Below are 144,179 nucleotides of genomic sequence, written 5' to 3'. Positions count from 1 at the left end.
CCCTCCAGAGGCCCATCCTGCCTCACATGAAGATGTTGCAGCAACACAGGCGATGTTCCTCTATTCCAGCCAGCTCTTTCACATAATATTATGACCTTTTGTGAGCCTGTTAAAATCTTTCAGAAGAACAGTTTGTTAGATCTGCTACAACAACAACAAAGTCCCATCCTCTGATGCCCCTGCAGAAGGAAGCTTCAATAGGGGAGGACATAGGAGCCAGAATACTTCTAAGTGACTGCAAGATTTGAATTTTGTTTTTCTCTAGTAGAAAATGAGGATGCATCACTTACACACACAAACAGAAATGTGGATAGTTTCCTGTAAACTTTTTTCAGGAGGCAAACCATGCTGGTTTTTAACACTGTACTTGAAAATTTTCTGTGATTAATGTGACTTCCAGTTATTATTTATGCTATATTTTATGCTGCATGCTCGCTTGTGCTGAGTATATTCCTCTTTACATCCTTAGGATTGCTCAGCAGACATAGATCTGAACTGCAAAATTGTGTTGCTCTGTTTTGTTACTGGGTAACAGTTAACACATGTGCTCTGAGGATGTAGTGACATCAGGGTACTAATGTTGATTACATACCACCTCAAAGCCAATTGGAGTACTTGAAGCTGATGTAGTCACTGGATAGAATGAGCAAATACCTCCTTTCTATGTTTTGGTGCAATACATCATGGGACACTCAGTGTATTGTCAATACTGAAATTTAGCATGAAAAAATTATGAAGACCAAGTATGTAAACATATAAAGGCATGTTTTGCCTTTTCTACTCAGTGTTTTTTGCAGCCCAAAATTATAATAATACCTGGTGGTTCTGGGTATATCTAATCCTATGTAATGTCATGTTTGTGAAATGAAAATAATAAAAAAAAAAATCACAAATTAGGGACAATTGCAATTTTTAAATAAGAAGAGGCATGAAAGTGAATAGAAATTAGCATCTCCAAAATCAGTCTTCTCCTTGACCGCTCCTTGTGACTTGCGTGGTTGCAGTCCTGTTGTTTCTAGGAGATCTGGCTGTTCTCAGGTGGGTTGACATCATCCTTGGCATCTCATCCTCTCCCTTGCTGTGTACTTGAAAGTGCATGTTGTCCAGTTCACATGAGGTATTAATGGTATGGAGCAGTGTGTGAGGTTTCCCTTCCCCTCCCCCTTACCCCTCAATATAAAAAGGAAAATAGCTGGTCTGGCTCCTAATGTTTTGTTGTGCGACCTTCTCTTGTGGTAATCTAGGTTCAGAGACCTCTGCTTGGAACCCCCTGATTGTCCCTTTCAAAGTCCATGGCCCACAGCCCTCTCTGAGATACCTTCAGAAGTGTTCCCATCCCTTTCCTCCCTGCAGCTGGACTTGAGCTGTCTTTGCCTGCCTCTAATCCCCTTCCCATGCTGAGACCCTCTTGGATTTCTTTCCTTTCTCTTCTCCAGGACAAAACATAGGAGGTATTTTTATTTTGAATGGAGCATTGGTGTACTTGGCAGTGTTAGCTTTACAGCTGGACTCGATCTCAAGGGCCTTTTCTAACCTGAATGATTCTATGATACTATTACCTATTTGGTTTAAAATCACCCTGAGGGTTTGATGCTGTGCAGGAGCTGCAGAGCTGACAGGCAGGGCAGCAGCACAAGGCTGCCGGTCATGCTGACCTATTGCAGTGATCCTCACCAGGGGACCATTGTATGTCCAGGAGCTGGTGACCCACATAATAGCTACGCTTGGTAGGCACAAGCCTGTTCTGTGCTGTTAGACTGTTTGCCCAGCCTGGCCTTCAAGCTGTGCAATGCTGCACAGACCCATTGGAAGCAGGATTACCTCAGTCTGCTCACGGCAGTGAAGAAGCCTGTGAGCACCTTCCAGTCAGAACCACCTGCCTGGCTTGGCCTTGCCTTTAACTATACAACGAGTTCTCAAGCTAACATCCTTCCTGTTTGACACCAGAAATTATGAAGAGGGTTATTTTCTTGTAAAGAAATTATATAATGTCTTAAATAACCAGAAAGGAAGAACCTCTCTCCACGGATGGCATCTGTGCCATGGGAAAATCCACCCAGGATCTGTCTGATGCTGCACGAATGTGGGGTTCTCAGAGTCTTGTCGCAAGATATACTTGCTATCTATATCTGTGTCTTTCGCTCAATCTTATTAAATCAGTTATTTTATTAAGCCATTTGTTGCTGGGCTTTCTTGCTATGATCCAGAAGGGGCCCTGCGCCTCACCCCCATCACTGAAGACCTAGGCAGCAGAGTTTGAAGTCATGACACTGTGAAAGTGTGGGTGTTGTGGGATTAAACCTGGAGACAGCTGGCTTTTGGCACAAAAAAAAAAGAGCCTATAGCTGAAATGTGAGGCCAGGGTGCTGTTTCCAAACACCTGCACCTGAGGTATGCCTTGATTGGGTCCCTCTCCCTGTGCTGTGGTTTCCTTGGGAATGAAATGTGGGTTAGTTGACAGGCAAGGAGTCATGGCACACTCCAATCATATCCAGTAACTCCAGTTGTTCCCATGACAGGCAAAGCAGGACTACAGAGCCTGCTGCAGATTGCATCTGCTTCTCAGTACAAGTAGTTGTGACTGCAGTGGGGTTTTGATGATAGTTACCTGTTAGCTGAGGGCTGCTGGCTTTTAGGGAGATGATGTTGCTGATTTAAAAAACATAAAATGTAGGTTTGCTGGCTTGATCTGAATGTGTGACTGTCCACACATAAATCTCTGATAAAACCTCTGTTAGTCTGCGAAGCTTTGTTGCCATAAGCGAGAGCTGAAATGTTTGAAATGAGCATGCTGTGACCTTTATCAGTCATAACAATGACTCATTTTTTAAATATCATCAAGGAAGGGCTGAGCTTAGGTGCCTGGTATGCTTTTCTGTACATGTTCATGAAGTGCATGCAGCAATTCTTGTGCTGTTTCCAGCTATCAACATGATAAAAAAATTGTCTAAACCCACTTATTCTCATGTGCTCTTTTTCATCTTCACTCACAGCCGGTACTTCACGTAAATATTCCTTGGTTAGTAAAACATGTGAAAGCATTAGTTACTTTTAGATCTCTACTTGCAACAAGATGCAAGGTAATGTTTATAATGTTCCACAAATTCGTGCGATGTTACAAACAGAAATGTGTGGTGTTTTTTTCCCTCTCTGTGTTAATGCTTTTCATTCAAACTTTACAACAACCACAAAATCTCAAGCTAGCAGGAAGAATATCTTTTAAAGCTATGTCGTCTCATCTGGGTAGGAATTTCTGACTGAAATAATTATCCACTTAATGAGATTTTAGAGCAAATGCCACTATAATGGGCCAGTAACCACTTTCTGGCATCAGATTATGGTGCCTAGCCACTTAGGCACTTTTGTGACTGTATAAAATTTTACTCTGAGGAATATTGCTAACCATTAAGATTCCAAATTTAGAACTTTGTTTTAAATGTTTAGAACTTGATGAGAATTGTGCTAAATATTTGCTTAGATTTCACTGAGATTGTCTCAGATTGGATGAGATCAGAGTTGTGCTGAAAAGCCAGTATGTAATGCTTAGCTTCTTGAAAGGGAGGTAACTATGGCAGGTATTTATATACGTTTTTCTCGGCTGCATCTCTTACTTCTCTTAGTTTTCCTGTCTAGGATCTCTCACCAGTTATGTGCAAATGCAATAGTTTGTGAGGCTACCTGTAGGAGATACCGACCAGAAAACTGTCCAAAACCCAAGGCAATGATACCCAAAAGGCTGAGACTAGGGATTCAGGTTACTGCATGATCCACCAAAGAGTATAAGGGGTGGCATGACTGAGGGGAGGGCCTCTGCATGGGTTGAACAGCAGGAATGACAGCGGGGGGTCAGGACTTCTTCATAGCCTACATTGCCAACATGGAAGGCAAACTGTGTCCTGACAGTTCAGTGGATGCTGTTGTGCATTTTTATGGGGTTGAATATTGTCCTCGTAATTCTTGGGGTAAGCTACTGTGGAAATTCTTCTTCTTGATTTACATAGAGGAAAGAAGACCATGTCAGTTTTTGTCATCAAGAGTATTTTGGGATTTTATACGCTGCAAACTGCTGGCTTATGTAAGGAAGATTTCATACCCCAGCCTCACACTGCAGCTGATCAGAGCAATTTTGGAGTTATGAGAGAAAATTTAGTATCTGCATATAATTTTGGATCTGTGATAGTTTAGGTTGGCTCACATGTTGAACTTGAGAAAATGAGATGGGCTTTTCTAGGACTCTGGGTGTGCTTTTGCATGATACTGATACAGAGAGCAGGTTATGGTGCTAGCAAGTACCACAATGAGACTATACATGCTTTACCAATAATATCCAGTCTGTTGTTTTGGGTGGGTTCTGGGAATTTCTCTGGGCTCTGCTTTACCTCTTACTCCCCAAGTAACCCAATCTCACAAGTAGGGGCTGAGAATGAAACTCAAAGATTTAATTCTTTGTTGGAAGCTGGATCATATTGTGACACTGGACCACTACCCTTTTTTTGGCTTTCATAGGAGACTACTCAAATCCCTCCTCTCAGGACACACAAAATTTATGCATATCACACAGCTTCGGATACTGAGACAAGACTGCTGAGGTGGTGGTACCAACAGTGTTATTAATTTGTGCATAATTTTGTATTTCATACATTGAGAAATTCAGTGCCACCAGACTGACAGATAAATATCTAGAAGTAGTAAAGAAATTACATCATGTATGTATGGGAAGCATGCATGTCCTTCTTACAAAAGGAAAACCTCAGAAAGACAGTATGGGAACAAAGATCAGATGACTTTATCTTAAAGGAGATTTGCCTTTTCTCTCTGTTCCAATTAAAACCTTGTTGTTGTGACCCTGCTGTAAGTTGTGTCAGGATATGTTGCATTGTATTTAGAAGGCAAAGTTGAGGAATGTAGCCATAACCTCAAGCACTGATTCTGCAGTTTTGCTCAGACCCAGTTAAATAAGGTGCTTCTAGGGATGCAGAAAAACTGGTGTCTCCTGAGTGGTCCAATTTCTACTGGGAGAAAGGTCAAGAAAGCCTTGAAATGTGGTGATTTTTATTATTTCCTGTAATTTACACATTTCCTGTATCAAGGTATGTTTTGCCATCTGTTTCCAAGGTTCTTGACTGAAACAACTTGTTCACCTGCTACCATTTTAACATGAGCTGAGGGGTAATTGGTTGTTTTTACTTAGCAAGTTTAACTTTTTTTGAGTCTAAGAATTACAACAATAATATCACTGCCCATTTATTTTATGATAGAATAATTGAATGTTCAGTGGCTGAGTTATGAGGCTGGAGAACAAGTAGTATATCACAAGTGAATTGGACTACTGTTTTGCAGAACACAGGGGCAATGATGTTATCGCTTAATTATGCACATCTAAGACAATCTTCTCAGCCTTTCTTGGGTAGCTTCCTGAGGCAGAGGGCCAAATGTGACCTTGAGATCCATTGCTTGAGAGCACCACAGACTCCTGTAATGCGTTTCCAGCTCTGTGCTTTGTGTCGTTTTCAAGAGATGCAGCTTGGCCATAGCAAATGACAGTCACTTATTTTCATAATTTTATTGCTGGGAACAAATGAGAAAGTGTTTTATGCTCACAAAACTGTTATTAAACAGGGGATAAGTAAAAGCTGAGATGGGCTTGAATTATCCACTTGCCTTAAAAATTCAGAAACATTTGAGATCTGCTGTAATTATGATATTTTGAAGGGGAAAAATATTGAAAACTTGCCCCACTGACATTCAGACTTAATGATTGAAAATAACATGTCCTTAAAAGAGAACGTAAAGTTTTTCCAGGTTATTAGTACTGTCACTTTTTATGAAGAATTATGGATTCACAGACGTCCACCCACGTAAATCAGTAGGCAAATGGTTATTAATGCTAACAGCCATAGTTAGTGGTATGCAGTCGCTTTCATTTTAAGTGTCTTCCCTTAAAGTTTATCTACCTTTTTCTAATTTTGCTCACCTGCAAATATCTGAAATATTTGTGCCATCTTAAAGACAATGGTTGTTTATTCCAGAATAAATGTATATTAAAGAATGTAATAGAGAAACTTCTATTTTCAGACCAGATATAGTAGAATAATAAGGCAAAATCAGTTTAGAAGATGTCATATTTTCATATACATCACAAGGACAGATGCAGTCATAATATGCAATGGAGGGTGGTGGAATGAAATGTTCACTACCCTCCCTCTTCTGCCTCCTGCCAAACTGTTTCTGCTTTACCAGTCAAGGTTCTCTTTAGTTTGATGTAATAACTTAGAGTTCTGTCTGAAATATGTACAAGCATGCTTGGCAGCTCACATCGTTGTACAGTAACAGTGTGGAATCATGAGTGCATGGTGGTTCATAGTCATGGGTATGCTTTAGAAAGAGAAGGAAAACTGAAAAAGGATCTTGCCATAAACATATCCCACTGTTCCTGTGTAAGAGTAAATCTTCAAAGTGTAGCTTACCTGTTTTGATGTCAGAAGTATTTGAAAACTCCTATTTCATCTTTGGGTGCATTTTTGGAGCTGTACATCTGCTGCAGCTGCCCCCTAAAAATGAAGGATGCTAAGAACAGGGATGTTGTGAAGCGAACCGATCCTGGTTTTTGAGGTTTATGCTACTCCTGCATAGCCTGACAAGAGCCCCTTCTGATCAGCTTGTCAGCAGCCCCTGAAACAGCTGTTTGATGGCATTTGACACTGTGTCAGACTTGTACAAGTAGCATTTTTGCAGCACACAATTTAGGGACTTCTGCATTCCAGAGATGCATTTGGGTGTCTTCATTAGTATTTTGTGTGCAATGTTACGTGATATGACTCCTCTCTGTAGGTGGGGAGCAGTGTAAGCCCCACAAGCTTTACAAAGGAAAGGCTAAACACTCATCATGCAGGATCTGCCTTGCAGGTATATGTTGGTGGTGACCTGGGGGAGCAGAATATTGATTATTACAGATTCCACTGAAAGAAGCCAAACTGGCCAGTCCAAAATTTTTCCATATGTGTCATCTGATGATATTCTTATCTTTTAGTGGAAGGATCAGGGAACACTGATTTCTATGTAGAGGCTGAAACATAGGAGAAGCGAACAGATTTAGTAGCTATTGTACAGTAACTGTTGCTTAGAAAAATTATAATGTTACACTAGGCAAACCAGATCGGATTGTACTTGTGTGTACAAACCCTAGTTAAATCTTCTTTTAAGCAGTCTGAATCTGGGCATAATTTATTGGGGTTTTGTTTGTTTGTTTTCCCCAAGTGTTATGGATTGCCTGGTTAATAGTACCTGGAACTCTGCCAGCTTCAAATATAAACTGCACATTCCTTTTAACTGGCAAATTTGTAAAGATTTACAGACTTGTTTGATGCCAGCTAGCAGAATTTTCAACAAATACATTCTATTTTAAATTCTTTCTGCTGCATGTTATTAACTTGAAAGGAATCCACAAAAAAAAAAAAAAAACCATTTTCATCTTATTTAATTCCTGGAATACTTTAGCTGGCAGTTACTCTATTCAGCTTATTCCTTACTTTATATTCTAATAGGCTATATGGTCGTTCTGACTTTAAAGAACAACTTCAAGGGGGAAAGTTGCTTAAAAAGGTATGCTTGTAGAGATGCTCAAAATTATGAGCTTGCTGGAAGCTTCTTTATCCATCTCAAAATAAATGAAATAGAATGCAGAAAAGCATTAATGAGTGTTTAAGTGGAGTACTGAATTGAAGGATATAAGTGATGCAATGTGGAACTTAAAAAAGTTAATTTAAGGGATTGTCACTGCAAGCACCTCTAACATGTTCCTTTTCTTATGAAGTTTTTTCATGCTTAAACCAAAAATAAGCCACAAAGCAGTCTGTCAGCAATGACTGTGTGCTGAATAAAATGTCTGAGGAGAGAAATGTTTAGAAACTCATTAATGTAGTAAATTCCTTCACATGTTAAAGCGTTAAATGCTCGTGCATATGCAGCATCACACAAAGTCAGTGGCCTGGGAAGGGCTGAAGTTAAGTCTTTTGGTGTGGGTCCTTTCACCCACTCTGTTTCCTGCTTGGTACTGCTTTCCTGTTCAAACGGACCCTGTACCGATGCAGCATGATAGAAAATACAGTGGAATGATAATGGGTACCAAAACTGGGACTTACTGTATTTTTTATTTTTTTTTTATTTTTTACAGTTTCAATGTCACTGTTAAAGGTTTGAACAAAACCGGGTTGTTTTCTATTTTATAAATCAGGTGGTTGTTCAAGACTGTCACTTCACTCTTGAAGTAACAAAGATAAGATAATGTGCAGTGGTAAAATCTGAAACTTTTAATACTGATATAGAAAGGAAGTGCAGGTTTGCTTTTATTGCGAGATGATAAAATTATTTTCTTTAGACTGTAAACAGCAGATTGGTGTTACCAACATGCATACCAACTCAGTAGCAATTGCTCCAGCTCCTAATGCAAATATGACATCATTCCTCAGTAACTTTAGTGTTCCCAAATTCATACGCTTGAGATTATACTGACCACTCTGGCACATTGGCACCCCTGCTTGTGCCTGGCTGACTGTTTCCCGTTACCCCAAAGTCATGTAGGTCCTAGCCTAGAATCCAACCCAGAGTGGTTCAGGGATGTGGCTATCGTGTTGGAGAAAGGCAGGGCCCAGAGGACAGTGCTGGCTGCTGAGGGACACAGCCCAACCTTTCCCTGAGGAAATTTCCATTTTGGCATTGAATGTGCTTGGAGACTGGAGCTTGGTCAGTGTCAAGCTGTGAAAATTAGGCTGGCGAAAGATCATATAAATAAATGTTTTCTGCTGCTATCAAAGTTTTAATGAAGAAGCTTCAGTGTCTTCCAGTTTCTCTCTCTTATGCTCCTTGTAGTAATTATCAAGTTTTCTAATTTCTGCGAACAAGTATGTTTGTTTTGTCATACCTATCAAGATGCTAACGTTCCCTTACAAGAACCTCTCTTTTTCTTGTTGTTAATTAGGAAAAAACAATTCCATTGACTCTGGTTTTTATGTTACCCAGCAATTAAGCAACAAAATATTTTTCTTTCTAGTGCTTGTTCTTAGAAGCTGGAGAGCTTCGAAAGCTGAAGATGGCTATTAATGTTTTCTGTTATTTGTGAAAGTTACTGTATCTGTCCTTCTCCCCTCACCCTCTACCATCACACTCCCCCCTCCCCAGTTTGATCTTTTTCTGTAGAACTGGACAATGGCGTTTTCATTTTACTTTTCTGGGCTGGAATGCTGATGCTGTTCTTTGAGACTTTGCAAATAGACAGATGTGTTATGCTGATAGCAGCATTTCTTTTCAGATCACATCCTTTCATTTATATGGAAAAATGTGTTCTCTATGGAAAGATATTTGTTTAATACTTCCAAGGCCTCTGTCCATTTGCTGTACTTTTTAGCTACTGCTTGGTTTTTATTGTACGTTTTGGGTCACTGATCAAAAGAATCATTGCCAGCACTAACTCAGCACCTGAAAGAAGGTAAAGTGGTTGATTTTGGGTTGCTTTTCTTTTTTGTTGTTGTTTTCTTTTAACTAGTATTCTAATTGGCAAAACTCCAGTTCCAGAGCCTATACTCCTCTCCGGCATCCGGTCCACAAAAGTGTCCTTGAATAGGCTGATGTGACTTATCTAGTATAAACTATACTCGTCAGCTTTCTCAAAGTGAAACAAAATGTTTATGGCAGCCTGCTGAGAGGACACTTTCAAATGCTGTTAAGATCTTGTAGCGTAGTACTGCTGGCTGCCTAAATAAAAGCTTGACAGGATGGCTCAGTTTATTGTTTTCTGGGGATTAGTATTGTATCCCATGTCATTTAACATAAGTGATAAATGCACTCAGAAAACCTGTGGTATTTTGCAAGTGGTTGAGCTCAATCTTTGCAAGGCTAGAATGATGCTGATGAGACAGCTGAAGATGTTCTGGTCGTCAGCTGGAATGAGGGAATATTTCAGAGTGGTAATTCACATTGCCTTGGGTTCCCCAGCTAATCCTGTACATGTCTGCTTTTGAATTTTCCTCTGCATTACTTTTCTTCTGGTTTAGACAAGCTGTTAAGTCAGGAATCAGAAATGGTATGAAAAATACGTATGAACACTTTTACTATCATGGGTAGTTATTTATGGGGGATGGAGAGGAGGTTGGTTAAGGAGGTCTTAGCTACAGGTCAGTCACATCCAGATGTGTGAGCTTGAAAAACCTGTGTGCAGCTCCAGTCTATGCCTGTCTGGGGTAGACCCCTGCAGCCCACATGGTTTATGACTGAACTAGGATTTCCCATCTGGCTAGAGTCTGTTTGTACATATACCTAAAAGCACTTTATTCCTATTGCTTTTTGGCAGCTTGTGTCTAAGACCTGTCTCCTTGAAAATATTTGATCTGTTCAGTTTGATCTGTTAGGCCGATCAAACACATCAATGCCTATCCAAACATGATAGCCTTGGCTATTTTAGTACACAGACAAGGGAGCAGTGGGAATATGCCTCACCTTAACAGTGGGGGATAACAGTTGAAGTAATTACTAAAGATGTGGGAGATCTGCTGTGCTGGGGAAGGCTAAAACTTACTCTTGGCACAAAATCTTTCTGTGATAAGGTTAGGAAATTAGAAGAAGTCTTCTGAGTATTTGACTTGAGGAAACTGTTCCAGCCATAATTTCAAGAGTGATAAGAGAAAGGAAGGGTGGGGAAAAAAAAAGCCCCCACCCCTGTCATACTGACTGGCACAACCTCCTGAGAGTCACTGGATACCCTTAGTACCAGGTTGTGCCTGTGATAAAAGTCTTAGCTGTAGAGCTAATATTTTTCCTTGCCTGCTGAGCTGCTTTGGGATTTTGTTCTTGCTCACAGAGTTAGGACAGGGACCTTTATCATACACATTTTCTGGAAATGATCATTCACCTGAATGTATGCAGGATGAGCTATCTTCACCATTCTTCCATTTGGGAGCATCCTGAATCTTTTGTATTCAAAACCTCATTTTGTATGGAGCCAAACCTACTTATTACAAAAACTTGGATGCTGATATAGGTGGTAACATCAACTCATGATGATGGAGCTGGCATTTAGTTTGGGTCACTGCATTAGCTGATCATGCCTTTTCAAGTGCGTTGTAAGAAAACCCTCCATTATTAAAGCTAACCCTGCTGTGGCAAAAAAAAAAAAAAAAAAAAAAAAGAAAAATTATTCAGAGGTGAAAGAAGGACTTGTTCTTCCTTGGACAGTACTGTGTACGATCTCCCAGATGGATGAGGTATGCTGTGGTTGGTTGTATGAGGCTGTTTTGCACTGCTAGTGCCTTTGCATTCTCACATTTCAACTGTGCACAGAGTGAGTCCAACATATTTGACATATTTGCTGTTGTCAGTTCAAAACTGACTAGCATTTAGGTTTCTTGTTTATGAAAGGCATTATAAAAGCCAGATTGCTACTATTAATAACAGATGTGATCTACCTTTGGCACATTTCAGAGATTCGGTTCACTAATCTATCACATTACACTCTCTTATGCGGCATTATTATGCAAGTGGAAGGATGAAGCACAAGATGCACTTTATATTATGTTTACTTAAATACGGGGAGCTTAACTTGAATTAATTTTATGTATATAAAAGCATACAGTGGGAGATATATATAAGGATATATAGAAAAATATAGTGGGATATATATCTATATCTATCTTGAGCTACTTGGCCTGATAGAAGGTGTCACTGTCCATGGCAGGGGAGTTTGGAACCAGGTGACTTTTAAGGTCCCTTACAACCCAAACCATTCTGTGATTCTGTATCATCACTTTTATTTGCACAGCAGTCTCTCTAATAAGTATTAAGAAGACATTCTTCTAGGTGTTGTATAAATGCAGTGTGCTATTCCCCTACTCTACGGCGCTTCAGCATTGATAGAAGTATGCTGAGATGGGGACATCAGGTAAATGTGCAGAGAAGATGAATTTTGTGTGTTCCATTTCTTAAGTCCCATTTTGGGTTCCTTTGCTGTATTTGCTCTTTACAAGGGCTAAGGCTCTGGAAGCGAAAGAAATTATTTTGGCAAAATGGAGAACTTGTGAGGACAAACTTGTGCTGTAAGGTGCCCTCCTAGATTTCTTCTTGTTTTTCTTGTGAAGGTTTCAAGAACGTATGTAGATGGAAGAGACTATTTTTGCTTTTCAGGTGTAATTCTTAAGCAGACTTATGCTAACGTTAAAATGCTGTCCTTACAAAATATAATCAAAGATAGGAATGTTTTATTCATAGTTGGGATAAAATTTAGGACCAAAAGGGACCGTTCTGATCATCTTAACTAACCTCCTTAATTATTATTTGCTCTTGTGGAAAGAAAAAAAAAAAAGGGCAAAAAAAGAAAGAAAAAAAAAGAAGAAAAACAAACTGTATTTTTTTGGAAAAGTCAGTATAAGCTAAGCACAAGTTAAACTAATTTTAGTGCCTTACCCTATAATTACTGATTTATGCACCATCTATTACAATGAAATTTGGATTCCATGATAACACAGGAAGTGTCTGGAGATGATTTACAAGAGTATCATGTACACATAGTGTAAAGTAGCATAGATTAAGTTTACATGCATGCGGTGAAATGCATGAAGTAATGCAGTGTCACTATATAAAATTAGTGTAAAGATTTATTCTAGGCTACCATCTTCTCTTATGATGTTTTCAGTGAGCTGATTTTCATTAAGGTAAGATTTTTGGCTAGGTCCTTTGAATTTGAGGAATACGGTGACTTATTTCTTGCTATCCATATAAACCACTTAGCTTTTAGCGCAGCTTTAAATGACTGTTTTCTGACAAATGCAATAAAGGTGCATTTGTTCACTTCCCACAAGATCTATAAATATGAGTTGGATTCGTGGGCAGAAAATTTCAAGTAGAAATATAACAAGAAAATATGATATTTTGGTGGTTATCTGAAGATGCAGTGTCAAAGAAATATTTCTCTGTGAATTTAACACCCAGGTGAAAGGTTGGTGGTGTCTGCACTAGGGACTGTGTTTTTATGGAAATTAGTTGAACAGTTCCTTTTCAGATGCAAATCTTCATACAGCAACATCACCCATGGTAGGAAGCTATATATGGTTAGGGTTGCTATGAGTTCTTTTTCTTTTTCTTTTTTTTTTCTGGCCATGCCCACTTTTTCTGGAGCTCTGTTCAGGCAGATTTATGGGAGATTTGGTGCTTCACAAATGGGTATTTCACAGTTCTTGCCAAAGGAAGGAGCCAAACTAGAGCTTCTGCAGAGGTAGCCAGAAAGCTCTCAGGCTTGTTAGGCTGTGGTGCCCAACATGAGGATGAGAGTGTCAGCAGAAAGCTGCTGTTGTGTCTGTGGAATATACTGAGCAGAAAGTACCTTTGGGAGGTCTCATTTGAGAGCTACGGTGGGGAACAAGGAGAGGAGTAAGAGAGCTCTGTGCTGAATAAACTGCGCATTATAACCTGATTGACGGGGAAATCTCAATTTTCCAACCTTTTCTTTTTGCCTTTGTGAAGTCCAGTCCTCATGTGTTGTTCCTGCAGTTCTTTAAGCTCCCTGTCTCAAGTGAACCAATGCTGGGTTTCATACACCCTTTCTTGGAAATGGCAATTCTGACCAGTGTTCCCAGGCTATGTCACGTACCAGGCCACTCATCACTCTCCATCTCCCAAAGCTCACTATGGACCTGGTGCGAGGGCAAAGATGGAGGTAGGAGGTAGTCAGTCGTGGAAATTGTCACAGATGGCAATGTGACAGTAGGGGACAAAGGAGCTGTTTCCACCAAATTTCTGAAAACCTGCTGCTCACAGGAGGGGAAGAAAAACTGATAACCATGTGATCAAGGGAATAAAATCACAGATAACGTGATCACAGAGGGTAAAAATGCAGAAGGTTAGGAGCTACCACTGTGCTCAGAAGAGCAGAAGTTGAGGAACACCAGGAGATACTCCAGGAAGGGCTGATTCATCTGGATCCCATTTAAGGGGTGATTTGTCTTGGCAGTCTAAGAATTAGTTGTATTAGATCTAGTTGACATAGAGCCATATTTTCAGATCCAAGCAAGAAGTTGTTCATCCTAGTTCCATTCAGTTTGTTGTAAGGATGTCTTTTGAAAGGTAGCTTAAAAAGTGAGTAATTTTTTTCCTGCTGATGGTTTCCACCTCTTATATAAAGGCCCACCTGATCAATAGCTGGCTTGCATTTGTGTATGCAATTACCTCAGCCAAAGACAGATCCCTGGCAGCCTTCAAATCCTGCCTTTCCTGAGCTGTCTCTGGTGAAATTGTAGAAATCTTGACAACTGTAAGCCTGACTCAAAGCCTCTTGCAAAGGGTGTGAGTCAATAGCCTTAAAATCAGTATCCTAGAAATATCACTTCAGAAACTCTTAGGTTGGCTTATCTCCTAACTGACTCTACAATTTAAAAGAGAATTGTATGTCTAGGTGTAATTATTCCAAATGCAATCCATTATAAATCATACAGATAGAAGCTTAAATGATATAACTCAAATTAAATACAAGGTCGAAATGCACTGTGAATGGATCCACACAACCTTAATTCTGCTCCTTGGTGGCAACAGAAATAGCCACAATGTGCTTGTCATACAGCAAGCGCTGTGATTCTTTAAAGAACTTGCAAGCAAAGGTGCAAAATCAATCATCCTGTAACCCCTGTGCATGGTTCTCTGTGGAAAGGGAAGCTTCTGGGATCATTTCACTCACCCAAAGAGCATAATCTACCAGCATAAAGACAATAAGCGTGAACTGGTATATGCATCACTTAACATGTTTTTAAAAAGCCGTACATTAAATAGCAAGTAGTTGTGTATATCATGTTATCATGTCTATCTCTTCATCTGTTCTGCAGCCTGAAATTAATTTTCCTTTCAATGTCATCACAAGATTTATTTTGCGGGTATATATTTGTGTATGTGGGCACGCAGTTTAAGAAAATATTTTCCCCCTGGAAATTGAACTATTGAATGCTTTCAAAATGTATAGTCAAGTATCTGAAAAGCAGTGATATTTTTGACTTATTTATTAGAGAAATTGAGTGATAGCAAAGCATTTCAGCTGAAGCAATTTCTTTATTACTGAAATGTGAACAAAGTACTACTCATCGCACTTGAATTCTGCTTCTAGGTGTTAACTAGAATTGGAATTAGCCTCTGTTGTGTTTTTTTGATATCACTGGAGAGCAAAGGGAATGGATTTTATTTAAAAAATAAGAGAAAAAAAAACCAACCCCAAAACCAACCCAACAAAAAACAAACCCACAGACAAAAGCCTCCCTTTCCTGAGGAGATCTGCACATGGGTTTTCTGACAAGCTTTGCTACCGCAGTAATATTCTGAGGCACTGCCATAGTGTCTGAAAATATGTCTTGCTCTAGGAAACAAGCCAGGAACTAATTTACAAGATCCATGAGAAATTTAGCATCTTTGGTATTTGTGTTTCTAATGGCTGAAAAGACACAGAGGAGGGAGCAGAGCAGGAAAAAGAAGAGGAAGAAATGGAGTGGAGAGCATAGTACACTGTTTGTACTTTCTCTGAAAAATTGTTTACATCAACTGTAAATTAGTTTGGTTGGATGAGAAACTAAAGAGACTGCTGAGAGATCTGTGCAGCAGTGAAATTTGCTTGAATCTTTCCTGGAAATTTGGAAATGCAGGACAAAAGGGATCTCAAGAGCTATTGAGTAAAATTTCCTGTCATCACCAGCTCTGTCACTTAATCCTTCCTAATCTCATAATTAGTGTTCTTTTCTATTTAGAGGTTTCATTTTTCCACTAACTTGCTTAATTCATTGTTTGTCTCCCTGTCCCTAACTTTAATTTAACCTGTCCCTACTTTCAGTTTCATAGACACAGTTGTAATGGGCAGTAGGCTGCTAGGGTTTATCCTTGAAGACCTACAGTTGATTTTCAATCAGTATTTTTATTTCTGCAGCATGGCAGTCATTCCTAGGAAATATATAGAATTCTGGTGTCAAATGGAAAACCTGATTCAAATAGGAGTTCTTTGTGCTCTAGAAGTTCTATATATTAGGAAGCAATTTTATTTATGATTTGCTGAATTGCTTTAGCGAAAATTAAAATGTATAACATTTGCTCTTGATACTTAGAGCTTCCATATTATGTTTACCAGTGACTAATTCATGATTCTCACAAAGTTGAGTGTACTTTCCAAGCTCTTTTATTCTGTTGGTTGTCAGTTTGTCACTTTAGAGGCACTTAGCCACAAAGCTATAACATGTAAGACAGTATCTAGAAACTCTTCTTTCTCTTTTCTTTGATTTTTACTTAGCAGAAATAATTGGCCTTTGATAACAAGGGCTGTAGTCACACAGCAGCGCAGGAAGGAAAGCTGCCTGCAGCAGCAGATGAAGCAAAGGAATCGGTAACTACAGTTTGTCCTTTTGTGATGGGTCAAGGATGCTGTCAAGACTTGGAACCACAGATACTGTTTCCCTTGCAGTAACCTCTCTGTTCTACCAGGGAGCTGCTGTTGAGCAACATTTGTGACACTATTTTGACTTGCATAATTACAATTTAACAGGAAAAGATTATTTCAGTTTTTTGCTACTTGAAACTTAAAACTGCTTTCTGGCTGCTTTTCTACTTAGCCTGCACTGATTTTAATACTGTAATGAGTTCAGAGTATGAGCAGAAAAATATCCCTCTTGAAAGCTCTGTTATTTTTTTTGTGTTTTTTTGTTCTTCAGTCAGTGAGCAGGGAGGCACTAATTATTTGGTGATGGTTGATGACTGGTAGGACAACTTTCAAAAGGAACAGAATATCACAGGAAATTGTCCACCAATAAAGAAAAGGAGGAAAGAAGCAAGCAGTGAGGCTGATGCAGGCTTCAGAAGGGTAAACCATAATCTGAACTGGCTGAGGCAAGGTCAGACGTCTCTGCTTAGCAATGTCCTAATTAGTGAAGCTGCTGATGAACGATGAGAGCAATACTGCCTGTCTAATGTTAATCACATGAACCTAACTCACTTAATTGGATTGTGTTTTGCCACTTTGCAAATCCTAATTATACAAAGAGGCTATTTAGCAGCAAGCACGCTTTAACTCTACAAAAGATTCTTGTTTTTTTTTTTTTTTTTCTTTTCTTGTCATACTGTTCTTCATTAAAATAACTCTCTTTCAAGAGGTATGCTTATGCTCAAGCTAGACAGCTTAAATGCTGATGGCTATTGGGACTTTATTTTTTCATCTTAAGTAAATATTTACTGGTAAATTCTGGCCAATTGAGTGTTTCTACAGTTTCTAAAGAGTTGAGGTATGAATGGAAGAATGCTGTCACTAGGCAATGATCTCCTGCCAGTTTAGAGAAACCAAGGCAAAGCAAAGTTATTGATTGCAAAGCAGGTGGAAATTGATTGTATGACAGTGTTTTCTTACAACGAGATTGTAAGATACTCTTTATTTCTGTTAGTTCAAATGAATAATATAGATTTACCCATATAGTTATGGGGGTGTTTGTGCAGAAGTGATTACTGCACTATTACTATTTGTATTCTCTTTGGGCTATAAAATTGATTGATTTGGGTTTGTAAATGTAGAGGACCTAAGACTCTTCATTTCCATTGTGTCATTCAGCAAATCAGGCTACCTCCTCCATAAGGTTGTGTTAAGAAAAAGACTACCATCTTATCTGTTTAGGTGGTATGTTTTTTGTGATATTCAAGGATCAGAGGAAGTTTAGTGGTCTTCATTTCTTCTGGATTCCTAAGCTGGCTTTCTCTCTTGTTTTTGCTTTCTTATCCATGTGTGTATCTTGACTTATAGTTTCCGGTCATCTTGCCCAGCACCTCTTACATGCGACCAGCCCAGAGACAGGGTATGAACTTCCTCTTCTTGATGGTGAATAAAACAATCTGGAGAGTGCCTGCTGTATAGATGAGATCACCTTCCTGACAGCCAACATGAAATCTTATATTTTACATTACTGCATACTGTGTTCAGCCCTAAATGTTTATGTTTGTATGGCGGACTGATTAAAAGCTGCAAGTATTGGCATAAACTGGCTCCTACAAGACGGTTGCTCAAAGCCTTGTTGAGCCTCACCTTTGAATGCTGCCAGGGATGGGCGTTCACAGCTTCCTTGGGCAGCATGTTCCAGTGTCTCTCCACCCTCACAGTGAAGAATTTCTTCCTTATATCTGACCTAAATTTCTTCTGTTTAAGTTTAAACCCCTTGTCCTATCCCTACAGTCCGTGATGAAGTGTCCCGCTCCAGCATCCTCGCAGGCCCCCTTCAGGTACTGGAAGGCTGCTATGAGGTCTCCACGCAGCCTTCTCTTCTCCAGGCTGAACAGCCCCAACTTCCTCAGCCTGTCTTCATACGGGAGGTGCTCCAGTCCCCTGATCATCCTCGTGGCCCTCCTCTGGACTTGTTCAAACAGTTCCGTGTCCTTTTTACCTTGAGGACACTAGAACTGCACACAGTACTCCAAGTGGGGTCCCACAAGTATGAAATTCAATGTGGTGTGAATTTGTCCCAGAAAGCTAAGTTTCATCACTTTGATAACTGTTGTTTCTAGATGCAACTGTATGTTTATTTCTGCAAAAGGTAAAAGTAGTTTTTTTTTTTTTATTTTCCAGGAACAAAAACGAAGATGACAGCTGCCATAGACAGTACTTCTGATAGGCTTCTTATGTTCTCAGGAGTATCCAAATCTGTTTTTTTCACACACAAACCCCAGAATTTCTCTCTTAGATCTACAAAGAAGACTTTAAAGGATTGTGCATATTTATGAAAGAAAACCAGCCACAGTCAGCCGGTCAAGAACCACAAAAAGACTTCTGTGGGGGTTTTTTGGTTGGTCTTTTTTTTGTTTTTCTTTTTGGTCAACACACTTTTTCTTTTCTTTTCTTTTCTTTTCTTTTCTTTTCTTTTCTTTTCTTTTCTTTTCTTTTCTTTTCTTTTCTTTTCTTTTCTTTTCTTTTCTTTTCTTTTCTTTTCTTTTCTTTTCTTTTCTTTTCTTTTCTTTTCTTTTCTTTTCTTTTCTTTTTTTCTTTTCTTTTCTTTTCTTTTCTTTTCTTTTCTTTTGTTTTCTTTTCTTTTCTTTTCTTTTCTTTTCTTTTCTTTTCTTTTCTTTTCTTTTCTTTTCTTTTCTTTTCTTTTTTTCTTTTCTTTTCTTTTCTTTTCTTTTCTTTTCTTTTCTTTTCTTTTCTTTTCTTTTCTTTTCTTTTCTTTTCTTTTCTTTTCTTTTCTTTTCTTTTCTTTTCTTTTCTTTTCTTTTCTTTCTTTTCTTTTCTTTTTTTTCACAGAAGAAAAAGGGTTCTATGAGTTCAAAAACTTTTTCTTGTGTTTCAAAACAAAAATGATAAATAATCTGAGGATTTTTCCAGAACAGATATTGGAAAAGTTCTGCATAAAAGCAATACCAGTTAATTAAACAAACAAACAAAAAATGAAGAATTCTACCATTTCCTTTTTTAATGGTTTAGCTTCACTCTTTCTTTTGGATTTTTGAAAAAAGCCAGAAATTCTGCTTTTCAGTGTGGTTCTTTTTCTGTAAAGAATGTAGCCCTAAATATACCTGCCTGCTGTTTCTTAGGTTCCTCTTTATCCTGGTCGTTGCTCACTGGGCTGCTTCTAATGGGATTGTTCATCTTTTACTGTTGGAGATTTATAGTCTCTGAGGCATACCTAACTGTACCCTCCAAGTACCTTAGGCTAAAACAAAATTGTAACTAATCTAAGGGAGGAGGGTGAAAATCCATAAATGGTGGATTTCCAGTGCACTCTGAAATCCCTTTCTCTTCCTTGACCATGTGCATTGCCAGTCTAGCCAGGGAGTGCTGCTGCTCATTCCTAATCCAAGTACCTTGGTTTCCTGTCCCTGAAACCTGAGCAAAGTGAGGGTGTATGAGAGTAGAAAAGTGTCTTTTTGGTACAGTAAGCTAACCACATCTTATCCTGGTGGAGGGGTTTAGATGTTCTCTTCCTGTCTACTGTCCCAATTATAAATGCCCTCAGGCAGCTGCCAGGCACCTGTGTCTAGTTGCATTTTCTTCTCTTTTGGTATCTACCCTTCATTTTTCATCACATACTACCAATCTAATCCAGCCTATTATATTTCAGAAGGATTTCTCACTGAAACATTTAAAATGCCTTACAAAACTAGATGTGAAGAGGGGCCATGAGAGGTAATAATGAATGAGGTCAATTACTTTGTCCTTCCTTTTCTCTTTTTTTTTCTTGTTATATTCAGCTTGTTATTTCTATGGAAGGTTTCCTCAAAAATAATATATGGATTTTGGTCTCTGAGAATTAAGTACAACAGAGCTAAGTGTGATCTCCCTTGGCAGATTGCTCCATATTTAATTTCCTGGTTTTTGCAAATGAAGTTATCAGATTATGAACAAATGAACGTCTCCAGCTGTGGGATGTCCAAGATGTATGATGGTGTGTCTGCAAGGCAGTGGATTAGCCGCTTTTGTGTTATTGATGATCAATAATACCAGAGTAACCCCCGCCCCTATCAGATCCCCCAGATCCCCTCCTAAAGAGAGGAATTAAAAAGAAAAGAAAAAAGAAATTAAAATTGTAGGGTACATGCTCGTATGTTACAGTTCTATTATAATATTGCTTAGGAAATCTTCTGGCATTTTGAGAACTGGCCAGTGTCAAGGAATTTCAAGTCCACATGCACCAGAAAAGACCAGCCATGAATCCACTGGGCAGGCTGGGGAGCAGCTGCTACTGCTGACACCATTTCCATCCTCAAGTTTAGCACTGGGCTCTCTGCTAGAGGTCAATATGAGATAGGCCTTACTGACCCTTTATTCTGTGTCTGAAACTGGAGGCTTAAGGGCAGTGGTGGTTTAAGGGCTGAATGTGAATAGGATTATCATAACATGTTTAGCAGAGGGCAGCAGAGGAGTTAAACATAGCATACTATATGTATTTCTGCATTTATCTACTCATGCTGTGGGAAGTGAGATATGGATCAAACAAAAAATTCAAGCACCTTGAGAAAACAGTGTCTTAACCTAAAAATAATCACTCCTAAATAAAACTGTAAATACTTCTACATTTTTCAATACTGTTAGAGTATTGGATTTCGTTTTTTTTGTATAAATCCTGTGTTGAAAACAACCGATGGAATTATAGGCTACTTCCTCATTAGGTAAACAACCCTTTCTCCCTACCCCCAAAGCAAACAGGCTTTTGAGAGCAATAAATAATTTATGGCAAAGAAGCTGTAATCGTAGGTAACATTTTTGCCTTGTTAGTGTAAAAAAAGGTAACTTCTGTGTTAAGAGAAATGGGTACCCACATGACAGAAATAGCCAGTACCTTAGGAAGTGATGCAAATAGGTCTGATGCTAAACACTGAGCATAGGAACAGGTAGTTCAAAATTGTGGAATAGAAATAATTACTACTCTCAGGCTTCTGGATACTTGTTTAAATTAATTCTTGTGAACATGTATGTGTAGAAGCACTTACTTAGGCAGTGTCTGGGTTTCCAGTGCCTCTAGGGTGAAGTTTTTGACAGTATTTGTATGGTGATGCATAAGGACCACAGCCAGAGCCATGGGCACTCTGTAGGTGAGAAAACATGAGCTGGAGAAAACATGAGCTGGAGAAAACAGCCCAGGCTGGAGTGTTTTGTTGTTAAATTTTCATCTCTCAATTGAATTCACTAAAATACATTGGCTTTTGGAAGTATGACACAGGGTTATGAGGCACCTTGGGTCAGTTCAGTAGGGGTGGACAAGTTTTGCAGTAGCAATCAGAGCAAGCGAAGTAGTGGGGTATATCAGCCAATAACACAAAATAACACAGGAAATATTTAATTTGTATTATCTAAACAGAAACATATCTTTCTCCTAACGAATTAGTTGCATTTACAGCAGAGGAATATGGCAGAAATAGAAGTGATTCAGAAGGCAATGGGAATTATCAGAAGCAGAGGGGCTACTAAGCAAAGAGGTATTTTATAAGGCTTGCCTGACCTAGTTAAGGAAGGAGGACGCAGTAAAACATGTTAGGAGTGTATGAAATATGAACTGGTATGGAGAAGCTAAATCAAATGCTTAGCTTTTTCACATAACAAAAGTACAAAGGGATATTGAAATTAAAAGGCAACAAATTTAAAACAGATAAAAAAACACATTCTCATGCAACATTTATTTAATCCATAGAAATTGCTGAGGCAGGATGATGCTGTTGCCAATAGCTTATTTGGGTAATAAAAAATGACGAGACACACAAGAAAAGGAGTTCAGTTACACAAGCCAGGAAAGAAGTTACATTATATGAGCAATTAATCAGACTTCAAGGGAAAACTAATGATCAGCTGCTGGGTGCAGGAAGAAATATCTGAGCCTTGAGTTCTTAAAAAGGAAGAAATTCTCTTAAATTCAGTAGAATTTGGACTAATTAAGGCCTATGTGATTGGCTTCATCATTCTGCCCTCTCCATGTGATTGTATAATTAGGGAAAATGTATATTTAAATAAATACCACTTGGTGCCTAAACACAGGATTTAATGCTAACATCTGTCTGTTTAGCTTCCATTGTTTGGGAAAATGTTATTGTGAGAAAGTCAGCTAATGATTAACATACCATAGTTATCCTGCCCTGTGATGTTAAAGCCAGCTTGCACTAAGAGCTTCGATTGGGCCATACTTTTACAGAACAGTTTTAGGCAAGTATCTGGGCATAAAGTCCTGTGTGGAGTCATGCTAATAGTTGAGGCTTCCTGCAAGAATGCAAAGCCACAGGGGTTGTAAGGTAGGAGAAGAATATTTATTAGCATATTTTTGCTCCTGGGCTACACAAGCTCTGTCATGTTGATATGATACCAACATTTTAATTAGAAAATTCCAGAATGAAGGCTTTTAGCAGGTATATGCTGTAGTATTATCCTTTTATTCATATAAAAGCCCCCTACCTTTACCTACCTATGATGAAAAATCCAGTGAAATTACACTGAAGGAATATAGATCTACCTGCAATGTGTTAGTAATAGCTGGTGTTAAAAACTATTTGAAATATTTAAATAATTTTGAAAAGAAATCCACAATATTCCAGTTTTTCACAATATTCTTGGAATAAACCATTAAATAAAAGAGATTCTGTCCCTTATTGTCTCAGGTTTCCTTTATATTACCCTGCCTAAAATTTTTTAAACATAGTTGGTTTATATGGGAAGTATTTTTGAAGCTGATCTTTCATCTTTAAATCCTCTTTAAGGTTTTCAAAACATTTTTCTCATGAGGATGTCATGCTGGCCGTTTTGTATCCCATGATGGCCAGTAGCAATTTAGCTTTCTACCTCCAAAAAGACTTTTTGGGACCTCATTTTGTATAGACTTGTGAAATGAATGGGTGTGAAAATTGATGTGATTGCATGTATTAGAGTATGTATCAAAGATAAAATAGTCATCACTGGATTTCCTCTGTCTGTAAAACAAGAAGGTCTCACATTTGACAGGCTGCTCACTTATATCTGATAACTGATGATTTCTTCTCCCTGTTCGGTTATACCATGAAGCCTTTATTATCCTGCTATTGTCTTGCAGGTCAGAGGCTGCAGAACAAATTATTGTGATAAATGTCAATAGTTAATTTAACTCCCATTAAAATTTTCTGTGTCGTAAACCTTAAATTAAAGACTAATGGCATCTCTTTTATTATTCTCCATGGCAGTAAAAACAGTGTTACATCTGGCTTTGGCTTGCAGGGAAAAGATGAGGTGACTTGAAAAACTGTTGCAAAAAATATAGGGGCAGAGAGTGATGGCCTACCGCTTTTTATGATTACCTGACTCTCTGCCCAGCGCTTTTGATAAGAAGGTGGCTGATCTGCTCAGCCAGATCTTGACCCTGCCCAGTGGCCATTGGCATCGCAGCACAGCTTGTCTCCTTTGGCACAGGAAGTTGGGCAAGTACTCAGTCCTCTCAGAGCTGCTTGAAATTCCTGAAGGTGTTGCTATTAATTACAGTCAGCCGTAATGAACCATGCAGAAAGTTTTCTCCCTTGTTCCCACAATGAGATGGAAAAGAGAACTTATTTTTGCTTGGATTTTTGTTTATAACTTGGCCAAGCACAATGGGCATCTCATTTTACAACTAACACAAAACCTCGAATTCGTACGGGAGCCACTTCAATTCTTATTGAAATTCTAACTCCATTTCTAACTCATTCTAACTCAGTCCAACTGAGGCTGGACTGGAACCAGCTTTTAAAACATTTTTATCTATTGCCTTTGTGCAGTATCTGCCTCTGTTTTGAAGAACTGTATTTTCAAACTTTGTTCTTCTGAAAAATAAATGTGCTCTAGGAGGGTGATCCCCCAAAACTGTAAAATGCGGACTAGAATGCTTGTGTGGAGGGAAAAGGTCTATGAAGAAAAAACCCAATCAAAACTAAGGGAGCTGGAGGAGATGGACAGGGATCCTCCTTTCCCACTGGCACTTCTGGTTTTGTGGCCTCCCTGTGACTTGGAGTTTCCAGCAGAATGGGAAGTGCTTTTCTCAGTTTAATAAGTAGCATTTTAACTCTCAATGTTAGGGTCTATCTTGGTTTTAATGCAGTCACTTAGAAAATGTGAGTCTAAGCATGTGAGCAAGGAATTGCCTAATAATATGCGCTTATTTTTCACTTATAGTTTCACTCAGTACGGAAGAGCCATAAGGCCATGATTCAGACTGAAGACATTAGGTATGACTGTAGGTCACTTTGCTTGATTGGGAAAATCCTGTATGGGGAATGCAAGCATGTAGCAATGGATGTTTGTTGTTGACTTGTCCTCTCACAAACTATAAGTAATGAGGCCAACAGTGCTGTTAGCAGCTACAGACAGATCTTAATATTCTTGATTATAAGCATGTAAAAAAAACAAGAAAAGAAAAACCCAGAAAAAAAACCCCACCAAAAAAAAAAAAAAAATCATGGAAATTAAACGTTTCTGAAAGACCAACAGAGGCATTCCCTTTCTTTACACATGACAAACCCTGACCTGGCATTAGATGTCACAACAAGGAGATTGTGTCTCAAAGTTTTTAATGTTTGACATTAAACACAAAAAACCTGAGAAAATTTCAACTATACTTAATGTTTATTTTTCAAAATAGGCAGAAAATTAAAACACGAAATAACCAGCTAGACCTTAAGCCAGTACAGGTAACCTAAATCCTTTAATGAAAAAAAAAAAATATCCTAAAATAACCTTCACATTAAAAAAGATAACTTTAAGTTAACTTTAAATTTCCTTTCAAAAGGTAGTTATTAACTAACAAATTATCTGCATCTGTTAACAACAGTAACTGAATATAACTTCTCAAAAACTTAATTACAATATACTCCATCTCTAACCTAGTAACATAAACAAAAGATGATGGAGAAACACTTGCATGAACAAGCCATTTTGTCCTCGAACCCATAAGGGTGACAGATGACCACCACTGGAGACCACAGTGGCAAAAGATAATTTGATAGTACTGGTGCAATGTCATAACAAGACACAACAGTGTCACACAATGCTGATTTTTCTTCTCTGCAAGCTACCTCTGAGGTAGCTTACTTGATAAAGCAGGTGAGTTTGGAGATAAAGGCTAAGCAGAAAGGAAGGAATACTGTTGTGAATGGTTTTAATGCCACAACTTTGCTATAACTGATGTTATATCATTTTCTCATTGCCTCTCCAAGTACCCTGTGATGATGCAAGGTTTCATGTTTCTGTTCTCCAACCCCATAAGTTCTTTTTTATCAGACTGCAGCACATTTGTGAAACAAGGATGAAGCTCTCAGTGGAGTGTTAGAGCAAATTTGTTTTGTGAATCTGAAAGGTCTGAAATAGAGGAGGTCTATTTGGCTTCCTCCGATGCATCTCTATTGAGTTGCCAGCAGGTCTTTAGTCAGTGTTTTTTCATCTTTTTCCACCTTTGGTCTGTTCAGAGGTTCAGGGTAACCAGAGTGCTCTGCTGGTGTAACTGATTTGTTGTCAAGTCCAGAAGGAGTTAAAGAAAATAAAGCAAAAATCCATTCAAGAAAAATGATTACAGGATTTGGAGGAAACAGGTAGGGGACCCTGTTTCCTGTATGTGTGCATCCCATTGGCACAGCTGCTTTCTGTGTTTTCCCTGCTGCAAAGGGAGATAATCATCAGTTCTTTAACTTTTAGAAAGTTTGAGTTCTGAATTACTTTTGTAGCCCCTGTGTTATGCTTCATGCAGACCTCATAGCAGCCTTCCAATATCTGAAGGGGGCCTACAAGGATACTGAAGCCAGAAGCTCATTATCAGGGACTGTAGTGATAGGACAAGGAGTAATGGGTTCAAACTTAAACAAGGGAGATTTAGGTTAGATATAAGAAAGAAATTCTTTGCTGTGAGGATGGTGAGGCACTGGAACAGATTGATCAAAAAAGTTGTGAATGCCAGTCCCTGGCAGTGTTCAAGGCCAGGCTGGATGGGACTTTGAGCAACCCTCTTGTGGGAGGTGCCCCTTGGCAGGGGGTTCTATTCCAACCCAAAGCATCCTATGATTCTATGAACTGATCTCAAACTGGTAACCTGGTCAGTTGTCTGTGTTGGTTTTTTTTTAAGTTGTTATGCAGGAAGAATTTTTAAAAGGTGTAAATATGTCAGGAGGTTCAATTATGTGGGTTTTATATGTTTGTTTTAAAATACAGCATTATGGCAGTATCAAATTTTCAGGAGACTTGGAATGTTTGATCTGAAAATGAGAAAACCTCCTAGACTTTGGCGTCAAAGTAGCTGATACTGGAAGAGGATGAAAAAACAAATACTACAGAATTTTTGTAAAATATTTTGATATTATGGATGAAATATTTCTGTGAATAATAACTAGGACTAGAGTTTTCCCCATGTTTGAGCTCTTTGTTTTTAATGTATACATTCTTCTTTTGAAATATACATGGAAAGTACTAAGGTAGTCACCTTACTCCACAATCTGTTATTTGAAAGCAGGCAATTAAGAGAGCAAATAATTTAATATTACTTGACAGATCGTTAGCCTGTAAGCCTATAATACAAAAAGGAAGAAAAGGCAGCAGCCTAAGGAAGCAGCAGTTATATTTGGACATAAGGAAGAAAAAATATCTTAATAGTGAAGCTTGGTAATAGCCAGAGCATAGGCACAAGAAAGCGGAAAATTGCTGGTACACACAAAATTTGGACTGTGTGTCACCACGGAAGCTGAGTCAGCTTGAACCTGAACACTAATTGGCACTCACGGGTTGCTCTCTGTACTTCATGACCTGGACTTGTCTCAGGTGATGGCATGTGCTGAGTACCTGAGTGAATGACAGTTGTGATGGGCAAATTTGGGCCTCATTTCCCAGAAAGCTGGACCTTCATTAGGGAAAATGTGCTTTGAATGACTGAAAATAGATTCAAGTCCTGGTGAAGACAAAATAGCTGGAAGATTTAATGTGCTAAGATTAGACTCATGCATCCTCCCATTTCAGGAGGAAGAAAATGGATGTGTGATTCAGTGAGGGGGTACAGTCTGGAGCGTGAGAATGAGTCGGACATTTCATGACATTCAAATAGGAAGCTGCACTGTCCCATGAGTAGCCTTATAAAATAGAGATTTTATTTGAAGAGTGATTTAGGACTATCCCAAATCTATAATTAAACTCCTTGGATTTCTAGATCAAATGATTAATAGTATGAGAACAAACCTTATTACAAATCTTTCATAAAGAAGAAGGAAAGGTATAGGAAATACCTACCCATGTCAAAATTCTGCCAGACCTGTGAATGCTAATACACGCACTAACTGTGTGAAAACCATTCCAGTATATAACAGCAGTAGCAGCAACCAGAGATGGATGTCCAAAGGCAGGGAATAGCACTTTCAAAAAGAAAAAAAAGGATATGTGTTCTTCTTGCAGGAATTTACAATGATGTCACAGTAAAGTCTGGTTTGGAACTAATAACTAATCCTTTACTCTAAGCAAGTCAGGAAAATGCAATCTATTGTCAATTTTGTGGGGGTTAATATTATGTATGATAAAAATCCAGCTGAACAATCACTACCTGAAATACAATTTGCTAAATATTACATTGTGATTTTGGATGGCTTTTAATTATAACTAGCTATAGTTAAAATAATAAATTTCCAAAGTATTTTTCTTTTTTTTCTCTTTTCTAAGAAGAAAGCAAAAACTTTTTAATTAAATTAAAATAGAAGAAAAGTTTGTTCTTCAGCTTTTAGTGCTCATTCAGAACACTAATCTTTGGTTAAGTTTTCTCCTTTTCTCTTTTGTCCCAGTATTAATGGTTGTCTTTAATTACTTTCCTTTTCTTCATGGCAAATTATTAGCAAGTAAAATCTGTAGTAGTGATTGATACAAATGCGAAGTTTCCTGTGTTCTTCTAGAAACTTGGAATCTGAATAGCTTAGAATAATACACTATTCTTGAATACTATCTAATTATATATGTGGATTTTTTTTGTTTTGTTTTGTTTTTTTATTTTTTTTATTTTTTTTTTAACAAATCCCTAGGAGAATAGGATCACTGGTCTCTTTCTTTATAGTTTAAAAGTTCTCATCCTCCAGATGTTTTCATAACAGTTTAGTAGCTACTAACAGTTTATGAACTATATATACTTCTGAGTTTCAAGTTCTTTTTCAGAGAGGCCATAGCCATTTAAGATGCCTTCCAGATTGCTAGTTGAATATTTAGTTGTGTGAGAATCTTCTGTAGACAGTTTAGTATAGTTCTCGTTAAAAATTATAAATATATATATACATGAAACATATCCTTCATTTAAAGTAAGGAATGGAATTTCAATTATGTATTTGGACTGACTTTGCATTGAAAAATGGAGATGAGTAATAAACATAGATTTATGGAAGAAAGATATTTTAGCTGGAGAACAGGCAAAACAAATTTGATTAATAATAGAGTATGTCTGTTCAAAATCCGAATGGAGTGTAAATACAATACAACATTTGTGGAAAAAAGTAGGAGAGATCTTCTGAGCCATATGGTATCTGACAAGGCTAGGACTTCTCAGTAAGGCTCTTATTCTGAGTTTTTCCTTCTGTTTCATATTCTCCATGTGTATATTTAAGATTGATAGAATCCAAGACTTCTGTGCTGCAACATCTTCTGGCAAGGTTCTCTTTCAGGTGCTTACCCATGCCTCCTCTCAGTCAGAAGAGGTCCCTGCCTGAGGAGTGCTTGCAGGTGCTGGGATTCATCTTACCTGACTTCAGATGCCTCTGACAGGGGTCAATGCTTGAATCAGACGCTGTCACCCTAAAATCCCTGTGTATTCAAAAGAGAGAAACGTGTATATTTGTTATGTGATTCCCCCAACCACTTTTCAGTTCCTTCTGACCTGTGCACGTTTTCTTTCTATTAACTGTAATGGAAGTCCAGGGAGGTATGGGATACCATGTGTAGGTATATCCCACTTGCCAGAGACATGACATGTTTCAGTATAGTAATTTACATTTTTAAGACGTGTTGTCTATGTGTACTGCTGTCACTAATAGAGGACAGCAGAGGAGAAGGCAAGGGATCTTTTAACACCGATTTTGTAGGAAATGAGATCATCTAAATAGGTAGGTAAATAAATAATTTCCCTAGAATTTAATTTGAAATTAAAGTTTTCAAACACACCTACCTCAGCTTGTGATGCTTTTTTGTTCACATGTACAAGGTTTTTAATGCATAATAAATGGCTTAGGCCCAAATGAAATCCTACAAATTTGTCCTACAACTTTGTTTCCTATGTGTTTGTGGGGGCCAGATTTTCTCAATTATTTTGGGTTTGCTCAGGTACAGAATACAGGTTCAGAGAGGTATTGAAGTTCGAGGTATCCTACAAGTATAGACTATAGCCACAAAACAGGCAACTGAGTTGGGATTACAGGTGACTGAAGTCTTCTAGTGAGCGGAGATGGACAGGGATGGTCTGTACTTTAGTTTCAATTAAGGATAATTAAAACTTCCTTGTCTCTTAATTTGTGAGCTATAGAATTATCTTAAATTCAAAAAAACACCATAAATTGGACAACTTTGCTGAAATATTGCCTCAGTGCTGGAACCTCCGGAGCTAGTCTTAATGGAGACCATTAATCAGTATTTTTGTATTTAGAAAACTGATATTTCAGGCTGCAGAGATTTACCCTTTGTGCCTAGAGTGAGCCTAATAATTTATGCTTGAATTAGAGACACCTGCTGTGTTACAAAAATCTGTTGTGACTGGTTCTGACTGCCTTATGGCAGTCTCTTAAGGATGCAGTTCTCCACAATTCTCCACTTCTGTCACACATAAAAATAAATTTCTTGTGTTTTAATTGTATCGTGGATTCATATAAAAATTTTACAGAACTGCAAGCTAATTTAATGCCTATTGTAAACGTCATTCATCATGACACTTTTGTGTCAGAATTAGTTTCACCACTGGTTTCTTTCCACGATGTCAGAGAAGTACATGAGCTGTTAACCAGTGCCAATATTTCATCAGGGACCTTTGCAGTTTTCTGGAAGCCCTGACTTCTGGAGGAGAGACCCTCATTTTTTATTAGAAAAAGAGGAGACTGTGTGTTAGATCTCTTGGCTCAGCTGTTCTGCAGGGAAAAGCCTGAAGAGCATGATTCCTCCTCAGTGTCCAGACACCACAAGACAAAGGATCCATCACGAGGAATATGTTTTTAAAAGGCGTTTGAGGAAGAAGGTTGTTTCAGAAGGAGTAAAGGCTGACTGATGAACTTATAATGCCAAGAACTGGCAAGGCTGCCTATGTTCTGGAACTGAGTTCAGCCTGTACAACTGGAGACACAGAAATGACTTCTGCCTTTTATCTTGTGTGTGACAGCTAACAATTTAATCTTCTCTGTTTGTTGTGGAGGTTGGATGTACTTCCTGGTTAGTGGATTACAACAGGAGAGAAAAGTGCCTGTGCTTGCAAAACAATTACTCTGATCCTCCAATTGTTTATGTGTTATAAAGCAAGGTAATCTCTCAGATATTATATAAATGCATTTAGATTTTGGATTACTTGATGCTCAGAAGTGTCCTGGGTGTTCTGATCACTCATTTTTAGACCCACATTTCATTTAGAGATCACCTTAACAGAAGGAGGTGTCATATGAGCAATAACTTGTTGTGCCTCTTTTGTCAGTTGCTTGTGCAAAGTTACTTTAATTCCCTTTCAAATAAAGTTCTTGATGAAGTACACGGTATGAGGTTTGCAGGAGTCTTGGCTAATTCAGGGTTGGCTATTGTGTAAAATAGTGTTGCCATGACTACAGTCTCTTGTGACCTCCTATACCAGTTTGTATAACTTGAACAGAAATGTGTGAGCAGGGAGGAGTTGACTGGACAGGATTGGAGCTGGATTTTCTTCACTGCCTGTTTGTCCCAAGTACGATGACTGCAAAATGAGCAGTATCTTCTGCCCTTTGACAAATGGGGAGAAGATAACTCTGTCTGTAACAAACATTTGTTTCCTTTGAACTCATCTTGTTTGTCAGTTTAGCTGCCCCTTCTCATCATGTCCATCATCTCACAACAGTTTTGACTCTGGTTGTTGGTGGACAGAGAAGAGGAAATGAGCTGTCATGTTGGGAAGGGAGGACTGGGCTGGCAGAATTACAGCACTGCTGGCTGTGCAAGCTGTCCAGGCACCATCGGCTGATGCTGGCACTTCCAGAAGTTTTAGAGAAGTTGATGCTGGTGGCATTTTACTTTAGTCCAGGTGGAGACTTAATTCTCATATAGATGCATATCACAATGGCAGCTGAGGCTGTTCCTGGCCTGCCCTCCTCCTTCCTGAAGAGCCCTAGTGGCTACTGCCCTCTGAACCAAATCCTTCCCCAATTAGCCCCACAACTCCCTAATAACCCAGTACAGAACAGCTATCACATTGGCTTGCACAGATGTGTGCTTGTGATGGAGTGCAGGCCTCCTTCATACCCTATCCACTCTCTGTTTGGGTCAGGTTCTTTAAGAGTAGGTGCTTCAGTATTCATTCACTGGCTTGTCCTCTCTGCATCTCATTTTCTTGCTTTTTGAAAGGTATCAGCTTATACGAGAAGATGAAGTAGACATCTGGCCCCATTAGAATTGCCACACAAATTGGCACTGTACCATTTCCTTGTTTATGCCCAGATAAACTTTCTGTCAGACAGGGTGAATAAAATCTGACAGTGTAACAGAGCACTTGAGACATGAATAGTATGCTTTAACACTAGGTTGAATTCACTGGTTCATTAAATAAAGGATGAAAAGTGTGTAACAGTTCAAAATCAGATTGTCATGTTTGCAGTGACTTGGGTGCTCTGATGCCTCTGTGTCTCTGTGCTTTTCAGGGAGTGTTTAAGTTGCAGGTAAACCACTTTGACTTGAGCACACCTTGGCTTCCCCATTGCTTTGGATGTCTAACCCCGAGTAGTTGGAGCTCATATAATCAAAGTCTAGCAAAACTCATTGTCTTTGTAGCTTCATTTGTTCTCATCAGTATGTCTCTGATATAAAGATTAGATATCCACACAATTAGAAAAAGGCTCAGCTCTATGCAAAACTATTCCTTCCCCTTGAAGGGTGGTGGATTAGTGTTGTCTAGTTCCTTGGCTCGCACTCTTTTTTTTCTCATCTTTTCTCCTTAGATATTGCACTGTCAGAAGAGGGAGTTCAGGGGGAAACATCACTGGCTGAGGACACTTAGTCCAGATAATTTTGATTTTGTGGCTTAACATAGTTTTTTAGGGCTATGTATAAAACCAGTGAGGCATACAGACGGTTGGAGATCCCAAAGGTCTCAGGATATGGTTTAATTTTTCTGGAAATGAATCAGTTGGGATAGGAGTGTGCATATTTCTTCTCATCAATCTCTGTGCTATAGTCTTTGTGCTTCTGAGGAAAATGTTTGATGTTTCAGAGAAATAACTAGAAGTGCAAGAAAGTTTGTTTTTTATGTCAACTGGGACTAGCCAGCAACACAATTAACTGATTTGTGCATGTTGTCATATTCAAGTGAATTTGTTATAATTTTTAGGTGGTATTATCCCTAAAATAATTATAGTTGTTTATAATCAGTTTATTTTTTAAAAGCTGTGTTCTGTTCCTCTCTTTAGCTTTTCTGTTGACACCACAGGCACGCTACAATGAAGGAACTTGGTTTGTTCTTCCAAATATGATCAATTATAGACAGGACAGGCTTCTGACCTATCCTATGTGTATATATATATATATATATATATGTACAACATATATATTAGTTGATGAAATAAGTAACTCTTAGCTGCTTTCGGTAAGCCTCACTCATTGTCCCATTACGTCTTTATTTCAGTAGCCTGCAATAAGGACTGGCTGAAATCATGAGACTGGGATCAGAATTAGAAAGAGTATTAGGAAACTGAAACTTTTGTTACTTCCCTCTCTTGTACAGAGCTCATAAGGGAAAGCTATCCTGCTGAGGCTTGTTTTCCTACTACCTCACCAAAAGCAGCTCTGAAATAATTTTTATTGTGTTGTACATGAAGACAGTGATTAAAAGCCTCTTTGCAAGTACATTGTGTTAAGTAAGCAAAAGACAATGCAAAGACTCTGAAACTGCTTTCCATTTTGCCATGGGTAGGAGATGCGTTTGTTTAGCAATAAAGACTACTAAATGCGCAACTCACACACTGTCTTCGTCTTCTCGCTATAATTGCATACACACATGCCATCTTGTACAGAAGACCTGTTTTCATACTAATAAACTGCAAAACCCCTTCCAAAGCTACTGTGTACAAGGAAAACTGTTAGTGATTTATCTGTATTTCCTTCATATCAATCATTCTCTTGTATCTCATGTTTATTATTAATATGAGAGGTTGTAAGGTGGGCCATCTTTCCTTTTTTATGCAGGACAGATTCATTTTCTGGTCATGGAGTATAAATATGAAGGGCTTTTGTTTATAAACCTATTATGTAAACTCTTCTCCTTGCTTATAGTTTATGGAGCATAGACAGCATGATTCTCTTTCCACTTACATATAAGCCTTCGACTGCTGTAACTCACAGGAATTCACTTAAGTTATTCCTGGTTTATAGTACTGTAAGATAAGAGCTAGAGAATACTTAACTTTAAGAAAATGGAACAGGTTTGCTGTTCCCTAATACCTGGCGTATGCATTTCTAAAACCTTAAAATTACATGTGTGTTATAAGAAGGTGTTTTTTTCTGTCAGAATGCTGCTAATGGAATTTGTTTTGAAATCAAGAATCCAACCCATTCAAATAGTAAGCTTCCAAGTCTCCCACCTTTGATCTGAAGTGAAATGATGTCTGAAGAAGAGTACATTTATTTTCTCAGCCTGTACTGCTTGCTTTTGGAGCTTTTGGATTTCTACTAACAAGGTTTGCATCTTGGTGTCCCTAGAAAGGAAAAAGATGTGCAGACTTTATCAAAATCAGATGCAAATTTGTTATGTGCTGATATTGCTTTTATGAATGCTGCTGTGAAATTGCCTGTGTTTTGTACAGGACTCAGTTCTTCACAGGTCTGGGAATGGTGGGATATGGAGTCTTTTCTCAGCTGCCACTAAGCTGACTTGGTTAATGGACACTAGCTTCCTTGAGAAATCCCTCATGAATCTTTTCAGTATTACCAACATCTGTTGGACCAAATATTGAATTAGTGTGTAGACTCTAAGGATGACTGTGTGAGTTGGGTGGCATCATCTGACTGACCCGCCACTGCTTGTGCAGTCATTGCCATGGGCAAGGAATCTGTCGGAACAGCATCATTCACATTCTCCCCTTCTTTTTCTCTCTTTCTTTTTCTTGGGTTGCCTGTTTTGACTGCACAAGTCAGGGGTCCTTCAGGAAAGCCACCTATCAAGATCATCAAACACTGACTTGTGTTAATGATAAAGTGAGAATGTTAGTAGGTCTGTATTTTCTACAGGAAATGCATAGGGAGCATAAGTTTCTGAACACCTGGAAGGATGTTTAGCTAATAACATTGCATCATTTTCAGAAAATCACTTCTCTGACTAGTGTGTAGTCGTTTTGTGCATGACCCCTGTAACCTACTGATCTTCTTGGTATGTTTTTCCACCATTACTTGTGCACACAGTGTTTTCTGTTGCATTATTAATGGTAACCTTTTCCCTACAGGCTGTCTTGTTAGTCAGCCATTGTTTTGACCTCCTGGCCTGAGTTATCCAGGAGGAAAATGTCAGTGGACAAACCTGTAGCCTTTTTGGTGTCCCTTCAAGAATGCTTTTGTTGTTTTGTGAGGTTTTTTTCCTAGCTGTGGTAATATATAGGAACTGCCACCCTCGAAAGTGCAGAGCACAAAGGTGAGCTGATAATTGTGGCTAAAGGCAGACCCCTGAAATGCTGAGTTTTGCCTGAGTGCTGTGGTTTGAATCAGAATTTAAAATAAGGCAAGTCTGTCATCTAGGAGAAACAAAGCAGCAGCAGGAGCCCATAACCAACTAAACAACTGACCAACACAAGCCCTCACTTGATCCAACTCATTTTCAGAGACATGTAAATACAAAAGCTTTCTTTGGAGAAATGTTTGTGGTTGGTAGCTAGCATTTGTCTTGTGTCATCGTATATAAGCATAACTGGTTGATTGAGGTTTGCTTTTTTGTCCACAGGAAGTGTGTGATTGCCTGATGGTCACCGGTGTTTCTTGCAAGGTAGCTGTTCACCTGCTGGGAATTCCAGGTCAGAATAATAGTTGCAGGATTATCCCAGCTCTCCTGGACAATGTTACTTTCCTAACACTTCCCTGAGATTTGTTTGAAGTCTTTTGTGAATCTTTCCCTTAGAAACAAAAAAAAAAAAAAATACTTGTTTTGCTCTTTCAGGAATCCCTTGATAGGAGAAGGGTTATGAACATCAGATTCTCTACCTGGACATATTTTTAATCATTTACTTTTGCCGTTTTCCAATAAACACTTCATTGTAATATTATTGAAGGCTTAGGCATATGATCACAAGAAGTGGCAATAAATATCTGGAGCTTAATGTAGGGCTGGTCCAGAAGACAGTGTTTTTTCTTGACTCTGGTAGCTTTGGATCATGACCTAAATGCTCTCTCAGGCTTTCAATGTCTGCTCATCCTTCCAGTAAAATCTGGTGACCTTAGAGTAACAGAAAGGCCGAGAGTATTTGAAGAGTAAGAATAAAAGGAGGAACTGAATTATTTGACAGTAGATCTGATAGAGAAGGAAAAGAAGAATGTTGTAGGAAAGAAGATGTAATCTTAAATATTTACTGCTCTGTTGTTGATGTCTCTGGACTGATTTAATATAGCATTATAAAAAAAGTAAATTGTGCCAGACACACTTTCATTTTATATGAAAAAATAAATTTAGCTGCAATTCAGTAAATGTTTAGGAAAGTAACAGATATGGTCTTGTATAAAGAACCTAAGATCAATAGCACTAACTTTTTAAAAGGACCTAAAGTTGCACTTTTATTACACGTTATAAATAATCTTGTCCTTAGTATTGTGTCCCCAGGCAAACAGATCAGGAACTCTTTAAGGAGAAGATTGGAGTTCAATGTACTCAGTGTTTCAGTACCTCTAAGTTCCACAAACTTCCATATCCTTATTGTGTTTGGGGTTTTTCCCCTAAAAAAATATACTTTCTTTTTTCTGGGATGCCTGTTTTTTCCAGGGTTACTCCTTTGGGCCTGGTTCAGATAGATATAGCTAAAAATAAAACAATGTCTTCAGGATATTCCTTTTAAGGATAAGCACAGATACAGTGCCTGGGATATTATATGGAAGTCAGGCCTTTTCCTGATAAGCACACAGCTGTTGAAATAAATGGGTAGGTTGTGATTTCTGTACTGCTCAAATGCTTTTTGGGCTGCAACTGATATGTAGATACAGATCAGTAAATATTAAGTTTATTATTTCTTCTTCTTCTTCTTAAAAACTCACCATAACACTGAATTATAGCATAAAAGGATGTGTTTTGAGTCAAGTGTGTGCTTAAAGCAAGGGCTCAACATTGGTGTAGAGTTTAAATCTCCCTGCCCCTGTGAATTCTTTCCCAAGCCACCGTCCTTTTTGGAGCCTGGGGAGATTTACCGATAAGGCACAAATTGGTGCTTAGGCAGAGAAAATCAAAACACCCTTCTCTGCTGGGGCTTGGTTCCAGGGGGGACCACTGCCATCCTGCTCCACCTGCACAGCTGGCCGTTCAGTAGGGCCAGCGTCTTTGTCAGGAACACGGCTGTGAATTAGCATCAGACAGCTAAAGCTGTTACTGCCCATAGCTGTCTGCTCCACCCCGCTGGTGGTAAACCCACTTTGATGTCAGGTTAGCTCAGAATGCTGGACTGAAAAGCGGTGTGAGTTAGGAGTTGATTCATGAGTGGATCAGACATCCCTGCCTTGGGGGCAGCAACATCTGTTAGGCAGGTGGGGAGGAAGGCAGGGAGTGGTATCGGCTTCAGCTGTTCAATTTTCATCTGCTGCTGCGTGTCCATCAGAGCCCTGCGGTCACAGGTTGCCCTTGATTAAAATGTCCTTCCCAGCCTGAGCTATGCTGCTCTTTGTTTTCAATGGGATTGAGGTTTACAGGATCAAAAGTTCTGGCTTTGCTTGCCATATGGCCACAGGCCTATTACAAAAGCGAACTCTTCCGACCAGATGAGCTGGAGCTGTGTGACGCTTTCTCCAGCCCTCAGCATGGGGATAGGGAAGACTGCAGTTTGAAAATCCAGCAGCTGCCTTTTCCTTCTGCTTCTTCAGTTTTTCCGACATCTTCTCTACCTTACTGTATTTGTCAAAACCTGCACTTAATTTTGCAAATCTCAGTAATTTTCTCTGTTTACGTTGCACTAAATTTTCTTAACAGGTTTCAGTAAATATTTTTCTCTATTCAGACCTTAAAGGCAGCTGCAGTTAACAGTTATCCATGCAAATACCATAGGGTTAGCCTGGGCAACAGCTTGCTTTCTTTCAGGATATCCCAGTTATTCTCAATCTAAGGACTACCTGTTATGGACAAAAATCCATAGCCAGTCTTGGACATTGTGGGCAAAATATTTAACTTTAAAAATCTGGGTGTAATTTGTTGTTTGTGTGTGTTTGTTTGTTTGTGTTCTGCTTCGTTTGGTAGCTTGCTTTTATCTGTAGGAACTTCTATATGGTTTTATTAAAAATTATAATCCCATTTATGAATGATTTCCTGATCTCTTGCAGGCTGAGCTCTGCTGACCATCTGAAAAGTCTTGCCTGCCTCTGAGAAACTTCAGTCATAGCCAAAGTCTTTATTAGTAAAGCAGAAATTGCTGAAAGTTGTCAATAAGTCTTGTATTTTTTTGACCAGCCTCCCAAATTCAAGATAGAAGAAGTTGATTTGCCTGATTAAATTTATCTTGTGGTGTGTTAAAGGACTTTACATAAACTGCACCTAGACAATATGTCGGGTCAACTATGGGGTATACAGGTGCCCTTAGTAAAGAAGCTATATTTCAGGAGTGGCTTGGGACACATGGAGAGGCAGAACTCCTGCTTTGGAGTGCATGCCAAGCTTGGTAGTGCAGATGTAGTTCAAACCTCTTCTTTTTCTGCTTATGATGACAAAAATAGTATTGCTGAATAGTCCTGCCTTTCTTTTTGACATGAAATCTGTCAAAAAGAAATGAAAGACACTTGTTCTTATCCTTTATGCAGAAGAAACTAGTTGCATTGGAAGCAGTGCTGAAAGAAATAACCTCCTGTAGGATCTTCTGGCAGTACTTACGCAGCAGAGATGAATAAGGAGGGAGAACATCAGAAAGCAGAGGATGTATGGGTGAGTGGGACATGCCATGTCATAAAAGCTTTCATTAGAAACTGGATTTATTCTCCTGGGTTCTTTTAATATTTTTTGTATAAAAAATTGCCTCTTATTTATTAGTGAGAAACACAGGGGTAGTACTGCTGGAACTCAGCCCATGCAAAAGTGTAAAAGCTAGGGTAGAGCTGCTTTAAAGTCCCATTCACTCTGAGAGCTGGAAGAATAAAAATACAGATGCCTAGAACAGGTAAAAAAAAAATAATAAAAAAATAATCTATAGTTCTGTAGTCCCAGTGAAACTCACCCTTATACTCGCAAAAAACTTTGTTCTATCAAAATCCCCATGCTTTTCCTATGGCCAGTTCATATCCCATTATTTTACAGTTATGAGATTATTATTCTTCTAAGGTATCAAATCAGATATATACCTTAGAATAGGAAAATATTAGGAATGATGTATCCCTTCACTCCTTTTTAGTGTGCTGATAATGAGCCAAAATTGACTTGGCTTTGTAGAAGTACAGGTCTGGATTCAGATTAGCTGTATGCTAAACACACTTTCGCTGTAGGAAGAAGTCTGTGCAAAACTCCTGAAAGAAGTTGCTAACTCTCTGAAATAGAATGTTCCTCATCTATATTTTCATTTGCTCCCTTTCTTTTTTTTTTTTTTTTTTCCCTCCTTTTCTAGACCCCCTAAATGAATGTGGGATTGTTTTTTTCTGTTAATTAAAACTATTAACTAAATTATTTCATTATCCCAAGTTTATTGAATCACTCTGGTCAGGAGTGAGTAAGAAAGATTTGATCAGGTAAATAGATATAGCTGAGGAAAGTATGTGTTTAATGTGGGAGTTGGCATGGGTTTGTGCCAAATATTATTTTAGATTTATTTCTTTTAATGCAAAAGGTGGTGAATAAAGATAGTTATTTAATCTGTTTCTGTTTCTCTGAAGTGAGTGCTAGTGTTGCATTGATCAGGTACAGAGTTGGGTGTGTTCTTGCCCCTTCCACTGTTTTCCTTACTTCTTTCCTTCCAGTCAGGGTGTCTTTCTTGTTCTGCCTCAGATTAGTGGATGAAGGAAACTAAAGCAGATGCTGTCTCCTGTGGGCTTCCGTGCAGTTTAGGGTGGAAAGGGGATTACAGCCACAGAAAGACTTGCATTAGATCTTTAGCAGACTCCCTCAAACCTCTTTGCCTTGCTACACAGTACGTCCCAAAGTGTCTACTTGCAGTATAACACGGGATTAAAAACCACAACTATGACCTGCCTCAGAAACAGACTAGGGAAGAGGGAAAGTGTTGCCAAAGTGCCCTGTGTTTCTGAATCATATCCTTCTAGACAGTGCTCTCCAATTCGTTTTCTTACGTTCAGCTCTATGTATTTTCAGCTTCCACTGTGAAAACTGATACGGAGGGGTTGTAAATGAAGTTGTCAAGAAACTGTTTTCATTATCATCTTTGAAGTTTTGCTGTTTCTTACCCTCTATAATTTTTCTTTCAAATCTCTTAATCTAAGCACATGACTCAGGAAAGCATTAAAATAACATACTGACTTCTGCAGCACCTGCCTCTCTTCTTTCTCTAACAAATATTTATGCAGGTTGAAGACCAACACAGGGTACACGGAGCCATCACAGTGATGACTGTTGAGCTGGGTTCAACTCCTAGACTTTGCTAGAGCCTACTCTCAGACTCTGCCTTGCTCTGACTCTTGCACTCTCAGAAATGCCCAGGGTGCAGGCAGAGCCTGATGGCTACCTACACACCTCTGCCTTACCTCTGGTCTTGGTAGTCTGTTTCCATCATGCTTTCAGTTTCCTTCCTAATAATTCCTGGTTTCAAATATTTTCTGTTTGAAACAGAAAATGTTTCACTTTGCTGTCTTCTCTGTTCTCAGATTTCTGATTTTTGCAGATTCTGGGGATGCAGAATAGAGTGTAACACAGACCCCACTGGTAGTCTCCCTTTGCTGCAAAAACTGGCCCTTTCTTTTAACTGGCTATTAATCTAGGAAGGGATCTTCACTCTCTCCTTGGTATTTCGGTATTCTTTTTGGTTTGTTTGGAGTTAACTGGAAGTTCAGGTATAATTGAAGGTAAATCTTTGCGTCCAGAGGAGGAACTTAAAGAGGACTGACAGTTGGGATTGCTCACCTTGGAAAAGACAAGGCTCCGAGGAGACCTTATTGTGACCTTTCAAGGCTTATAAGAAAGATGAGGACAGACTTTTTAGTAGGGCCAGTAATGACAGGACAAGGGGCAAGGGTTTTAAACCAGAAAGGGGGAGATTTAGACTAGATATTAGGAAGAAATTTTTTACTATGAGGGTGGTGAAGCACTGGAACAGGCTGCCCATAGGTGGTGGAAGCCCCATCCCTGGGAACATTCAAGGTCAAGCAAGACAGAGTTCTGAGCAGCCTGATCTAGTTGAAGATGTCCCTGGTCATTGCAGGGGAGTTGGAACTAGATGGTCTTTAAAGCTCCCTTCCAACTTGAAACTATTCTATGATTCTAAATCAGTTAAGAAAAAGGAATCTGGATTGTGTTTGTCTTGTCTTCTTCAGGAAAGAAGTTGTGAATGGGGTAGAGCTTTCAAAAGTCATGAAGGAACAAGATGAAAGCCTGTGCAGGCAGAAGAGCATACCTCTTTCAGCTGATTTAGTCTTTGTTGTGGTATCTTGGAAATAGCATGCGTAATTCTGCTAAGCACACTGAATCGTTACATACTGTAAGCTCTTTCCATTATTAATTGTTCTCACATTCTATAAAGCAGGAAAACAGCCAAAGGTGCATAAGCTTAATTCCAAGTCTCCTTATATAATTTAACTAGTGTTCAGTGACCTTTAGCTGGAGAATGATTTTTCAAAAGCCTTTTCAAAATCTATTTTTTTACATGACATCCATACTTCCAGCTATGCCTGAGGTTTTTTGCCAAGCTTAGGGGAAGGTCAGGATATTATATGAAATGGATCATCTTGCTTATAGCCAGGCTCCAATAAAGAAATAAAAGAGATCAATAAAGCGTGTTGAAGCCACGATAATCCAGATTTTGGAAATTCCTGTTAGCAGAGCACTTGCAGGTATTAACAGAAAATATGTTTTCTTTAAGGATGAGTACCTGCAATAGCTGCTGTCACTCAGTGACTGAGAGCTTTCCGTGCATGCAGATATCATGCCCAGCTCAAAAAAGTGTTGTTCACTTGGCAGTCTTGATATGTACCTTATTATGGTCAGATCAGTAAAAGGAGAAGTATGTCAAAACTCTGATCACCCTTCAAACTATGTTAACCTTTTTTTTGGAAGCTGGGAAATTTTTTCACTTGGAAGATTGTATCTCCTTAACCCTGATTGGGCAACCACCTTTTCCCCCCTGTCTGTTAAGATAAAATGTGAACTTCTTTAAACTTTCTTTGCTTGAAGATACTGGTGGACAAATAGCAGATACCTAAATAATAACAAAATCAACAAATTCAGTAATATGTCACCAGTGATCCAAACAGCAGAATTCATTGTTCCTTTTAAATAAAAGCGAACCAAAATCCTTTGTGTATTCCAGGGCAAGGTATTTCCCAGAGAAAATCTAGGGAGTGCTTAATGCTTGATGTGCTGTGGTATATATCCTATTATAATAATGAAAAGTTCCAGTTGTCACCTGCTGTATTTTCTATCTGTTCACCTTCTATATACAGAAGTCTTCGAGGGCAAGTTCAGGAAATTAAGACAGAAAAAACAGAAAGAGATTAATATTTGCTATCTTTTTTAAAAAAGAAGTTTTACTTGGATTGAAGAGATCCTGTTATAAGGTATGTCCATATGTTGTACATTTTCAGCGACATCCTAGGCTGATCATACATATTTCAAAGAAATGAAGAAGTGTGTAGAAATATGGACAAGAGAGATTGATTTATTAATTTTTAGGGGAACTATTCTATCGTACATTGTTCGTATGAGAAAGAAAACCCCAAGTGTGAACCAGCTGCAATACAGTGAAATTTCCTACCAAGAAAAAAAAAATTAAATCAGCTTAATTTTTCCATAGAAGGTATTGTTCAAATTCCTGTCCCGGTGTTGCTCATAGAAATGGTGGCAAAATTGTATTACTCTGTTGTGAGAAAGCCAGCACTAGGTAGTCAGCAAAACAAATTACTGATTTCTGATTAATTCTAAAGTAACAAAGATAAAGCTGCTATAGAGCCATGTGTTTATTTGTTTATAATGTTCCTGGCCAAAGTGTTTCACTGAGCACTGACATGTTGGGTAACTAGCGTTGTAGGTCATGTGTTACTTTCTATAGCTCTGGTAATTATAAGTTTAAGAGGTATATAAAGCATTAAAATTAACTCCTCCTGCCAGATGAGGATTGTTTTCCAGAGCAGATGTTACACTTTCTTATGGTATTTAATGTCTTAAGGGTTCAAGCTTCTAGAAGAGCATGCGAGTCTGTAACTGTGAGAGCAGAAGAAACTTGGCAAAACAAAGAAGTCAAGCAGCACCCCTTGAGCACATGAGCTGGGGGCAGGAAATACAGTGTATTTTCTTTTTCTCTATTTTAGCCCATTATTCTCAGCCTTGTTTGACGTTACTTCTTGAAATTTAATCCTTACACATACATGTAGTTAATACTAATGGACATCTGAAGGGTAAAGCATTATTTACTAAAATATGGTGTCAGACCTTGAGGGTATAAAGTATCATTCTGTTCTTCCTCCAGAGACAATGGGCACAGGCAGTCCTATTTTGGTGCTGTGCTGCTAACAAAGTACATGACTTTCACGTTTCTGTTCTAATGCCAAAGGCTAAATTTATAGGTAGGACTGACAGTTGCTATAGATGTAGTGTTGTTTGTGGAGTGATCAGATTTGCTCTGGAAACTGCTGACATGGATCTCTAGCTCAACAGTTTCTGAAGTTAATTTTTTGAGTGAAGTCTCAACATAACTGCTGGAGATTTTAACTTGCAATGGATTTGTCACAGGTTGGAGACATTCATAAGAGAAATGCCCTCTAGATTTTACATGATGTCACATCCAAAACGTATTCCCCCAAAATGGACATCCTCTAGCTTAGATGAAACATATACAGAGGACAGACATTTTTTACTCTTTATTAATAATTTTAACTTCAAAACTCAAGTACATTTGAAAGAGAAAAACACATGCTGCTCCAATAAAGATCCTCAAGTAAGTCTGTCTTAATAACTATTGTTCATACTCCCATTAGCATTTAAAGCAGATAGAAATGAGTCTTCTAAGTGACAGAGAGAGAAGATTAGGAAAACCTTTTCTGTTGAAGTCACCAGTTACAAAACATTTCCTTTTTAAAGCACATCCAAGCATAACAGCAGTTCCTTTCTCAGTAGATTAAGTAATTTTATTTGAAAGACTTTATTTAATTGTGTACTGTTAAGGGTGATTTACTGTTATCCAGTGTTTACAGGGACTTTCATTACAGGAAAGTTTTTAGTTGTTGGGTTTTTTTGGTAGGATTTTTTTTTATTTAATTAGCTTCTAGAAAACTTTAAATGTGAGGTCTTATAACCTAACCTGTGTTTTCATGAAGGGATATGTAGACAGATATGTAAACAGACTTGTGTTGTAGAACTGAGGTATAATGATCTATAGCTGTGAAGTTAACACTCTGTCAAGCATTAGGCATTTAAAAAAAAATAAGTTGTTGTTTGCCCTTAAATATCCAGAGGTAGTGAAATACAGGTTTTGCACCAGTTTAAAAGTCCAATTCTGCAGTACAAGTGGTGTTTATTTACTTTTCCTTGTCATATATTTTTTAGTATTATGAATAATACCTTTTTTCTAGACATGTGAAATATAAATGAACCTTGAATATATGTCTGAAAGCATTCTGACAGCAAACGGTCATTGTATATAGTGCATTAGTGGGCCTCACTTGAAGCTGAATAGTATCCAACTGTTTATATTAAACAACTAAAATTAAGATACTATTTCCTGATATAGAGGAGCATTCTTTGTGAATGTGGCTTTGCAAGCAGAGCTGTCTGGAAAGCAGAACTTAGTGCTCTGAGTGCAGCACTCTGCTGCTCCCGGGTCCCAGACTAATTTTGCTGTGTGGCTCTCTGCTGCTGTCTGTCCATATGCCAGCTCCCATCACCACTAGCTCAGGGATCTTCACCCAGCCCTCCACAGCAAAGTGGGAACTTGCCCTTTGCCTCTTTGAGGGGGATTCATTTGCTCAAATGTAGACCTTTATGGTGTGTCTCCATCTGAGGAAACTGCTACACTCCATTTGCAGGGAATGGAACAAGAATGAATGATCCTGAGGCCCTAAAAGTGCCTCTTTCTTTGTTATTAACAGAGCCTATGGTGCAATCTATAGTTGAATGTTATGAAGCATACCTTACGTGACCCATTAAAGCTTAGTCATCTGAACCTAAATGTTGGCAGTTAAATATATGTTTTGGGGAAATTCAAACTAATCATCAACCCAGAAGCAGTAGTAGCCTGAGGAGCATAACTCTGTAAATTTTCACCTACTGGAGGTCAAGGCTTGCTTGAAAATGTTGCCCTTTCTCAGTTGCCATATTATAAAGTATAATAATACTGATTTTTAATTACAAACGATTTTATGCTCTCCATAAAGTAAACCAGGCCTAAAGCCGTAGTCGTATAAGAAGTACACCATCAAGGTATGACAAGTCTTATTGTCTTTGCGCTGGCCTTTAAAGATAACTTGATACCATACCTGATGTGTTAATCCTGTTTTTGAAGCATGTTAACGTCTATATGTCCAAGAAAATAGGTACTAATTACTTCAATAGCTATTTCTGAATGCAGAGTAAGTAAAAATAATATTTGGTACCTCTTTCCCTTCCTTTTCTTTGAAAATGTAAGTATGGAATTCGTCCTAAATAGCTCCACCTAAGGAAAAAGCCTGAGGGGTATTCTGTTTCAGGATGTGTCTATGGAATAAGATTTGCATCTGTGTGATATTTGCATTAGAATGCAGCTCTCTTGAATTGACCTTTTGGGTCTGGGCAATGTTAAAAGTGCTGAATTGCCTCTTACATGCAAAACAGCAGCAATGTCTCAAAAAGAAGCTAAAAGCATATCACTAATAAACAATCAACTGTTCTCTGTTAAAAGAAGCAGTCTGAAGCCCTTCATCCAATTTAAGTGATACCTGTAATAGAAGTTCTCAGTTTGACCATTGGAATCTAAATCACACAGGATGAAAGAACATTAAAATGGAGAACTAATATAGCTGCTTGAGAGTGCGAGAAGGAAAAATTAATGAGACCATGGGATCAAGGTTGGCTAGCTGTGATTGAAAATTAGAAGTGTTGAGCACTGTGTGATTTCTTTGGTGTAAATGGAATGAAAGCAATTTTGAAAGCTTAACAAGTCTGTCCCCCTGTTGCTCTTTGTAATTCAAAGCAAGTTTCTTTGCTGGTAGTTTCTGCCAGAGTCTCCTGAAACCCCAGCAGTTAAGGAGAATAATTCTGTTTGTTTTCTAAATGCTAATCTTTCTTATTCCTTCTGAATATGGGATTCAGGGTTAATTTTAGAGAGGAAATGCATGTTGAATGTTACAAACAGTGGCATCTAGATAATTGCAGAGGAGCTCTACAGCATTCCCTGGAGTCGTGGATCCCCTTGCAAGATGCCTGGGAGAACTTGCCAAAGCTTCTATCTAGTCTGGGTGCCTAGATTTCCTTTTTGGTGGAGTTGGGATGCAGTTGGACCATGAGCATGGAAGCTGCAATTTGATTCTTAAAATTATGCCTTGTTGAAGCACCTTGCGATGCAATCTGTCCCAGTCTGATACATAAATTTGATAATTAAATATACTTGATCTCAAGGGCAGTCTAACTTCCACCTGTTTAAATCCTGCATGCCTTTTTGGTATCTTGTATTATACGAATGCAAGAAGAAGAATAAATATGACCTTTTTATAAAATGGAATGTTGAATATCCCAGTGTCAATGGATTGTGTTGGACAATGCAGTATCAGGAGTAGTACTGCTACAAGGAATGTTTTTACAAGCTTACAGTTTGCAGGCAGTGAAAGACAGATAAAAGTGATTCAGGTGCTTAACTGTGATAGACACCTATACCTGCTGATACAACCTCTGTGTGGCTGGCTGTTGTGATACAGGATCTATGGGATACCCATGCCCAGGTGGAATGTCAGCTGAGGCAGAAGGATACCTGAAGGCATTTCAAATGAATAAGACAGTGTCTATGCATGTGAATTCCTCTTAAAGCTGTGAGAATCCAACAGTGACCTCCTGGCCCTTCTGCCTTGTTAAGCTCCTTAGTATGACAGGTTCTGATCTACTCTTCCCTTACTGGAGGAGTAATATTTTATGTCTGCTAGCACTTGTTTTAGAAAGTCAGCTAGGCCAAATTTGAGGATAACATTTTGGCTATAATCATTATAAGGGAACGATAGTTGGGTTGACACATTTTAACTGTAGCACAATTAATACTTGGAACTCATGATTTCTGTAATGAATAGATTTTCATGTTGCATTGGATTTCAGTTCACAAAGAGGGGCTATATGATCTTTAAAATTGTCCTATGTTTTCTTCATAAGATGAATGGAAATAAATAAGAAAACATTTAGATGTGTGGGGAAATTTTGTTTGAGGGCCTCATGAAAATACAAGCAGAAACTTGCTTCCAGACCTAGTGAGGAAAGGCAGAAATACTCAGGTAGGAGACTACTACTTGGAATAATACTTTGATAATTCTGTTTGCTGATTATGTGTGCATTTATTGGCAATTGTTGTTATGATGCTTCCCCCCACCTTGCCTTGAACCTTCTTTGTCCTTTCCAGTTTTTCTTTTTAATTAGTCTCTTCTTTGGTCCTAACATGTAGGAGAATTAAACAAGGCTCTCCAGGCTGCTAGTAAGATCAAAATCTGTAAAATGAAATGGAAGATAGAAACGAAACTTTGTTTGAACGTTAAACAAAGAAAAATAATTATGATGAAGATCATAATAATAAGATGAGTCTTCAATTACCACAGCAGTCTGGCCACAAAACTATAAAAAGGAGAAAAAAAAAATCTACCCTAGCATCTCTCATTTTAATTAAACTGTGTCATTTTTAAGTGCTGCCATAAATTTTACTGCCAGGTTTATAAATCCTGACTTTAGGCCGAATTCTGATTGCAGATCAGGAGGTGCTATGTCCCCACAGGTTTCCATGGATTTATTTCAGAATAACTTTGATGTAGGGAAGGACTTTTGCTCCTTGTGTAGACCAAAACAAATATAATACAAATAAAGCAGTAGTTAAAAGAAAGTCTCTGCAGAACAGCAAAATGTCAGTGAGCCTGGATTTTAGGTGCTACAATTAAAGTTTTTCATTTTATGTACCTCTCTTTAGTGTGTCTATGGTGACGTTTAGTTGCTAGATAGGAGGGAGTGTATAGACATGAATAATCAGTGAAACCCACTGGAACTGGGATGTGCTAGGAGCTCATAAGCCCTTCTGCCTGGAGCCCAGAAAAGGCTATTTGTAAAATAAGATAGGCAATATTAAGAAAAATATATAGTAAAATTTGCTGCAAGTTATCCTGTTAGAGATTTTTCTATTTTTATTGAAAAGTTTTGAGTTAAGAAAGAGGAAAGTTGTCCCCAGGGCAGTGTAAAGATAACAAAGTCATTCCTCCAAGTGTTTATGGTGTCTTCTGAGAGAAAAATTTCATATTGGTGTGCTTATTTTATCTTACTGAGTTTCCACATCACATGGGAAGACTGAGCTATACAAATTTAACTTTGACTGCCCCTGAAATGCAGATGATAGTCTCTTAAGAGTGTGCAACTGTATTGACAAGTTTCACAGGGGAAATGGAGAAGGTGGGAAGGGAGGGGATCAGGGGCACCACAGGAGCTGCTGGTCATCGACCTGAGCAGAAATTTAATTAGGATGCTCTCACTGACACACTTGATTTTGTAAAGTTCCTACCTGATCTTTATTGACCTTAACTGGACTCTGAATTTATCATTGCTTTGAAGGACAAGCTATTTTGTGTAATGACTGTGATGTGTGTTTTGGAATAATCCTGGGTGGTGGCTTTAGGATGGGGAAATGCTCCTAAAGCATATGATCATTCGAGGTCGTTTGTACAGAAAATAGATGGCTTCAGTTTTCTCTCTTAACAAGAAATCCTCCTTTCTTTTATTTTCATGCTAGAAAACTGCCTCTGTGATAGTGCAGAGATGTTGCTGGTAACTCTACAACAGGTTAGAGGAACACAGGAAGGTTATCTTTTGGCTCATCACATCTTTCAGGTATGCAGGTAGTAGTTTTTCAAAAATTGCTGCTGTGTTGCAATCAGCATGTTTGCAACCTTGCAAAATGAAAGAAGGCGTACGCACTTGTTCATCTTCAACATGCTTTCATCTTTGTGGTAAGAACAACAGCCTTGCTGGATCCGAATTACCATCTATGGGCACCTTAAAAACTCTAAGGGATTCACTTGTTAAATCAAGCCTTCAATACATGGAGGTCACTTCTTTCTTCTTTTTTTTCTACAGGTAAGAGACTAGCACATCCATGTAGGGCCAGTGAGATATCTTTGTTTTAGGAAAATTCTTTTTCTCCACAAGGATTTTGTTATATTTATGCAGGGATTTTTACTCACATAAATTTAATTGTAAGCTTTTTTGTATTTTTGTCATCTTATAAGCCTTCTAATGGAAACTTCAGACCTGTACAGCCTTCTCTCTTTTTGTGCATTTGGGATTAATTGGAATTTTTCCATCTTCCTCTGTTGGAATTTCAAAGTGACACCATCTTTCCCTTGCATCAGTGCTGAAAAAGCATGTTACAACTGCAGACTTGAGTAATGACTCAGTACCCACCCTCATCTCCTGTTGTATTAGCAGAAGAATAATGTAATTGAACTATAACATCATTCTGGAAACTTATCAGTGGGATTAAAGAGAGATCAGGCATAATTTGCCTAGTGTGTGACTTTCAGAGATACTTTATACATTGCAGAAAGTTATTAACAGGTTATAGCAGCTATGGAATATATTTTAAAGGAAAGGTAACTGAAGCTCCTACTGGTGTCAACTAGCACTGGTCTCAAGGCTACACTGAAGCAGAATGTAGATGGCTTTACAGTCTTCTGTAGTCCCGCAGCTAGAAGTGCTGGTGCCATTGTAGCCTGATATCAGCTACACCTGTAGACAAGTCACCATCTGTCATAGTAAAAATAACAATAATTAAAAAACAAAGTGCAGCAGTATTAGAGACTTCATCGCCAAAAGCTGTCCACAGGACACAATATCAGAAGTACTTACTGCCACGTCCTCATCGCAAAGGTTGAGTTTTAGCAGTTTCCTCTTCAGCAAAAAACCTAGCATTGGCATCCCTTACCACAGAAGCAAGGCAATTGCACAGCTTAGCTTTTTGCTCTGGTTGTTCATATGTGACTAAATATTCCCTTGCACGATGGATTTTTCCATCTCTTTTCTTACTGTAGTTATTACGATTTTAGAGTTGCAAAACCTTTTTACCTCAGTTACACCCTAAGCTAATCCTCTTTCTTTGAATTCTAGTCTGATTTTAAGTACCAAAAGATAAAGAGTTGGGAACATGACTATGACAATTAAATGTTCTTAAGATTTTCTCCTCCTATGCTATAAATTAGTGAGGACATGTATATGAAAAAGAAAATATTAATGCTAACATGAAGTGGAGGTAAAACAAACAAAAAAGTACAGTATTATTTAACTATCTATAAAGATGATGAATAATTCTGTAACATCTTCATCTGGATTTGAAGTATGCTGAGTGTTTGATGGGCAAAGAAGTGCTAACAGCGAAGTTGGAACAGGTAGAAATGCTTCCTCGTGGACCTCAAACATTTTTGACTTGACATGCAGTGATATGCAATTTCCAGAAAGTAGACCAGTGTATGAAGCAGCTGTCAGGGGAAAGTGAGGAATGTAGGCATGTAGCATGTTATGCTCTAACCCTATAAAATGTCCATCTCCCACACTTATTCACACAGTTTTCAGCAGAGGAGGAGTACAGGAGCTATGCATTGAAATGTAGGCTTTCAGTGGAAAGCATCTTCCGGCCTGTTTTATGTGTTGTTGTTAAAGTAGACCTTAAACACAGAAAGAGCCAAGCTTTAAGCAGAAGAGCTATCCTGCAAAGAAACTCTGTAAAAACCTGAGTAATAAGGTGCTAGAGTTGTCTCAGCTTCTGTTAGGTATTTGGAGTCATATGTCCTTAGAGAAAAAAATCAATCAGCATTTTTAACATAAAATCCTGCTAGCCCTGAACAAGTGACATGACTCTAGAAGATGTGCTGTGTTGTATAGTCATGTAGTCAACAAGTTTGTTTAACTAAGTGTTTCTTGCTGTCCACATGCCACTGTTGTCTCAGATGCTATGTGCATTCTCTTAACTCCTCCAAAGTCAGTGATGACTTTGGGGCTCATCACTGACTTCTGATGTAATTGGCGGCTTTCTCTGAGGGCAATGGCTGGGGAGAACAGAACTGCTAAAAGAAATAAAGCCAAGAACTCTTTGCAAAACTGGGAGCTGGCACTGTTGGATTGCATAAACAAGATCAAAATATTAGATGTAGAGTAGAAATTGATCTTCACTTCTTCATAAAGCTGCAAATGGTAATAAAGAGTGTATTTCTGGAGATGTTCAGAAAGGGTGTTCTAAAGTTTGAAACTGAGTATTCTTCTGACTTTTTTCATGCATTGACAGTTCTTGACTATTGCTCTTCTTCAGTAACTGTGGTAATTCACAAGACATCTCTGTTAACAGATGGTCTTTGCCTAGAATCAGTTCTGTCTGGCACCATGTTGCTCCATACTTAAATATTACTATGACTTCAGAATTTATTTCTCAGAATTCTTACCACTTCTGTGCCATCATTAATTTTTCCCATTTTACCTCATTTCCCATTTCAGCAATAAACACAGCAAAGAGCATTAATGGTATTAAAATTCACTTAAGTGTACTGTAACCCAATGATCTTTCGCCTTAAACCCCACTCCTCTTAAGTTTTTTTAATCTGTAACTGAGCTTTCTTTTTATTTTTCTAAGTTACTTAACTTACTTTATTGCTTTAAATGCAAAAAATCTGTAAAAGTCTTTTTGAAATGCTAAATCTACCTTCCAGCTTCTGTTTCTCTTTTGGGAATTCCTTGCAGTTGTCTACAGGAGGACGATATCTCGTGCTCAAAAATTTCTAGCAAATGTTGTGTATGCATTTTCATGCTGTGTACAGGTCAAATGATTGTCATCCTACTAATGTGAAGTAGTGTAGAGTTGTGTATTTATACTTATATATCCTATATAAAATACCAAGAATCAAACATTTAGGAATTTTGTGCACATGCTGGGTTTATACTCTAAAAGCACAGAGAAAAATAACTGCAATGAATCTATTATCTCAGGATCTACCCACAGTGGTAACGACCCTACAGTTTTCTAATCCATTACAGTGTTTCTCGTTGTTACCTTTTGTATTCTGAATACATTCATATACTATTGTGAAACTAATTAGAAAGCTAGGCTGTTTTTTTAAGCTAGCTGTTCCCTTGCTTGACTATGGCAGAGTCATGCAGCAATAGGTTGTTTCTTCTTGTGGTTTTTTTTTGTGTTCCCAGGGTCTGCTAGTCCCAAGTATGAGAAAGTTGTTCCTAGCTATGTTTGTTTGGGTCCTGATTTTTTTTTTTTTTTTTTTTTTTCCCTTTCTTGGGCAGCTTCTTGCATTTTTCTGCCAAATTTTGTCCATCACTGTGTCATAATAATACCTAGTGTTAGTTCTGTGTAGCTAGAGAGAAGTTTGCTGTAGATTTGGGTTTAGTGTAATAATGTCTTGATGTATTCTAGAGTACACACAATTACTTCAACTGATAGGTAACATACACGGGAAAAGCTTTTCCTAGGGAGATGAAGATTAAAAATAACCAGTGACCTCTGAATCTCTCTCTGGCTGCGCCTGATTTATAGCTGGGCTGGGTAATGCTAGATAAGCAGAGGAAGTACACCACCTTTTGTTGTGAGGGCCTTCTGTAGCCCAGAAGGATTATACAGACGTGTCTGAAAAGCAGAGATGCTCAGGGAGAGGTCAGAAGGACAAGCACAGGGGTGGGAAACGATGCAATTTTTTCAGGTGGTTCTTTTCTTTATAGTAGATAGGTGTGCCCTCCAAACCTTCTCTTTTTCCTAGTGTTGTTTCCTCAGTTATCAACATTTTCTCTGTCCAGAGATATGTCCATGCCAGTATATTTAGTAGCCTACTGGCTTTACTTTAATGCTGGGTGTTATGTTGATGGGTGGCCTTGCTTCTTTTTTTTGTTATGCTGCCATTATCTGACCCTGGAGAATTGTAAAGCAGATGTACTCTGTGAGCTTACCTCACCTAGATGACTCCTTTTACTGTTCTCGAGTGTTATGGGATAGTTCATCTGGTAAAAACCTCATTTTGCCACCTCCTCTTCTGAAGGAGCTTGCAATTTATCCCTCTTGTTGATGCACATACACACACGTCTTAAATGGGTTCGTAGGTAGTCATTATCTTGAAGTGGCAAGCGGTAATTTCTGTATTAAAATTCTATGTAGCTTATTTGCCATGCAGGATTGCAGCAGTCATATGTACCTTGCCAGCAAGTTGATTAGAGATGCCTTAGGCATCATCTTTCCCAATTTTAAAAAATTAATCACACATAGTTTTCATATGAACTTAGAACAGGGAAGGGAAGAAAACGAGATGGTTCTGGGATTCTTGCAGCAGTCTGCATTTTCTGTGTCTTTTTATGAGTCCAGTCTAACCTCTGTCTGTGTCTGATGACCCATACCTGAAAGAAGACAAGGAGAAGTCTTGCAATGAATCCACCTTCTCCAGGCAGGGTTTCTATTCCCCATAGAAAAGATAGAAAAAAACATTGGAGGTGCTGAGCATTTGTGCTGACCTTGCCAGCACTGGAAAGGCTTTAGTAACATATGTCACAATGTTAACATGGTGAAGGTGGAGGCACTGTCTAGCAGAACTGCAGAGTATTTGCATAGTACAAAAAATGACAAATGACATAACCTAAGCCTGCAATAGTACTCAGCTGTTAGCGAATCTGTTTCTACACCAGGGATTTTGCTATTTTTATTTGGTTGACAAAGTGATTTATTCTCTTTTCCCCTGCCAGTGGGTGAAGTTGTAATGGCAAACCTTGTATAGACAGTGTCCTCTTAGAAGAATAAGAATTGCTCTCAAAAGTATAGGAATTACAGCAGTCTAAAAGGCTGGTTTTGTACATCTAAATACTGGGGGACAGAGAGGTTTCCCATGTTATGAGGAAGTCTTTGATTCAGATCCATCAGTAGAGCTGGATAAGGAAACATGTTGTGCCATGTAGCTTTATTATCCATAGCATTGGGTCCAGCTGGGTTTCAAGAACTGACTCTTCTTGATTACAGCTGGGAGAGATGCCTCCCATGTCAATGGACTGGTGTGGACAGACAGTGGCACTGGAGTAAACCACGGCAGTATGAATACCTGGGGTGAGATGATACCTGCAAGTGCCCATGTACAGAGTGATCTGAGGAACTTCTGTTGTACAGTCATTCTGTTCTGTGTTTCTTCTATGTAACTGCCCCCAGTTCTACATCCTGGACATGACGTGCTGTGGTATGGAATACCTCTGTGGCTAGTTTGGGTAATGTGTCCTGTCTGTGCTTCCTCCCAGCTTCCCCTCCTCCCTGGCTCACAAAGTCTGTGGTCAGAGTAAGCATTACCGAGCAACAACTGAAAACATTGGTGTTATCAGCGCTGCTCCCAGGCTGAAAGTCAAAACCGCAGCGCTGCACCAGCTACTAAGAAGAAGAAAAATGACTGCTACTGCTGAACCCAGGACAATTGGTTGACATTTGTAAATTAAAACCTAATCCCTGCCTTAAAGGGTTTGCAGCCTAAATCCTTCTGAAATGCATGGGAGTCACTGGTAGGCAGTGGGACTTGTGATGTTAGTTTTGAATACAAGAAAGGGGAGGTAGCAGGTGATAAAAGCAGAAGTCACACAATTCTCCCATGGCCCGCAGTCACTCGGAGGCTATATGTTTTCATCATTTTAAAAGCAGAGTGAAAAATTCCCTTTTGTTACTCGCATGGGGGAATTTTTGAGAAAATTACCAAAATTTTATGTTAGAAAAACCCATGTACTCTAAAATAAGCTGACTTTGCTGTTTATAATTCACTACTCTGTAAAGACTTTCACGGCAAACAGTGATACCACAAGCATAAGATTTTGATGAAAGTTATGATAAAGCAATAAAAGCAAATTACATATTAATAATGAATACTGAAACCAACAGAAAAAGGAGAGTGGACTGTTTTTTATTTAAAACAAAACAAATTGCCTGATAATCATGTAAAAATAAAATGATCATTACCACCAGCATCTCTATAGTTACATGCTGAGATTAGTTGATGATTATTTCATTGGTCATGATTCTGGAACAAGTGTAGTCAAATCACATAGATTCAGCCATGCATTTCTTTCTGCACTGCTGTGCTTCCCTTTTCTTTCATGCAGCTTGTGTAGTATGATAAATAAATTTACTGTGTTCTTGACTACTACTGCCAGCTGGAAGAGTTACTTTTGCAGTAGAGGGGGTTTATTTTAAGGTTCAGCATTTTCTTGATGGTTCATGACAGGTTTTTGTGCAGCCAATGCATAATTCTTTGAGCAACCGCGTACAAGAAGTTGCACGTGGACTGCCACCTCCATCTCCTTCCAAGAGAACATGAAGCTAATTTTTTTCTTCCTTTTAATTTAGTTTCTCTGGTTTTCAAGTGTGACATAAGTACCAAGAGTAATAAAGTTACCAATTTCAGTGTTGGACTGGTCTAACTCCAACTGGTGACTAAGGACTGTGCAGCCACTCGCTCACTCCCAACCCCATGCCCCTGGTGGGATGGGGAGGAGAATGGAAAAAAAGTAAAACCTGTGGGTTGAGATAAGAACAATTTAATAATTGACATAAAGTAAAATAATAATAATTATTATTATCATGATGATTATGATAATAAAGATGATGAAATAGAGAGGAATAACCCCCCAAACCAAGACAAGTGATTCACAGCACAGTTTTTCACTACCCACTGACCAATGCCCAGCTTGTCCCTGAGCAGTGATCAGTGGTTCCTGGCCAACTACTCCTACAACCCAGTTTCTATACTTATAATGATGTGCTGTGGTATGGAATACCCCTTTGGCTACTTTGGGTCAGGTGTCCTGTCTTGGTTCCCTCCCAGTTTCCTGTGCCCCTCCTCACTGGCAGAGCATGAGAGACTGAAAAGTCCTTGATCAGGGTAAGTGCTACTGAGCAACAACTGAAAACATCGGTGCATTATCAGCACTGTTCTCAGACTAAAGCCAAAACACAGCACTGCTCCCAGCCAAAGCCAGGGCAATGTACAAATGTTATTTGCCTCAAAATGAGGATCTGCAAACTTTAAACCATGAAATCTGTCCAAATGCCTTTTTTTTTTTTTTTTGCCCAAATGGCTTTTTTTTTTTTTTTTTTTTTTTAATGTTTAAATTTGCTGTTAGATATACATTGAGAAAGTTCATGCTGGAGTGGTGATTTTTATGCTTAGAAAATTACCTCAATAAGCAGGGGTTTAAGATCTCTGTGAGAACTGAATAGCATTTAAATAGTTAATGCCTTAAACACAGCAAACAGGTATATCTTGAAGGGTATTATGTGCTCATTAAGGTCTGAAACATAGATAGACTCTCTGGTGACAGGTAATTGAACCAAGAATATATGAATTATAAGAAATGAAACAACTATGGTGGGAAGAAATCCCACTGATTTTATTCTATCTAAATTATCCCATTTTTTTGTACCCATAGCTGAGAACAGTTTTGGCTTAAATCAAGTTCATTTGCAAAAGGGCGTGAGAAGAAGATATTACACTAAAGCAATACTCTGTTGGTTTGCAAGTACGGTGAAATCAGTCTCTCACTGTAGTAATGTACCACTTCTTATGTGAAGCTCAGCCAAAGTGAAATACTACTTGTTTGAGGTTTTCTAGGGGAATTAGTTTGAAATATTGAGGCACTACGAAGGTTTCTGACCTAAATGAATAGTGTAAGAGACCCAGGGGTCTACTTTACCTTTGGCTTTTTTTTTTTTTTCCACCAGGAGATAGCTTAATGTAATAGGTGCAATGTACTACAGCCTATCTCTCGGAGGTCCCATGCAGAAATCTATCTTCCTCATCTTTGGCATTTAAATCTGACCACTACTTCCCAAGGAATTTAAAAGGGAAATGTTGAGATGTTTACAGTTGAAGTTCCTACAGATGTCAAATTGCTTTGTGAATGATGTTCAACAACGTAAATGAAAAAAAAAATAAAATAATCCTATGAGAGAAATTAGTGAAGATTAGGATTTGTTGGTTTGGTTTTTTTACGTATTTCCTGAAAGCTGCTGACAAATGCGTCTTAGAAAACTGCCCTCTAAAGCAAGAAATTTAAAGAGCACAGTCTGTTGGGCGTTTTGTTGGTGTGGTAGTTTGTTTGTTTGGGTTTTTTATTTGTTTATTTCCATGAGTTGATGGTCTAAAAGAAAAGAAAAACTTTCAAGCAAAATTAAAGAAAATGTTGGGTGTTGTTTGCTTGCTTGTTTGTTTTTATTGTTTCTCCAGACTTGAATTGTCTGAAAAACTTGTGCAAATTCATGCTGAAGATGTATTCTGGCAATTAAAATAGTTGTAATTCAGATGTAATTTTTGTGTCAACAGGTATTGGAACTGCAGCTGTAGTCAACCCTTTGTGGCCTGCAGATGGGTGGTGTTTGTTGGGAAACCAGGTTTACCAGGCCTTGAAGAACTGCAGTGTCTGTGGCATTGAGCCAGTATACAGCAGTTACTGAGGTAACCAGAAATTACTTCTTTGTTGTGAAAAGAAATGTTCCTAAAAGGAAAGGTGAATAACATTGGCTCAATATCAGCCACAGACCTCTGGACTCACTTTTTTTCCACTAGAAAAAACCCCAACAACTAACCTTAGTATCTTTTCTTTCCCTTAAGTTTTAATTGAGAGCACACCAAGGGAACACATCTGTTCATCATGGAAACACTTCAACATGAAGTATATAGCTAATTGATTAAACTATTCAAAGCTGGGAAAATGATGAGATCTGTTAGTTACAATGTTTGTTTCACCAATTTTCTTTCCATACTCAACCAACCTACTGTGTGTGAATAGTAATTCTAGAACTGGGCCAAAGTGTGATATCATTAGTGTCTTGGAGACGTAGATGAAGGTGAAAGCTGGCCAGATGATGGGGTGAGGCTGTGCAGCATCCAAAAGCCTTACTGGATGTGTCCTTAGTGTGATTCACCCAGAGCATTTTTATTTTATTCCTGTCTGCAATGGCTTTGGATGCTAACTCAAGTGTTTTTCTGATTGAACAGGTTTTGTTGATATATACACGGGGGACAGGAGAGAAGGCAGAGATAAGCATGCAACAGCTAAATTGTGTAAATGAACAGTTGTGACCCTCAGTTGTTCCAGTGGTTCTCTGATTTAATACTCTGCTTTGAGTGAAATTTACTACACAGTCTGTATCATCAGTCTGTAGCACAGAATTTCATTCTGCTAGATGCATGTGTTAAATGACTTCCTGCTTCCTTTATGGGTTATTCCAAAAAGGGGAAAATATATAGAGCTGGAGGGGGGAAGAGAGGGTAGTTTATTGTAGGATAGAAAGAAAGGAGGATTAAAAATTGGAAAGAAAGAAACTGGCATTTGCTAGTTGGCTGTTCATGTTAATCCTCTTTAACACATACGTGACTTCAGCTGGAAAACCTCTCTCATTTTTCAGTCTGTTGTGGTGCAGCGAGCTTAGTGACAGTTATAAGAACCTTTAGAAATCTCTAAGCAGTTTGTAGCCCCTCTCAGTGCCACTCTGTAGGCTGGCAGACTGGCACTGCTTAGAAATTTAAGACCAAATGATAAACACTATTGCTGTTTCTATATATTTAAAATAGTTTGTACCATGAGTAGTGGTTCAAAGCAACGTGTCAGAAATTGATGTGTGGACTTTAATGCCATTTTTGAAAAAAGAGACTTAAACAGAACTTTTAGTTTCTGTTGTGGTTTAAACCCAACCACAAACCTCGTCCACTCACTCTCCCCACTTCTTGCCCTCCCCCTGCTCCTGGAGGGATGGAGAGGAGAATCGAAAAGAATGCAACTCCCACGGGTTGAGATAAGAACAGTTTAGTAAGTAAGGTATCACACAAATCACTGCTGCTACCACCAATAATAATAATGATAAAGGAAATAACAAGAGGAAAGAATACAACACCTCAACACCAGCCCACCGATAACTCGCCCCACTCCCCCCAGCCGAGCACCGACCGATACCTCCTCCAACCCTGCAGTCCCTCTAGCCCTTCTGGGTCACTCCCAGTTACCTCCTGGGCATGACGTGCTGTGGTATGGAATACCTCTTTGGCTAGTTTGGGTCAGGTGTCCTGTCTCTGCTTCCTCCCAGCCTCCCCTCCTCCCTGGCAGAGCATGAGGCTCACAAAGTCCTTGGCCAGACCAAACATTCGAGCAGTAACTGAAAACATCAGCGTTATCAGCACTGTTCCCAGGCCAAAAGATCAAAACACAGCACTGTACTAGCTCCTAAGAAGGAGAAAACTGACTGCTGCTGTTCAAACCAGGACAGTTTCAAAGTGGAATTTAATAATTTGTAGTGTGTGTCATAAAGAACATACTCTGGAATTCCCAGAGTTCTGTAGTTGAGATAGTTCAGAGCACAAGTCCCAGAAGGACCAAGCATAGCGTAAGTATGAAGATTTCCCTCTTGAATGACCATAGAGGCAATAAAAAAATAAAGATGTAGTGCAATAGATCATTTTCTCTCTTGTGTTGTCAAAGTTGAAGTAGGTTTATATGTTTTCATTCACAGTACTTATCCAGATTAACTCTGGATGTCTTGGGGAGCTGGATTTTACTGCCGTATATGCCCAGAGATGCAGATGTGATTATTTCAGTTATTTTTCTTTACTGGAAGGTATCTTAAATGGATTATCAGGAAATATGGGCTAACTGAGAACACTTCCACAAATAATTATGGCTTCCACAAACAATGTATGAGCTGACAGTATGGAGAAACTGCATGACAGTGGTTTTAGAATTAAAAATGAAACTCTTACCTTTGACGATTTGGAAGAAAGGCCAAAAAACTAGAAGAGAAAGTAAGTTATCAGGCTTCATTGTTTGTTGGTTGGGTTTTTTTTCCAGACCATATTTTTTTCTGTATTATAGAAGTGTAAGAACTGAAAAGCTGACTGCCTGAAATGCTACTGTATGCTGAGCTCAAGTGGAATTTCTCTCTTTGGTGGCATCATACTGTCTTTATTTTGCCTAAATTTTTAACACAGTGATACTGTTGAACTTTGCTGCTGATTCTTTTCATATTGTAAGGAATGAGATATATAACCGTCTGGAAATACAAAACAAGTCATTATTTCACTCTTCACAGATCTAATAACTTACAAGTTCTTGGATTTTGCTGTAGGTGCTTCAGTTAGATTGGTTGTCCATAAACATTGTAAACCTATAGAAACTGAACAAATGGTGAAACATGAAGAATATTTCTGAAAAGTTCTATTTTGCATTATGATTGTAGGATGAGATGTCATAAATATGTGCAAGGATGTAATTTATCATAGCAAGGCGTTATCCTTAAATCAAATTTTGATTAATTGATGCTGACAGACTCTTCTCCTACTTGATTTCCAGGTCCTAGCTGGTATTAATGAGTGCAATGGCAATTTTAGTACTATGTTATATAAATGTGTGTCAGTTATGATTTCCTGCACAGCTTCTTCATTACCTCAAAAGGCCATCTGTAAAAGTCACATGTGCATGTAAATTTAAAATATTTTTTTCTTTATAAAATGATGCAGTGAGAGTTATTAAAAATTATCCTGGAAAGTAAGACAGCCTAAACAGAGGGAAAGCCTTTTGGGAATGTGATCCTGAGAAGTCTGGGAACCTGATCCACAAATCCTACTGCCACGAAAATTCCAATGGCAGGTAGTAAAATTCAGTGTGAATATTGAATTGTATTTCAAATTATTTTTTTTTTTTAATGAAATAATAGTAAAGCAATGTATGCCTGCACCTAGGTAAAATTTCTGCTAGGTGATATTTGAAAAATAAAACTAAAAAGGAACAATATATGAATGGAAACAGCCAGGCAGGCTGGGGGAGTGGCCATCAATTTATGCACACAACTGCATTTTCAACATAATTAGCTGTCTAATTGAGCATTATAATTTAACTGACACATTTAAACATGTAATTTATTTGAATGCACACTGCTTATAATCTATTTATTATGTTTTGCTCTTCAGGATGGGTGTCAGATTCTAGAAGATAAAAGTATCCTTCTGATGAACACAAAAAGAACCAAAAAATATATATTGAGGAGCCCTGAATGCAAATAAATTTCTGTAATTTTAAGTCAGAAGAGGAGTATGGAAGCAGAACAGCCACGCAGATGAAGTTAAGTACTGAGCATAGCTGTAAGCAGAATCTTAATTTTAAATACCAGAGATGTTGTACTGCACTTCATGCTACCAGGTTATCATGCAAATCTAACTAGTTTAGCTAACAGCTAGGTAGGAAGGAGATTTTGGTAAAAACCAGAGGTTTAAACTGCACATCTGTTTTGGCTGGAGGAAGGAAGCACCCCTTTCTCGATGTGACAGACATTGCCAAAAGGTCAATGTTTATGCAGGGGCAGATTCTGAACCTGAAGTTGACAAACTACATTACAAGGTTACTACATTTGTGCACTGATTATGCTGGAGTGGTCCTGGTGCCTGCCTGCCATTTTGGCTGCTGTTTGTTGTCTTGCAGTCTTTACAGCAATGCCTCAGATATGTTTGGCTCTTTTCATACCTAACAGTGACAAGGTCATGTAATCCCTAGGCTTTGTTAAAATACATACAGAGAGTAGCCTGTCAACTGGCTGCAGAGAAAGGAGACAGAAATCCCTTTGTTCATGCTTGCATACTCCCTGGTGTGCCAAAATGTGCACTTTCTGGGTGATAGCTTAGCACCTGGGCATTTATTTGTTCAAGGAAAGAAACAAACTGATCCATATTTGGGTTTGTTCCCAGAATTTATTTATTTAGTTTTTTTTATTTTTTTTTTTAACTTTCAGGCCTTATTTGCTGTACAAAATAGTTGCAGGTTTCATTTTAACCCACTAAACTTTTGTACTGTTGCACTTCATTACATATTTGGTGGTGCTGAGTTTTGAAACTGCTGCTTCAATTACAGAAACTGCCAACTGATATATGAAAATCCAGAATACAGAGGCCGAAGCATTCCTGCTTTTTAGCTTTGGAATGACTTTTGCATACTCTGACAATTTCCTGTTGTAAACTAAGTCAGAGCTAGCTACAGTTACGGAATGCAAGAAAACTAATGCAACATTTTACTGGCAAAATAGAGAAGAAAGCAACTTTTTCAAAACAGAGCTTGACACAATCCTTGGCCTTTCTCCCCACCTGTTTCTTTGCTCTCTGCCTTCCCAAGTCACTAATTATCAGAAGTGGAGAAGAAGTAAATGCAGGGCCATGCAAGAGGAAATAAAAATGCACGGGTATTTTACCCTAAGGAGTTGCAGCTTGCTTTCCATCAAGACATATTGTGATTTCATGTCATTTGAGTTTATTATGCTCAGCATAGCATGAGAGGTGATGGAAGAAGTTCTGCCCCTGGTGTATGTGAGGTGAGGAGTTTTCGCTTCAGTTTTTTAACTTAAGAGATTGAAAATTGCTTTTATATTGTTTGTTTAAATCAAAAGAGAATGTACGAAGCAGATTGTACATTGGACTGTTTGGAGTGGGAAGATTACTTCATTTTCAAATCGAACAAGATGAATTCACTAACTAGGAGATCCTGAAGCTTACAGAGGTGATTTTTGTATATCTGGGTAGATAAGGCTGGGATAGAATAAGGCTGAATTTCTGTTTCGCCCCGCAGTGTGTTCAGAATAGCTTTTGTTAGGAGAAGCGATATTAGAAATATAATGTGAAATACATTCTGTAACATAAAATTCTTTACTACTTTGACATTTCAAGGCTTTGCACTGTACTTCATGGTGATATCCTCCATTCTGAAGATTAGCAAGGCTGTCCATATGAAGAGGAGGGTCTATAAAAAAAAAAAATCTCTGCTCTGCCTACAGGATCTGTTGGTATTCTTTAGTACTTTGACTCTTAGCACCTATTCTGTTCTTCCTTGATGATAAAGGAGCAATGAAGCCTTTCTCATTTGGAAGGGGAGGACTAGTGGAATTATTCCCAAATGACCTATAATAGAGTAGTTCCTATTTTAATGATAATTGCTTGTTCTATCTGTGTTGTCTAGAGAAAACCAGAAATTCCTGTCTTTGTACCCTGAGTAGAGTTGACTCTGCACTGAATGGAAGTGGATGTGGCAGACCCCAGACTAGCTTTAGAAATTGCATCAATGCCAAAAGACAATCTGGTAACTGCTGTTTCCTCACTAAGGTTTCTGCTGGGTTGTGCCCTAGTGTGCACAAGGCTGGCTCAGCCGACTGGTTAAATCCTCCTCTAGTTTGTAAGGTTAGCATAGCCTGAGGGGCAGGCAGGATTACAAAAACTCCGAATTAAACTGCTTGGCTTGTTGGAGGCTTACCTGGGATATCTGGGATAATTATAGGTACCTGGATCAAAGAGCAAATTCTATATTATTCCTGGAGATTCACTGAGACTGGTCATTCGTTTCCTCCTGGAAAGGGGCATGGAAAATAAGAGGAAATTCTGAATATCTCCTACTTTAGAATTTACAGAGTGTGCTGTAAGTTGGAGAAAAAGTGAGAAATAAAGATGGAAAATTAAAATAAAACAATAACTAATAGCAACATGTCTCTCATGTACCATACTCATTACTGTTATGTTTGAGGAGGTACCTTTAAATCGGCATTGTTTTCAGAGAAAGGCAGTTTGGGATACGTTCCCTAGTTTCTCTGAAAGGGTTTAATAAATTGAAGTTAATGAATTGTTAATAAAAAGTATACTGAAATGATAAGTATGATCTCTCTTCTTGGAGTATACTCCTGTCCAGATTCCAATTTTTTGTTTAAATTAAGAATAAATCAAAGCATGCATTGTGTAACCCAAATATAAATTGATACAGGCTAAGTTTTCCCTGATTTAAATTTCTGTGTTACGTTTGACCTATTCTGCTGTAAGTGCTCACAAGTATTACAGTGCAGCATCTTTCTGTACTCCCTGTTCGAGCCTGCTGTGTGAAAAATGAGTACCTTTTACAGGGAGGTGTTGTGCTACTTGAAAATGACCGTAGTTACTTTAGGTACTGTTTTCACTCAAGTTTATACTTTCAATAAATCTGATGGGGTACTCATCAAGTAATGGAGATATCGATATACTCAGGGGAAGATCTGTCTTGTGTGGGACAGGTTATACAGTGGGTAGGATTTGCTTTTGGTGTAAAGGTGGCTGACTATATACATTTTCCATTGTATATACTGGCTCCAGATTTCAGCAGTGTACAAGTGAGAGAGGAGTTGGGAGTCTTTTGTCTTGCTGAACCCCTCTCTGCCACCCTCCCTACAGTGGCCTGAAACCTCTGGAAAAGTGTGAGCAATACTGACTATATCAATTTATTTTAAGGCTGGAGTCATGAAAGTGTGCTCTTATAGGGTCGTCTCAACTCTCCTCCTTGAAGTGCAAGCAAGATACTAACAAAGAAGAATAAAACACTCTGGATGATGTCCATTTTGTTGTAAAAGAGCCTATGACTAAAGTGGGGGTATTTGGTAAAAAAAGCTTTCTCTCTTAACCTTTGGACTAGATGAAATGTGGGAAGGATAGAAAAAGGCTAGAATTGGTGCATTATACACAGAAGGGGTTGATTTGTTGGCTGTTTGTAAGCTTATATGTGAAACATGAACCTAAAATGTACATAGAAATCCACGTCACTACTTTTTGTTGTCTCGGAGACTTGACATTTGATGATCTGGATAACCTGTACCCCCCTGCAAAGGTAGTAAGGGGGAAGAGGGCAGATTTCTGACATGATGGCTGTTTTGTAAAAAAGTACGAATTCTAGAGTAGACAAGACAGAAATACATCATGCCCACATGCTGCACACGTCTGCTGTACGTTGGCTTCATAATCTTCTTACCAAAAGTCACAAAACCATGATAAGATTACTATGCTTGAATAAACAGCATCTCTGAAGAATCTGTTGTAAAAATGGAAAAGAGGAACTTCGCTTTCAAAGAAGAAAGAGAGGCTGACCTCAGCACTAAGATGCTCCTCTCTACTGAAATGTGGTAATAATATATGGAGCTGCACTAGTACAAACTGCTGAAGCACCTTGGCGGTGCTCCAAATGAATGCCCTTTCCGATGGAGTTTTTAATACTTCAAGAAGACATAGTATGTGCATTTAGATGCCAATAAAATGATTCCCTGCAGGACCCATAGGCTGCATTTCAGTGCTAAATTGCAATGACAGTGTAAATGATTGACCACCAATCACTAGTGAAGCATTTCTGCACACATGTGCCTTTGCTTTTCTGCAATTTAATCCCTTCTTGTGGTAAACTCTGTCACCACTTCAACCCCTAATTGAGATGCTTCTTTCCATCTGTCTCAATGCACGTGTTGTGCCATTGCTGCTGATGCTAAAGCAGCCCTAACCACCTGGCAGTTTATTGACTGGAGCCTGACCTAGTTGCATTTGTGACCTGCAAGAGGCCACAGCCAAGAAATGTTTGGTCTCCAGACAAAAAACTACATTAAATGAACCAAAAGAGAAATCCACAGATGAAACTTTTGCTACATCTGGCAATCGAGAGAGGAATGAGAATTAAATGGGAATTAAAAATCCCATTACAATTATTCTTGGGTACAAGTGTAGTTTTCTGTTTCAGAAAAATCAAATAACTTTGAGTGTGTGCTCCATCTAGTCTGTTATATGCAAAAGGAGGGGAATGAGCTTGCTAAACCTGACAGGAAAGAAGGGTGACCTCTGTTAAGGGTGACAATAAGGAACTGGAGTTCAGACTAAGACAAGTGATCTGAAAGGTTTCCCCATGGAGTGGCCAGTAAATTAATCCTTTGAGTTCTTGAAATTCTCTTTTCTAAGATTTGGGTAGATTATTTCAGTAAATGAAGTCAGTGGCTGAATCTGTCTGTTGCACCTGTGATTTGGGATAAGTATCATTAACCCTCTTTAAAAAAGAAATATTTGATTTATAATGAAAAAACATGATTCTCATGAAGTACAGTACCTGGACAAATAGAGGAGTAAGGCAAATGCTCCAGGATCCTGTTTCTTGTACACATGATATTGTGTAAATTTTATGAAAAATACAGTAAAAGTGAGTAAGGACTAACTAAGTAACGGGACCTAAATTTGATAATCTAGGCTGCTGTTGAACGATTTCTTCACATTACCAGCTTTTTATCTAGTCTGAAGAATTCTCATCAGGAAAATTGCGAAGGGAGCTATGAAAGAAAGCATTCTTGGTGCTATTTCTGTCTCTATCTTTTATTTTTTTAAATTACAAATCCTGATTTTTTTCTGATGTGCTGATTAATTCTGTTCACATGCCTAGCCTAGCCTGAGACAGCTCAAGTAAAATCCTGATTCCCTGAAGCCGACAGCAGTCTTGCCATTGCGCCAGGTATCTGGCACATGCAGTTTTGATGGAAATTTACCCTGAGGACTTGATTTCTTGAAAGCTGTGGGGTACCTCAGTGTTTGCATCCAAAAGCTGAGGAACAATAACATAGTGACTCTGGAATTTGTTGTGTCATTCTGATGATGAGAAATGGAAACACAGAAAACTCAAGAATAATATTTATGTGCAGCATTGCTTAGGTTATAATTGCATATATTAAAAATGAGGTGGTATAAAGCACAGTCATGTTTTCACATACACTAGGCTTCAGTAAGAATTAGCTTTGTACACGTGGAGCTTTCTTGTGTGGTACCAATGATTGTTGTCCACTTAAATAATTGAAATGTCACAGCATTCAATAGAAATCCTGGTACCTTTTGGAATAAAGCTCTAATAATAAGAAAAAGTGGAGCTATTTCTGAATATTCTTTTTTCTTTTTTTTTTTTTTTTGCCAGCTGAAAATTGACTGGCAGTTATCAGCAAATTGGAGACAAGGAAACTTTCAGAAGTATTTGCCTTCTAAACAGCTATCATTGCCTGCAGTCTTCTTGGAACCAGATTTCTATTTACTGACTGCATAGGCATTTTGTAGGAAGCTTTTTACTGAAAACACAAAAAAATTAATGTTTGAATTGCTTTTAGATTTCTTATAGGATTTTTTCTTATTTTGAAAGCCTCTGAGCTGCATGTGTATTTCATTCCTTTTTCTTTTTTTTCTTTTTGTTTTGTTTTTCTTCTAAATATCTTCTTTGTATTCTGCACAAAGTGGAATGCAAAATAATTAAGCAAGTAATTTGTGAATCTCTGATTACAAAATAACACTCCCCCCCAACATTCTCAGTAATTCCATTTTTAACTAAAGTTTTGGCCTGTGGTAGAGACAATAACAACTTGTTTTAATCTTCTTAAAGTTCTAGGTTTGCATTATAACTTCAAAACCTAGTCTCAATCTAGAGGTTTTTGTAAACTTCATGATGTTACTATTCGCACTTAATTCTTGATGACACTTTAATTCTTAAATTGCTTACAGTTTTTTTTTTTTTTTTTCTTCAATGCTAGTTAAACTCTTTCTTAACACTACAAAAGGAGCAGAAAATTCCCAGTCAGAACTTTTCAGTGTTAGATTGCCTACATGAGTCAAATACTTTTAGGTATTTTTGCCCTTCTTTGACATTTGAAACCAGACTACTGCCTTCTTACAGGGCTGCTTTCTGAGTCTCACAAACAGCTCAGCATTATACAGAGAAGACTCAGCTCAGTTTCCCAAACAACATTTTCATGCCATGCTACCCACACAAAAGAGTTTGGGGCTTTCCTCGCCTCTTCAGTGTTGATACACTTCCTTTTTTATTCCCGAGTCTCCAGTCAGTGTGGCAATGTGTAGCCTGGAGGCTTGGCTTGTGACTCTTTGGATTTGCTCGATTCAATAAGCTGATACACAAATGCCCGGAAGGACTGTTAAGGTATGCTCGCTACACCTAGAAATTATGGAGTTTTTGTGGGCTTGAGAAGTGGAAACTCAAGTCCAGGCCTGAATTTCAGGTGCTTCACTTTGCTCTGTGTGTGTTGTAGTGTTCCCATAAAGAGGAACGCTGTGTGTGTGTGTTTTGTAGCACTCCCCATGGGAAATATCAAAACTGTACCTTTTTTGGAATCAGAGATTCAGCTGTGTCCAGGTATGCGGCATGATCTCTACTAGTATGAAAAACGGGGGTACCCCTGTGTCAGGCATGTTCATCCTGTGAAACACTGTAGTATCGTTGTTTCTCTGTGATGCTTGAGTACTTCATCGGCTGGAGTAGTGCAGTGCAGGCTCCCAAAAATTATGTTATACACACTGTGAAAGAGCCCAGCAATGCAGCCAGTCCTGGTTGTCAGAGCCCTCTGGCAACCAGCATTGATGGGGAGCTGACCCCTTCAGCTAGTAGTTTAGCTGTTTGCTAAGAGTGTGAGAGTAGGAGGACTTAGAAGCTAGTGAGAATTTCAATTTGAAACAGACAGTGGATGGTTCAGTGGATGGTGAGATTCAAAATGGAACCATTCACAGTTATGATCTCAGTTATATTTTAAAATGTTTGGGAGAATATGTCTATGGATTTGGAAACAAAATCCCACCAGCTACAGAGAAACAATAAAAAGTTGTGCACAGTGCTAGCTGCCATTAAAGGCTGAATGTTTCTTTTCAGAGCATTGTTTTTAGAAACATTGCTTCAAATAATATCATCAATCTAGGGAAAATTGCTCCTTATATCTTTTTATGCTGTTTTCAGAGTGGATTTTTGTGGAAGAACAAGGCTGTGCTGAGTCTTGGACAGGTTAAGCCCTTTGCTTTCAGAGTAGCTCTCTGAAAAGGCACAGAGCATTTTATGTTGCAGTTGCATGGTAATACCCGGTCCTTGCTTTGTAATGAATAATTCAAATGAAAGTGGCTGTTGCGCTGCAAAAAAACAGAACAGATTTTGTGAGTATGCTGTATAATGGGGGACAGGAAACAGTGGTTACCCTTTTCCAGTTTTGTGCTCTCCTCAGGAGTAGATTCAATTGATAGAGAATTCTATAAATTTCCAGAATACAACAAATAATGCCCCAACACCAAATAAATATTCCCTGTCCTGGGTGGAAGTAAGGCTTGAACTCAAAGGAGAAAAAGTGTGCTTCTTTCTTTGTTTATTCTTAGGGGATAGTGTTGAGAAGCAGTATAACAACAGTATTCACCAGGAAGGCTACAAATAGCGTGATCGCTAGCAAACTGCCAGTATTTAGAAAAAAGCTTTCTGCGTCCAGCTTTCCTTAGTTCCCAACTTAGAAATTTCACTGGGATTTTCACATGGTGCTAAGTTTTACATGTGTGTTATCCCTATACCACAGAAGAAGCAAGCACCCTTTTCCTTTCATGGGAGAGCATTAATAGCTATGTCCAATGGGCAAACATGCATTCTTCTGGTGAGTGGTCAAATGAAATTTAAAAACCATTATACTGTCCAGTGTTTCTACTGAATAGCTGGATTACTGGGAGCTGCCTCAGGATCATCTGGGAGGTTACTGAGCTTTTGGTTTCATCTTGGACCCATCTTCCTATATAAATAGTGTAAGCATTAGTTAAGAATGATTAAAGTATTAGATATTTTAAGATGTCATGTGTTTCTTCATTAAACAGCCTTTGAAAATTAAAACAGAACTCATCAGCCCAAACAGAGTTCTGTGGTTCTTTTTTCCTGTTTTGATTTCATCTAGTTATTCCCTTCAGGCTTTTATAATCTTATTGGGGAGCAGCCTATGAAGCGTACTACCAGGGGAAAACAATTCTGCATAGCACACCACCTACTTGTGGGTTTGCATGTAACTGCTGTTGTGAAAACTGGCTTGGTTTGGACTCTGGGGTGGCCAGAGGAGGTCCTGCCCATGATCAGTCACCTGCAGCACCTGCCGGAGGGGTAATTGCTTCCCCAAAAGGTTGGGCATATGGGGCAGCGACAATGGGAGTCTGAGCTGTGCAGGGAAGTGAGGGATCAGCACATAGAGGGAAAGTAGGATGTGCTGAGAAAACAGACAAGCACTACCTGTATGAAGTCAAAACCTGTAATCACTTTGGTTTCTACTTGTGTGTATTTAAACCAAATAAGCTTTTTTTTTTTTTTTTATGCCTTCTTTTATCTCAGTGCAAATTACTAAGGGTGAGTTATGACTGCAAATAGGAGGCTTTAAAAACACTGAAGGTTTACAGCTGCAGAGTGTTGATATTCCAGGATCTCTTTCTCACATAAGTTTGAAAGCACTATAGTGCTCTGAGCTTGGTGCCTGCTTTTGAAATGATAAAATGTTTTAACTGTGATTCCCCCCCACCTCAATCCTAGGTCCTAATTAAGCAGTAAAAGCAGTAACTGCAGTAATAATTTCTCTTTGCACTGATCTAATCTGAAGTCACGAGCAGCTGCAGTATTTATGCTACGAAGGATTTTTCCCTTTTGGCATATATTGCACAGGCTGTCCCTTGATTCAGTTACAAGTGCTTGAAGGCTATTGATTTTTACTCTGTTTTATGAGAACGCTCCTTTTTAATTTCTCAGGTTTGAATTTGATTGATCAAGTCATGCGATAAAAGTATTTATGCATCTGATTACCTGTTTATCTGGTCAGAGAAGAACTAGGTACAACACAAAACCCGCTTTCTGATTCCTGAGCTGCTGAAGACCCTGGGCTCTGGGGTATTCTCATCCTCCTCCTGCCAGATCACACTCATGAGGTGGCTGTAAACATGAATGATATTTCTTAAGGGGAAGTGTCGTAGAAACATTGCTTACCGACATCCTAGAAACGCACAGCATGTGTGAAAATTACTGTACCTCGGAAATAACCCCGGGTGTTCATTAGGCTGATTTGGGTGTGTTGCTAGGCAACTCGGGGCAACAAGAGGGATTTTATGTATTCTTTTGGTAGGTACAGGTCCCTGTAGAGATGTCCAGGTAAGTAGCAGAGCCGTGGAAGAAGCTGATCAGCTGCCACATGAGAAGTTAAGCCCTACAAACTTAACTTTCGTTAAGGGGAGATTTTCCAAGGAAGAAATTGGATTAGACCCAGAGATGACGTACCCTGTTTGATTTCTTTTCTCCTTGCACTCTGACCAGCTTTGTGTTTAGGCAGGCTTTTGTTTCTGGCTCCGAGTTGCTTTAAAAACATTTGGGAGTGTGTCTGGGGGTGTTAAGGGTGATGTGCTTAGCTTGATTGGCTCGGCTGGCTTGGGAGTGCTTTGTTCTTCCCATCACCCTCAGGTCAGTTGTGCAACATGCCCCTACTGCTCAAAAAAAAAAAAAAAAAAGGAGAAAGAAAAAAAAAAAAAAAAAAAAAAAAAAAGAAATGCTGAGTAATGCCAGAGGTTTCTCAAATGGCTGATGCAAACCTGGAGAATTTGCATCATCATTCAGCTGGAGTAACTTGGTATGACAAGAGCTTAAATACAAGTCCATGCGGAAGCTGAGCTGGTTCCCAATGATAGGGCAGTACCAGCTCGCAGTGTGAAAGTGCAGGTGTTCCTGAGCAGTGCTCTGACCGCAGTAGAGGCTCAAATACACTTCAGGAGCTCTCTACCTGTGTGTAGGAGCAGCTGGAAAGATAAGAGAGGGCAGAGGAAGAGACCAATTGGTTGGCTACACAGAGGGGGAAACAAAAAAAGTCTTGAGTTTCTGCTGGAAACTTTTTTCCCTGTGCTTGCTGTCGGTGTGCTGGTGGCACTGTAGCATGTATAGGAAAGCTGCTGTAACCACAGTCTCTAATGGAAGCTACTTTCAGGGACAAGCTAATGGCAGGTTGCCCTCTATGGACAGTGAACAGCCAGCCCAGGAGGGAAAAGTTGTGCTGAAGAAGAAAGTGACACTTTTGAGGGGGATATCCATCATAATTGGCACTATCATTGGAGCTGGCATCTTCATCTCTCCCAAAGGCATCCTGAAGAACACAGGCAGCGTGGGCATGTCCTTGACTGTCTGGACGGTGTGTGGTATCCTCTCGCTTTTTGGTAAGTCCCTTAAAAGTTTCTAATCAGTCCAGAGGGGTGCTGGTGGATTATTGCTGTTATTTGTCTGATTTTGTCATTGGATGCCAAGGCAGGAGTGGAGCTTAAGGACCAATAGGGCTACAGAAGGTTTTTTGCTGTGTGATAGGTTGTGTGGAGGGCGCAGAGGTATGCAACCGCTGTCCCACAGGTGCCTGGTCAGTCAAGTTGGAAACATAAATACTTGTTTCTTAGGGGCCCCTAAAGGAACAGCAAAAGTAAATGTCCAGTTTATGCCATGCATCATGCACAGTGTTTTTTTTCTGGATGTAACAGGTAGTTTACAGTTTGCTTGTAAGGCCCCCAGCAGCTGGGGATGGGGGTCACTCCACTCAAACACCAGATGAATCTTTAGCCATCTAAATTTAGTTTCCTGGAGGCTAGAGCAAGGTCTGAGAGGAATAATTCCCTCTGGACCTAAGCTGTATAGGCATAAAAAGGAACAAAATAGTAATAACACTGATAACCCCTCTTGCCAATCTTTACTTTGTTCCTTCCTCATGACGTTGCTTTGAAAGACTGAGCTGCAAAAAACAGTGTGATGGAAACAAGTTTGTAATGCAAGTTTTATTGCTGGCCTGTGTACTGTGACAGGCCAGCAATTATCGCATTTTACTAATTTTGTGTACTTTTGAAGAGTGTTAAATTCTGAAGAATGACAGTTTATTTGTTCTGTACACAAAGCCTCCATTCAGAGTGGCAAACTGCACCTTAGCCTCAGTAGGACAGAGGGGTCCGCTGACCTACTTAATGAGCTAATCTCAAAGAAGCTGAAGAACTAGCAGGAATATTTGCTTTATTTAAAGCAGAAATTACTTGTTTTCTGGCAGGAGGTAAAGAGGGCAAAGACTGGCTAACGTGTCTGCTCAATAGCTAGAACATGAAAATGCCACCCTGTGTAAATTGGCTCTGATCTTAAAAGAAACATGGGCTGTTTGCGAACTAAGCCCGCCTGAATCAGACAGACTGAGTTTAGAACCCATAGGTCACATGTTAAATGTATTGTACAATGTGCAGTATAACCTGTTGATCATCATTTGATAACAAGCAAACGTGTCAGAAGGCTTTCACTTAGCGGTGGCTGGGTGGGGAGCTGGGGTAGCTGGCATGACACAGCATTTTGTTGTCCCTCTTCATGAGATATGAATGAGTAATGAAATGTGTTGATAGCAAACAGTTCCTCCAGTGGATTTTCACCTAAGTGTATCTAGATACATGTATTGTTTGGTTAACTGCAAGCCTAGCTGAATGAATTAACACTTACCTAATTGCTTGAAAAAGTTATTAAAATACATCTAAAGCAGTTGTGATACCACAGCAGCTCCGTTGTTTTGCTTATAAAAGTTTTGAAAGGTGTTTCTGGATATCTCTTGTGATGCCAAAGTTTAATTCTCACAGGTGCCCTCTGCTATGCTGAATTAGGAACATGCATTAAGAAATCTGGTGGTCACTATACTTACATCCTGGAGGCCTTTGGCCCCTTACCTGCTTTTGTGAGAGTCTGGGTTGAGTTACTCATCATTCGGTAAGTTTATTGTGGCTTTTCTGTGGGTTTTTTTTTTTTTTTCTTTCTGACAGCAGCACACTTTTCAGTCATAAAGAAAAACCTCCACTATGTGGTGGGCAAAACAAGTCAAATATACCTTGATCAGTGAGCTGTGTTCTTTTAGTATGGTTACTTCAGATAACACAACACTATTTTGCTTGTTAACATTGTCAAGGAGACATACGTGCATGTATGGGGGAGAAAAAAATGATTGAAAAAAACTGCCTGCCCCACAAATTTAGCTACTTGCATTAATTTTTCTAAGCTTACTGTATCCATTAATGTCAAAAATAATGCCAATATCCGTGTCTATATATCGTAGAGTGGAAGAGGGAAGTCACCTTTATATTTTCTCAGACTTGCCACTGGCTTTTGGAGCAGTTGCTTTTGTCTGTGGATACAGGAATAAATCCTGGTGAAGCTATTGCCCAGTATTTTTCAGATTTGGGGTGCCATGTGCTCTTCATATGTCAGTTCAGGTCCCCATTTTTTTGGTTTTGTGGGATGTTAGAAAGCTTAAATCCTGATGACTGTGAAAAGCACTAACTGGCCAAATAAAGCAGCGTTAATTCTTTACGTATCTAAAATGTCCAAAGTATTGTTTTGGTATGAAAGCCTGTGACTCCTGGAGCTCTTGACACTGTATAGGTGAATTACAATATGAAGATGCCAAATCATGTCAAATATATTTTTGTAATTTAAATGGATCTTTGCAGCAAACTCAAATGTGGCCCTTTGAATTATTTTCTTTTTTTATGGTATCACTGAGGCTAGAGGGCCTGTTACAGGTAGAACAGGGGCAACTCACTTATAAAATAACTTCGGGAATGCTCCAGTCCTGCCTCAGGCTAGTTAGCACTCCTTTCCCCTCTCTTCCGCAATCAGCAAATTAGTCACAAAAGTGCACGCCTCATTTCAAATCACAGCTATGTTTACATAATATCAACAAGTTCTAGCATAGATTTGAATTTAAAAGCACTGACAGTGCTGTGTCATTATGAATCCAAGGATCTTTATCTTGTTTCTGGTGGAAGTAATCTTGTATGTCAGATGGTCCCTTACATCCTCACCCCCATAAGTAAACTTTGCATTTGCTCCGTAACTTCCGTTGAATGTGATGAAAGAGCAGATGTCTTAACCCTATTAACTTTTTGACAAAAGGAAAACCAGACAGGAAGCAGACCTATTTTTAAACTGTGAGAATCACAGTGCTGTGATCATAGCTATATCATTACACATCCCAGGATCAATAAAAGAGTCTGAAATATCCCCCTCTTAACCTGCACCTTTCTAGGTAGGGAGACCTTATGAACATAGGCACAAACACCAACAAGAAACCAGGCTTCATAAATTCCTCTCCTTGCAAAATTATTGCTCTTTTACATATGACAGTGTCCCAGGAATGTCACAAAAACACTCTTAGTCACCATGATCTGCCCCACACCCAGTAAATAATCATCTTGCACGGGAAGGAACGTCAGTGAATTCTTTAATCATCAAATGTGAGAGGTAGCAAGTGAGGTGTACTTGTTAAAACTTGTGATGATCAGAGCAGCGCTGCTGGTGCTCTGTGTAGGTTTTACATCTCACTCCTGCATTGGTAAACTAATTGGCTGCTGCTATCAAAGAAGTTAAGGACTAATATGTATCTAGGGTTTTTTTCAGTAGATGAAGTTGCACACACACTTCTCAGCTAAGCCATTTTTTCCTCTGAAAGATCACAGGATTATCACACCCACAGGCTGGTGAAGAAGCCACAACCAAACTCAGCATATCCTGCTCTCAAATATCTTTTCAGCCACTATTTTACAGTCTAGGACACACTTAAACTCTGCTCACACACTGATTAAACTGTGCCAGAATTACCTGCAGTTTAGATGTACCTTACACTGTGCTGCTCCACATCCAGTACAAGTAGGAACTTTTCTTCTCCCCAAAAGTCAGGTTGCAGGTATATTACATGCCTAAAAAAAAAAAAAAAAAATGGAGGCTAGTTTTCAAACAAGTGAATAAGAGTATGTGAATGCATTGGCTGTAGTGATTAACTATAGTTGTTGCTACATATAGGTTGGGTAGAACAAGCTGTCAAGCAACTGACTCACCTGTGGTATGTGCTGGGGCACTATACCTGCTCCTTAGCCGATGTTTTTTTGTGCTCCTTGCCCTTCAAAGAAAGCTGCTGTTGCCCTCCCTGTCCACTCCTGAACACACAGTAGTTAGGGGCTGCTAGCCTGTCCTTAGGATTGTGATCAAAAGGAAAATGTCCCATTCCTTCAACTTCCACCTCCACTGGCTGACTAAGCTGCCAGCAACATCTCCCCCAAACATGTGAATACAAGAGACACAGCTATGAGAAGTATAATTTAGGAGCTATGTTTTTAAAAACATAGCGGTGTGGATAACAGCGACTGCCTCTTTAAAAAGGCCTGTCTTAAAATGAGAGGGAAAAATCCAGTTTCTGGAAAAAGGAGCTGGGACTCCAAAGATCTGATCTTTCATCTGATCTAGGACACTTCAAACTACTTTTGGCAGCTTGAAGTGTTGAAAAGCTGGAAGGAAGCCTGGTGATCTTATGTAAATTAGAAATATTGCACCCAGGTAAAGTCATAAAATGTCTGTGTAAATCCAACACAGAAGACATTTGGTCCCTGATCAAAGGCAAAAATTGCAAAGCCAACTGCTGGCTGGTGAGAGGACCAGTCCTCATGTGTGGGGATGCACAAGCCACAGCCCAGATTTGTCCACACAGACACTTTCAGAGGAAGAAACTTCTGGTTTTTGCTTCTCTGCAGTTTGGTTCAATGCAATGTGTGACATTTTGGTTGAGTCATAACACTAAGAAAGTCGGTTCTGTTTCAAGGGCAAAACTCTTCCATGGAAAATTCCTTTATTGTCTGATGGAGAATAATAACTTCTCTGCAGAATTTTTACACTGTTCCATAGCATATTTAGCAACTATATTTCTATTCAAATTCTGTAAGGTGAAGCATTACTTTATTAAATGCTCTGGATCTTTTTTTTTTTCCCACAATAAATTTGCATGGACTCTTGTTTAACACAAAAATCCTTTAAGGCAGAATCATATTCGCTTTTGTCCTTATTGTGTGTGTGTGATGAAGCACAGAAGCCACCAGCTGTTGTGAGAAGGGTGAAAGTGTCCTCCCAAACCAAATGTGAACAGGTCACTGGAACTGTTATATTCAGACAATGTCTGATCCGAGACACAGGGTAATTTGTTGGTAATTGTGCTGGTGCTAAGGCTTCTGGCAGACATTTAGCTCATCTCAAAGAGAAAGGCTGTATGAACATTGTGTATTTCAAATTTGTAAAGGCAACAAGTGCATGCCTTCACATTTCTCCCTTTCATGGTAGGTGCTTTCTGTGCTTCAAGGAATTTTGATTTCACTTGCAGTGCTAGGAAGTTGTCAGTCAATAAAAGAAACAAATTCTGTTTGCATCTCAGGAAATAACCATTTTTGTTCATTTGTTGCATGGTCTCAGATTTTAATACCAGCTTTGAGTAGGTTTGAGATACTTATTTCAATATAGCAGAATTCTCAGCTTGATTGAAATTAATTTGCTTGTTTCTGAGGGGTGGTATAACTGGCCACTAAAATTCACTCCTTAATGACTTTTACTTGGAGTTTTGCCAATGTAATCTAATTCTGGACATGTTTACTTTGAGCGAGTGAATGAAGATTTCTATTGATACCTTTCTTTTCTGTTTACGGCTGCTTTACAGCATGGAATTTGCAAGAATAATCCTGGTAAGAAGTGCTGCTGTCAAGATCAGAACAGCTGAGCAAAACTAAACTGCTTATGGTTCCCTCATACATTCAGAGATCACAGTACATGACAGCAGGTTACAAGCACCCGCCAATATTAAGTATGATTCACAGTTCTGTGATAATAAAGCATGATCCCATAACGATATTATCTATTGTGGATTAACTTTGTGATTTTTCTTGTTGTTTTTACTCTAGCCCTGCTGCCACAGCAGTGATATCATTGGCCTTTGGACGTTACATTTTGGAACCTTTCTTTATGCAGTGTGAAATCCCAGAACTTGCAATTAAACTTATTACAGCTGTTGGCATCAGTAAGTATCTAATTTTAGGTTTAAGGGAAGGGTAAAGATGGTATAAACTGTGGGAGGGGGAAGTAATTGCACACTGAACAGTTATTTGTTTCATATGAATCATTACAGAAGGATTGTGCATCCAGTGTCAAGGGCATCAGTGTGACTTCTTGCCTGGGTATGTGTGTTTGTGAACATACACAGTAGTAAAGAGAATAGCAGTCTTTATTAATGGCAGGCCAAATCTATTGCTAAGGCTGATCCTGTTGCCACTTGAATTAATGACAGAACTCTCAGTACTTTTGTGTAAGCAATTTCAGTCCCTAAGAGATGGTGAGCCAGTGCCAGAGATATGGAAGAATGACTGCCTGATTTTAAGTGCTTTGCTCTACCTCTGTTTTAGGAGGCAATTGAGTGCCAAGTATGATGCCATGAAGAAATGTAGTTCTCCTAAGTGGAGCACAGGCAACAGGAGATCATCATTCCTAGTGCCACTCTGTCCTTCATAGCAATAAAACTTATTGGGGCACTTGCAGTTTGGGAGGCAGAAACCCAACTGATGACTTTGGGAGAAGGGTGTAAAGCTTGGTAAAAACGCGTATGTTACCAGCAGCTCATCTTACTCTTGCTGACTGAAATTAGTGTGAAAAGGCCCTCGTAGGGCTACAGACAATCAGTAATTGCCAGTGGAAGGATGCAGGCTACCCCAAGACCAGGAACTTTACAGTGTACCTGGGCTGCTGTGGCTATGAAAAAAGAAAGCACAAATCATAATGCAAATGGGACTCTGGAGCGCTTTGTCTTCAGCACTAGAGGCTTTATTCATGTTCTGTCTGGTCCCTGGGTATGATGCTCCTTGCACAAGTGTGCACACATTCGTATTCAGCTGTGCTGGGAGAAGAGTGCTGAGTAGACCTGAGTAATTAGTAAGGGATTGTTCCTTTGAATTTGGTCAGTGCACATCTCAGAAACAAAAGGGCCGGAAAAAGGAATTAAGACATGCAAAATGATCAAAGGCACACAGGAGACCCCTTCAGTTTTCCACAATAATAGGTTCAGATGCCTTTTTCTTTCTCTGGGGGTAGGGAGTTCAATTGACATTGAAATTTCCAGTCTCCAGGTTACAGTGGTGTTTTTTGTAGGCACTCTTTTGACAGAGTTCCCTTCTGCCCAGAGTGTTAAAAAAATTATTATGTGACCACATTTCTTTCTAACTTAATTATGCACAAACTATAGGTTTCATAGGAATAATTGAATTAATGGCTTAAATTTTGAGGTCAATGGCTTTTTATAGCTACATCTGTCTAAAATATTTCAGTGCGAGATAAGGGTGAAACAGATGTTCAGTAACTTCAAGATCACTGAGACAGAAGGAATGTTAAGTAAGGACTCCATCAAAGCATTTTGTTAAGTGCATGTGATTCAAGCACAATAAGTGAACAATTCAAAATAGGTTTTTATTGCTTTTAATTTAATTGAAAATCTGTGTGATAAGCCAGGGCATTGCAAAGCAATTAAATAAAGAAGTAGCATGGGGGGGGGGGGCAGAGCCGTAGAAGAGGGAGTTACACTGAAATAATTAGAGCATAAAGGGAGAGAAGAGTTCACAGCAGAATGCTTCTGTGGTGAGCGCAGGTCTGTATAGCACAGGTAGGATGAGCTGTCATGTCACTGAAAGAAGGGATTCTTGTATAAAGTTTGTAGCTATGAATGGGACAGCCCTGAGGAAGAGCGGCATGTCAGAGGCTTGATCTTTATTACTTGCAGTATGCTCTACTTTAATTTGTAGTAGTTTTTGATTATATGCTACACTCAAGCTTAGGGATCCCAGAACACATGACTGTTACCCTCATAGGGTAAGAATTAGCTGTTGTGGTGGTAATCATAGAATCATAGAATAGTTAAGGTAGGAAAGCACCTTAAGATAATTCAGTTCCAACCCCCCTGCCATGGGCAGGAACACCTCACACTAAACCATGTCACCCAAAGCTCTGTCCAGCCTGTCTTGAACACCACCAAGGATGGAGCATTCACAGCTTCCCTGGGCAACCCACTCCAGTCCTTGCCACCCTTACAGTAAAGAACTTCCTTTAATTAAGGTGGTGTTGAGCTGAGCAGACACATTGGAGCCCTGAATAATCCAATTTAATGGTGTCAAAGGTAGTCTTTGCTTACATTGAAAATTTTAAGTTAATCAGGAAGTGAACTGCCTTTTGTCTTCTCATCCTCTCCTGATCCCTTCTCCCTCTTGTGCCTCATGACGGAGTGCTCATTGCATATCTGTCTTTATTGCATGAGGGAAAGGTAGCGGGAAGTAACATTAAACTCTGTCTCCTTGGATGAGACTTTGTTCTGCAGTTTTTACCTTGTCATTTCTGATCATACTAAAAAGGGCAGGAAGAGATACTGAAAAATCTCCAACACAATCAGTATATATAAAAAAAATTCTGAGAGATCTTTGTATAACCTGGTCTTAAAACCTCCAGCAAGGGAGTTTCTAAAGCCTCATCTAATATTGTGGCTTGATTTTTTTTCTATCCTTGTCACAAGACATCTTTCTCCCCTGGCCTTCCTTTTCTGCAATTTAATCCTATTACTAAAAGGTTACCCAAGATGGATGCAACCAGAATTATGATGGAGAATGGCAAATACTGTTGCTCCTCTGCAAGCTGCAAACAAGTACTTCTCAGAGGGGCTACAGCCTGTTCTGATCCTCACCACTCCACCTCAGTGTCTCTGTGGTGCAAAAGGAACAATGGTGCTGCAGAGAAGATGTAGATCAGATGAGACCTAAAATGGAACTTCTGGAGAGTGTAACCTTTAAAAATCCCCTCATTCTTAGTTTTGTATTTATAGGGAAAAAAGTATGCACTGGGCACAAAGTTCTCCTCAAAATCATCTCTGTTCTGAGCAATTTCGAAAAATCTTTATTGTGTTCCCAGTATGATGCTTTTTTTTTTTTTTTTAATGTAATTATTAAAACAACCAACCAAAAAGTCCAGACATTTCAGGGGCTTGGTAGAGAGAAGGATGCTTGTGTGGAGGTTCTCTGCAGGCACCCCAGCTTTCTGAATCTCTGAAGCAAAGGCTGCCTGTTCTTTTCAAACTTTGAAATTGCTTTTATTCACTTGGTGTTTCTCAAGTGTATCTCTGCAAAGAGAAAAGCCTAGGCAAACGCTGGAATATCTTGGTCAGTACCAGAGAGAAAAGCAGACAGCTCAAAGATATCTAATTACTACAATTTTTATGAAAATAAGTGGCCGGGTAGAAGAGAGAGAACCTGGATGCACCCCAGCATAAGGGAGGACAGCTGAGGAAAATACAAGCAGGAGGAGAAGCCTTTTAAATGCCAACTTTGCTTGAGTTGGACACAACAGCCTGCGAACCCAAAGCAGAAGGGATAATGTCCACATTTGTTCTGATGCTGAAGATGGTCTGTTTAGAAGACAAAGTTAAAAAATCGTTTTTCTATTTATGTGGAAGCTGGTAGACTGCATATTTATTGTTTCTTACAATGAAGAAACATCCTATCATGATTGCAAAGCATGGTTATAGACAGTGCAAAACCTCCCTATTCATATATTGCTTTATCTGTATATTTCAATTCTCCTGCTAATGGTAAACTTAAATATATTGGTTACAGGAAGGAATAAATTATACTGTGCAAAGGTATTGAACTGCACTATCAATACGTAACCTGTATAGATAAGCAATCTTAACTATTCTAATCTTTTCTCTATATCAGGTTTCAGCTAAACAGGTTTCAGCTACTAAAAATTGAGACAACTTGCACGTGTTTTTAAGGTTTTAACACTCATTCATGTGTAATTTGGGCATTTTACACTACAATAATATAAAATACCCCTCCCCCCCTTTTTTTTTTGGAGGTCTGCCAAAACCCCTCACATATAAGGCTGTTAAAAACTGTGCTTGTTAGAGGCAGTGTTATGCTTGAAAATGAAGGTCAGCTGTACACATCTATCAGTGCTTGCTGGCAAATACTCCAGCCCAAAGCTTTATTGGCATAAATTTGGTGTGTATGTGACTTATAGTTAGCTGCTTTTTTTTTTTCTCCCTGTCATGGCCAATGTTGATCTCTATTGCTGACAGTTTTCAGACAAGCAGTTCAAATTAAGACATCTCTTGGCTTGCAGGGATAGCAAAAGCTGCTCTGATGGGTGCTTTTGTGCCTCCTGTGACTGTTTTAATTGACACATTAGGATCTGCAAATTGAGGGTATTTTCTTCTTTTGCTATGTGTGAATGTCTTAACCCTAAAAGCCTGACAAGTGAGGGGAGGACAGTTACGTTGGTTTCCTGCTGAGGCAATGGTACATATAGTCTTGAAAAGTAGGCCAGAATGTAATGCCTACTGTTAGTTCTCCCATTAGATTTCGTTATCCAGCTATAGCTGTGGCTGTGTGAAGGAAAGGGATTGCGAAAAGCAATATGTTTCTTGTTACCATTGTGTTTGATTGTTCATGAACCCCATTTTATTTGCCCTCCCTATTCTGATCGGTCAGGATTCATTTTGCTTTTAGTTAGGTGTTTAGTTTAAGGTAATTGTCTATGCTCCCCATAGTGGAGAAAGAAGGGGAAAAGATGCTTCCTGAAGACAACTCCTCTCATCTGAGATGGTGTCCTGGGTTTACCAGGAGCCGTTTTGCTCCTTCTTAGTAACTGGTGCAAGCTCTGTGTTTTGACATCCAGCCTGGGCAGAGAGCTGATAACACCGATTGTTTTTAATTGTTGTTAAGTAATGTTTATTCTGGCCAAGGACTCTGTGAGTCTCATGCTCTGCCGGGGACGAGGGAGGCCGGGAGGAAGCGGATACAGGACACCTGACCCAGGCTAGCCAAAGAGGTATTCCATACCACAGCACGTCATGCCCAGGGAGGTAACTGGGAGTTACCCGGAAGGGCAGGCTCTCTCTCTCTTCCGGGGGGTCGAACTCGTTCGGCCGTGGTGTCGTATTCTCTTGTTATTTTCTCTTATCAATATTATTATTGGCGGTAGCAGCAGTGGTTTGTGTTATACCTTAGTTACTGGGCTGTTCTTATCTCAACCCGTGGGAGTTGCATTCTCCTGATTCTCCTCCCCATCCCTCCGGGAGTGGGGAGGGTCGGGGGGGGTGTGGTGGTGGTGAGTGGACGACCTGTGTGGATTGGTTTAAACCACGACAGATGGACATCTGAAAGAAGTGTTATTCATCCTCTGGAGGTAACTGTATCCTCACTGGGGATGCTAGATGCCTGAATTCTAGTTAGCAAAGTTAGACATGAGTCCTCCTTTCACTGTCCTTTTGTCTGGGGAGTTGCTGCTTCCTTCTGATCTTTGATGTGATTCTGTATCAAAGTGTCTGCAATCAGTTTCTTGAAGTATCTCCATAAGGCCCTATTCATAGAAGTGATGTGCTCAATAATTACTACAGTCGCAAGATATGGTTTCCTTCTTGAATCCTGGCACAGCTGTCATATTCTTTTCCTGATGTTTAGCAGCTTTCTTCATGACTCTTCGGTCTCCTTTTGCTATCCAGTTGCTAATACAACCAGTATGGTGCTGATAGATGATAACAGTATAAGCCCTATATCCCTGTATGTCTGTTATGTGCATACAACTTCTAAGACTAAATAAGTAGGCTGTAAATTCCTGTAGCCTATTAATTCCAATAAAATGAAATTCCCCAAAATACCAAATCAGTCTTAACTCTTATAAGAACTTAAGTCCCGGCCCTGCAACCTGAACTGCTATATTTGTGTAGTTGTTCAACACTGCAAAAGGACTTGCTCTTACAGAGGACCATCAAAATTAAGGGCACGTGCCCTGGACTGTGCAGGTGTAGGGTCCTTTCAGCTTCCCAATTAGATGAAGGTCCTTGCAGTGTCTATTTTGCTTTCACTATTTCATTAGAAAGCCTCAGATGAAACATCTGGCTGGCTTGAGCTCACAGTTGGGGATGGAAAAGTTTTAACACTGCTTGTGATCAGACTGCCTTTATGAAAATACCAGCCTGCATTTTTATTTTCAAGCTAGTGTAGCTCTCCAGCAGATCTGGGGCTGTGATTTGTGGGTGGCTGGCCAGCAAGGAAGGTTCTGAGTTTCTGTGTGAGTTGACCTTAGTCTTTATAATAGTTTGCTATGCAGTGACATTCTTGTATGTGTATCAGAAAAGTGAAACAGATGCATTAGAAAACCTTGAGGGGGGCTCTCTTCAGGGAGGATGCTCATGCTACCTATTCTGACCTGTGTAAAGTAACAGACAGCTGCAGTCAGCTTGAACTCTGAATAAGCTGGATGTCAATATCTGATACTTTCTTACACATTAAACTCTTCCTTGATATTTTCTTGTGGCCTGGTCTCTGACTGGGCTTCATCTTCTGGGAAAGAAAGGTATGACATCCTGAACTTTCTAGGAAATTTGAAATAAGCCAGTGCTTGTTTATGGCATTGGATTGTCTTTATAAGTCCCTCATAAATAAACACTGTTGGTCTAATGAATATTTTGAATATGTTTTGCTTAAATGACAATTGTTAACCTTCCTGGTAATCAAGCCCTGAGAAAAAAGGAGGACCCTCAATCAGTGCTAATATTCAGCAGTAACTAAAAGAGGTCTTTCAGCATTTAAAAGTGAAGGTAAGTCAGGGACAGCAGAGTAATGAATCGGGTCCCTGGGATTTTCTGTTTCCTGGCAAGTATAGGTATACATGGAAGTAATAAAGCAAAAAATAAGCTTTTGTATCTCAAGTGAAACTTTGCAGAAATTTAAGTGACTACTTTGTGACTTAAGAATGCCTCAGTTCCAAAATATGGTGAAATACAGAACTAGGAAAACATTTTGACCTTTAAGATTTTTTTTTTTTTTTTCTGTGAAAAATTCACATTAAGTGATATTGCAAATATATGTTGACTTTTGTAAATTGTACATTTGAGAGTGAGGCCATCACGTCCCAGATAAAAATTCCAGGAAACACTTTCATACTTTTTTCCTGGAATTTTTATTTGATTAAAAATATATAAAAAATACATTGCAATACAGATTACTTGGAATTTTCTTCCTTTTCCATTAAACTTTTGTTTAAACTGAGAATTTTTTATGATATGTATGTTTTGGCCTTGCTGGTGAACAGAATATGTATAAAAGACTTGGGATAAATCAGTGTGGTTTGCTGCCAGAAAGTTTGTACCATGCCAGATTTACAATGCCAGCTCATACAAACTAGCTCCCAGACTCTGGCAGGAGATAGCATCTTGAGTTTTTATGTGCCCCAGGATGTGTTGATATGGCTGATGATATAGATGAATCAGTGCTCTTGAAAGAGTTTGAAGTATGGGAGGACTCTGGTAAGGAGCTAATTCATTAGTTCCATATGATGGCAAGAAATAAGAGATAAGTCAGCAGGATTGTTTGACTATGTTCTCCTTTCCCAGCAACAGAGGGGGAACAGGACTTTTTATCTAGTGAAATGACTCATATTTTCCATTCTTTAGGTACTTCGAAAAAACCCATAATGCAAACTCCTTTACTGATTATGTTTTTCCAGGGTAATAGTTTAAATAAGCTAGAATAACTGGCACTCAAATGGTAAGACTTACAGTCCTCCTGTCAGTCAGTGCTGTAGTAAAGGCCAGAAGGTGCCCTCCCTGACCCAGAAGGAGATGCGAGCCAAGTAGGCAGGATGTAAAAGTCCTTCTCACTTATCTCTCTACATGTTGCAGACCTGGGCTTTGTTTTTGAAAGTTAAAACGCTCTATTTCTTCACCAATTCCCAACAAGGATGGGCATGCTACTTGCACTCTTGCCTTCCTGTATATCTGGTGGTAGAGCAGTAAGAGAGGAGAAAGAGTGGAAAAGAGGAGCATACGTAAATAAGGTAGTGAGTGAGTGGCCAATTTATGTGGGGGCTAAATGTGGGTGTGCAAGTTTAATATGATCATTAATTGTTATTGTTTTCTGAAAATGCAAATCTCTACTCAAAGTGGCACTGATACAGAAATCTGGAGTGACAAGGGTTGGGCAATTCTTCTGTTCAGGGCAGGCCCCTGCCAGCCAGTTGTTTGCCAGCAGGTAACAATTCTGGGTAAACAAAGCTGTAATTTGGTGTGGAGGGAGCCAGGCAGAGAACAGCAGAAGCTGGAGAAGGTTATCAGGGTGTGTTTCCTTTAATGCATCAGGATCTAGGGGGGTGTATGGCCTCTCTGCTTGTGAAGAATTTTGTGACGATTTCAGCAGCATAACTAATTCTTTCTGATTTTTCTTTTTCCCCTTGCAGCGCTGGTGATGGTCCTGAATAGCACAAGTGTCAGCTGGAGTGCCCGCATACAGATATTCCTTACCTTTTGCAAGCTTGTAGCAATTCTGATAATTATAGTCCCTGGAGTTATCCAGCTAATTAGAGGTATGAAATGAAAAGTAAATGCTTTTAAAATGCTTTTATCTTTACCCTCCCCAGTCTTTCCCCACCTGCCTCCACCAAATAATGCTTATAGCAGCAAAATCTCTTAATTAGTCTGTGCTTGCTTAAACTGAAGCTCTGTACTGTCATGTAATTGATTAGAAGAGGAACTACACTGGGATGAACTGGTATTTCCTTCAGCATGCCAATGAATGTATTCAGATCAGTCATGTTTTCAACCAGCAACAGGATTGCTCTTCTCTGTAATTTGCCTTTGGTGTGAACTTTGTGGCAGGGGCAGGATGGGTTTTAATGACAGATGGGTATATCCCTCCCCAGAGCACATGCTTATTTGGGGCAGAGTATGTCTCCTTTAACTGGGCTAGTGCCTAGTCTGTTTGGTACTGGCTAGGTGGTGGTACAGGAGGCTCAGTACTGGGGAACATATGAAAGAAACAGTATCATGGATGAGGATCTACCACTTTGGTGATGTAAATTGTGAAGTTAAAGGTGCTGTACTGGCAAGAGAAACTGTAGTCAGAGAGTGCTTTCATGGGCTTCCTGCTTACAAGTACTGAATGCTCATGCTGCAGGCAGGCTTTAGTTCTTCCAAGTGAAAAACTAAAGCATACAGCTAGACACCATAGTCTGAGGCTAACCCAAGCATAGGAAAGGAGATCAGAAGTGTTCGGAAGGACAGAATGACTCTGCAAGGTTTATCAATGCTGCTGTATAAGCAAGGAGTGTGAAAACACACCTTTGTTCTCTCCAGCAGCACCCAGCACGAACACAGATGTGGAGGCCTTTCCTTGGCTCTCTGGAAGTTGTTTGGGTAAAGCCATGCCTGCAAAGAAACTCTTCTCACTGTTTTACACTTGGCTACCTTTTGGAAGAAAAACTACCTGGAAAAGCTTTTCAGGCTTTTCCATTAGATCCCTGTCAGCAGTGGCTGTGAGATGGTGAGAGGCCCTAGCTCACTCTTGTTACAATAACACTAGAAAGTAACTACAGGGAGCCCAAGAAGCCATTCAGTGCAGAAGGCCAGAACAGGGAGCACTTTTTAATTAATTGATGGCAGATTTCATTTAACAAAAAATTAACATGGCTGTTGGCTGTGTCCCTGCGATGCTCTTCTGTGATGCTGTGCAAACCCTCCTGTCTGAATCAACAGCGCAGCGGTAGGTTCTGTGGTGAGCTCAGCTGCTCAGGGACAGGCGGCTCTCTGTGGTTAGCAATAGACTCTGAAATAAAAGTTTTCCTGTGTAGCACTCAACTGAGTCACTGTTTCTGTTTTTGTGTTTTTCACTTCTTTTCTGGCAGCTGCAATGCCTCTTGCCTTACCTCCTTTCATGTGCAAAATGCCCCTCTGTTCCCATCTGCCCCATTTTTCCTAGACCTTTGAAGCAGGCCAGGCCCAGGCTTGGATGAGGTTTGCTGCCCTTGAGTAGCTTGGATAGTGTTCCTGACTTCCCACTGGGGTCCTACCTCTGGCTACAGCTCTTTCCTTACCCAAAAAGCCCCTTCTTTGGTGGGAATTTAGACTGAGGGTTCAGTAAAAGCTGAGTAAAGGGTAGAGGATTTGACCTATTGCTGATTTAAGTCTGAATGAATTCTGTTTCTTCCTGCTCCTTTTCACTGGAGGATCATTGCTTCTCAGGAAATCTGGGTTATTGTAGGGAGGTCTTAGAAACCATGCTGGACCTTGTAAATGAGTAAAAGCACAATGTAACTCTTAAATGTTTGCATTTATAGGTCTGTAATTCTTACTTAGTGTAATATTAACACAATACTAATTATAAAGGGCATTGCTAATCTTTCAGTGGTAGAGATATTGGGTTTATTTACCTTAAAAATGCTCCTTTCAAGTGAGATATTAGCAATGTTCCTTCTGATTAAAATGTTAAACAAGTGAGATTTTCCACAGCATAAAACAGCAGAGCTCATTCTGCTCTTCCATGTTGTTATAAGTCACTGCTGGAGATGACAGTGAAGTGAGTGTCATCAAGTTCAGAATGCTTTGAAAAAAAACCCAATAGGTCAAATTCTGTTATTGCATGACTTAGTGACACCACAAAGCTTTTACAGTCAGTGGCAGCTTACAGCTGCAAGGGTTGGGTCAGAAATTAGGGTCAAGGGCAGAGCTGGAAGTTAGAGAACTGCTGGGTGATGGAATGTTGCATGGTGTGATATATTTATTTGTTATAAAGTAGGAGATGACAAAAGAGCTTATTTTTCAATATGGTTCTTGTTGATGTTGCAGGAGAAACACAGCACTTTAAAAATGCCTTTGCGGGGAATGATGCCAGTGTTATGGGATTACCACTTGCTTTCTATTCAGGAATGTATGCCTATTCAGGCTGGTAAGTTATTTAAACTTGTGAGTATTTATACTGAAAATAAACACTATATATGCTCTAATGAAGAGATTTATTTATATAAAGAAATGAGCATCATATTCCACCTGCATCATATAGTAAGGGTAGATCTCACCACTGTTCCATATGCTCAGTAGTTATTCTGCAAGCAGCTCTGCAAAAGAAAGATTTTTCTTCTCCAAGGTGCAGTAAGTAAATGTGAACTGAACCCTAAAAAAAACAACCCCAAAATCAAACCCTCAGACTTTTATTTCTGTTCTTAAGACCAGGAATAAAGGCAACAAGAAAGGGATGTTTCTAAATTTTCATCAAGTAACTGGATAAAAGGATAAAAGAGATAATGAAGCTTTAATTTTTGTTGAGCAAGTAAGTAATTACATGAAAACTAATTCTAGGGACTGTTACAAAGTTGTGTGGACCTCAGCCTTTGCTTCGTAAAAGCAGTATTTGAAGAATGAGAAGAGACCCATGATAACATCAGTATAGAGCACAAAATAAGATAAAATGACAGATTCTTATGCCTTTTGCTCTGGGAGAATTGGACCTCACTTTCCAAGAAATGCAACTTGCTTCTGTGGAAGTCAAGTGCTATTGACTGTAAGCAAAGATATGAGAATCTGTCTTCAAGTACCCTATTCAGAACTTTATTTCAAGTTCTTTCCCTCTTCCCACCAAAGTACACAGCAGCTGGTTTGAAAGATACTGCTGCTTCGAATCTGCCTTACAATTTATTCATGCTTAGTGAGGGCTCCACACTACACAGCGCCAACATACTTCTGCAGCAGCAGTGTGGGGGGAAAAAAGACGACTACAGTGAAGAGAGTGGGCTTATTCTGAGGCAGCTTTGTCTGCAGGTCTTCCCTTTCCATAGCTTCACAGGCAGCCAAGTCCCTTCATCTTGCATAAAAAGGTGAGGGCAGAGAGATAAGGGATTTATATATTTAATTTGGAGGGACAATGGACTGAGCATTTGAGTTCTCTCTCTGTAACTCCCAGATTGCAGGAGTATTATAAACAGGCATGCTGAAATACTGAACAGAACTTTTATGTTAAATGCTGATGGTGGGGGAATCCAGGAGAGTCTAAACCCTTCATCTGTGATATATATATATATATATATATATATATATATATATATATATATATATTACCTGTATATATATGAGAGCCTGGTATTTTGAAGCCTCAAGGAAGAAACTGAACTCATTATGCTGACAGTCTCTACCTTCTTCTCTCTCTCTCATGCAACTGCCTTTGTTTCTCACATCCATACATGTGATGGTTTCTCACTTTTAAAACTTTAACCTATCTACATTTTTGTATGAAGGCAATTCTAAAAACACTTTTATATTGTTCATCACTGAGGTATGGTTTGTTTGCTGTAAAATGCTACATTAGAAATACTGTTATTCTGTTGCTTCTTTCCCATTTCTTTTCATTTTCCACCAAATGTTCCAAATCCCTACAATAAAAATAATCTGTTTTTCCTTTGCACCTTCTGACTTTTATTTCAAGGTTCTTATTTGCTACTTATAAAAGAAATTAGCAGGAAAAGACCTAATTTGGCTAGTGGTTCTTCCCAGCTGCCTATTTGTCTTTGTCACCAGCTCAAATTGATTGCCTCAGAGCATAGGAGAGCAGACCATTAAGTGGAGTGTCAATACCCTTGCACTAACAGTTTCATGGGGCTAAATCAATCCAATAAGCTGAATGTGAAGGAGTGTTACAAGTGTTGGGGTTATGTCTGAGGATGTAGGCAAAGTTTTATGCATAGCCTATGAGGCTATTAACTTTTAATGACAGAGCTTTAAAGGACAGAGGTGTTATCTCATATGTGTGGGCTCATCCATGTGAAGAGCAAGTGTAGACTATGTGATATATAAAATGCTAGGTGAAAAAGGACAAGTAGAGAAAAGAATGCAAGGAAGCGTGTCTTTGTATCACTGATGCCAGGCTGTCAGGTTACTTCTGTCTAGAACAGGACTAAGACTAGAAAAAAAGTAGCTGAATGTCTCACTCTTTGAAAGCCATTTCTCCTTTGAACTACTCTAGCTTCTTTTTTTGTGCTCTGTGCAATATCAAGTTTAGAAACAAGTACTGAGGTGGTTCTATAAATGGCAAATCTAGTTTTTACATCATTTGGTGCTCAGTCACAAAATCATATTTTTTTCAAAACCACGAGGCAGTGCTAAATCGTTCTGCTAACCCAGATCTGCTCCAAGACCTGTGATGGAGAGAAGATCCACAGACTTTCTGCCAGCTCAGGTACCATCTGTTTATTCACTGTAGCACTCTTGGGTCATATACCATTTGCCTTCCTGCATAAAAGCAGAAAGCCAGCATAAGCACTGTATTGACGGCTCTGTTTAATTAGCCAGGATGTGACTTTTTGCCCACATCTGAGCCAGGCACATCTGTATGATCCAGTGATGACCAGACCTAGTGCTAATAAATGCAGAACAGAGGGTTCAGTGACCTTGAGGCTTACAGTTGCTTTGTATGCAGGGCTGTGCCCAGTGAATAGTTCCTGTGAATTCCCATACATAGCTATCTCTTGTATGCTGCTGGAATATGATCAGAGAGCAACTTGTACAGGAGGCTGTGTGAGAGCACACAGGATTAGTAGCCTGGGTTTGTGATCGCATATGACACAGTAGTGTCAAAATACTGGTTTTAGGAGGGGTTTTTTGAGGCCTCATTTATTTTTATTGTAAAGAAGTCCTTGCTGAGTACCTTGCTGAGAATTTTTGCCAATACAACCTGAAGTTGTACAAAGCTACAGCCACAAATGGAGTATCATGCTTTAAGGGTATGTGTGTGCGTTCGTGTATAAGATTAGGGTAAATCATAATATGCCTAGTATGCCAGGGGAAAAAAATTAATTCCACACTGACATTAAAGAGCTTTTGTCTTTTTTTCTACTTCGTTATCTTTTCTAAGAATTCCCTTCCTGGGCATGGGCCTGAGGGAATGTGAAATCTCACACTCTCCTTAATCCAATCACGGGTCTGCAAAGTCGGTTATAATTAACAGTGGTGCTTAACTAGAAGCATCTTCTTGATTCTTTGGGAAAGAAATACAGAATCAAAATCTACCAAGCCCTTCTAATAGCTTTTATAATTCTTTTCTAGGTTTTACCTCAATTTTGTCACTGAAGAAGTGGAAAACCCTGAGAAGTATGTACCTAATGTTTTTCTTGACTTTTGAGAAATGGTTGTAAACTTTAAATGCTTATGAAAGCACTGATCTTCAGAAATTCTGCATTCTGGTCAAGTTGCTTGCTTTCCAGCAGATCTGCTATCTATTTGAATTGCAACTACTTGAGATTTGCTATTTTCAGCCTGTCATGACCTTGTTATGTATTCTGCTTTTATGTGCACAGAAAGCAGAAAACTAAGTAGATCTCCAGGGCTCTGATTCAGGCCCTCAGGATACAAGTAACTATCAGTGGCTCCTTTCAGTGGAAGTTACTGGTATCCTGTCAGGGAAATCTTGCTCAAGAAACTTATCTCCTGCAATATTTGGCAGTTTTGCTATGTTTAAATATTAATCAAATACTTAATTCTACTTGTTTTAAGCATCTCAGAGTTGCAGGATCTTGAATGCATGTAGCACAGCATCCAATCCAATTAAGCGAAGAGGGGATATTGGTGGGAGTTTTTTTCAAAGGAGAGACAAATATACTCACAGTGTCTGTCTGTAAAATATGGCAAGAAAAGCTGTCCTGTTAGGGAGAGTTTGATTTGGCAGATCTATTTTGGTAGATATGTTTTCCTACAGACAGTCAGTAATAATATTAACCTTCTCTAGAAGTTACATAAAATATGCTTTGTCAAGTCAAATTGTGTTCTTTGAGGAAATTAACAATGTACTTGATTAAAAATTAATGGGTAGATGACACTTTCTTAGGTGTTTAAAATAAGATGCTTGACTGGGTACCAAAGAACTTACTGTTTAAAAACACCCCAAGCACTGTACACGTAGAGAATATAAAGCTACGTATCTGAGACATGTAAAGAAAGAATAGGGAGCATGCAAAAGATTTTTAGCTGGTTTCTTCAAAGTCTGAACCCAGCCCAATGCTGTTTGGTGTTTTCTTCAGAGACCTGAAAATAATTATGAAGACATCTGTGATTAGACATGAGGATGGCAGAAAGGCAGATTTCTATTGTTTCATTGCCTTTGAGAGGGCTTGGGTGTTAACAGGGTCTTTAATGTGATCAGGATATGTATACAAAGGAATTTCTGACTGGAAGCTGAAACCAGACAAATGCAGGTAGATACAACATTAATATTTAACACTGTGTTTGGTAATCATTAACACAGATACGCGTACAATTGAGATTTTCATTGGTAGTCTTCAGACAGAACACCTTTTTAGGAGCTGTGCTTTAGTAAAACACAAGTAATTTGCCTCAGTGGAGAGCAGCTGGCTAATGCTTCCTAGGCCTGAGACACACAGGAACTCAGGCTAGATGATCTAGTAGCAAATCTGGGTTTAGCTACCAAGGATCTGCATGCTTTGTAAAGCCAGGGGAAGGCAGACATTTAAAAAAACCCAAAGAGGTTTTTTTTTTTTTTTGTTTTGTTTTTAATTTATTTATTTACTTTTGAGAAATCTTTTTATGGTAAATGGACTTGGAAGGAAATAAACTAAGTAAAGGAGTGAAGTGATTCTGGTCCAAGTCTTCTACTGCTTCAGGAAATTCTGCAGAGATGGGTTAGGAGCCAAAGACTTGGTGATGTGATCAAAAGTATTTGCTAGAAGCAATATAATTTGTAAATTATCATGTGGTTACCATCAATACTATGTAATATTATTAAGTGTGCACATGCGTATCACCCCTTGGGACTTTTCATATATTCATGTGTTTCTGCAGTCCCTTTAGCTGTATGACAATTAACTGAAATTATTGGTAATATTTGTTACAGCTATTATGGTTTATGCTGACTTTTTGTCTTGTGGTTTAAGTTGTATTTTTGACTGTTTTGTGCCCTCTGCTGTGTACAACAAAAAGGCATAGTTCCTTTTTTTTTGTATGCTTTTAACTAAGCACCCATTGACACATGTTGTATCACAGCTAAGAAAAGTGATATGGATTAGATTTTGGGGTTTTCTTCATTGCAGCTGGGATGTGAAGTAGGAAGACACTGTCTTTTCTACCTCCCATCTCAGGAGAGCTTCTCTGCTCTCCAGGTTACCTTAGACTGCTGCTGAAGTTAATTATGTTGCTAGTGAGTATGCAGGACTACAAGCCACATTGCCTGTCTGGTTCAGTGTATTCCAGGATGGCTCTGGAAAAAACAGCCCAACGTTACATGTGCAGTGTTGTGGCAAAGCTGTTAAAGCTTCCCTTCATCACTCTTTCACCCGGGGTAGCAGTTTGAGAAGATGATAAAGGAAGATGCCCAGGTTATACAGCAGCATGCCTGGGATAACAATCCAGGTAAAGGCATAAATATATAGTAGAAGAAGTTAGGATTTTAAGCATTGCTAAATAAGTAGCAGGTGATGGCAGGGCAACTGGACTGTTACCAGCTGGGCTGGCAGAGACTTTTGCACCACCTATGAATAGGAATTCTGGTCTCTATTAACCCAAACCAAGCAATTAAACTAAACAGTTGGAATATTGTTTTTATCCAGTTTCCAGCTGTGAACAGCTCTCTTGGAAAGACTTGGAAAGAGGCCTGTTCCACCACCATTCCTAAAGATCCAGGGCAAGGGAATAGTGTAGACTAATCCCAGGGACAACTGCTTCAGCTCCCACCAAACAGTGCAGTTGTTAGATGAGCCACTATTGTTCTGCTGTTGTAGGCATTCATTAGAACTCAACTGCTTTTTTATTTATTTTTTAATTTATTTTTTATTTTTACCAAAGATCATATAGAATTTTAGGATTGTGTATGCTGAAAAATACCTTTAAGATCATTGGCTCTAAATATTAATCCAGCACTGCCAAGGCCACTACTAAACTGTGTCCCTGAGTGCCAGATCTACATGCCTTTTAAATAAGTCCAGGGATGGTGACTCAACTACTTCACTGGGCAGTGTGTTGCAGTACTTCATAACCCTTTTGGTGAAAAAATCTTTCCTAATGGCCAATCTCAACCTCCCCTGTTGCAACTTGAGGCCATTTCCTGTCTTTCATTCCTGTTGTATGCCTTATGTTAAAGGTTGCATATAGTGCTGCAGAGCTATTATGTAACTGTTTTTAAAAGGGAAGAGGGAAGTGTAGGCTTAAACTACATACAGTCTGTAACAGCTCCAGGTGTGCAATTTGTAATGTTTGTCAGTGGTTAGGGACACAAATTACTTACAGTGACCGAGGTGAGCACGGTAATGCCTTCTGTACTGAGTGTGTCAAGGTAAATGTTTTTCTGAGAATCAGTCACAGTTGTGTATTTCCAGGTGTGTGGCAGCTTTTGGAGTAACTGACAGCTGGTGCTGAGATGAATGATCAGCATTGTCCCCACATTAACCAGCCTGCAGCAAACTGTCCTGGTTTCAGCAGTAGCAGTCATTTTTCTCCTTCTTAGTAGCTGGTGCAGTGCTGTGGTTTTGACTTTCAGCCTGGGAACAATGCTGATAACACCAATGTTTTTAGCTGTTTCTCAGTAATGTTTACTCCGACCAAGGACTTTCTGAGTCTCATGCCCTGCCAGGAAGGAGGGGAAGCAGGGAGGAAGCAGAGACAGGACGCCTGACCCAAACTAGCTGAAGAGGTATTCCACATCACAGTACATCACGCCCACTATATAAACTGGGGCGGTTACGTGGAAGGGCTAGATTACTGCTCAGGTCAGGCTGGGTATTGGTTGGTGGGTGGTGAGTAGTTGTATTCTCTTCCCTTGTTATTTCCCTCATCAGTATTACTATTGGTGGTAGCCGTAGTGGTTTGTGTTATACTGTAGCTACTGGATTGCTCTTATCTCAACCAGTGGGAGTTACATTCTTTCGATTCTCCTCCCCATCTCTCTGGGAGTGTGGGGAGGAAGAAGGGTGGGAGTGAGCAGGTGACTGTGTGGTTATGAGTTACCAGCTGGGCTTAAACCACAACACAAACACATAATGCAGTGTATCCCAAGAGTTGTGGGGAGGATAGATTCTTAGAACCATAAAATGGTTGGGTTGGAGGGACCTGAAAGATCATCTAATCTAGTTCCAACCTCTTCCACTAGACCAGGTTGCTCAAAGCCCCATCCAGCCTGGCCTTGAATAACACAGTTGCAATAGAGGGAATGGAGAAATCTCTGGCAGAGAGGTGTTACAGCAGAGCTGCCAAGGACCTGCATTTGTGTAGACCTGGCTTTAAGCCCCTCTTTATGTGGTGAATCCTCGACTCCCTCTCCACTTTTGTGGTATTGTGGAGGGCGAGAGAGAGGTGGGTCAGGGCCCTCGGATATATCCTGAAATGCACAGGAAGGTGGAAACACATACTTTTAGATATTAAAGTTTTTCACATAGGGATTACTTTGTTTGCTCTTGTGTGTGCAGCACCAAGAGAGCTCACTAGAGTACAGCGAATGCCATTGGAAATGTAGGAGAGAGGCAAGGGAGGGGGGAGATGCTCACGACCTTGCCCAGCTGAAAGCCGCCTTTGTGTTCCAGCAAGGCTGCTGTTTGTACTGGCAGAAAGGGCTCCTGAAAGCTGTGGGAGTCTGTGTAGGTGCAGCAGTCTGTCCAGGTGCAACAAATTGCAGATTTAGGTCTATAAATAAGATAAATACTATGGGCCTGAGGCACTGAGATAGCTAGGTGATATGAAATCCTGGAGAGAGAGAGAGAGAGAGAGAGAGAGAGAGAGAGAGAGATGAGAGTGAAAATGAGCCAAGTGGAGAGGAAGAGCCCTTTAAATTATAGAAAGGAGAATGGAAAAAGGGGGGGAAAATCTGAAACTGAATGCCATTATTTTTCTAACAGATTTTTGGAACCAGTGCTGAATTCTCACTTTGGAAACATCGCAGTCCCTTCTTTTGTATAAAAAAAAATGGACATTATTATGACCCCAGTTATCATAAGAAGTAAAAGTAGCTGCTTCGGTCTCCTGCTAAACTCCCTTTTGATGTCTAATTTTTAAACCTGGACTCATTTCTTTATTCCTCTTTGTGAAAGTGCTTCTTTCATACAGCATTATTAGGACCTGAAGCAACACAGTGTTGATGTTTGTTTCACAAGGAGCTGTGGTTGCAGTGTTCAGGTGTTTTAAAGTACATTCTTTTTTAAAAAGAGCCTGAAATAATTTTATTATTAAGAGTATGTGAAAAAAGTTGAAGTGCAACAAATTTCTTTTACTTTTGAAAATTATGCTTTGTGCATGTGTGCTGGGTCATTAGTGATTGCTGTTTGAAATATTTCTTAAGGTCCTTTCCAGACCTAACCATTCTATGATTCCATGAATAGTCCTTGAAGCAAAATTTCACCAAAATAACCTCATGCAGCCACATCACATGCAGCTTTGATCTTTTTGATTTTTCTTACATTACAAGGATCAGCCCTACTCAAACTGAGGTGGTATTGTATTGTCTAAATAATAAGTGAATAAAGGAACTGACGGGTCTCTGAGAGAGAATTTGTCACCTGAAAATTGATAGGAGCTGTGTTGCCTGGAGCAGTAAATTTAGAGGACTGGAAATCAAGCATGTTGGACTTTCAAACTCATTTCTTATACATAGTGTTTGAGCTCATCTGTATTCTCAAGCATCCACTCTGTACTCTCAAGACGAAGTTTTTTCAATAAAGACCCTAAAAGCAGCTCATGCCCAAACACTACTTCCCTCCTCCTTTCCCAGGAAAAGCAGAGCAGAGCCTAGGATCGGTGCTCAAGTTTGTCAGAAATTTCGGTGGACTCCATATGAGAAAATAACACAGGAATATTTTTACATTACAGCAATGTCTTCAGAGCCTTGTCAAAATCAGGGCCAGACTGCCTCAGATGCTGGCCAAAAGGAATCCTACTTTAAAAAATACATGTTCCTCATCCTCAGGATGAGCAGATGATGAACCCAAACATTTCACCTAAAGATTAAGCTCTTGTTGGAAGAGAAAGAAAATATTATTTCACTTTAAGGGAAAGGAAACTAAGACTTGAACTTGGTAATGACATCAAGGCTGTCTGTGATCAAGTGGGCAGGAGTTCCTCAGGGGTCGGTGCTGGGACCGGGGCTGTTTAATATTTTCATCAATGACCTGGATGAGGGAACTGAGTGCACCATCAGCAAGTTTGCTGATGACACAAAACTGGGAGGAGTGGCTGACACACCAGAGGACTGTGCTGCCATTCAGCGAGACCTGGACAGGCTGGAGAGTTGGGCGGGGAGAAACTTGATGAAATTTAGCAAGGGCAAGTGTAGAGTCTTGCATCTGGGGAAGAACAACCCCATGTACCAGTACAGGTTGGGGGTTGACCTGCTGGAAAGTAGCGAAGGGGAAAGAGACCTGGGGGTCCTGGTGGATAGGAGGATGACCATGAGCCAGCAATGTGCTCTTGCGGCCAAGGAGGCAAATGGCATCTTAGGGTGCATTAGAAAGGGAGTGGTTAGTAGGTCAAGAGAGGTTCTGCTCCCCCTCTACTCAGCCTTGGTGAGGCTGCATCTGGAATATTGTGTCCAGTTCTGGGCCCCTCTGTTCAAGAAGGACAGGGAATTGCTTGAAGGAGTCCAGCGCAGAGCCACAAAGATGATTAAGGGAGTGGAACATCTCCCTTATGAGGAGAGGCTGAGGGAGCTGGGTCTCTTTAGCTTGGAGAAGAGGAGACTGAGGGGTGACCTCATCAATGTTTACAAATATGTGAAGGGTAGGTGTCAGGATGATGGAGCTAGGCTTTTTCCAGTGATATCCAGTGATAGGACAAGGGGCAATGGGTGTAAACTGGAGCATAGGAAGTTCCACGTTAACATCAGGAAGAACTTCTTTACTGTAAGAGTGACAGAGCACTGGAACAGGTTGCCCAGGGGGGTTGTGGAGTCTCCTACACTGGAGATATTCAAGGCCCGCCTGGACAAGTTCCTGTGTGATGTACTGTAGGTTACCCTGCTCTTGCAGGGGGGTTGGACTAGATGATCTTTTGAGGTCCCTTCCAACCCTTGGGATTCTGTGATTCTGTGATTCTGTATTGATTCATAGTCCTCCTTTAGCTCAGTCATATTATTTCTTTGGCAATGCAAGCTTTTCTTAGTGTTGCTGAACTTAGGAAATATTTTTCCTTTAGTGGTCTTCTATTTCAGTTGTACAAAATGATAGATAAGAGATATTTAAAGGGCATGTTTTCTGAATATATTTTACAGCAAAAAGTTAAGATTCCTTTACAGTTGCATAGCAGTATAACTGCTATTCGGCATGATCCTTTCCTCCTTTTTTTTATTTATCCTTCTTTTTCTTTGCCTTCCCTTATTGGTTCATTTCATTTGTATATATTCTGTTTCTGTTTGTAAAATAACTTTGGTTCAGCCCAGGCAATCTGTCATTGTTTAAAAAGTTACACAGTGCAAAGAACATATTATTGAGATGTATAATGTTTATAAGCCTGGTCTCAGATTGATAAATCATGTCTTGTGCTGTTGAAAAGCCAAGAAATGAATTGCTTTGCTATGACCTTGGGGTCTGAGATTAGTCAGTTTGTCTATTAAATTTTTCCAGTGTTCTTCTCACTTCATTTATTCCTTCTTTTCTAAGGAGCTGAGAAGCAGTAGATGTATAGCATGTCACCAAAGCTTGATGTCATTGGACTTTTTGTAAAATCAGGATATCAAAATGTTTGATAGAAACTGGTTTTATATTGGGTTTAAATAATGTGAGTGTCATGTCTAATTAATCTAATGTGTACCACCCATTTGTATTAATTAAAGTTTAAAGTCACACTTGGCATCTATGAGGACTGAGAGAAATATGGTATTAGTGACTTTTATTTTAAGGTTTTTATTCATCATAGTGGTGCAGATGGATGGGAGGTGAATGGTGGCTAGGACACTAAAACTCTTCCAGCTACCTAGCTGTTTAAGATTATATGTTTTTGGCACTTCACATTAGGATGCATCCCTCCACTCCCTTCCAATATCAATCAGAAACTTGTATTGCACTGTTTCTCACTTACCAGTCTAGACCCTGGCTACTCATTCCAGTAATCATAACAATGAAAAATATTTATGTTGTAGAATGGAAGCCTTTGCCTTTTCTGCCTCTCTGCCTCGTTATTTTTTTGTTATTTTAGAATTTAATGACAAACTCTATTCTAAAGAGGAACATTAATGTTGATATTGATTATCTTAGGCATCAGAAAAGGAATAAAGTCAGAAGTTTGACAGCATCACTGCAGGGAGATAATCACTTCAAACACACCTCATCACTGCTTTTTACTCAGGAAGGACAGATGATGTAGTTGAAGCAACAAACAGGGACTCAAGAGAACTGGCTCAGGCACAAACTTGCTGTGAAAATGGAGGGCAGCTTACTTCATCTTTTCTCCTTGTGTTTCCCTCCTTTCTCTGCTCCCCTTCTTTTCTCTGTTCACTTTATGGAGTGGGAGGGTCAGGAGTAAGCCATGGGCTATGGAGAACAAAAAAGTTTATTTGGATTTAAAAATCTACACAACTATTTCTTAAACTGTAGCCTTTAGCAGATTAATCAAACCCTAGGTGTAGGTTCTGTAGGTCCTGTGAAGTCTTGTATAGTATCAGTAGAACAGGGAGGCATGTGTAGGTGCCTACACAAGTAACTAGCACCTGGGGGTATTCCCCATGGGATTGTAATCTAGCTTTTAAATAAACTTTGAACAAGCTTTTCTCACAAAAAAGGTGAGCATAAGTACAGTTTCTTCCTTTCAAGTGTAACACTGGATGCAGGTATCCCACCTAGATATAAGCAGAATATGTTTGGTACCTGGAGTTTGAAATCTTTCTTACATTATTCTGTTTCATGTACCTGTAAAAGATATGTTTGACTCAATTCATTTTCTTCATGTCAGGCTACAGTGCCAAATATTAGGTGCAGAAGATACAGGATTATGTCGTAATATTTTATCTGAAGATAATATAAAAAGACAAATGCTAATCTGTCAAATATTTTGTAAAGCCCATTTGCTCATGCAAATTCATCAGATTACCTTAAGGGGAAAGCCTGGTAAGTTAGGTGAACATTTGCATTTTTTTTCTTCAGTGTATTATTTGTGTCTTGGGTTATTCTTCTATTTGAATACTTATTCTCCATGGTAGAATAAGGATGTTCTGATTACCCTCCTCCCAACTATTTTTATGTGTCACTTCAGTAGAAATCTTATTCTCTCTAAACAATAAACAGCATAACAGGCTACCTAAATTCCCCTCAATTATCTGCAAAGCATCTCAGAAGATAAGGTGTCCAGACACTGGTGAATCCAACATCACTTCCCACAATTTAATTGCACCCTGTGTGAGGGATAAAGCGATAGATTCACAATCATGTCTTCAGAACTATAAAATCCTTTAATGTGGAGATGAATCTGCTAAATAAAGAAAACAAATTAATTTACTAGGCCAAATATACTTAACAAAACCAAGCATGGGTTTTGCTGTTTGTAAAGTGTATGAAAAAACATTTAATTAAGAATGTAATTCAGTAGTATTTGTGTGTCTTTGAGAGGGAGAAACAATTAGTAGCTCATAGGGGAGATGGCTCACCAGAATGAAACTGTTCTTGATAAAATGAACTTGTCTTTACTTTTGCTTTCTCACTAACCTTGTTAACTACTGACTCCTTAAACACCCCACATAGTCAACACATTCATTATAGTTTTCTATAAATGATAATTTCTGAAATGAAGCATTTCAGTCTTGAATGCATGCTTTTGGTGAGTTCAGATTTCTGAAATCTCAGTATAGAAGCTGATTTTTTGCTCTTCATTAATTATTTATTTTAATTAAAGGATGTTGCGTCCTCTCTTCCTGCAAGCTAAAAATTCTCTTATGAGTGGGATACAAATATTCTGAGTTGCTTTGCTCTTATTTATTTTTTTTTTTTCACTATAACTCCTAGTTTGGGAGACTTTAATCATCCTATAGTTTGGTATACAGGGGTCTCCCAGACTGTGTCACTTGAAGACCATGAGTACAAAATCAGGCTCAGAATTGCTTGTTGGAATATTATGTGGGAGGCAATACAGGCATTAGCTGTGACATGATACGCTTCATAGATGCAACTTGCTGGTAGGAAATAATAGTTATTACTTTATCTTGCCCCTGATCTCGGCTAATTTTTGGTGATAGTTTGAGTCAACTTGTATTCAAAACCAATTACAAAGCCGGGGAGAAGTATTGAAAATACAGGTATGATCTGATCTTAGACACAATAGTACTGCAGTCAGATTTTCTTGCAATGTCTCTTAATTCCTTCTGGAGATGCTGGTCAATCAATAAGGGATAATATGCTTTTATATAAAGCCAACAGACTTCCTTCAGGGCATATTGCTTTTGCTACTGCACTGTCCTGCATGTCAGTGAGTGGAACTTTTAGAGACACAGGTAAAATGATCTTGAAGCAGCAGGCACTGTGGCAAGTCCAGTTCTCTTTCTTTCTCCCCTTTTCATTCCACCCCCCATGAGACATGCTGTAAATGCTATAAATACTCTAACCTTGACAATCTGTTGGTTCTGTTGAGGATGGAGGTGATTAAGTAAGATGTGAGACATGCAAATGTTTCAGGGGCTGCAACTTACTTGTGAGCCATACTTGGGGCCTGTCAGTGATAGGATTTGGTGAGGGTCACTGAATCCACAAAAGATTTACAACCAGCTGGAGTGAAGAAAAGAAACTGGGATTTTAACTGGGTTAGCAGCTTGAGTTGAAACAGGGGAAATATTAGGGTTGAATTTGAATTGGTAACTTAAATTAAAATCCAGGTAGCTGGATTTGGACCTGCAATTTTTGAGAGTTCCAGCACACTAAATACCATACATAATATCTCATAATTACCTGAAGATGCAGATTCAGTCCTTGAGTTTTTGTTTTCCCTGTTACAGGCTGTTGAACACATATTCATCCTACCAAACCCGGAAGTCCCTTGCCCTGTGGGTGCAGTGTGTCCTTCTCAAAAGCAGTGCTGTTTCATAAGAGGGAAGAAACAGAGAGCACAGCTGTAAAACATGGTGTACCATGTAGTTTGAGTCTGGAATGATCCAGATGTATGCAGAAAGACACTCTGTAAACCTAAATCCCCTGCCTTGCCTTTGACACATGCACTTCATGTCTAAGCAGTGCTTTGAATTCACCAGAGCAATATATGCAGACAGCAGAGGGGCTGGGGAGATGACTTCCTGCATGAATTCACCTGTCATCTGGAATGGGGATCTCAGAGTGCAAAGGCTTCACTGCAGGGATAACTAAAAGGCTGCAGATTTCGTTGAGCACTCTTTGTCTTCCTTACCTCTGCAGACAGTCAGAGATAGTGGCTGTACTGTTGTGTGTGCGTACTGCTTTCCAGAGCTTGCATGCTTTCCTTAAGCATGTAGTTAGGGACTGACCTAACGGATACCTTTACAATCTATATGGTCAGGAATGTGTACATGGCATGCATTCAGCATATGCTATTATTACTTTTTCTCTTGTGCAGTTTCATGTTTGGTTTTTGTTTTTTCTACATCCCATGTCTTTTGGTGCTTATAACAGTGCAGAGTCCTGTGGAGCAATTCTACACGAGGAGAGAGAGAGAGATGATCCTCAGGTGCAGCTTTGAAGCAGCAGAACCTTGTCATTGGCAGCAGTTTTCTAAACATCAAGTTAGCATTTGAATGGGTTCAGCTGACCTCCAGTCTTCCTATCTCCTACTCTCACTTTATAACCCTTCTATTTTAATGTAAAAAAAAAAAAAAAAAAAAAAAAAGAAAGAAATGTGATTGCTCTGTTTAGCAATTGATTGAAGAGCTACCTGTTTAAACTGATATGCCAGTCAATATGTGTAAATTAGAAAAGAGACAGATGTAATCTATAGAGTCTGTAAAGGTTTCAAAGATGTACCTTGATCATTAATTAAGACAATAAGGATGCCTCATAAAATTACAGTTGAGGAGACTAATAATGAAGAGAGGCAAGGTCACTTGTTTAATTACCTTTTAGAACATTTATATTCCTTTATAAAATGCTTCTATTGGCACAAAAGTTGAGCTGATGAGCTGATGGCTATAGAAACGTTCAGGACTAGGAAATGCAGACTTCATACCTAAGCTTTAAGGTAAAAAAAAAAACCCAACAAAAAAACCACCGAAAGTGTGGTTGTATTTTTCTATCTAAGCTCTGTTCAAATTTGATTTGGTAGTGTGATTTACAATTTCATACAGTCAAAGTTAACTTATAGTACATCTGGTGTGGGTGTTCAGGAAGAGTTATCAGAAAAATGGAAAAACAGAAATGAATGCTGTAGATGCAGGGTTAAATCAGTACCACTGTGCTGGGTTTTAGCTATGGATATGTGTATTGAAATAAATAGTGCTATTGCTATTCTTTTCCCCCTAATTGATATAGGATCTGATTTCAATTCATTTATCTGATTTCAATTCCTTTTATTTCTCAAGTATGTAATAAAGATATTGCAAAGATGTTAGTAAAGAAATCAGGAAAGTACTCGCCCACCTGAAAAATCAACGGTATTCAGCATAGCTGGAGAATGGAAGGAAAAAGTAAGGGAAAAAATAAATTGTAAAGGCAAAGGCCATAATGCCACACTGATGTATCTTGGGACACAGGGTTAGGAGTGGTTCTGTTCCTGTGTAACAGTGTTCGTCTGTGTGCTGTTAGGAGGGTGAGGCAGAATGTAGGAGCAGGCTGACTGCCGGATGGTCTACCTGCTAAGGCAGCACCTACATTAGGGCAATATTTCAGAAGCCATTGCTTTGATATGTTTGTTTCTGTTTATGTAGACCCTGTGGTTTAAGATAAAAGGCCCAATCTGAAATGAAAATGAGTGCACTAAATCCTTCAGAATTCTGGAGACACTTGAAGCTTTTTGAGGATTATTTATAGTTCTGAGAAGGCATCATCTGGGTGGGCTCCCACCAAAGGAGAGGTGTCTGCTGGAGGGGAGAGGTTCCTGTGTGCTGGCTGGTGAGATGAGTGGACAATCAGGTGCCTGGGCTGTCATGATACGTAAGCTTATTTTTTCTGATCCAAGAGCAGTGGAGGAAGGAGTCCAGGCTAATCGCTTCTTCAGGGGATGAGCATATTTCAATACTTTGATTTTTACAGGTGACTGCCTTTGTCAATTTGACACTGATGATGTAGGGTGTCGTGACTGGGTGCAGGTAAAGCTGTTGTGTGGAGCATACGCAGAAGAGGCAGACATCTACACGGAAGTGGACACTTAGGAGGCAAACCCTCAATCAGGTTTTTCATTCTCTGCCAACCCTGTGTCACCTCTTTCGAGGAAGCAAAGTTCAGGGAATTCAGCTGGAGCTTCCTGCCCTTCCTCCTCCTCCACACTGGATGAGGTGTCTCCCCAGAGTGCCTCAAGTGCCCCAGATTTGCAGGGGCTGGCTGGCTGTTTTGCAGTATCTCTGGCTCAGAGTTTCATTGAGCTTTGGTGGCTCCGTGGTGTAAAGATGTGATAAACCACACGCTGGCTCTGTCTGTCACTGTGGTAGATGTTTAATTTGTGTTGTGTCACCGTCGCTAGAGAGTAGGTCTGTCCTCTCCAGCCTTTGCGACCCTTGTGTGCTTGCTGATGTGATAACCTGCTGAGTGCAAGGTGTGTTTGCTTTGCTTGCTTTTTTTTCCCTTTCTTTTTTGTTTGTTTATGTGAATCATTGTTACTATGCATCAGCCCTGCTAAAGAAGTAGAACAAACGTTTATTCACAGTGTCCCTGGGGTAGCTGGCAAAATCCTAATCTGTTTTACCAGCAGGCTAATGTAATGTAACGACAAAACTATGTAACCTTTGAAGTTTCCACTGCCCTGTGTTTTACTTCATCTTCACCTCCATAAATACATGCCAGACTATTTTAACATCTGTTTGTCTCACATAAAGGAATATAGCAGCACCTGTGCAGAAGGATGACAGTGTCCTTTTTATAGAATCACAGAACCACAGAATGGTTAGGGTCAGAAGGACCTTAAGATAATTCAGTTCCAACCCTGCTGCCATGGACAGGGACATCTCCTACTAAACCAGGTTGCTCAAAGCTCTGTCCAACTTGGACTTGAACACTGCCAGGGATGGGGCAGCCACAGCTTCTCTGGGCAACCTGTTCCAGCACCTCATCACTCTCACAGTAAAGACCTTCTTCCTTATATCTAACCTAAATCTCCCCTGTTTAAGTTTGATCCCATCACCCCTTGTCCTATCACTGCAGTCCCTGATGAAGAGTTCCTCTCCAGAATCCTTGTAGGCCCCCTTCAGATATTGGAAGGCTGCTTTGAGGTCTGCATGCAGCCTTCTCAAGGCTGAACAGCCCAAATTTTCCTAGCCTTTAAGGGAACCCTGAACTGCTCAGCAGAATATCCACTGCAGGAATAAAAATATCTTGCAAGACTGATGTACAGCTAATGCTCCAGAGGTGCAAATCGTGCTGCATTTTACTGGAGAGATCATGGGTCTCCCAGGGCTAAGCTAGCTCTTCTCTTGCCTGCAGTGAAGGTCCCAGTCTCTCATCAGATGTTTTCATTCTTTTTAGTGGTCCATAAGCAGGTCACTTGACTGAATTTACTGGAAAAGAGGTGAGGCAGCAGAGCATTGATGGTAAATAGTAAAGTGACTTAACTTACTAAATCAATTAGAACTAGATGAGACAAAAAAAAAAAAAAAATCATAGAATTGTTCAAGTAGAGATCAGATAAAGCTGTATCTATACACTTAACGTCAGCCAGAGCACTGAGTCCTTTGTGCCAAACATACCTGGCCAAGTCAGCAAACATTTTGTCTGTGTAAGAATTACTGGATCAGGAAGTGTTTTTTCATTTAACTATGACATATTGCCCTTTTGTATGCTAACAAAATGCCTAAAAACCCTGATTGTGCTGGCTGATAACCACTATCAGAGTGCTTTGGGTTAACAACTGGCTAATGTGGCAAAGTGTATGGGGAAGTGAGGTTGTACAGAGCTTGGCTTTTGACACAGAGCACAGTCCCTGTGGCCCCTCCATGGCCTCCACATTTATTATCTCAGGCCCTGTGTGAAAGAAAGCAAGTGTGATTTATGTAATTTTTGGTGTTGATCTTGGTCTGCAGTGGAGGCAAACCTCTCCTGGGTTTCCCCCTTCCCACTATAAAATGGGAGCCTGGTTTCCTCTGATGCTGTTGCTCTCACTTCCTTATTTATTAATTGTGTTTGACACTGGGGAGACAATCTGAGTACTTGCCTTAATGTTTTTGCTTGAGGTTTAATCTATGTTTCAAAAAACTGAAAAATCTCTGATCTGATAGCACTGAAATCTCACTGTAAAACCCACCAGTTGCAAAGAAATTCTTCATGAAATTACGCAGGTGTAGAGGAGTCCAATCATGGGTACTTTCAGTGTCAGTTGCATCCTCTACATAGAAAAAAGGGGAGTCTTTCAGCTGTTATTCCTGTTAATTGTAAATGCAAACCAACACACTACCTATGGGTAGTTACCTATGGCAGGGACTGCTAGTTTAATTCACAGCACGATGTTCTGATCTGTATAGTGGTGCATCCTGGCTGCAGAAAAGGATGAGCCTCTTTGTGCCCCTTTTGTTTCATTTTCCATTTAATGATGAGTCTCAAAACTGTTAAGAGTGCTAAGCTGGTATTAGGTGAGAGTGGTGTTATACTGGAAACTATAGCAACATCTTGCATGTCATTAGCAGTAACTCTTTTATTAGAGCATCATCTAAATCTACTATAAGCTGATGCTGGCAACTAACCGACAGAGAAAGTAAGACAGCTTCTTTTACTGGTATAAAAAACAAATGTGAGAATAAGTCAAAGGAATGAACTACTAAAATTGCAAGGGTGGTATGTTCTTTGTTATATTTACGTACATCAGACTGGAGTTTTACAACTGCACAGTTATTAACATGTGCCATTTCATCAAGAGTACTTATCCTTTAGAACAGCATCATCAAAATATCAGCAGCAATGGTATTATCGTATGCAATAAAAGGAATATAATCCACCTGGTTCAGGTAGCAGAATAACTGACTTAACTTTGATATGGTCTTGTTAGACGGGATATTCAATGGGGTTGTCATCTTTGATTGTTCCGCTTCAATAAGGCAGTGAAAATGCTGGCTTGTATTTAAGATATGTAATAGTTGTATCAAAACAGGACAATTCATCTTGGTGCATCTTTCCTGTGGATGACATACCCCTTTCTGTGTGATCACAGAATTGCCATCAGAGGAGGCTCTAGGTTGTTCGTAGTCAGTGAATACTCAGATTCCTATTCCCCTGGACACTCATTCCCTACGTGTAGCTGTTTTATGTGTGTGCTTATGGGTGTACTGGTGTTCTGCAAGAAGATCTCTTACAGTGCAGCTTATGCTTTGATATTTGGCTGTCAGTATGTTGGAATTTTAAATACACAGTGACAATGATACTTTATTTAAGAAAATAATATTGTTAACTAACAACCTATAAGGGTTTTCAATCATTTAAATTGCATTACAGCCTGCATTCATGAACTGTAAACTAAGAGGATTTATGTAAGATTATAATGGCTCCAGAGGAGTTGTGAAGTGAATAATCTGCATTTTATAAGTTGCACTGCTGAGGTCTATTATGTCAATCCTCATTCACATGTAACAGTTGTTTGTGAGCAAGTACTGTTATTTGCGTCTTTGCCTTGTCATTATGTTTAGTTCATGGTAAAAAAAATTGCCTATATAATAACACTATTTATTTTTTTTTAAGTATGGTGGAATGAAATGTTCCTTAGAAGTCTAGTTTCGATATCATCATTTTAAAAGGTCTAACAATGATGGAGAGACCTCCTCCATAGATCATGAGAATGAATAGAGAAATAAGAGCACCCTAGTATGCCAAGAAGTTTAACTTCTGTGCAGGTTATTTTAGAGAAAAGAAAAATCAGATTCATCCTACAGTGAAGGAATGACAGGTGCTTCTGATTTTCACATCTGTTTATTACAGCAAAAAACCTGCTGCTAAGAAAAAAGAGAAGAAAATAAATATTCATTCACAAAGAGCATAGAAGACCATGCAATTCCTTTTCATTGGGCAAAACCCCATTAGATGATGAGCTTCTTGTGGTTCTAAGGAAAAAATATTTCTATAGATGTGAAAAATAAGCAGAATCCCTTTAGGATTCTTGCTTGGTGTTTGTGAAGGTCATGAGGAGAGTCTTTTTCTTAGTTGCAGGTTATCCCAGACACAAGTGGGTCCCAACTGTAGACCACCTGGGCATGATGTTGACCGCTGTCATAGTCGGGATGCTGTCCTAGAGGTTCTACCCTGGAGTTCAATGAATTCCATATTTTTACTGCTGTTAAGAAAGTAATTTCTCCCACAGTGGCCCAAATCCTGCCATCTGCTTTGTGCTTATTCTGGTTACTGAAAAAAGCCCTTGCAAGCTTGCTTTTGCTAAACTAACACATAAACTTTCCCTGTTCTACAGAGCTTGTATTTTCTCTAGGCTTGCTTTCAAATACAGATGTCAGGGAGGCTGGTACTGGACTGTGTGCTATGGAGTGCCAGAATGTAGGGCTTTTCAATAGCACCACTATATGGGTTTTAATGAGTTGATTTTGAGTCAGAATAAGAGATAATGCAGTAAATTTTGTGTAAACCATGATTATCACTTTCATTTTATGATTGTAGCATGGAAGAGTAGTGCAATGTGGACAGAGGGTACACTGAGCAGTATGCAATTGCAAAGATAAGTCATCCTTAAAATCCCAAGTCTCAATGACCATCTTGTCCGTGATTCTTGAAAAAGATTAAAAATTCTGGCTATTTCATGTCACTATCCAAACTAGCAGGAATTTGATTTTCAGAAGGGTTTCAGTACTAGTTCTCTAAGGGTTATATTTAGGATTTTTCAGGTTGAACACAAAACCACCAGCCTTTAAAAAAAAAAAAAATTAAAATATTGAAGACTTCGTGTATTTCTTTTCATGACATTACTTCAACACTCCTTAAAAGAAACCAGAAACCAAAAGCCCCCCCCCCCCCCCCCAGATTGGATATGGTCCTTTATGCAAGCGATGGTAGTTCAAGCATTATGAAGTTTTAGCAAGATTTCAGCTCACTGATATTTCCTTTCTCAAAGCATTGAAGGTAATAAAAGGGTAAAATTTCCTATTTGAGCTCCATTTAAGTGCCTCTGGTTATGACGTGTTACAAAGGCATATTTAATCTCAAACTTGGAATTGTCTAGATTTCTGTGTCAGAACCTAGTAATTTCTTACAGAGTTATTTTGGTGTGCTATATGGGCTGTCCCAGAGCTGTAGCCAGTGTGCTAGGCTGTCCTTAGCAAAAACCTTATTTCCATGCTTTCTGCTGAGAAAACTGTTTTTCTGACAGACAGCCTTCTTCATGGCAGTGCAGTATTGTTAAGACATCTCCTTTTAATTTCATTTAAAGCCTTTTATATATTTTAAAATGCTAATGCTTCAAGGCAACTGCCATTACCATTTTTCTCATTCTGAATTCCTTCAGAAGAAGAGTCTTTCTTAGTAAATGATGTTTCAGTTTCCATGGTGCTCCTTATTACAAGTAGCTGCTCTTTTCATCACCAAATGGTGCAGTTTTCATTCACGCTGAAATATCAATGATAACATACAGCAACAAATTGTTCCTTTATGATCCTTTGCATTGTGGAAACTCTCGTTCAAAATTAAATGTCAAGGAATTTAACAAGTATAAAAAATCCGACTCCTTTCATGCACACACACAGAGACGCAGGCTCCTGCCTTCAACTCTTTATGCACCTAAGAATATGTCTTCTCTTGATACCGTAAAGAATCATTAATGTGCTACCAGCAGTGCTTCCTAAGAAGTTCAGCTGTGGGGCTGTACCCTCCACCAGAGCTGAGTGAGGTGTTTTGTATTTATGCTGCTTGTTCCCAGGCTCCAAAGTTAAGCAGCTCGTTTTTGGAATGATAGCAGCCTCTCCAGCCTGCTCCCTTGCATTACTCAAAGTGTCGCTTAGCCATGTAGGCAAAAATGGCGAATAAATAAAGGGGAGATGTCAAAAGGCTGACTTTGGGTAAAAGCAAGAAAGTCATTCTTCAGACCCAGGAGTGACGATAGATTTGCATTTGAATCCTCTGAATTCAGATTATGCTGCATTTTAAAAGCAAGCTTTTGCTAAGGAGTGTGGCAGACACTGTGTAAGTTACAGGTCCAGCCTAAACCACACCTTTATTGCAATGCCCTACACAAATGAACATCTTTATCTGAACATCTTCACTGCCAATTCAGGTTCTGAAGTGATAAATGCAGATCTTTTGCTACAGATCCTGCTCAGCTGCTGCCTATACTTCTAGGCACCTGGCTATTCTCGAGTTAAACCTCTTAAACTGTCTGATAATAAGCATGCAGGAGTTCCCTGGGGCAAGCTCAGCTGCAGGCAGGGGTGGCTAGGCCTGACTATTTCCATGAGAAAGAAAGGCCAGCTTAGGTCCTTGGGACCTTTAGGTCCTGGGGTGGAATGTGGCTTGGGGACAACTTACAGTGCAAAATAAAAGCCAGGTTTGATTAATTGTCTTTGGGTAATGGTCATAAACTTTGTACAATTATTTTGCAAGTGAGGTAATGTGAAGATGTTGAATATTGGCACTTGATGGACATATGGAAGTGGTTTATCAAAGACTTGACTAAGAAGTCACAGGGGATAATTTATATCTTATGACTCAAGTCTGTGTTCTATTTCTTTTTTAAAGAGCTATTTTTAAAAATTAGGCCCCCATTTAATTTGCGCTTCATATTTTTCCAGCAGCTCTGTGTGTTGCCTCTTGTGCTCACTTTCTGGCTCCTAACAGTGCTCACATGCTTGCTGTACAAGAAATATGCGTGGCCAAGCAGAGAGAGAGAGTAACACAGTGTTGTGACCTCAAAAGTCCTTTGTGGATTTAGCTGCCGTCTATAGTGTTTTGTTCTGTTGGCTTGGTTTTCTTTGGGAAAGCCAGGAGTGCTATGCACTCCATGTGAAAAGGTTCAGGATCCTGCTTGAACATGAGAGGTCTCTCTAGCTGGTAGTCCAAGTTTCAGAGGAATCCATTCTGCTCTTTGGAGAAAGGTGTTTCAGAAAAAATATTGGCTTCACAAGTTAGGGCTTGGGCTATGACGTAAATGAATATGGCACTCTGGAGAGATCTGTCTAGCCAACTTGACTTGGTACACGATATGAACTCAACCAGGTTTAAATCTCTATTAAATTAAAGCAAATTACACCTCGTGAGCATAACAATCATTCTCTCAAAGCTGTTGACAGATCTGCTTCTGCTTGAAACTTCAGCTGGGAGGATTTGCCTAGAAGGAGAAAGTTTTAGACTAGAGAGAGTCAGAAAATGCAAGAAATTTGCTTTAAGATTTTGATTCATTGAAGCTAAAACTTCTGATGAAAAACTTGACCCATTTCAGCACGGCATTTCTTAAGAAAAAAATTTTAGAATCAAGACGTAAATTTGTCCAACTGGTAAAGACTTCGGAATGGCCAATTGCTTAAAATCCATAGAATTATATGTGTTCTGATATATCTGGTTTTTTTTTTTTTTTTTTTTTTTGGTATTGGCGATTGCAATATTTTATTTACTTAAAGCAGGCCCAGGACTTGAACTCTCATTGAAGTGGCTACTGGTTACTGCAGGGCAGTTTTTTCCTTTTGCATTTCCTCTTGGAATGTAATCTCAACAGATTTCAAAATTGAGAAAACTTTTTTCAGATCAGTTGGTTTTGAGTAAATTTTGAGGTGCTGGTATTAGACCCAAACTTGTACAGTGATTTGTAACTGTCTCGTGTGTTACTGCCAAGATGATATTCAAGCAGGCTGCTCCTTGGGTAGAAGGGGAAACCACTGCCATGAAAGTGTTTTGCAATATTCATCTTTCTCCTAGAACTTTGAAGAAAATCAGTATCAAAATGGAAAAAAAAAAATAATTGGGGTAGCCTAAATCAGGAAAATAGCAATGCAATTAAAAAGTTTTAATAAAATCAGATGAGAGACAGCTAGGGTAGCTTATAAACCGCTGAATGTTGATTAAAATTGAATCTCCACGCTTTTTAAGATTTAACTGCAATTCAAAACCAAATATTCCCCTTCTGCCCTATATACAAAGCAATTGTAATAAAGAAAGCAACAGCTTAAAGAAAGAGCACACCTACCTTGTGCTTCCCTGAAAGAATTACTGAGGTGTCTACCATCACAAAGAAATTCACCATTAGGAGCACAGCTAGTCCATCCCATGGCTATACAGGGATGAAATGCACTGCCAAGCTCTGCTGTATACAGCTTTGAAGAAAATTTCCTTCTTCTAGAGCCTGCCCCAGAGCTAGGGCACAGGGTTCAGTTAATCAGGATAATCCACTGGGTTTTGGATTTGACCTTTGGTGTTTCAGAATCATAGGTCTTCTGATAATCTGCTCTGAGACTGCTCTACCTCCTACTGACATTTTTGAGAGAAAAAACAAAGCAGACCAAGGGATGGGGGAGGGCAGGAAGGAAGAAAGAAAGCAAGCCAGAGTGAGAACCTGGGGATAAGAACAACAATGCCAATAAATCAGCTGAGGAACATTCCCAGATGTCTACAGCTCATATCCCAGCTTAATGACAACTTTTATAACAACAGTGAGCTCTAAGAGCTGTGACCACTGTGGGTTGTTCTTTCTGTGAAACAACAAGCGCACAGTCAAATATGCCCCACTGAGTTCACAAGGATGAAACATATTGTCACTGCATCCTTTGTAGTTAGAGGCCGTGCCAAAATAATTTCCTTCCATCCACTTCAAAGCCAGGTTTTACAAATGTTTAGTCTGAGTTGACTGTCCCGGAAAAAGCTGTGCCAGTGGGACCCTGATGGGAAACATAAGTAAGAAGGTCTAAACAAATCAATTAATTACTGGTAACATTAAGTGAGATAAGACACATCTTTACTGTGCTATGGAAATTGTGAAAGATACTTTGTCATAATTAAAGAAAAAAAAAAGAGAAAAAGTCCTGATTACTTCACATGGTTTCCAGACAATGATTTGCTTGTTTTTTGTGAGCATGGATCTGTATATGCTATATTTCTTTAGCTGAAAATTTACCACCAAAAAAGGTTTCAGATTCCTTTCAAAGGTTCCCTTCTGTGATAATTTATTCACCATTTGCGATCTGTTAAACAGTTTTCAAAGTGAACTCCTTACAGATTTGGGGACTCTTAAAAAAAATATCCATTCATCCACTGCACTGCCCATAGAGCAAATGCTGGGCAGAAGAATTCACAAGTGCAAATTTATCCAAATAAACTGACACTGGAAAAAAAAAAAAACAAATACAATACAGAAAGCAGCAAGAGAGACCTGGTAATTTAATATTCCCAGGACCTCATTGCAAGAGCAGAAGATGTATAGGCTTGGCTTAGTGAGTTCCACATTCCAGAGCCTGACCTACATCTCTCACCTTTCCTAGCTAGTCACTCTGTGAGTTGTAGCAATCCTGAAACCTGGAGAGCAAAGCAGTATGTTTTGATATAAATTTACTTATATGGAATGCATGCTTTCCACGTAAAAAGCAGCATACAGGACAGCCCATTATACTGAAGGGATCAAATGGTTCTCACCATGTCAATGTGTGAAAAAGTGACAATCTAGCCTATCTATTAAGAGAATGAGGATTCAAAACTTGAAAGGCTGCCACCTGCCATGACAGAATCAAAGTCAGGAATAGAGGCAAAAAGGGTAGGATTCACCACAGCACCTCTTGATTCCATGTATTTGTAAATGTTAATATGAGTCTCAGCAATGGCTGACTTCAGCAATGAGCAATTATTTTGTTTATTGCAGCAAAGGTTCTCCTCAGTAGATCACTGCTTCCCCCTTCTTCTGCCTCCCAATATGTTCCAGCCTCGTTCTGGACTGAGCTGCTATTTGTGGGCTTGCAGCTAAGACACTATTAAATTACATGACTTTGCTTCATCTTCTTCTGATTGTGATTTTCCAGGGAGAAATGAAGAAAAAGAAAAGGAAGACTAGCTATTAAGCTGCACTGTCATTTATGCCACCACACAATCCATGAATGTTACTGCTGCAGTGAGCATTAAAAAGGGCTCCTTTCTCTGTTTCAATGCATTGGTTCTGTACCTCTGACATCTGCAGACACGCAGCAGCACTGCCCTGGGATAATAGAGTGAACAGAATAGACACCACAGTCTGTATTTAGAAACCTTCTTGCTTTCTGTCACCTAGCAAGAGAAGAAAAGATTCCATAGTGCCTAATTACTTGGTTTCTTCCTGGTGTTTGACTTCACTGGTTTGGAATATAATTGCTTACAGTTCATAAAACGGGTCTTCTATGACCAGCTGACTTTAAAGGGTCAAACTGTGTTAAAAAGCATGTTAGGAAGGGCAGTGGCTTTTATTAACTTCTTGTCCTGGTTTCAGCTGGGATAGAGTTAATTTTCTTCCTAGCAGCTGGTACAGGGCTGTGTTTTGGCTTTAGTCTGGGAGCAATGCTGGTAACACACCAATGGTTTAGTTGTTGCTCTGTAGCACTTAACCCTGATCAAGGACTTTTTGGTTTCTCATGCTCTGCCAGAGAGGAGGGGCACAAGAAGCCAGGAGGAATCAGAGACAGGACACTTGACCTGAACTAGCCAAAGAGGTATTCCACACCATAGCACATCATGCCCAGGATATAAACTGGGGGGGAGTCACCCAGAAGGGACTGATCGTTGCTCGGGTCTGGCTGGATATCTGTCAGTAGGTGTCGAGCTTGTATTGTAGGTATTGTGCTTGGGTTTTATTCCTCTTCTTACTCATTATTATTAGTAGCAGTAGTAGTATTTGCATTATTATTATATTTTACTTTGGCTTATTTTGATTGTTAAACAATTTCAGTCCACAAATTTTACTTCTCTTTTTCCAGTTCTCCTACCCATCTCACCAGGAAGGAGGTAGCATGAGCAAGCAGCTGCAGGGTGCTTAGTTGCTGGCCAGGATTAAACCACAACACCTCTCAAATGCTTTCAGTACCCTTTCCAGCAGGCTTTCCTAAAAAAAACCAAATTAGCATAAATACACTCTAGGCTAAAACTTCAGACCTAGAAAGGTACCCGTTGAACAGAATAATGCTGTTCTCCATAACATCTCCTGTCTAGCTGTGTGGCAGTTGTGAATTTGCATTATATCAGAAACATGGCTTATGTGTGCCAACATCCCATGTTGTGTTTGATTCATAGGATACAGAAGTGAAAAGGTTAAATCTGCATCGATAGAGACAGTTTAATGGAGAATAGAAGTTAGGTATGATTTTTCCTGGTTTGGAGAAAAGATTTGGAAGCTTAGGAGAATATCTAAAATACAAAAAAATTAGTACAGTGGTCCTCCAAGGAAAGGAGGTAATCTTTATTGGTAATAGCATTACAGGTTTTATTCTAGTGCAAGCAGCTGTTAGGTAAGAGTCAGGATAGAAAAATTTTGTTAAATTCAAAAGTGTGGTTTCAGTCATTCAAACAATATTTGTGAAAATAGTACAAGTTTGATATCTTTGACTGGAAATATTTTTTTAAGGTTTTAGTAAGTGCTGATTTTTCCAATAGCTTCATGGTTGAAGGTGCAGAAGATATAATTAAAATCTCTGTTCTGAGAGGCTTTAAAACCATGTATCCATACCTTGAATCAGATGCCAAGTGGATTGAATTTAATTTACACCCAGGTCAAGTAATGAGCTTAACCAAACTAGTTGCAAAATATCTGGCAACTGACCTACAAAAACTTTTTCTGCAGATATATCAACATGCAGTTCTGCAATGCTGCTTGAATCAGCAGCTCTGTGGTTTTCCTAGAAAAACAGCACTTGTGTTCTGGGCTGTTTACTGTGGTCCTTGCTGTTGCCTTTTCCATCAACAAGCACATCCTACAAGCTGACTGGCTTCCCTCCTTCCAGCTTCTTCATCTAAGGCTGCGTGAGGTACCAATGGTTTATTGCAGAATCATCCTGTCTAGCCAGATTTAGTGCTGCAATATGGTATGATCCTCTTACCTACCTGTGGGTCTGGGTTAATGACAGTATTTGACATCATGGTTTCATAGGCAAGGTGTGCAACAGCATTACTCTCCCCCTTTATTTATTTTAGTCTCCACTTAGTACTGCTTTTCAGCTCTGTACGGGCATAATAAGAATTCTGTTGAGAAATAAGGACTGATAGTCAAGAGAATCCTTAAATTCAGACTCAGCTGTGTTTCTTTGAAAAAAATACCAGAAAATAATGCATCTTTGGTTGGATTTCAAAACAGCTTTTCCTTTGAGATAATTGCAATAGTCCTTTAGGACTGTGCTTGCAGTCTCTTCTGGGACACCAGAATTCCTCATTCTGTCTCTCCTCCCACCTGACGGGGTGACCTTTACAATAAAGTTCTTTACATATGGCAACCTCTCCATCTCTTCAAAAGCTGTCTTAATGTAAATAACCAGAGGGAACCAGCTGTGAAGCAGGAGCAATCAACTCTCCTCAGAGGGAGCGCACATGCTGCGTCTTTCCAACCGCATCTCTCAGCCTTGGAATTACAGTACTGAACACTGGTTTCAGATCTGAGTCTCTTTTTGGTACAATGCAGGTATCAATGATATCAAGCAATGATATAAAGGTAAAAGAGACTAGCATAACCCTTGAAGCATCTGTTTTTTTTTTTCCCCTAACTCAAACATTTGCTGGCAGTGTGACTTTGGACGAGTTCACTGTGTCTCTGTTCCTCTTTTTGAAAATAGAAATCTGCTTTTCTGCTTTGCTGACTGGAGGATGTGCTCTATACAAATTCAACATTATTATTTATTTGTTTATTATTGTTTTTTAGCTAAAATGTTAGGTTTGTGCTGTTCAGTAATGTTTGTGGTGTACTAACAGTACAAATTTGTGCTTTTTCTATTTCTGCGTCATATTCTGCCCTCATGTATCCCTAAATAGTATAGAGATATTTGGGATATGATAAGGTGTGCAAGGGTGGAATTGCACAGAAGAGGAAAGAGCAGAATTCCAAATGTTAGACGTTTTGGCATCCAGGGGAAGGTGTTGAACCACCTCCAGCTGGGCACTCACTCAGTGGTAGTAGGTTTTTGTAGATGCTATTGTGATTGCTCTCCTCATAGAGAGCTGGATCACCTTTTTCTGTCATCTGCTTTATTGCTGGTTCAAGCAGTGATGCCTGCTGCCTTCCCATTGGGCTCAGCTTGAAAGTCTATATGGGTAGGCAGTTCAAATGGGCAATACTTCTTGCATGGGTGCATGGGGGACCACAACCTCTTAGTGTAGACTCCTTCCTCAAATGGTTTCTCACCTCTTTGTTATAAATCTATTTGCTCTATGTGGATGGTTTTGTTTAGATGTGTTATTTTTTTACTGGTAATTTTCAATTATGGTATTTCAGGATCACCAAATGTGCATTCACCATCATTAGTGGCTTCTTCTCATGTTATTTGTTTCATGTTCAGGGAATAGCAACCAGATTGCAAAATAATGAGCTACCTTGTGTATTTCAGAAACATACCCCTCGCAATATGCATTTCAATGATTATCGTCACAGTTGGCTATGTGTTAACAAACGTGGCTTATTTCACTACAATCAGTGCTGGGGAATTGCTCCTTTCAAAAGCTGTAGCAGTGGTAAGTTACAGAAGAAAAATGCAAAGCTATATCCCCGCTGCAGTTGTGTTTGTTGATGTATTCTTATTTCTCGGGGAAAAAAATTGGGGGGACACAGACAGTCATGCTTTTCTGTGGCTCCTCTTTTACACCATATAGTAGCATCCTAGTGAAATTAGCCTGATTTTTGGCTGAGTGGATTGCACTTAAGGCCATAGATAGCATTCATAGTATAATGTTAGGCCATATTTATTTACCTGATAAAACAAAGTCAATAGGACTTAAATTTTATAGTCATGTGTGTGCTTGAATAACTCTGTGCTAAACTGTAGGCCAAACTACTGGGGAGCAGGAAACACAGATACTTGTGGAAGTGGGTGTTCTGAACTATTTTTTGTAGCAAGAAGCTGTCTTGCTTCTTGTAAGTCTCTGCCCAACATGCATCTGGAGTACTTAGGAAGGGGGCTGCTGTGAACACTGAAGTTCATTTGTGAAGGAGTTGCAAAGCGACCTGGCTTGGCAATACTGCTTTGATTGTTCTTGCTGAATTGTGGTGATGGCACTGATTTTCATATTTACAGTATCTGACTCACAATGAGGAAATAAAAATTTCCATTTACTTTCCAGTAGTGGTACTGACTGTGGATATTTCCATTGTCGTGGCATTTAAAAATGACCAAATTCTGTAGCTCATGGGAGATTTGGAAAGAAAATATTTTGCAAACCTAAGGAAATTTGTGCATGTCTCCTGTGGTGCCTCAAACTCCAATTAAGGCTCTTCTGGTAATCTAGAACAAAAAAACCCATGAATGGATGGACTATGCCACTTGGTAGTATCACCCAAGTGAAGACTGTAGGAAAAAATTATTAGGTAAGCAGGTCAGGCCATGATCCATTCAGATTAGGTCTTTTTTTTTTTTTTTTTTTTTTTTTTTTGAGTCATAATGGTCTAAAATGACAAAAAAAGGACCACCACAGCATTGCTTCAACTGACAATTTTCCACACAGTCAGGAGTAATGGTGGGAGACCTCATCCACAGTAGTGTTGGCATCATAAAATAAGAGGTAACAAATGCACAGCGCAACTTCCAGTGAGGGATGTAGAAAAGGTGTAGGACTAGAACTTATCATACTTATTAGTGATTAGTTAATAGATACATATTACTCTCGTGTTTTAGGAAAAGTCACTGTGTTTCTCTCTCTCCTCTAACAGACCTTTGCTGAACGACTGATGGGAAACTTTTCTTTAGCTGTACCAGTATTTGTTGCTCTCTCCTGCTTTGGATCTATGAATGGCGGTGTTTTCGCGGTCTCCAGGTGAGCATTGCTAATATTACTGGGGGTGAAAGGCATAGAATATACACTTGAAGCAAAGAAGCAAGAGGATAGGAGAGTAGGATTCATTCCTTTAGCAGGAAGTGAAAAATGACTACGATGTTTACCAGGTTTGGGTCTATTTCTCACCTTTGTTCCTGCTGAGTTTAGATTCTTATTGTTAAAACCCTTTGAAATGTTTGGAAATGAATCCCTCTGAGCATAGCACTTGATGGCTGCTTTGTTTCATATGAAGGAGGGAAATCGGAGGAAAAATGTTAACTAATTCCAAACACTGATCATAGTGTAAAGTAAGGAGGGGACACCTTCAGAGATGACTTTGATTTCTGCTTATAGGCTTCTCCTGCTAGTCTTTTCATTCAGAATGCCTCAAACAAGCCTAAGAAGTGCTGCTGTGTTCTGTGACTTTCATGAGCTGCTTTTCCTAGTCGCAGTAATGAGCGCATTTAAAGTCTGTCCACATTTATTTCCCACCAGGATGTTCTTCGTTGCATCCCGCGAGGGTCACCTTCCGGAAATACTCTCCATGATTCATGTCCGCAAGCACACTCCTCTGCCAGCTGTCATTGTTTTGGTAAATCATACAAACAAATGTTCCTGGACAAGAATTCATATTGCAGCCTTGCTCTGGAGGATTCGAACAGAATTTGGGCACTGCTTGAGTCTCATTTATTAATGTGTATGTGGGCTTTGGGCAGGGCAGAGGACAGTAAAGAGAGGAATGAGATTTGGGAGTTGTTCTTATTCTATCATCTCCTCCTTGCAATCTTGTTGGTAGGACTTGTCTGCTTATCTCCACAACCTCATTCATGTCTTATTGCGCTTTGTTTCTAAGGACCTGTAGTGATGAGCTAGTTCCCTTTCAGAGGAACAAATTCCACTTAAACAAACAAACAAAAAAGGGATTCATTTAACTGAAAATGCAGCTAAACACCAGCATCTGGGAGCACCCTAAAGGCTCATTATACTACCTTATAGTGAAAAATGCAAACAATTATGCATTAAGATAATGGAAGGGGAACCCTCAGCAGTGCAGTGTAGCCGTGATTAAAAAATGAGAGAACGTGTGCCTGGGCAATAGTCTGTGAATTGTCTAAGGAAAAACACCAGCATTATAGTGGAAATCCTATTACTGACTTCTAAAATAGCAGCAGAGCTAAATGTTGGCCATGTGTTTGCATTGCAGACTAATTTGTATTGTAAAGTGTTAGGACAAAATGTCAAAATATTGACCTCAAATCTCAGTTTGCAAAGTGCTTTGAAGATTTTCACTTAACTTGCAGTCTTTGTAACCGTGGGTGCTTAGCCCTTCTTTTGGGACTAATGACTGTAATGCATCTGGACAGAACCTCTGCATCTGTGGGGAGATCTAGCCATGGCAGAAGACAATTGTGCCCTTATGAGTCTATGGTAGTAAGATCAGATGCTTATGCTGGAATTTAAATCAGTTTTGAGCTACATGCTTATAAGCTCACTTCTGAAGTTCCAGCTAAAGTGTTGAATTTTATATGTGCACATACAACTGCAGGCTTCAACATTTTGAATATTAGGCAATGTGATTATGGTGAAAAGTTTTATGGAATTCATTTTACGTAAGCATTTACTCTGCATCTTATTGCTTTGGGTGAGTAGCAATATCTTTCATGTAAATGCATTGTTTTCTGTAGAATGAAATCTTAATTCTTTTTTTTCTGAAATACATTTTCTGCTATTGCATCTGGTTCTCTTACACCAATGCATTGATTTCCTTTGAAAAAGTCATATTCCTACGTGAAGATGCCTTTCCTTCAGAGATAATAATATTGTTTCTTGCCTTATTGCAAATAGAGTCGTTGCAGAACATATTCTGCATCAATAGTCTGCATTTTAGCATTTTCCTGGTTTATTTCTCCTGCCAAAGTCTTCACACAGTAAGAAAAGAAAGCTTTTGAGGATAAACAGAAAATGAGCATGTTCAGTGTTTGAGGCTTGGTAAATAAAAAAAAACATTCTTAGTAATTAAGAGATACGTTCATGTATGTATATTTTGGTATTTGATAGATGTGTGTGAAACAGCTCCAAGAAATCATGCAATCACAGTTATTTTTTATTTCTTGATACCTCTTCTTCATTGTCTGTGGCCTTTTCTTGCTTTATCATGCTTATAACTGAGGTTTTAAACTTTTAGGGTCTGAGTTTATATAGACGAAATCTTGCCCAATATAATGCAGTGGTAAAATTTCTTTTGACCTTTACAGAGGAGTTTGCTTAATATCAGCATAAAGGACCAAACACTTTGTAAGTCATTAGAGGCTGGAATCCAGAGATTCACATTTGAAATATTGATCCTCTTGGTCCAAAATCCTTGCTGTCTTCACTGCTTAAAAGGCAGAGAGAAAGAGAGAGAGGCAGAGACTGTGACTCTAGATAACTAATAAAAATTAAGTTTTCCTTACATTAAGATTTAGCCCAATGTTTTACTGCATCTGCAGCTGATTTCACCTGTTGCCTCATTATATATCTGGAGAGGCTGTGGCTGCCAGGATCATCCCTCTTGCTGAATAATAAGTGCCATGTTGGATTTGTTTCATTCCTTCATCCCCAAATCCTGTGTTGTTGTGGGCATAGGTTGTCTCGTGGGAAGTGCAGATTACCCTGCAGAGTTAATCCAAGCTACAAAAATTCTGCTTTTGTCCAGCCATTACCCTAAAGTAGATCCCTGTAGCCTACACTAATAATCTAACCCAAGGCACAGCACTAGTTTATACGTGAACTTTTGCCACCCTCACAGAAACCTTGTCTCTCAGAACAGCTTTATAATGAGGAAATACATTTATTCTAGTGTCCCCTCTCTTTCTTGTTCTTCAGTAGTTGCCTGAGTGACAACTCAATGCTTTTCCCTGCTTACATTTCTGGTGTGTAGTCTGTCCACCCTGCAAGCTTGAAAGGCATAGTGAAAGTACAAGCTGGTGGCAAACTAGTGTGCCCAGCTGTAATCCTGTAGTGTGTAGCTACCAGTTACCGTGCCCTCTTTGCAGACTTCCCCTGTTACAGCTTGCAGGACTGTAAGACTTTTTCCTTCCACAAGACACCTGGAAACCTCTGCTTCCATATGATCAGATGTGACCAAGACTCAGCTCCTCTTGTTATTTGCGTCAGTGATGGGCGAGTAAAACAGTGGGCTAATATATTTGTCAGGTCCTATGAGAACAGTGCCCAGGATGCTCAAGCATTTTGGTGGTGCAGTGGGCTGTGTGCCTGTGTGTGTTTTTCTGGGACATAATGGACAGATATGTATTGGTCACAGATATGTGGCCACATGAGACAAATGTATATTGATCAGATGTGATCTCAGGGGACAGCTGGATCGATTACAAACCTGACTGTATGACAAAGGAAGGCCTCACATCTGTGGCCCTCAGGTGTCTCTGCACAAGGCTGTGCTACTTGTCCCTGTGGAAAAAATTGACATCGTGGCTGTAAAATAATAGAGAACAATCCACTAACCCCCTCTTATGCTCTGAATTTCTTTTGCAGCATCCGCTCACAATGATAATGTTATTCACTGGGGATCTCTACAGCCTCCTGAATTTCCTCAGTTTTGCCAGGTGGCTTTTTATTGGACTGGTAGTTGCTGGGCTGATTTATCTCAGATATAAACGTCCTGATATGCCTCGTCCTTTCAAGGTAACCTCTGCTCTCTACTGTTTTACATGAATCCTTCTCCCTCCTATCCATTGTGTTGTCAGACAGTAAAGGAGAATTTTCTGATGTAGAAAGCTAAGCTTTTTTTTGAGAAAAGTAGAGTCAATAGAAAATAATCTTTTGCACTGAAAGGTCTCTGAGTGTTTTCCTGCAAGCTCCCCAGTGCTTCTTCAGCTATGTTCACTTCTCAAAGGTAATTCTTGTCTATTCCGTGGTGCTTGGGTGGCAGCAACTGAAGCTGCTGTGCCAAAGGGAAGGTAATTGCTTAGTTTTGCCTATCTGCTGCATTGAGGCAATGTGATTCGGGCTGTGTGAAAATGCCTCTAGTCCTGTGTAGTCCATAGCATTCAAACTGCAAATCTTGAGGTTACGTGTGCCAACTTGATTTTCAGCCAATCCTCTGTTTAATCTCTTCTTTGATAAAGGCCTGTGTAATTTTGCCACCAGAATTCATGTTAAGCATAAGCATTAATATTAAACATTTATTTCATTGCCTATCCAGTATGCCAATTTGATGCACAAATGAGTTGTTAATGCTATTAATATGATGTCTGGGACTTGCAATGGATTTGCAAACACAGTTATTGTGAACCCTGAAAGTGCTAATAGTCTGGCCCATTGAACAGTAGCTGTTTTAGCTTTGGTTCTGCCATTTTTCTTGCTTATTTGAAGTAGCATCTTACAAAGTAAGTTGTCCTGTTATGTATTTGGAAAGATAATGTCCATCATGAAAAAAATGGAGGAATCTATTCCTGTTTATGTATTGCCAAGAAGCTTATTTCGTGAAGAAATAAGAATGCGCATTGTTGCATTTCTGTATGTATATCTGTAAATAAGGTCAAAAGCACAAGCTGTTTTACTTTCATTAAAAAAAAAAAAAAAAGGCTTTGACAGTCCACAAAAGAGGAACAGTAATGCTTAAAGCATGAAAGAAGGAGAATAATCTCCAAGGAATTCTCCAGTTCTCCGTTACACCAAACATCTCAGCCATGGCTCTAGGTGTTTCCTTCAGAGAGGTGCTACCATAGTGACTATAGTGATGTTCTTGAAAATTGAAAGAATTAATCTGATATTTTTATTTTTTCTACTTTCAACACTGGCAATACTGCCAGTCATACAGTCAGAAAGTGCTTTTTCAGTAGCTACCATTTGCATAATGTTATCAAATATCTTTATCACCAGTCAAATTACTGTTTAATTTGCTCTCTTCTTTCTAGATTTTAATTCTTACCTTAGGAAGAAAATCAATATGATCTTAATAGTTTTAAAAGGTGACTTGAGCTCCTGCTTGTGTTTTAAAGTGTTTTCTAATAGGTAATTATCAAAGAGGATATCTTTACTGAGGTTAGACCTGCTTACTTATCTACTGGGGGATTAGAGAAAGGACTTTTGCAAAGTAACTTATTTACAGCCCTTACATTTTAAAGGGTGTAAAACACTGCAGTGTTTTAGTGTATAATTAAAAGACTTCTGTGGTACTTACTGCATAACGCTCTGCATAGCTTGGTTTCTGCAGTCACTGATATTTTGTGTCTATGTTCTAGACACCTGTATTTCTCCAGAACTATCCTGTACTGCTGGATTTTATCCAATTTACATTTCATGGAACATTAAATGCCACAGTCATTCAGTAGTAAGGTCAATGTAAAGTAATGGTTCTTTGTGTGGTTATGTTTCAGGTACCTTTATTTATTCCAGCGTTGTTTTCCTTCACCTGCCTCTTCATGGTTGCACTGTCACTTTACTCTGATCCAGTGAATACAGGGATTGGATTTGCAATAACCCTGACTGGAGTTCCTGCCTACTACCTCTTTATTGTATGGGACAAGAAGCCAAAGTGGTTCAGAAACCTCCTAGGTAAGCCCTAGTGGACTCCTCACCTTCATGCTGCCTCCAGGAATTTCTCAGGGCTCCCTGTGTTGTAAAATACTTCCCAAAAAATCCTCTCAGCTGCCCTTAGCTGGTGATGACAATGTAAGTTTCTTTTTGGCACATGCTATAGCACTGCATTGCTGGTTGCAATCAGTGTCCACTAACAAACGAGATACATCTACAGCAAGACTATTCTTCACCTAGTGATTGACTTTAAATGACTAGATGCCTCCCCCTCTCCTCTTCTTCTCTTGTTCTCTTACAAACATTCGATTCTTTTTAAATCACTCGTCTCCCTCCCCTGGTTGTTGGCCTATGCTAATAGAGACAGTATTACACTCTCAGGAGAATCAGTTTGGAAACTTAAAAATCAGTTGGGAGTGACAGGATAGGCTTGGTGCACTCTACTGAGACCATTCATCTGCGGAGTATTTGGAATAGGACGGGTGCAGGCGGGCTTGCTGCGAGGACACTGTCCTTAGCAGTGGCTCCTGACAAAATAATAACAAAAGATACTGGGTTTGATACACCTCTATGGAAAATTGTTTCTGTGCTTCATGAAAAACAGCTTTTGTGTAACTTGGCTGTAGTATTTCACATCTGAAATACCCTAAGAATAATCTTTATACCATTTCTGAAAGTTTTTGAAAGCATTTGTAGAAGTTCTGCTGTATTAGAGAAAGGTTATTTGGAGTATTTACATTAGAAAGAAGTCAGTATCATTTATTACAACTCCCCATTATTCTGTTTTTTATTGCTCAGTATGACAGATTATCAAAGTGGAGGTAATTTTCAAAACATGAAACAAGAATATAGACAAAATATTTCAGAAATGTTGGATAATTTATTAAACCAAACTGAGAGAAAATCTCTTTTGATGCAAAAGAAAAAATCAAGCCATGAAAGTTTTCAACTAAAAATAGTTTCTTGTACAGGTGCTGAATCAGAAATGCATATCGTCTTCTGTGCTTCTGTCTTAAAGGATGATTTAAAATGAGCTGCTCAGAATAAAAGAATGGGGTTTTCATATGTATGTTATTATATTACAGCCTTTTATATGTATTTTCTCTATATAAATATAGGCTGCATAGTTATGTGCTATCTATTGCAGGTATCTATGAATTTCCCTCTGAAGTCATGCTGGGAAGTCCATAGACCATAGGGAAGAAAGTATTTACAGAAAAAGATGTTACCTTAAGCCTAGCACAATCTGGTCATCTTAATTTTTTATCCATAGGGCTATAAAATTCTTCCAATGTCCTGGGAATGTGTAGAAAGCTCCAGTGCAAAGGAAAACAGTTATATGCAAGAGGACATTGTATTAAATAGTTGGGATTTTGTCTGTTTATAATTTCTCAGCACTGACATTTAGGAAGTTTTCCCTTATCAAACCCAGGAGACTTCTGGCATTTTCTGTGAAGTCTGAGAGGTTTTGAATCGTTGCTTGAATCTCTGGCCACAGGATGCCAGTGTTGAACTACATTACATGGGTGATGGAAAAAATATTCTCTTTAAGGTAGACTGGGTAGATGTGAAGATTTTTCTGCCAGCTGTGACAAAGAAGGTGAATCTTCCAGCTTTTCAGATAACACAAAATTCCCCTCCTAGAAAGAAGACCTGTTGCCTGTGTAATACGTATGGAGGGACACAGTTTACTGGCTCAGAGGAGAAAGCAGTGGATGCCAGTCAGTGGGTGAAACAGCTTGTTTGCTTTGCAATTCCCCAAATAACAACAGTAATGAGTGAAAACTGATGCTGACAGCTTTGAGGTGGAGCAGAGTGGATATTTACTTGTTAAATATTAAGATTTTTTTATTTCCTCAGAAGAAGCAATAAACCTTCTGTGTGGAGTCATTAAACTGGCATTATTTTGTCAGTGTTAAGGGAGCTCCATTGTATAGCCTGAGAGCATTTTTCAAAGGCATTGAGTGAGGATAAATTCACTTAAGGTACCTCTGTGAGCTATAGAAAAGCCATTGGGCAGCTGCAAGCTTAATATTCTAACCTTGAAACAATATGCGTTAGGTGTATATAAGCATGAAAGAGTAAGGCCAGACATGAGGTAAAGGACAGCAGAAAAGAGTGGGATTGTAATTTAAGAGGTAGATTTTTGCCAGATGAACTGGGTAACTTTCTTTAAGAAGATAACTGATTCTTCTAGACAAAGGAGAATGTGATAGATCCAATCTACTTAGACTTCAACAAAGCATTTTGTGTAGTACCATGGGGAGAGTCAAAGCCTGTTAGTCTGAGCATGGCACTGTGCTAACAAGACTATTCCCTAGTTGCTTCATCTGTGCAGCTCGGTGCATGAACAGAGCACTGTGGGGCTTTCTACCCATTTGCAAAGTTGCCTTGTGGAGAACTTGATTTGTTCAGCTACCCAGACATGGGTACAAGAAATGACTGCTGCTCATAAAGCTCACATGGAACACATGCTATTTAAGTGAAGGATAACACTGGTGCAAGGACACATGGGTGGGTACAGACCAGCCCCACATAAGATTACACTGGATATTCAGAAGAGGTTTTGCTAGGATCAGAGGAAAGGGATGTTGAACAGCCAGAATGAGTAGTAAGATAAAAGACCCAGCCTGAAGGTGAAAGGGGTTTCAGGCTGGTTACAGTAGCCCTCAAATGGATTACCCACAAAGTCCTCTCCCAGGCTGAACATCTTTCATTTTGACTGCCCTTAATGGCATTTATGTTGCCCATTCCCCTTACCAAATTACTGTATTGAACACAAGGTAACATCACAGTTTGTGGGCTTAATAGGGTTTGGGTGGTATTTTGCAGTGAGAATAACATTTTGTTCTCTCCTCTTCCAAAAAATTTTTTCCTGTAGCACCAGATGTGATGGGACAAATAATTTCCAGCTAGTACAGGCTTCATTTGACCTCCACTTTCTCGCTTTTTATAGAACTAATGCAATAATGAAAAGAAAGTCAAGCCTAGCAAATCCTACAAAGCATATCAGTGTGTAAAACGATGCAGCACCAGCATGAGAATGCTTCTATTTGGACTTTCTCCTTTGAAAACCCAACCTTAGACTCATATTAAAAACATCTATTTCTTTACAGTGGATTAAATTGCAAGGAGCTTAAAAGCTGAATCCTGCTTTCTTCATAGCTTGAGCCCATACTGGAAAAGAGATCTGTTTATGCAACAAAATGTCTCTTTCAGGGTTATTTACAAACACCACGAGATGACACTTGCTCACTCAGGACATAGTGCTATAAGCTTGGTTTGCTTATCTTTGTCAAGTTTATTATGTTGGGTTTTGCAGGAAATCATCTCAGGGTTTTGCTGTTGCAGATTTCATGTCTAGCATTATACAGACGCAGTAAATTACTGCTTGCTTTCCCCACCCAAGTTTTATGGGGTGCTTATGCAGATACCAGGTCTATTTTTTTTTCTAGAGGCTGTCCGCTGGGACCCATTTGCTGTGAATTCTCCTCTTGAAAGGGAAAATTAAGGTTTACAGGTTGGGGAGATGGGAAGTTGTAGTTACTGTCATGGTATGTTGCCTTGTTACAAATGTGAAACTAGTCCTGTAAACCTACGCACTGCTCAAAGCACGCAATATAGATACACTGACTGAATACAGATCGGAACACTTTTTTTGGGTGAAATACTCCTTATACTGTCTTATCCTGAGTATGTTTCAACCAAATGAAACACCAAACAAGCACTGCAGCGCCCCCCCTCTCCCCACCCCCATTTCTCTGATTGCTCCTCCATGGCTTTATCCCAGCGCAGAGCAAAGCTTCTGTGCGTCAGTGGAAGAGTGGCAGCCACCTCCCGCTACAGCAAGGGCAAGGTCTTGCTGCAGGTGGCTCTGTCCATTTTGTCAAACAGGATATTAAAATCCCAGACAGCTCCTGAGATGCCCAGGCTTCCCCTCTGCTGCCGTGCCCTTTTCCAAGAGCTGTTACAGCACAGCTCAGCTTGACAGAAAGTCTGTTTTTCTTCTTCCCTTGCTCAGGCTCAAACCTAGCAGGGGTGGGATGGCTGGGGCAAAGCCCTGCTGGGTTCCTGCAGCTGGCTTTCCTCCAGCCCTTCACCCTGGCCGTGCTCAGCCCAGCTCCACAGTCCCTACTGTAGGTAGGGGAGGGAGATGGGAGGAAAATGCAGTCCCTGTTGACTCTCAGCCTCCCTGACCCCATCAGTTTATAGTTTAAGGGCAACCTGGCTTTGCACTGAACTGGTGACCTTCAGAGAGAAGAGCAAAAGGTGGTAGAGTATGCCTTAGACAGGAGAGCAGGAAAGTAGTTTCAGTTCATATCTTCTGTGAGTTTCACTGTGTTATCCTCCTTGCTTTACGCTAATGATGAGCTAGACAAGGAATATCAGAACTTTGTCTCACAACTCCTGCTTGTTTAAAATGAGTTACTAAAATAAAAGTGGTAAGTGAAAGGAGTGGTAAGACGATGCTGATTTACTATTCTGTAGATAAATTAACTGTGCCATTTATGAATCAGTGCCCTAAAAAACCTCCACCAAAACCACCAGAAGGGAATAAATGTTCAGAGTGACAAAAAGACAGTGTGAAGTGGCTTTGGATGTGTGACATTGTTAGGCCTGGGAAGCTTTGTAATCAGAGTTTTCTGTATTATTTTTCTTTGTTTCCTTTTTTTTTTTTTTTAGGCTGATTTTGGCACACCTGAATTAACTTGTTTGAACCCTTCCAGATTTTTATTTCAACACTGCAGCTTTGTTAAAGCTAAGCAGTTGTACAGACTAGTTAGGCTTTAAGAAAGCTTTTGAATACATGAAGACCTTTTTTGAACAAGTTTATACATCTATACTCTTCCATTATTACAGTACATGTGTAGGCTTGGACCAGAGGCAAAAAAACCACATAGTTAAAGAGAAGAAAAAATTAAACCAGACTTTTAAATGATATATGCCCCTGGCATATATAACTACTGTGAACCACACGTGCAAGTAGGTTATAGAGCAGCTAAGATAATTTTCCTGGCTGCTTCTGCCTTCTCCATCCTCACCACAATTTCCCGTGTGTATGCTTTTATCTTTGCAGACAAGCTAACTGTGACATTGCAAATCCTCTTGGAAGTTGTCCCATCAGAGGAAGACCAGAAATCATGATCTTCATGTACAGCTTTTGGCTTGGTGTTTTGTTTCTACCTGAGGAAGAGGGTAGGGGTATTTCTCCCCTTACCTTACCCTTGTTCTGCAAACTGAAGGAACAAGTCACAGCTGAGATGGATACCGAGCGAGTCAATTACCAGAACTATATTTTATGATGTTACAAATTTTTGTTTTAATATGATTGGCTTATGCATAGAAAGCAAGAACTTGTGCTATGAGGGAGCTAATCTCTTCAATATTTCTTCTGTTACAGTGTCATATTTTAACAAGCCTTAGGTTCTTCAGACTAGGATTTTGGATGCATTGTCACTGAAAATAGGTTTAAGTAATGTGTAAGTAGTAGTCAGGTGTACTGCGAAGAATGTGTCCTGCTTGCTGTCCCTGAAGAACCTGACTCTCCTCAGAGAAAGGGCTAGATAAAGCTGCTGAGTTTCACTTAATAGTGTTCTTCCCGTCACTCCACTTGGTAGCCTCATTTCGTGACTTCTGGCTCCCTGGGAGCACCAGCATGCTGGTGCAGAAGCACAACTGTTTCCACACCTTTGTGGTGGCAAGGTTTCTTCATTCCAGAGTTGTTATACTATAGCTGGTAGGAACATCTTCTGAGGATTAGTATTCCTGACAGTGAGGCAGGAAGATTTTAGCCTGGGGACTAATTTTATACATGTTAAAGTTTCTACCAGTCTGGAATTGGTTACTGGTTTAGCCAATGTTTCTCTGTGTACATATGTATAGGAAATACAGCATCTGAGTAATCATCTCCAAATGAGTGAAAACATTTAGGTGCAGCCTCTCTTGCTGTATGAGTATTTTCTGTCTGGAAGCTTGTGGACCTTCAGTTATCAGTCAGGCAAAACTGATTTTAAAGTTTTATATCATTGTCAGTGGGCAGAAATAAATAATAGTTACTACTAAGAATACTGTATAGACAAGGCAATAAATGAAATACCTTTTTATGAATAAGGTATAAGGCAAGGTACAACAGATCTTTTGATTTGAGTAGGATATTTGCCTAATCTGTGGGCTTGGGATTCGAGCACACTCCAATTAACTGGGCTCTGAAACACCAAGAAAAAGGTGCTCTGCCAATGTCTTCCCAGTTTTATCTTAGCAGAAACAGAGAAAGGCCATGAAAACTGATAAACTCAAATGAAATTCATCTTCGGAATGATGTTCAAGCTGAAATTTGGCTCAAATGTGAGCTTATTTTACCCTTTTTTAAAAACAGTTGTAGATGAAAAGATTTTTAATGCTTAGAAATTCAGTTTTATATTGTTAGGCTACTCAACCTTAAGTTTAAGGTTTGTTATCACTCTATCAAGAATACAATGCTTAAATATTTAATGCACTACTTTTTGAGCTGTATGCTGTCAGCAAGTCATATGTTTCAAGGAAACTTTTATGGAACTAAGCAACATTAAACTTCCTAAATTGGGAGAAAAGTACAACTAGTAACCATACCACTACAGTAGAGGGAGACTCTGTATTGTATATATGTTGTATATATCCAGAATATCAATTGTTTTAAGGGTGTACAGGAAAATGCCTTAAATTTATGCATGTTTTTCTTTCTTGTATTTCTATGATGGAATTTCATAGAAATAGAGAAATGTGAGTAATTAATTCTGTAGAAGAGTGGTAATTTAAGACACAGAAAACATATTGCAAACACTTTTTTCTTAAAATGTTTTCTGTTTACAGTAACTTAAAATGTTATTTGAAACTTTTTTAGGCAAACATTTTGAGAGAGATTTTTATATTGACAGTGCCTATGTTTCATTAGTATTTACATTTGGGTCAAAATTCTGCTTTTGATCCTACCATCCCAGTTCTCCAGAGTTTAGCCTGTGTCATCATGGAGCATTTTTGGGGTATACAAACTGCACTTCTCTCTGATAAAAATAAACTACATGATGCCCTCCAGGACTACAACGAACATACTCCTCTGCTGATGGATGCTGGGTGTACAGGATCCCACCAGAGCTAGTGCAAAGTGAAAACACCTGAACACTGGTAGTGTGGATGCCAGGTTTTCAGCACCAACTGTTTAATTCCAAGTATTCACTCCTGTTGTGCCACATTATTTGAAAGTTTAAATGGAGACAATTTTAACTTATGGAAATAAATGAACTCTGTAGATATAACTGAGTGTTGCTTTATTTTCCTGTCGTGGACATTAAAGTTTAGAAATACTTCTGAAACCTGATTCAGTGACCACAATTTTACAAGGTTTATTTCATGGAAGGGAATCCTAAGACTCATTGACTGTGATATGCACAGGGATTCTAACTTCAGGTATAGTTTCTTTACCACACAGAATCACAATACAAAATATTGTAGCTGGGTTTCCACTGTGTTATAAAAGCCAGTATTAAGGACTTTATTACATCTGGAAGTGAAGCATACCCTCACAAATGGAGGAAAGACATATTTTTAAAGCATCAGTTTTTTTTTCAGGACTTTTAAAAAAGGATTGTCTTCAGAGTCATGAAGGAAATCCTTCTAGAATAAAAGATAAACTTTATATGTATTTTTTAGTTTGGGTCTAAGGTGGTCAGGCCAATGAAACTGCTTCTGTGGGGATTGAATGATCCCTAATTTTTTCATTATTTGTCCTTGCACTTTGCATGTTTTCACCAATTGGACTCTGTCAAAATATGTCTTTCTTTTTGTTTAGGTTTGTGCTGCTGTTTTTCTCCTTTGAATTTGTTGCTCTTTTGGGTTAAGTGCAGAAGTGTCACCAAAGGCAGCAGTAACGTGCAGGATTTTTTTTTTGTAAGCAGCAAATACTGAAGAGGTTTGGTACAGCACCTCTTAGAGAAGCAGCTCAGCATCTGAAGCCTCCAAAGATGCTAATCTATCTTTGCACTTCCTGATCTCAACTGCAGTGTTGCCTAAGGCATAATTTAATCAGAGGCGCATGTTTTGATTTCTGAAGACTGCTCCCAGCTCTGCATGGGCACAGTGTGGCTGACCTTTTCTATGGTGCCATGTGCTGCAAGTCTGTCCCTGCCATCCCCTCCCAGCCCAGGTGTCCTATGGCTTTTGAGGGGCTATTGGATGGCAGCTAGAGGGTCCTCTCTTCCTTTTGTACATCCGCAATACATCCTTTTCCGGACCTAGAGTTTTCATCCTTTTTTTCTGCTTCTCCAGGTAATCTCCTTTATACACAGGAATCAAAGCAGGTAAGAGAGAATCTCATTTTTTAAACAAGGTGCCTGTCATCTGATAAAATCTGAATTGTACTTGTTGTGTGAGATGCTTCCAGATCCACTCTATAGAGCTTTTCATAGTGCCCTTTTTACATTGTTGTAAGCGAACATTTTTTTACAGGACAAAATACATTGAGGTCTTTAATGTGACTGGCAGCTGCAGTGTTTTAGGGGTGCTTTTTGTTCTGATGACATGCAGTTTGTGAAGCAGTAGTGCCAACTTGATGATGACAGGCAACACCTTTACAGGGACACCATGACCTCCAGATGTGGCCAAGGAGCAAAGATGCTTTAGCACAATGTTTGTTCCCAGCTCCCAGGCTGCTGCAGTTTGCTGTGTAGTGAGTTCAGTCAACCTGCATGGATTTTGGTCTGCCTTAAAATACTGCACCATTGATCATGGTGTTTTAGGACCATGTGTATATGTGCATATTTGTATATATTGCCATAACATATGTTCAAGCTATGTTTTTATGAAAAAACTTCCAAGTACTTTTGGAAAAGCCTTTAAAAATGAAACAGTGTCATAACTTTCATGCTTTTTTATTTTTTGTACCTTTTTAACTTTATACAGAAATTGTTGCTTATTGTTATTCTCACTTGTGCTTTTCAAAAATAGCCTTTTAATACTAGTGTACAGTAACAAAGACATTTAATCTGATTTGATATAAATATGTATCAGATTGGTATTATAAACTAATGGCCATGCTGTTTTAGTGAAAGACAAGCCTGAGAAAACTAAGCTGCCTGAGGATGTGATGCATCCCATGCTAAGACAGGTATTTCAGGTAAATTACATGAACTGATCCCTGGAATTGCTCATAGCTCTGTTTTTCTTAAAGGAGGAGGTGGGAAGACTAGTTTAGGCATGCTTAACATGTCAGATAGCTGAGCAGGGGTGAAATGAACCCTAAATTACTGCACCTGGTACAGTACAATTACTAAAAGCCCGTATTTTCTAAACTGATACTGAGGAATACAATTACCCCCTAAGAATTATTTATTTTCAGTTCAAATTGCCATAGAGGTTTCTTTGAGTAGAACACACTCTGTTTTCCAGATTTTCCAATTTGAATGAAAACCAAAAATAAACCACACCTTAGCTTGTAAGGAGTTCATCTGCCTCTGACTACGTAGATATAATTTTTGGCTGAACGTGTATTCTCCTGCTTTCTGATTTTCAGAGGAAAAATCAGCTTTCAATTTAAGAATATTTTTCAAACATTCTTCTACAGAAGAAGGTAGATGTTACGTATATTCATAAGGTAAGTAGCTAATTGTGTTGGTGGAACAAGATGAAAAGGACTTTTCATAACTTTCAGTACCTCCAGAACTTTTGGTTCAAGCTTTAGACATATATCAGAATCCAGGCAGATTTTAGTCAGTACAGGTCTTAGAAAAATGGGTGTTGATTTTTCTTCAGGAGAAAGTAGATATTTGATTTTTGCGACATACCTATCAAACACTGTGTTTAACGACCATCAGAGCACAGATGGCTCATACAGCAGACCCTGTAGCAGGGAATATGCTGAAATCCAGTGCTGAAAAGGTATTCATGTCTGGGAAGGATGCAAAGGACAAAAACTGGCATTTTGAACCCCTGTTTGGTTATAGGGCTGCTTCCAAAGACCAAAGTCCTTTTTGTAGTGGCTGCAATGTCTGTGTGACTGCTGGCACATAAAAGGCCAGTGCCAAATGCCAGTTCAGGAACATCACTGGACCTTCAAGCATTTGAACTTGCTCTCTTAAACCTACTCAGACTCTATATAGTCTCTAAAGGTGTTTTTTGTGCAAGCCTAATAACAGTGGTGAGGACAAGCATCCTAAGAAAGGAGCTCTTGTTTGTAGAAGATGGCAATTGTGATTTCTTTCCCTTTGTACATTTCCCACCCCACCCCCCTGCACTCTTTTATCCATTTCTCTGTGGCGGGGAGTCTGGAGTGACTCAGGAAAGTCTCCTCGTGTTAAACACCTACTGGTGACTTGCTGAGACTTGGCAAACTGACGTTTCTGCTTGCCTTCAGAAGTCTCTGCATTTTTCTTGCATGTTAGTCCATGTTTAATTTGATTTCTGTTATTGTTTTTTTTTTTGCCAAGGAACTACCAGGGAGCATGTCTACAATTGACACACCAATTCTGTTTACATTTGCTTTCTTGTTTTCTTTTTTTTCAAACAAACTTTTCAAATATATATTTTTTTTCCTTGAAATGCAAAGACCCAAATGGATAAAACACCTTTTTCAACAAAGGCTTGACTTTGTCAAGAGAGAGTTTGGATGCTCTTTACATTCCCTGTTACAGGAATGTCTACAGTGTTGTGATCTAAACCACAGCTTTGATGTTTTCTAAATATCATATTGATGATGATCCAACATGGTTATAAAAGCACTGTGGTTACAGTCAGTTTTCTCTTCTGTAGCTCATTCTTTTTTCACAAGGCAAGCTACTAAACTTTCGCACTGCTAAGCTTTTCTGCAGGCCTCTCTCTGCTCCCAGGAATTTGGCTAGATCTCCTTTGAAAGAGAAATGCCATCCTTTCCTTTAGGGTGCACCTCACCACCTGGCTCACAGCTTTGGCTGTTAAGTGAGTGTAGCTGCAGACAGGCGCCTTGCTGAGGCCAAAGCTTGTTCTCTTCAAGAGAAACTGGAGTCCTGGGTTTTATAAAGTATATGGCTTTTCCGTCAGCACTCACACATGTACTTACAGTGTTTTACAAAATTGTTATTTTGGTGGTGTTTTTGTTTCTCCTCCCTGTTTGTTATGGCAAGTCTAAATGTTATGGGACAGTTTTCTAATTTTACCCCATACTGTTGGCTCTGCCTCAAGAAAGCCATTTGATTCAACTTTAGCTGCCAATATCTCTTTACCACTCAGTCATTACAGTGTAATTGGATCTAAAGTATGTGTATAATTTGCTGCTAGCAATGCTGGCTTGTCTTAATTATGACATCCAGCTGATTTCTAAAGGATACTAATCAATGAATATGAGTAGCATAGTAGGCAGACACAGATGAATAAGTGTTCACAAGAACTTGAGTTTTCACAGTACCTGCATATCAAGCTGTTTAAAAGCATTAAGGCAGGATCTCTGGTTTGAAGTGGATGAGGGCTTTTCAAAGGGCTTGTGACACAGCCCAGGACACAGTGTGCGCAAAGCCTGAGGTGTTTTATATTGTATATACATGTGCATTCTGCTGCACTTTGTAAAATTTCTGGGAGGCGATGAGGAAAATCTTAGAGGTATAAATATGAACTCCTAGGCAGATGATGGCTCTTACCATTCCCCTAGTACTTTCTCCTACATGCACCCTGATTGAATGTTGCAAATAACTTTTCACTGAAAACATTTCCTTTCAGTGTCTCCTCTGCAAGCCAGCTTTTTGAAATATCTGTATTTAATTTTAAACTGGGTGATATTCTTGCCCATACAGTTTTGATTTTTTTTAAGCCTCATATTTTTCTTCATCTGAAAACTGTCATGTCATAGCAAACCTGTTTTCCAGGCTGTAACAGTACTTTTAAGAAGTAGCATGATCACGAGTTATGGTCACATAAGGCTCTAAAGCCTTTCCAAGCAGCTCCTTTCTCACAGGCTCATATAGTTTTGTTTGCAGATTGCAACTGGAGGATCTTAAGGCTTTATCATGTCAAATACTCAGCTCCTCTAGGGTATCTCAGATGTGCTGCAGTGGTTTAATAGAATCCTTGTGTTCCAACACCTTATTAAAGGTCCTGACACAGCCAACTTGTGTTAGAAAATTTGGATATGTGACAAGCCCTGCTAGAGGTTATGAAAATTCTGTGGGGATGTTGATAGTTTTGGACAAACTGAAAGACTATGTGCACAGCAGTGAATCTTGTGATTAGCCATCTATATATACTTAATTACTTGCATATTTTCAGTTACCAACATCTTCATTAAAAAAATATCTGCTATCCATTTCTTTTTTTTATTTTTTCTTAAATTTGGAGATTTAGAACATTACATTCAGTGCAGCTTGCTCAGGTGCTCTGATTACCAGAAAGCTGGGACATGCAAAGAATCTTTTAAAGGAATTCTTTCTGTATTTTTACATGACATACTGCAAAATGCAATTCAATATTCATAAATTACTTCTGGCTGCTGTTAGTATTCCACAGCTCTGCTAATTCATGTGCCAGGTATATTTAAAATGAATCATTAAATGCCAGGAGATTTGATGCTTGTTCCACATGCAACAGCTCACTATTGAACAAAACTCCAGCACTATGTACTGGTGCTAAACCTTGGCAACCTTTGATTTTATAATAAATATGTGAGTCAGAGGCAGGATAAATCAGATTCTGTACTGTCAGCTTGGCAGAGATGATTGATCATACCTTTCTGACAGCACTACATTTGACTACAAGTTTCATACACCCTTACTTTAGATCATACAAAGGCATCTGGATGATGAAAAGCACGCTAGCTTAGAAGATAGTATACAGTGCTGTGCCAGTGTCATATTTTTCTAGCGGCTATGTGTACACTAAAATGCTTCAGGCTGTAGCTCATGCTAATAATTATCTCTTATGTTGAATCCATCTTGACCCATTTTTGTTCCTTTACCCATTTTTTAAACAAAAACTTGTTTTCAAAATTCTTTCCAAAATGGAAACGGAAAACCATTATCTAAAGCAGACACATGTGGGTAATAAAATACCTAGTCTCCAAGCTCACTTAGAATTGCCTTTTTTAGAAATTAAATCATTGTATGTTAGTCAGAAGGCTAAGTGGTCACCCAAATATTACTCTTATTTCTGCTTTAGAAAAAAACTGGCTAATCAGGTATCAGAAACAATCTAGTGCTACAGATCTGGGTTTGATTTGTTGCTGTTTGGCTCTTGATGATGGATGCCTGCACCAAAACTCTGTGCTTGAAATATGGTCTGAAACCCAACAGCTTCCCTGGGCAGAGGCATGAGGGGAGCAGCATGTGGCTGTCTTCCCTTCCTGGGCTTGCTGGTGGGCAGCTTGTGTAACCATTGTAACAATATGGCTCATTTGGAAGCTATGCTTATGGAGAAATGGTATTTCATTCATGTTATGAATGTGCCTTCATACAAAGCACAGGCTCATGCAGTACGATGTTTGGGATATTTTCCCTCACAATTTTTCAATATGTCATTTGAGATATACTTATGTTCAACTTATATGGTTTTCATCTGGCTTTCTCTATTTTACATGTGGTTTTCTGTATATGCATATATGTGCATATATATGATTTAGGACTAGTGTTACAGAGGTGCATTCCTGTGTTTCAAGTTTAAGAAAATCAATAAAGTATTATTTAATGCATGTCAACTTCATTTTTAATACTATTTCTAAAGTAAATTGCAGAAAGCACATAACCATCCACCACAGAATAATAAATTGATACAGAATGTGTGGGGAAAAGACAATAAGCCAGATTCATTAGAAAGATCAGTACACCACTCCAGCAACACAAAGCAGTCGTAAACCCAAGGTTGGAATCGCATACAGCAAATGGTGTACACCAGTAAATCTGGCCCTAGTAATTTTATTGCAAGTGACATACAAGCCAGAAAAACATTTAGATATTGAAATTAACACTTTTAACAATGATGTATAAAGCAGTGAATAATAATTAGGAGGTTCTTTCAAGCTCTCTGTAATAATTCTGTAGTACTTCAGAATCTATTTTTCCCCTATATATATGAGATAAAATGAGATGGACCCTCTTTTCTTTATGCATGTAACATCTTTACTGGTAAGGTATCATACCAGCCCCCAGTTTGCCAAATGCTACAACTGTGCATGAAGTACAGGCTTGCTATTTTGAACTAGGAACAAAGATGGATAGAAATGGAAAATAGAATAAAAGGGAGTTGCTGGATAAACTTAACAGTTTTTGGTTTTGTGCCTTTTTTTTTCTTTTGATTGATGCAAATCTGAAACTGTGTTTACTCATATCAAAGTGGCTGTGTTTATCAGGTCATGTGAAGATAGCTCTTGGATAGATACAAATGCTGATGCAACCTTTGAAGTTTTTTTGAGGATGTAGCCACTAATGTAAGGATTTGGGTAGCCCCTTCTGATGCCCAGAGAAAGAAAAGGGTTTTTATTTCGTATTTCGTCTGTACCATATTTTTCAACATTGCTTTTAAAATGCAACTAGTTCCTTTCTTTCTAACTAAACTGATGAAAGAGAATATTGAATCTGTCAGGTAATAAATCAGCTTTTTGTTGTTGGATCAGTTGTTTGAATCACTGTTTGACCACATTATTGGTCACTGTCTTTATGCTGCCTCCCAAAGGCACCAAATGCAGAGCTGGACCTCCAATAGAGCTCCATCCAGGCAACAAATCTCTACAATAAGCCTGGGAAGAAGTCTGGGTGTCAGTGGCAACATTGCCTTACATGACATTGTGCACATGGGGGAAATGTTTCTCTGCAGATTAGAACCAAAAGCCCAGATGAACCTCTTTAAAAACTGAACTTCTTCAAGCAGTTATTGCAGCAGGTCGGAAATAAGTTTTGCTACCTGGGTTCTGCATGGAAATCTGGCCATCGTTTTCCAAGCTATCAATCTGAGTTCTTTCATGAATACCAAATTCATTTAAAAAAACTCAGATTCAATAAAACAATTTCTGTAGGGGAAGAAGCAGTGTTAGGAGAGTGACTGAAATATGGGTTTGCATTAAATTCCCTTTTTTGCCAGATGATAGGGATGCTTCAGAAGCACTACTGCAAGCATTTTAAAAATAAACCCCAGTCCTCCAGACATATATAAAATGTTTTTGCTCTAATAAAAGTTGGATAGCTGTGTGTGTGAGAGAGAGAATAAAACATTACTCGTTGAAGGAGCTCATAAGAGCAATGCTCTGTGTACCAACACTGAGCTGTCAGCCACCAGCTGCGGGGAAGGAGCAAGTCCTGTAATGGGAGAGTCGTGCTGCTGTAGTTCTGGGATGCCCCTCTGATATTCCTATCTCTCCTCCCAGCACTTTCAAAGCCAGCTTTTCAGGTGCTGACACCATGGAGAAATTTGGCTGGAGTGTTTTTTCCTGGAAATGGGAGGAATGAGCTACAGAGCATTAGCAGAAGCAGGCGCCTGGGAAAAGCCATTAACCTTCATGGAGAGGCAGCCCATGACCTACACAGCTTGATTCCCCATTCCAGGGGGAATGTTGTATTTAACGAGAGCCTGGGGAAAACAGCTGGCTTTTGAGAGCCCATCCAAAACCTACTATTTGTGACAAATACGAGCTATGTGAAGTTTGCAATAAAGTCTTTTATGCCAGGCTACAATAGACTGTATAAAAGAAATAGACCCCCAAACTGAACATATCAGTGCTGTCAGTGTTGTGTGCATTCCTGTGATTCTGTGTCCATAGGAGATAATTAATTGGACACGCTGGAGGGACAAGCACATCTTACAGAAGAAAAAAAAAAGTCTCATTTCCTAAGGGCACTTGCAAAAACTGGATTATTTCTTATTTTAGGTAGCTGGAGAAAAGAGGGAAGTTAACAGTAGGGAGACAGATCAAATTGAGGATCAGGGCAATACAGTCGCAGTCATCGTCAGCAAGAATGAATGGGCAGAGTTTTGTCGCCATGAATTTCAAGTCAAGGTGACTCAAAGAGGCAACTGCAGGCTTAAAAGCCTCTTAAAGAAGAATGCCAGAGAGACAGACCTATCTCTTCCAGCCAGAGAAAAGCGATGGCTGATGTATGAACCCTGAGGGCAGATACGATATTCCTTGGACAAGTTATATTGACTAGGACTGAGCTGCAACAGATCCAAGCTGTTGTGGCCTCCATCCGTAAGAATACAGTAACAACATTCATATAAACCTTTCAAGTTCTCTGACTTGTCTTCCCTATTTTTCTCCATATTTACGTTCAGGCAACAAATGCACGAGTTTGGGCAACTTCCACAGCAAGCCCTGATTCAGCCGTATGTGTGTGCCCCAAGACCTTCCAGCCACCAGATGGGACTGAAACAAGCAGGAAATTGAGACCCAGGAGTTTCTTTGTATTCTGTACAATCTAACAGTTATTTTATTTTTTATTAATAATGTAAATGGTTGAAAAGATCTATGTATATAAAAGTTGCTGAATTGGCTGAGAGCAAAGGTCCATGTAATCTAGTGTCCTGGTCCTGGCAGTGGCCTTTCTTCTGAGAACAAAAACTATCACAAAGAGAGAGAGACATAGCTTCTCCAGCTTGCTTCCCAGCAACCTGGGGGACAAAGGACTTTCTGAGCCAGTGACTGCATCTGGACTAGGGCGTTTAACAGCTGTGAGCAGCACATCCTCAAAAAATGTGCTCTCTCTCCTTTTGAGCCTATCTAGGAAGGAAGATAGCTAGGAAGGAAGGTAGCCATGTGTAGTTTAAAGAATAGCAGTTTGAGGTTTTGGGTTGTAATTTTTTTCCATTTTGTTTTCTTTAATTTTCTTGCGGGTCAGAACTAATCGTTAGAACAAATCACATATTTCCAAGGTTCATGAAAGGCAACAATGCTTTTGAACAAGCTGCGTAGCACATGCTGTTTTTTCCCGGGTTAAGGGAGAGCCACCTAACAGAGAGCTGTGCCATATACAAAGCTCTGTAACGAAATAACTGAGCATTGATGAGTTCCCACTGAAACATTAGCATCAAAATATTCCTCTTCAGACTCCTAAATGTTGTGCCAATTCATGAAATTCTTGTCCACATCAGGTCCCCCTGCCTGTGGCCACTTCATCTTGTGAAAGGTTCAGGCAAGAGATGAAGAAAGAAGAAACACCCAATAGGTGGACTTGAACCTTCAGCAGGTACTCACACAAATCAGATGACACATGGCCCAGGATATGCTGTTTGTCTATCAGGCACTCATCATGTTCCTTTGCAGCTGCTTCTGAAGTGGTACACAATAGCCTCTCTCTTCACTTGTGAAAGTGCACTGGCTAACCTGGGGGGTAAGTGTCCCTGCAACACTGTTTATTTGAAGTTTCTTCTGTCTTGCTTTCCTTCGCCATGAAAATTTATTCTGGTAAGGTTTGTGGCTCCCCAGCAATGTCTGTGCATCTAATAGAAATTTATTTCTTGATTTAGTTTCTTACTAATACATGGACAATGCATTTTTAATAGGTTTTTGCCAGTTGCATCTCCTTTTTCTGATACTATTATATCAATTAACAAATTGTGGTCCCCTGAGGGTCACTTGACATTCAAATGTATTCGAGAAATAGTTTTGAATTCTTTAGCCTACAATTGAGGAATTATATCCATAAACCAATTGTGATTCATTCAGACAGACACGCCATATTGTTTCTGTTCATCTAGGGCACCTATTCCAAACATTTCAATTCAAATGATAATGGAAAGGACACGCACAAAGGACTTCAGTTGCAATTATGTCTTTTAAGCAAGAAAAAAAATTATTGACATACAGCAACAGATTTTGGTTTTCTGTGTTTCGGAGCATCTGGTTTGGTATATTCTGAGTTTAATTTTCAGCCCTAAGAGGAACTTTCAGAGCCTTGAATTAGAAGCCGGGGACTCTATTTGGAGCAGTAAATTTATTCTTTTTACTCTCTTAACAGTGTGCATATCGCTTATTGTGTTCCAAAAGTGCTTCAGAACTTTTGCCTGCAAAGCCTGTAATTCAAGTCCATTACTAGAAGATTTTGTTCACAAAAAAAAAAAAAAAAAAAAGGCTTTAGCTTTATTGTTTGCACTCTGGATACAGTTTACATTCTTGTATTCTTGGCAATGTTAGGAACAGATCAGGAGCTATAACTCCAGAGACAGCTATCTGAAGCTTAGGCAGAGTTATGGATTTTACATTAACAGCCTATTTTGCAGAAATCCTTTACTTCTCATTAACAAAATTCAGGTCCGATGGGTATCATGATAGTGTTTCTCTCTTATTTATGTTTCTGTTGTTTCAAAAATTGATTGTAACTCCACTTTAGTTGGTTTTGTCATCTATTATAATATGCCATATTCAACATGCTTCTTTCAGACAATAATTCATGTTCAGAAGTTCTGGTCCAGGAAATATTATCTTTCTACAGTCCTGTCTGGTTTTCAGTAAGTTTATTTGTAGTAATTGGTAATGCTGAGAGTCCTCTCATTTGGTATCAAATGCATACCTGCATTTGGTCTCCTGTCATTTTACTGTCAGAAATCTTCAGTATCATTCCGCTTTCCTTGATAGTGTGTCTATATTGCAGTTATTAACAAAGCAGTTATTACCTTTCATAAATGTATTTATCGATAAAGTCCATTTTCTTAATGATATAGAGTTGGTCCTACAATTAAAAAGGAAGAACGATCCTGTTAAATATCATTTCATATTAAAAAAAAAAAAAAATAACCAAACAAACCCCAAAACACAAAAAAAACCCCAACCCCCCAAAAAAACAACCAAGCAAAAACTTCAAACTGTTAGGAAAGTCATGTTATTATGCTGTGCTATAATTTCATCCTTATTTTTCCCATAAATTGTTCTAAATTTACAGGAAATCTAAACCTTGGGATAAAAATATTTAGCCATCTTTCATCTCTGGCACTGAAAGTCTTCTGGATCCTTTAATCCCAGAGCATACGAAACTCCTTACTGAATATCTTTGTATAAAAACAATTTGTATCACTTCACAGATGGTATATTAGCCTCAGAAAGGGTTACAACAGAACTCTGTATCCCATACCCAATGGGGCAGAAATTGTTGCTACAGAGAGCACCTCTTAACATTACCAAAACTTTACATAGTCAAAAATCTTGTTTGTTTTTTATCTATATACTTTATTGTGTCTATTTTTTTTTCCCATGTC

At 39.2% G+C, this 144,179-nt stretch overlaps 1 protein-coding gene across 1 annotated transcript; it reads left to right on the top strand.

Moving 5' to 3' along the window:
• The first annotated feature begins 71,497 nt into the window (after positions 1-71,497).
• On the top strand, positions 71,498-131,970 carry SLC7A11 (solute carrier family 7 member 11). Its single transcript, XM_065687294.1, has 12 exons — positions 71,498-72,010; positions 73,445-73,571; positions 77,576-77,691; positions 85,941-86,066; positions 88,324-88,423; positions 91,570-91,614; positions 118,055-118,178; positions 119,371-119,474; positions 119,970-120,066; positions 123,009-123,158; positions 124,856-125,033; positions 130,090-131,970. The coding sequence occupies exons 1-12, from the start codon at positions 71,734-71,736 to the stop codon at positions 130,155-130,157; spliced, it is 1,512 nt and encodes a 503-aa protein (XP_065543366.1). The 5' UTR covers positions 71,498-71,733; the 3' UTR covers positions 130,158-131,970.
• The last annotated feature ends 12,209 nt before the right edge of the window (positions 131,971-144,179 follow it).

The sequence above is a fragment of the Lathamus discolor genome, chromosome 1, assembly GCF_037157495.1.
Source record: "Lathamus discolor isolate bLatDis1 chromosome 1, bLatDis1.hap1, whole genome shotgun sequence".
NCBI lineage: Eukaryota > Metazoa > Chordata > Aves > Psittaciformes > Psittacidae > Lathamus > Lathamus discolor.
Note: the sequence above shows the minus strand (reverse complement) of the source record. Positions and strands in the feature narration are given on the sequence as shown.

Excerpts from the sequence above, each read along its gene's own strand:
- SLC7A11 (XM_065687294.1), top strand. The coding sequence starts at position 71,734 with ATGTATAGGAAAGCTGCTGTAACCACAGTCTCTAATGGAAGCTACTTT. Across the intron at positions 88,424-91,569 it reads ATGTATGCCTATTCAGGCTG|GTTTTACCTCAATTTTGTCA; the intron begins GTAAGTTATTTA and ends ATTCTTTTCTAG. Across the intron at positions 123,159-124,855 it reads ATATGCCTCGTCCTTTCAAG|GTACCTTTATTTATTCCAGC; the intron begins GTAACCTCTGCT and ends GTTATGTTTCAG.